This window comes from Phoxinus phoxinus, assembly GCF_949152265.1.
Source record: "Phoxinus phoxinus genome assembly, chromosome: 21".
NCBI lineage: Eukaryota > Metazoa > Chordata > Actinopteri > Cypriniformes > Leuciscidae > Phoxinus > Phoxinus phoxinus.
Genome location: NC_136896.1, coordinates 21,972,823 through 22,101,945, shown reverse-complemented (window position 1 = coordinate 22,101,945; position 129,123 = coordinate 21,972,823). Strand labels below are relative to the sequence as shown.

Below are 129,123 nucleotides of genomic sequence, written 5' to 3'. Positions count from 1 at the left end.
TCAATTCCCAATGGACAAAATCAAGTCCAATGCTATATCTTCTTTAATGTTTGAGAAGCTGTTTCACTCGTATACGTCATAAGGAATAAAAGACTACAGCAAATTCTGTTTCATGTCGACTTTAATTAAAGCTTTTACTCTATTCTATTCAACATCAATTTATGAATCCTGCTATATAATAACCTTAAATGACTGACATTTGTGGTAGACGGGTACATATACTTTTATTTTTAGGGTACCTTTAACAACTTTAACAACAATAACCCTTCTTCAGTCGCCACTAAAAAAAACTATATGGCCTATTACATTGCACAGATGAATGGAATGTCCATCCACCGATTTTCCAAACTGCCCTATGGGGATGCTGTCTATCCCAGAATCCCAGGCAGAATGCAGCTGAAACATCATGAATGGATTGCCAGTCTAACACACATAGGCCTACATTCACACTCTGGCAATGCTACCTCCTTTACCCCCATACATTTTGTGGGTCATGAGTCATGACATAGGTCCATGGTGCTGTAAACCTATTCTATATTGCTAGGATTTTCTTTATTATTATTAAGCCTTAAAACTTAATAATAAGTTAAATATAAACTGATTATTGGGCATCAGAGAATGTACATCGCAAAGATTCTAAACATGGTAGATTGGTCCCACATCCCCACTCAGTCATACAGTGAATGTAATTTCACCAAGTAGGCCTACATGTTCCTGGATCAACATCTTTGTTGATTCTGGAACAACATTCCAATCAACCAATCAGATTTAAGGGATAGGTTTATAGTTAATGTCAGGTGCTTCTACACCAGTCTTGTTCATCTATCATTTCCCTCTGATTTTAGTGATAAGATATGGGTAGAATTAGGTTTAGGTTTAGGGGTAGGGATAAGGTTAGGATTATGTTTTTTTCAGATAGGAATATTGTTCCAGGGTGAACAAAAGATGTCTTCTTGGCAAAATCAATGTGACCTCTGCAGTACATAAGGTGTCTTACACTAGGTGGTGCTATTATAATACTTGGTCCTGTCCAACCTCTTTAGCCAGGTTTTTGCCCATGGCTCTTTTTCTCTGAATCCTTGAGTCAGTCCTTGCAATGTATATATTTACTGCCATTTATCCATTTTGATTACCCAATTTATGAGATCCATTTCACCTTAATACATTTTTTTTTTTAAAGAGTTAAAATAAAAACTGACTTTTTTGTTATTAATTAATTCATCAGCAGCTGTCAGGTTACTTTCAGAGCTATGTGATCATTTTTATTTCAGTTTGTCAATTTACACTTAATTGAATTGATATTGTCACACGTGATATTAATAGATTTAGTGACATCAAATGAATGAGATGATGGTATCATATGAATGAGATGATGGTATCTCAGCAGACAGTGAGCATACCTCCGTTCTCCTTATACTGCCTGCGAATCACGGCAGCATTTTTCAGCCTTACACTAATTCCAGTCCTCATACACATGTGAACCAGCAAACCAAGATCTACAGGATTACTAGAAACTTCCAGGCAAGTGTGGTGGGGCAAGTTAGAGCTAAACTCTGCAGAACATTGGCCCCCAAGCAGCAAGATTGGACCCCCGCTATGGACTTTCACTTAAACAGTATAAGAATGATCCAAGAGGATTGTTCAATCAATAACAAATATGCTGAAATATCCACAAAATTAGCAACCACACTAAACCGCAGCATGTGGTCTATCCGTCATTCAGATCCATACGAACGTTGCCTTCTTTACTATAGTAACCGTAGGGTCCCAATGCATTTTCTTGCTTTCCTGATTTTAATTTCCCCACCAATGTCAAAATCAAGCCTATGCCCTTGTATCAAACTTTTAATGCACACTTCTGCCAAGCCCACACTGCAAGCTCCACAGCTTCTACAAGACTTCTACCTGACAGTCAAAGTGCTATTCCGTCACTAAAGTGTGGATATGGAGGAGGACCGCCAGGGTTTAGCATGCCATTTGGAACCGGCTCCATGTTTCATGTTTCATAGCCATGAGATGCCTCAGATTGTTCTGTGAAGGGTCATAGCACTTACATACTGTTGTCCTACTGCTAGTTTAATTGCTTCTATTGTTTCTCATTTGTAAGTCGCTTTGGATAAAAGCGTCTGCTAAATGAATAAATGTAAAATGTTGCTATGACTATATGACTGTCAATCATCACAATTTTGGCATTGATTCACACACAAAACTATAAAATTTAACAGATTTACTTTCACATTTAAAAGCAGTTGTCACTCCTAAAACTTTGCAGTGTACTAATTTATGTACGTAGAGTGTTGGTCCTCTTAAGGCCACACTGTAAACCCTAATTCTCAAAATAATGAATGACTAGACCCAGACAGCAAAATAGTGTCTGCCCAGATCCAGCCCACATCTGGACTGTGTGGTATCAAAAAAAGTATGAATTAGCTTACACAAATGTTTCAAGTTAAGAGCAGTTAAAATGTAGGAGTTCTGCTTGCTTAAACTTTGAATTAGCTACTCAAAACACATTTTTTGTTTGTTTTGCTTGTTCGGGTTCACAGTGGGCTGGAAAATCAACACTGCCCCGACAGATGTTGACCAACATGTACTATCACCAGATTACAGTGCACAACATCTCAGACATTCCATGAAGAGCTGACCAACAGCGACAGGTAACACACTGATCCGACAAAACCCGAAGAAGTGTCTGTTACGGTCTGTCTGTGCAGTGTGAATTGGCCTTTAAAAAGTGGTGCCGCTATAAGGGCTTGCAGGGTTTATCGCGCAGTCAGAAATTTGCATATCCCCAGCACAGCCCCCCTTAAGGTGTGATAATGGTTTTTCTGTTGTTGTTTTTTTAACTCTGTGTCACTCATTAAAAATAATAATAATAATGAAAAACCTTAACAATATTAGTTTAAAATGTGTATATTTTGAATGTGCCTATAAATAGGCCTACGTGTCTTGAGTCAGTTAGGCCTTTCAATTTCATTTCAACATTTTAGGTGTGAAACATTGCGTTACTCAGGATTAAAACAAAGTTTAAAAGACCTTAACCCAGGGTTAAAAGCAGTGTGAAAATCCCTTTGGAGTCTTTAATATGTCTTTGCTTTCTATGTTGTCCAAGCAACACGCTCTCGATGATCATAGCAAAGTGGGCGGGTGTATAGTTTTCCTGCGAGAACCCAATGACATTTAACTCAATATCTCTCAAGACAGACTATCCTCTGCCCCGCCCAGCATTAACAGCACTGGGGATTAACTGTAACCAATCCATCAATGTTACTTTACTCTTTCACACTTACAGTTCATTAACAGAATATATCTTATTCTTCATGTATTCCAGTATTTTTCACTTTTCACTTTCACTACAATCTACTTAGTTAAAAAAAGTTATGATATTATAGAAAGTATCAAACATTGTTATTCTAGGTTTGAGTATCTGAGATTATTCACAAACAGTATTTTGTCTTTTTTTTTTTTTAAACACACAAGCAACATTACACCCCAACTGTGTCATTTTAACTATTCTCAGTGGTGATTTTTATTACTTTCTCATTTCTCCCATTGTCATTTATCAAATGTCACATTGCAAAAAGGGTCCTAAAAATAGGCTTCATTCATAAAAAAAAAAAAAAATGTTTTCTATAATTTATTTTTACCTTATTTGTTTGATTTGGGGTTTAAGCATGACCTGGACATATTCTTGCACATAATTCAATTAATTCATAATATTGAGTAAGGACACCATGATCTTGTCTTGTTCCCTTTTCCTTGCCTTACAGTCACCTTCTACAACTTGACACAGACACATTTAGATCTGCTTAAGCTGGTGTTCCCTTTTTCTGCTGACCTAGAACAGCTGAGCTACACTGTCAGGACACAGAGCTATGCTATATCTCATATTTATCATGCTTAAGTCCTAACTCTTGTCAATTTACATTTTACATTTTGTAGACACCGTTGTGACTTGTATCTGGCATGTGCACAAGAGAATTATATAATTAGTGGTGTTATGAAGGCTGTGAATCAGGGAAACTCCAATAAAAATAAGAATAGTGGTAATAGTGATAGTAGCCATTTTGGGAACTGAATCCAGTGTCATTTGTCACTGAAAATGAAAGGTTAAGTTGAGTGCATTGCATTGTGGGACACTGTGTTCTGGATACATATTTTATATGATATACAGTGTATACTGCAAGTTGTAGAAATAGTAGTAGTCGAGTATTTTTCAAGCCAAAGTAGTTTCCCTTATTATGGATGATCCACACAATGATAAAACTGTGATTCTGTTTAATTATTACTATAAAGTTATAATAAAGTTATAATAAAGTTATAACGCCGACTTATACCTTCTGTAAATAGACGTATACCTCCTGTGCGAATAGACCAGCTGTATATATGTTCGTAAATATTCTGTCATTGCGTTTTTTCAAGTTTGGAGGCGCTTATAGAAGCATTCAGTTCCATTTTAGGTGGTGGGACAAGTCTATGGAAAACCTCATGTGTTCCCTTTCAGGCCATATTGGGATCGCGTCAGAGAGCCTCAATCATCTTCGAGTGTAAACAGAATGAGCCAATGCACATTGTCGTGCGAGATTTGCATCTCGCGCTTCACCCCACAGCGCGGGGTATAAATAGGAAGCGTATGCAAGCACCAGTTGTCTTTTTCTTCGGAGCCGAACAGTTCTACTGGATGTTTCTGAGTGTACAGAAAGAGTGTCGAGTTCTTCGGAAAGAAGCTTCTCCTCTGGTTTTGGTGTGACAGCGCATGCAGCGGTGGTTGCAAGCTCACAGCTCTGTTGTTATCTACTAATCGCTGTTTATTCAGCAAGAGTGAGTGCTCACTGTAGCAGGCTAAACCATCCCTTGCCAGTGTTGCCGCAGCAAATCCCCCTGTGTGCTTAAGCACCAAGAGAGCTAACGTCTTTTTCAAGATGTCACAACACCCGTGCATTTCTGGATGCGGTTGTTCCCAGGAGCCAGTTGACGGACACACTTACTGCATCATGTGTAAACCAGAAAAGGGCTACTTTGACGAATAGCCAGGGTGATCTGAGGATCACAGTGAGGGCTTCCCCGCCCGGTAACTAATCCCTGTGGGCCCCTTACTCCTCTCAAACTCTGCAAGCCATCGAGCTTCTGGTGGAGCGCGCTATCCCCTCCCATAAGTGGCCAGTCATTTCATTCGGGGTGTTCCAGCTGCTGACCAGATGTCTATCGCTGCATCGGAGGGTGAGCTACAGTCGTCTGGGGAATGGATGAAGACTCGGCTGTGTTGCCTCCTTCTTGGAGAGTGCCATTGTCAGAGCCTGACCCAGAATTGGCTGGCTTGAGTGGAACCCTTCACCGTGTCCCGAACCTTTAAGGCTGGATGACTGGTATCTCAGGGTGGGCCATGCTGGTCCTCAGCGCACCGCTCCAGTGCCTTTCTTCCCGGAGGTGCATGTTGAGGTAACCAGTTCGTGGACGCCACCTTTTTCTGCCAGGAACCGAGCTAGTACCTCATCCCCCCTCACTGCCCTTGACGGTGTAGCGGCCAAGGGCTACGTGGGTATTCCTCCGGTTTAGTGGTATGTCGCTATGCAACTGTGTTTGACAATCGCTACTTCCTGGAGTGGTAATCCGCGTCTCCCATCCAAGGCATGTAAGTTCTCATTTGTTTTCCTGTGGACAGGCTCTACGAGGCACCTCTATGCATTGAAATGGAACCTATTCATTGAGTGATGTTCTTCTCACTGGGAAGACACCCGAAGGTGTTCAATCAGTACCCTGCTTTCCTTCCTGCAAGATGGGTTGGAGCGAAGGCTGTCTCCCTCCACCCTCAAAGTGTATGTTGCCCGCGATTGCTGCACATCACAATGCAGTCGATGGTATGTCCCTGGGACAGCCTGATCTGATTGTCAGGTTCCTGATGGGTGTGAGGAGATTAAATCCGCCTCGCACCCCTTCTATACCCTCTTGGGACTCATCTCTGATGCTCACGGCACTGCAGAGACCACCCTTTGAGCCTTTGCAGTCAGCTTTAGAGTTAAAATCCTGTCGATGAAGACAGTACTCCTGACGGCATTGGCCTCCATCAAGAGGGTAGGGGACCAGCACGCATTTTCGGTCAACGAATCGTGCCTAGAATTCGGGCCAGCCAACTCTCGATTACGTGCCCAAGGTTTATACCACTCCCTTATTGGACCAGGTAGTGAACCTACAAGCGCTGCCCCTGGAGGAGGCAGACCCAGCCCTGGCTACAGAGGCCTGCAGAAGGGAAAGGCTGTCTCCAAGCAGAGGATGGCCCACTGAATGGTGGATGCCATCACCTTGGCGTATCAGACCCAAGGCGTGCCTTGCCCGCTTGGGTTGAGAGCTCACTCCACTAGGAGTTTGGCTGCTTCCTGGGCGCTGGCGCACAGTGCCTCGATAGATATATGTAGAACTGCGGGCTTGGCGACACCCAAAACGTGTGCTAGATTATATAGCCTTCGTGTAGAACCGGTATCCTCCCGTGTACTCGCCCCTAGTGACCAGTGAACCCTGTCGAGTTCCTTTGTCACTCCTATCGGCCTCAGACATGGCGGAGTGTCTGACGCCAGGCCTAGCATTCGTATACGTTGATGGAACTTGTGTTAGGCTGGGTCCATATGTTGTGATCCCCACGGTGATCCCATATGTGTATTCTTCCACGGCTTCCTACGGCGAGCCCGTGTCTTTCCCTTGGCAGAGTCCGCTCTGCAATCCCTGCCAGTTATTGTCTCCCCCCTGATATGGCCGGAGCCACCCCGGGGACATTCCATATGTGTAACCTCCACATGATACCCCCCTACGGGGAGGATGTGGCTTCCGCAGCTTAAAAACAAAGGGGGTGCTTCTCATTTCTTATTTCTGCATACTCATTTCCTTTACTTGCGTCTTAGCTCCACCCCCTTAGGATGCGAGGGAAGGATACACCTGTGTATCCTTGCTCATGACTCATCAGGAAACTTCCTCACTCCTTGTTCTTTGCCTCCTCACGGTGCAATTAGAGAATTGAGATGATGGGTTCAAGATGGCTGAGTTCAATCGATTTCCGGGTCACAGGCTGGAGCACAGAGGAGTGAGGAAACAAGGAAGCATCAATTTATGGAGAAGCACCCATAGAGCAAAGCACTTTCTAAGGATACACATCATGTCATAATTTCACCAATAGGGGAGGTTTCTACAACAGAAAATCCTTAGTAATGTTGTAACCGTATGATTGGGGAAATTGAAAGTTTGTATTGTTCTTTGTTGGACTTCATAACTTATCCTTAAATATGACTGAGCTGCATAAAAAGATATGGCCACCAGAAGCTAACAAGTGTATCTATTTTTTGTTTATCTACATAATTTCCTAATATTCTAATGATTATTCTAATGTTCTGAAAAAAAAATTTAACTCCTACTCAGAGCTTCACCAAACCTTTGCACAAAACTCTAGACCATGGTAACAAAAAATTTATAAAAAGAATTTTGATTAACTAAATTGTTTAACAGATACGATCAAAACCTTTTGGTCTCACCCATTATTACTAATATGCTTGTATCTTGTGTGCACAAAATCCTTTTTTCTAAAAAAAATGTGTACATATAGAGAAAGGACACTGTCACATGAGGTCTAGGAGAGCAAGCACTCAGATGCTGTTGTTGCAAAAGTCTTCTCTCTTGGCAAAAAATATCTTAAGTCAAGAAGTTCCAGATGCCAAAGATCAGACTTTATTGGTCCAGTCAACAAAGCCAAGATGCCAGCTGTACATCTAACCATCTCACTCGAAACTCTCATTCTTATTCAATTTCTTCCAACCTGTTTGATCAATGAACGTACATTTGGGTGCTTTCTGACATTTTTCTTTTATTAACCCTTAAATACATACCTTGGGTCTTTAGTGGCATGGGATGTCATTCACTACCCTACTCCTCATTATTTTTTTTTTTAAAGTTAGGTATCAATCTTCTTATCAATTCATCATAAACAATATAACAAGAAAAAATAATAAAATGATAAAAGAATGCCTATTTTCCCATTCATTTTCTGTAAAAATTGTACAGGGTCATTAACGACCCGAGGTGTGTAACAGTGTAAGTATATTTTTTCTGCACAACAATAACTGAATCTTTGATGACTGAATAAGTGCAATTCATTTTTATTCCACAATATGGCAATGTCTGATACTAAATTATGAAGTGCCGTTTCACTCATGGTTACTGCAGGCAGAAAACAAAACTAAAAAATAAATCATCAGCAAAACCTGAGATGGCTCAGCGATTTACTGCAGAGCAAGTACTGAAGGTAATCAAATATTAGTGTCACTGTCACTTGATGGTGGATCTGGTGAAGAAGCTGTCAGTGATCAAAATATTGATTTTGAAGAGGTTGAAAATGATAGTTTTGAGAATATGTTTGAGTATGAGTATCACGAATATGAGCCAGATGCTGAATGTAAAGGGAAAAGGAGCTCTAACTCGGACCAGTGATAATGGTATAAAACATCTGCTCAACCTAAACCCTTTCCAAGCTCCAAAAGGTAACAAAATATGTTTTATTTTATTCTTCTGCAATTGCTACTCTAATATCAGGAGAGTTTTATATTATCGCGAGGTAGAGACCCAAATATATCATAATGATTGGCGAAACATTCAAGCATTTAAGGGTTGAAGCCCATCCTCCTTCTGTCTGCAACAGCGTGACATGCTGCCAACTGGTCTATTAAAAATAACGAGAACATATTAAAAACCATGTATCAAGAGAGCATACACAACATGTAAATAAAAAAGAGCAGCTTATTATCATTGTACCACTTAGTGACTGGTGCAGGCTTGCCCACTGATTTCTTCATACCGCAGAGTTGCTGAAGTGAAACATGCAGTATCATAGAGACCTGAGGCCTAAGTGAAACCTAAAGTTTCCTGGTTTAATTTGTATACTGTACTGTAGTATACTGTAGTTCCCAGGATATTCTATAAACATATATTATATATCTAATAAAAATATATAATGCAGAGTTAAATGGTCGTTTATTTTGTCCCAAGACAAGGACTCAAACAGATGGCTGGGCAAACCGAAACCAGAAAAGACAAACAGGACAGAACATTCTTGACATTTGTGCACAGAAAGATTTAATAGAAGCAGAAATCAAGAGTCAACTATGGCAGACGGGTAAGTTAACTAAACAGATAATCAGGTCAACAAAGGTTTGTTGTTCAGATGCAATGGGGAACAGACAGAAGAGCACATAACACAACCAAACAAAAGCCATGTGCTCAAACTGAAAAAGTCAACAGACAGGGGACTAACAGAAGTAAGGAAGAATCTGAAAATGAAACCATGCACCCACAGCAGAGATGCACAACCTGCATGACTATGCAGCCGCAGTGTGTTAATCGTGTAATTTATACGCAAAAATTTGTTTTTACGTGCATAATGCGCATGGGTTGGTTAGAGTAGGTTTAGTAGTGGTGTGGGGTGCGTGTGTATTATACGTTTGGGTAGAATTAGTGGTGTGGAGTGCGTGTGTATTATATGCAATGAAGTGCGTATCAAATGCACGCGAAAACTGCGTATCATATGCACGTAAAAACAAATTTTCGCATATAAATTGCAGAAGAAACACACTGCGTGCTATAGAGACGCATTTACGTGACAACAGGCTGCTGACACCGGCAACAGAAAACGCACTCAGTTACTATCGTAACCTAGGTTCCCTGAGAGTAAGGGAACGAGTATTGCGTAGCTGTACGCAGTGGGGAAACTCCTTTCCTCGAGAAATACTGAAGCAAATTCTCCTGGCACCTTTGAGGAAACGAACAATAAGGTATTTTTCCCCCTGTGACTGGCCAGCCACAGGAGCATGGTAAGCCGCCATGGCTGCCACATACACTGGAAGGCGTGGAAGGGGAGCGACCCGCATCCAACAGCTCTTGCAGGAAGGAGAGTACCACTGGCACTTTGCATGACAGGGGTTCGAGGTCTCTGGCTGCACACCAGCCAGTGAATACTGACCACTTCAGAGCGTAGAGGCATCTGGTAGACGGTGCTCTAGCCTCCGTAATAGTATTCAAGACCTTTTCTGGGAGGTCCCAGGATACCCGTTAAGGGGCCACAAATGGAGGGCCCATAAGTCGGGGCGAGGGTGCCAGATCGTCCCGTTCGCCTGTGCGAGGAGGTCTTTCCTCATTGGCACTGGCCAGGGGGCAGTGTCCATCATCTGTGATAAACATGAGCAGCTCTCAGAGAGCGCAGGTTAGCATGCGACCATAGGAGGAGATTTCTGGCCATGACGTACAGGTTGCCTGATCTGAGGCCACCCTGTCAGTTTATGTAGGAAACCACTGACATGTTGTCCGAGCGGACTAAGACGTGGTGTCCCCTGAGGTCTGGCAGAAATGCATTCAGGGCCAACCAAACTGCTCTCATTTGACAAATTATTACTTTATGATTACATAATAAGTCACAAATGATTTGCTCATATCATCCGATCGTGGTTGTATCTCTCTATTAGTATTACTGGATCTAAGTGCTGCATTTGACACTATCGACCACAACATCTATTTATTTATTTCGAATTTATGCAAAAAGAACATCCGACAAGAAAATAAAATCAAGTACACAACTCAAATCAACTTAAACATAAAAAATAATAACAATTAACAATAGTTACAGCCAAATACTTTTTTTTAACCATTGTCAATGTCTATTGCATATTCGAAAAGGAGTGGGAAGAAGAAGAAAAACGAAGCCTTTTAAATAGACTCGAAAATTATGTTGGCATTAGTGGAATTGCACTAGCATGGTTTAAATCATACTTATCTGACCGTTATCAGTTTGTAGCAGTAAATGAAGAGATGTCTTATCGATCAAAAGTTCAGTATGGTGTACCACAAGGCTCAGTACTAGGACCATTGCTGTTCACTCTGTACATGCTACCCTTAGGAGATATCATTAGGAAGCATGGCATTAGTTTTCATTGTTATGCTGATGATACTCAGCTCTATATTTCTTCACGCCCTGATGAAACTTATCAATTCACAAAATTAACGGAATGCATAGCTGATATAAAAAACTGGATGACTAGCAATTTCCTACTACTTAATTCAGAAAAAAAACGAGATTCTAATTATTGGACAAAAAACTTCCTCACGTAATAACCTAGAATACTGTCTAACACTTGATTGGCCAGGACTCCCTGGAAGAAGAGATTTCTTTTAATCTCAATGGGACCTTCCTGGAAAAATAAAGGATAATAAATAATGGCTGCTCTGCCAAGTCCTCATCGTCGGTTAGGAACCTGGGTGTGCTCTTTGATACCAATCTTTCATTTGAAAGTCACGTGTCTAGTGTCTAGCTGCTTACTTACAAAGCACTAAATGGTTTAGCTCCCCAGTACTTGAACAAGCTCTTAACGCACTATAGTCTTTCACGTCTATTGCAATCTCAAAATTCCGGACAGTTGAAAATACCTAGAATATCAAAATCAACTGCTGGAAGTAGAACCTTTTCCTTTTAAGCACCAAAACTTAAGCTTACAGCACTCGGCGGATGGGCTCTACCGGCCGATGAACAGGTAAGCCTTGATGGCAGTCAGATGGAGAAAGGCATGGTTGCTCAATCGGGAGGGCTCTCGCAGCATCTGATGGAAGGAAAAAATCTGGAAACGGTACGTTATATGAAAGGTGAGATGCTTTGAAACACCTCCATGCTGTCACGTCCACCTCCAGACTTAGCAGCCAGATTTTCAGCCAGAATCTGTGCTTGGATGTTGTGAGCCACTGGGGGTGGCATTCGATGGGACAGGCAGCGGTGTTGCAGTGAAGGGTTTATATTGAGATTTATTGAGATTTGAGAAGGGTGTATATTGAGATTTAAACTGAAGAAGAGAGTTGGGAGGGAGAGGAGACGAGGCCGCGATTGTTTGCGGAGACAGTCTCACGTTTAAATTGGCCCCTGGGCCTTGAGGAGGAACATAAAGAGAGTTGCAAGAGAGAAAAGGGGAAGGGAAATTTTCTTTGTGAGCCAGTGTCGATAGCAGAGGCAACCATGCGCTAGCTTCTGCTGCTGGGACTGTAGGCTACGGGAAAGGGAAGGATTGGCTGCATGAGCTGGAGGTAGTAGGGAAAACTAAAGTTCAGGAGGCTAGGGGGAAGCCAGCGGGCATACGGGACTATTACTGAAGGAGCTGCGGTAACGGGCTGAGTGGAAAGGGAGGGAGAGTGAGGCTTTTTAGGCTTGCAGAAGCCCTGCCGCTACGGCCCGATACACGTAGAAGGGCTGGCCTTGTGCATGGGGAGGATGGTGATGTTGAGAGATGCAAGTTTGGGGCCTTGCGGGCTTTGCTCGCTCTCTTAGTTACTTTAAAAGCAGAGGTAGAAATAGGAGAGAGGATAATTGGTTTTAGGGAGACGTATCGGTTGTACAGCTGCGCTTTGTTTAACCTATGCAAGAACTGCACAATAATGTCTCAAGCCTATTACTGTCCATTTTCCAATGGGAGGTATTGTTACAGGGCCGAAAGATAGGAGGACGCTGGGGAGGAAGTTGAATGTCTTGTCGGTGTGGGCAAGGGTGAGGTTAGTCATCGCTGTGTGTGTGGTCGTTCAAACAGGCGGGCTCCCACCATCGAGGAAGGTGGACATTGCATTATGAGGTGCAACCCCGTGAAGAACCGTGTTATGGGGTTGAGCGGAGGAGGAAGGGGAGTGAGGTTTTTTCAGCGGATGAATTTTTACTGCAACACACAGGGGTGGTTCCTTAACGAATCTGCAGCTTTGAAGGAATTGCGACAGTCAATGAATCAATTACCTATTTGCAAGTACCGCCACTTGCTTCATTACTGAGTGAATGAATGGCTCGATGTTTCACTCATTAAGACAGTGACTTACTGCCACATACACCACTAAAACGAAGTTCAAAATACATGAGCTGGTTATGTGATATGTATAAATATGCTGTGTTGATATGTAAATGGGAAAAATGGGTATCCGAGCTTGCAATTATAACAAAACAGTGAGATGAAATGTGTTTGAAATTCTGAGATGACAGAATTTGAGTGATCTGTAATTTACAAATCATATAGTTAGCTAACAATGTATTAATTTAAAGCAGAAACCAATCAAAAGGGCCATATTATTCACTCTTTAAACTTTAGTTAGTCTGTAATGTTGCTATTTGAGCATAAACAAGACCTGCAAGGTTACAAAGCTCCTCAAACTTCACCTCCGAAGGGAGATATTATATATAACAGAATCCACTTTCCAAGAACTACAACGAACGACTCGTTTGGACTACAATGCATTTTTTCAGACAGTGTGAAGTCATAATGTTACTCATTTAAATAATCCCCACCCACGGTCTACACAAAATAAGGTGCTAGGCGTGGCTGAGCCAATCACATCACACGGGGCTAGCTAATCACAACACATTTCAGAAGGAGGGGCTTCATCGAAACAGTAACTAAATACGTGTTCAAGCCAGATCTGAATATATGTGAAAAAAGAATGTGTTTTTTGAACAATCACTCATAAAAGCATGTTCTAGTATACCGTCCCCAAAAACATAATCAAGACTTCCTAAAGGGATATAATAGGACTCATTTAAGCAAATTTAGTCATGTGCATTGGATCTGATATAACTGGAGTACAATGTTATGAGAAACATTATGTGAATGTTTGGCTAAAGAGATGTGTCTTTAATCTAGATTTAAACTGGGAGAGTGAGTCTGAGCCCTGAACATGATCAGAAAGTCTATTCCAGAGTTTAGGAGCCAAATGCAAAAACGCTGTCCCTCCTTTAGTGGACTTGGATATTCTAGGTTTAACCAAAAGTCCACCGTTTTGTGAACTTAAAAGAGTGCGATGGATTGTAGGATGACAGAAGATCAGTTAAATACACAGGAGCTAAACCATTTAGGGCCTTATAGGTCAGTAGCAATACTTTGTAATTGATACAGAACTTAAGAAGTAACCAGTGTAGAGATGATAAAATTGGTGTTATATGATCATATTTTTTTGACCTGGTAAGAACTCTAGCAGCTGCATTTTGGACTAATTTTAGCTTGTTTATTGAGGATGCAGGACAACCACCTAGTAATGCATAACAGTAATCTAGTCTAGAGGTCATGAATTCACTTTTCTACATCAGTAACAGATAGCATGTTCCGTAGCTTAGCAATGTTTCTGAGGTGGAAGGCGGCTGTTTTTGTAACATATGAAATATGATTTTCGAAAGACAAGTTGCAGGTATTTGACTGTAGAGGATGAAATAACAGCACATCCTTCTAAATGAAAATAAAATTTAAAACAGGGTAAGGTACCATGAAGCAGAGATCCGATACTTGCTGCACACAGACCCTGAACCAGTCTAACTGCCAGGCAGAAGCAACCAATAGGCAGGGAATCTCAGGGAGCAGACAGGAACCAACACACAAGACAAAACTCAAGACAACAAGAGAACAAAAACAAGCGAAATAAAAACTGGCAAAAACTAGGACACCAGAAAAACAATAACTAGAGCTATAGCAAAGGAAAAATAAAATGAATTATTATATAAATTAATAACTGGAACTAGTAAACAAAGAAATGAAACAAGACTGCAAACTTGAAGGAAAGCTAAAGAGAAGATAAGTTAACTAAAGCAAAAACCAGAGATGAACCAAAAATAAAGCTTGGGAGAGCTAGAGCAAAATAAAGACTAGGACTTGACTAAAAATCAGGAACAAAGAAAAGACAGAAAAAAAATTCTAAGAAAATCACCACAAACCTAGAACTGACAGAAACACGATTTGTAACACTGACTGACAAGCGTGCACACACAAAGAATGCCCATAACAAACCAGCAAAGACATGAGGGAAAGAGGCACAATATAAAGGGAACATCACTTGTGGATCAGGTGAAAACAATCAAGCAAACTAGGACTGGACAAGGACTAAACAAGGAGGTGTGGCAACGGGAAACAAGGAGGCGGAACAAGAAAAGCACATGGCAAACACAAGCAAAGACAAAGCCATGTGCTGACACACAACACAAACATAGAGACATGAAACAAATACAACACAGACAAGGCTGCCAGGGAAGAACCCTGACAATCAAGTTCATGAATTATCTAAACTCAAGAGCATTTGAGGTTTGAAATTTTAAAAAGTAATTTATCCTACAAGGAAGACCAGAATGTTCCGGGTACTTGGCCCATATTTACAAACTGACTGTTTTTGTTTCATTTTCATGAACTATATATTTGTTTTTATCAGTCACCTGTTTTCCTTTGTTCCAGTTTCCCGCTGCCTTCAGCACAGTTTTGTCTTCGCCACGACCATCCCTGTCCCTTTCCAAGTCTGTCCCTGCACCCAACCGTCCTCTCCTTTTTATTCCACCGGAGCCCGCCATTCCATCGACCCCCGCCTCCGCTAGCACCCCTCAGCCCTTCGGTTTATCCAGTAGTTCTGCCTTGCAACCTTTATCCACCTTGGGACTTCGAGTCACCAGCTCTGCCGTCGCATGGGCATTCCCTGGCTCCGCCTCATCCCTCCAAGCACTCAGCTCCACCTTGGACCATTGAGCAGTCTGCTCTGCCCTGGGTCCTCGGCTCCTCCCAGAACCATTGTACCTTTGGCTTCACCGGATTCCCTCGTCCCACCAGCTCCGCCTGGATCAGTCGTCACTACACCATCACCACAGACTTCCGGGCTGTCTGCTTTGCTCCAGCCCTCCAACCCTACGGCTCCGTTGGGCTCCCCTATCCCTCACGCTTCACCAGGGTACTCGCTCACACCTGCATTGCCTTGGTCCACTGGCCCCCAGGCTCAATCTAGGCCGCTCGTCGCCGGGACTCTGCCTCTGTCTCTGTGTCCCTCGATGTCTCCGGGTCTCTCGGTTCGTCAGACTTCGTCCAGAACTCACCATCTACCTGCATCATCCTCAGTCAGTCGGGCTCAAGTATCAACCTTGGCTCCTCCCTCCATCAGTTCCGCCGTGGGTCACCCTCAGTCCTGGATTCTACCACCGGCCACTCCTTCATGTGTGCTTCCACCGGCCATTCCTCCATGACGCTTCCACCTACTACACCCTTGTCCCTCTGTCTGACATCTCTGCCTGTTCCCAGGTCTTTTCCAGCTCCTCATCCATCTCCAAAGCCCCCTTCATCCCCCGCATTTGAACTGTTATGGCGTGAGGTCGTACCTTGCCGGATGGGGGCGTTATGTCACAAACTGCTTGTTTTTGTTTCATTTTCATGAACTTTCTATTTGTTTTTATCAGTCACCAGTTTTCCTTTGTTCCAGTTTCCCGCTCCTCAGTTGTAACTATGGTTTCTGAATAACGAGTCACCATCTGTTCATCATTTGAGTTCAATCACCCTGTAGAAGTTCCTCCTTTTCACTTAGATGTTGTCTGGTATTGTTTGTGTAGACTGTTACGTCGCATGCTTGCCTTTGGATTACCAGAGTTTGCTTAAAGAACTTTTGTTTATAGTAACCTGTTTGAACCTTTTTCTTCATCTGAAATGAAAGCTTTAGCGTAAGTTCTGCTGGGAAGACTCAATTGTTGCTTCACTTATTATCTTGTCATCTATCCAATCACGTTTTAATACTAGAAGTATAAAAGACCCGTACTTACACTTGTCTGAGTTTGCAGATGCTGACGCTTCACTCACCTCCATCCACCCCACCACCACCAAGATGATTCTTCCCTCCATCAACGAGATGGGTTCCTCCGTCCATCCTCCCTATCACCATAGGATTTCCCCTTCAACCTCCCCACCACCACCAGGATGGTCCCTTCCAATACCGCACTGGGGGTTGGCTGCGCCCCCGCCATCTTCAGGCGGGAAATGCTGAATCCGTACCCTCGGATTGCGAGTTACGGACAGGGCCTACGCCAAATAACTTATTGCATGTGGCTTGCTGGGCTGTTAATAAATGCATAATTATCGAGTATCTATTCTCCGAGTCTTTCTGGTAGAACTAACTGTGATAGAATACCAGACCACTCAATATGAGAAGAACTGCAATGAACATTGCTTCTATTAACCAAGGAGTGGCCATGGAAGAAGCCTAGCATCCAGAGAAACTGAAACCTTTGAAAGTAATTGGAGCCCAGTCTTTGAGCGAGCTTAAACAGCCTTGAAGAAAATTTTATTCAGCCCACCTGATTTGTTTTAGAAATAAATGGCAATCAACAAGGTCTAAGTGTTGTCAATTGCTGCCAATGGTTGAATTGATTGAATGTCCTGGTAAAACTAAATTCCATGCAGAATTTCTCCGTCAGTACCTTGTAGTCCTTTTCATGATATGTGTTTCAATCAGAAATTAACGAGGCGGGGGCATCACACCAAACAAATTCTTACCAAATTCTTACCAGGTCTGAAAACAATTCTGTAGAAGACACTGTGCTTACTAAATTATAGACCTTTGAGAACATTCAACCTCTATTTTTTTTTTTCTTCCTTTGAAAAACAAACAAACAAGGACTGTCCTTTTTATGTGTGTAAAATGAAGATCAGTCAACCATAATGCCATGACCAAGCCAATCTCGTGAGAAAAGGTGGTGATTTTATATGACTTTGTATGATGTAGTTCAAAAAGTAAGAATGAAGGTCCACCCCTAAACCTAATTGTCTGTGGGGTCTATGTGGGGTCAATGCAGATACAAAAATAGTTAACAATAGCCAAGAGAGTGATGGACACGACATACATATTATTAAGAGAGTGTGTTTAGTGTTTACTCATGAACACTTGGCTAAATACCTGTCGATGCACTACTTGATTTTAGTTTCGAATTGGATCTTAATACTGAGATAGATCTAAAAAGGATCATAGGAAATAATGGTGTTCTTCTTCATGCCAAACCAATGTGTGTTCATTGTGACACTCTCTTATTTAAGCTCCCCATGTAACCACACTCCTCTAATGCTTGTACCAAATTAACCCTCCAGCACTCCTCTAACTCCCCCCTTCTATCAGAGGCCATTTGGCCCATCACTCACTCTAACTCTCTCACCTTCTCCACTCTCCTTATTCCACTGACCATGCATGTTCCAAAAACAGATCAACTTTTCATTTCAGTGCTACCCCCTACAAATGCTATCCCATCATGCTCATTGCCCACCAAATAACCCCCCACATCTTCAAGTCTAATACGCCGAAGACGTTCAACCCCTAGTCTATAACTCAGTCCTGCAAAGCCATACGCAACTGACTGGAATTTTGGGGTGTGGCGATGGGCAACTTTGACCAATAGGGCAGCTGGCAGCAGTATAAAACAGTGCACATGTGTGAATTTAATCGCTCTTTCTGTCAGTCCATCACTCCTGTACGGAGGGGGTCCAAGTAACGGGGGGCATATTTTGTAGTACAGAGAGTAAGAAGAGCAATAAAGACTAAAAGGCACGGATAGACCTGTTTAACTCAGCTTTTGCTACTTGTAAAGATCCTTCACCCCTGACAGGATGGAGGACGCCTACGCCAAGTCCACGGCTGAATGTCTAGCCTACTTTTCGGTTAATGAGACCACCGGGCTTTCCCCTGATCAGTTCAAGAAGAACCTGGATAAGTTCGGCTACAATGGTGAGATTAATGAGATGTCTTGAAGATGCATTCAGGGTTTAATATACAGACAACCAAAAACTCTAAATGGTGAAAGCATTTGTTTTTTGGGAAGGCACACAGATAGACACATACAGTTAGTGCAAAAGAGCTTTTGGGTTACATTTTTAAATAGTGAAAACAAGAATAGTATATACAATTGCATAGACAATCTTGATAATGGATGGTTTAGTATATTCTGAAATGTTCAGACTGTCCAGTGCCATTTAAAGGAACACAAACAGGCTGTGGCACAGAAACTGAGAAGCTGGGATTGAAAATAGACTTTGGCAGAAGAGGAGAAGGGAAGAAAGACAGGTGATGGCACAACGGCCTTGCTTGGATATTTGAGAGGTCTTATTAGATTAGTATTTCAGGCAGTTGGGGGAAGGGAAGTTGGCCTGAGAGATCAGATATGTTACTGGCATTACAAAGTCATGATTTAAAAACATAACCACTTGTACAGAGAGGACCTAGCATACAAGCACTTTTTTAAATTTCAAATATAATGATTCTAAGTGTTGGAAAGCAGGTTTCACATTACTGTTCAGGGGGTCCATTTAGGCTGTTATTATAATTATTATTATTAATAGTATTATTATTAGTAGTAGTAGTAGTAGTAGTAGTAGTAGTGGTAGTAGTAAATAATACTATTATTGTTGATATTTGCATATAATTAAAACTTATCAATTTAAGCTTTAGTGGGGATTTATATGTTCATTATTTAAACATTTAAATATTTCTCATATGTGTATTAAAATATATTTAAATACACAAGCTGGGACTGAATGTCAATATTGCTTTCGAACTGCTCATATTGTAAAGTTGAAATATGTCCATTTCATGTCCAATAGCTGTTCCGGTGTGAACATACTAATACTTGTCAGTCGTCTGCAAAATGATTGAAATGCCTCAAGTTCCTTTTTTATAATGATTTTTATATGAAATCGATTAGAAATGGTTATGCCATAATAGCTCTTCTGGAATACAGTGAAAGATTGTCCAGAGTAAATGTTGTCTTGATGTCTGGTCAATTCTTTTTTTTTAATTCTTTCGTCTCTGTCTACTTTGTTTCTCAGAGCTGCCAGCTGAGGAGGGTATGTACAAACATATTGCAAATAAAGTAGCATATAAAGTTCATATTAACTTGTCATCAATAGAATCTCAAAATCTACTAAGTAATGGCTGAACTATATTTCTGTTCCTTTTAGGAAAATCTGTCTGGGAGTTGATCGTTGAGCAGTTTGAAGATCTGTTGGTCAGAATTTTGCTGCTTGCTGCCTGCATCTCTTTCGTAAGTTACTTAAAAGTGAATAATAAAAAATAAAAATAAAAACTGCAAATAAATCAGCAATATATATATATATATATATATATATATATAATAGTTATTTAAGTCGAGACCCAACAAATACATTTTATGAGTATGGTGTCATAGTGATGTACATACAAAACATATCAAACACTATGTTTCATGGGATTTAATCAGATCTGTCAGCATATAGATAGATACAGCATGACACACACTTTTAAACATACCCTTTCAATTTGAGTGGTGTGTCGTGTAAACAGCTGTTGTAACATATTGTAGGTTGCCTTACTGCACTTAATGCTGTAACATACACCACAGCCATTTATGGTGTTATGCAACAAGGTACACTTGGTAATTTGCCCATTTATTTAGCACAAAGGTTATTTGTAAAGGTCTACATAGTAGTGTGAACAGTAAAGCATCAGCCTTGAGATATGATAGCAGTATTACATGTTGCAATGTAGCATCAAATAGTTTCCTATAGAGTTGATTGATTAATTTATTGTGTCAGGAAGCCATACATGTGGTGTTATTTATCCCATAGTTTTCTAAGCAGGAAAGACTGGATGTTTGGAAGGTTCAGCGGTTATTAGGAGGTTAAAGGTGAACATGGGGGGTATTAATGTCCAACCCCCACCACACTGCGCCTCAACCAGCTGTTCGAATGTCCTTAGAAGGAAAATATTGAGGTGCTCAGAAGATGTGTGAGAGGGCAAAGGGGTTTATTTTAAGCAGGACTCAAGTTAAAGACAGAAACTCTATCCTTTGAAAAGGTCAGGAGAGATGCATGAGAGAAAGTAAAGTGAGAGGACATATAACTGCAGGCCTGTTGTGCAATAATATTGGGAAATAATGTTTTGATGGCTTTTAATGATAATGAATAATCATGCACAAGATGAGAATTTAAGCAACCTGACCAATTGCATCATGATGTACGAATAGTATTTCCCGTATTCATAAATAATATTTAGGATTAGCCTAGTAAGCCTCCAAGCCTTTCACTGGTCAATAAATCAAGAATTTATACAAAGGTGGGGCATTTATTTTTTATTTTCTCTGAAACCTTCATATTAATGGAGTAATTGCCTAGAAATTGTAGCCAACTACATTTTGACACCAGATTTTACTTCCCATAGAAAAACCTATTGAGTATGACATAATACTTTGAAAAACTATACATCAGTCAAGTGCATTCTAAAAATATTTTAATTAAAAGTTATTTCAATATATTCCATTGATGATATAAGAATCTTATTAGAGTTCCAACTATATAAAAACTATTTCATTTATATATCAGTTTATATATCATTTATATATATATATAATCATAATATCGGGATATTCAGTAAAGACCACCAATATGTACAGTCATAACATTATCTGCTGTAAAAGGTGGATATATAAACCCTAAATAGAAATCAAGAGCAATATGTATCTTGTGCTGGTCTCTAATATTTGTATTTGTGTATTTTTTTTAGGTACTGGCCTGGTTTGAGGAGGGTGAAGAGACTGTGACAGCCTTTGTTGAGCCTTTTGTCATTTTGCTTATTCTCATTGCCAATGCCATTGTCGGTGTGTGGCAGGTAATGCACCAACTGCACACAGTTACTTAATCACAGAAGCAGATATATGTAGATTATTGATTTCACAAAGTAAATGAAGTGAATGTATAACACATAGGCATCTGTATGCACACCAAGCAAATGTATTGTCTGTCATACAGGAGCGTAATGCTGAGAGTGCCATTGAGGCTCTGAAGGAGTATGAACCTGAGATCGGTAAGGTCTACCGCTCCGACAGAAAGAGCGTCCAGAGGATCAAGGCCAGAGAGATTGTCCCTGGTGACATTGTGGAGGTGTCTGGTAAGACTCCTTTATGTCGTTCAATCTTTAGTTTGGAAAATATACTGTGCACAGTTTGCATATTTTCTGAATGTATAGAATCACCTGATGACCCATTATGCAGTATCTGTATTGCACCTAAATTATCATTTTGAGTGTTGAGGTATATGCAGAAGTGATACAGTCAGGCAGAATAAAATTATGCTCAATCTTGGATATAAATTGTATTACCTGGTTTGCACACTGCAAACCCTGCAAGGCAAGTTTGATTAATAGAAGCAACAAGATGTGAAATATTATATGGCTACATAGTGTGTAGTAAAGAACTACTCACATTATTACATTTATAGTTTGAGGTACCATGTCTAGGTCATTATGATATAGTTCTCCACAAATCATGTGGCATTACTGCCACTGGCACAGAGCCTACATACACTATAATATTTGTGATCCATGGCTATATATTCAAATATATTTAGAAATCTCAAGTGTCCTGTAGGTCAGATATTTGGTTCAGGCTCTTTTTGTTGCAGCACTGGTCATGAATCACCACTATTTTCCATATTGAAAACTGTCTTTCCTCTTCCCTAGTTGGTGATAAAGTTCCTGCTGACATCAGGCTTACTTCTATCCGATCCACCACCCTTCGCGTTGACCAGTCCATCCTTACTGGTTAGTGCTTTTAACATTCTATACCTATGGATTTTGAAAATATACCTTAGCAGTCAGGGCCGGCTTGTGGGATCCTAGGTGTGATTGAGAAATTTAGCACACTGGTGTCAAAATTGTCAGAACTTTAAAACTTTATAACCAACATTACAAGTGGTTTCTTTTTAATGGAAAATGGTTTGTAAATCAACTGTACGAGTTGCTTTACGAGTTGCTTTTTTGTAAAGCAGCTACTGTAGAAACAGCTGTGCTGCTCTGCATCCCTCTGTTTTCCAGTGTATTGAGAACAAAAATGTTCTCACATAGTTGCATCGAGATCATTATATGTGAACCTTCTCTCAGGGCTCCCTCAACACAGCAGGGCAATTGGTGACCAAAACTCTGCTGTAACTCAAATATTCATCATAGGAAGATGATCCCCATGATTACGCAGCTTTTTTGGGATGAACTTTTGGGTAGTTGGTAATTTTGAGGTTAAATTGTATTGTATTTGTATGTAAATATGGTTATCTTTTTTCCACAGGTGAGTCTGTCAGTGTGATCAAGCACACCGATGTTGTCCCCGACCTTAGAGCCGTCAATCAGGACAAAAAGAACATGCTTTTCTCTGTGAGTTTTCATCGATACAATCCTCCAACTATACAGATTATTTGTCTACCTCTCCAATTAGCTACATTCCTCCATACACACAAGGTTCTTGAACAAAGTTCCTCTCAATAATAACCTTAACCCAACCTGGTGACAGTGATTTCGCCCAGTAGGGTGTGCTTTTGGAAGGTTAAGTAGATAAGAAATTTGTTCAAACCCCAACACACCAGTATAATCTCGATATAATAATAATAAAAAGAAAACAATTACCAAGAACAAAAAGTTGATTCAGGAAAAAATACTATTTGGGTAAATCATTAGTTTCCTCTCCCACCTTTAGGGCACAAACATTGCTGCTGGCAAGGCTATTGGAGTCGCTGTCGCTACTGGTGTAGCCACTGAGATTGGTAAAATCCGTGACCAGATGGCTGCCACAGAGCAGGAGAAGACCCCCCTGCAGCAGAAACTGGATGAGTTTGGTGAGCAGCTCTCTAAGGTTATCTCTCTGATCTGCGTTGCTGTCTGGATGATCAACATCGGTCACTTCAATGACCCCGTCCATGGTGGATCCTGGATCCGTGGTGCTGTCTACTACTTCAAGATCGCTGTTGCCCTGGCTGTGGCTGCAATCCCTGAGGGTGAGCATGATAACACTTGCAACACATATCTCAAATTTGATTTTTTCCCAAGGTTTATTATGTAATACCCACTATGCCCACACGTGGGCTAAAACCTTGTCCTTTAGTCTATACTGTACATGAAGCATAGTTACTATCTAAATATATCAAGAGTATCAATAATATTGACAGACATTAATTCATCCATAAACTCCTATCTTCTTGTCAGGTTTGCCTGCTGTCATCACTACCTGCCTGGCTCTTGGTACCAGACGTATGGCCAAGAAAAACGCCATTGTCCGTTCACTGCCCTCTGTGGAGACCCTGGGATGTACCTCTGTCATCTGCTCTGACAAGACTGGCACCCTGACCACCAATCAGATGTGTGTGACCAAAGTAGGTGTTGCATGTACACGCATCAACTAAGAAATAATGAAGCTATTGCTAATACTGATATACTGTAGTCTTAAAGGTGAACTGTGTGTAACTTTTCAAGTGTTGAAAAACTAACTCTTGTCACAATTTAAAGGTAGGGTAGGCACTTTCGGAGCGGCTAGCAATATCAAGCTAGCTTTGAAAGCATAAGGCCCCACCCTTCCTTCAGTACGCTACGCTGTTCAAAGCCACGCATTCTCTAAAACACATGAATGCAATACGCACACACAGCCGGAACAGAGTCTACAAAGTGTCATGAGAGACAGCATTAAACTACCTCACGTCTCAAAGCACATAACATTGCAATGATAATGAACATAAACAACTTAAAGAGCACTGACCTGTACCACCTGACTGCTGCAGATTCATTTCAGGATTGATAGTGTTGCCATTGAAACGTTGGCAACACTCGTGGCAACACTCGTTGTTTGGTAGAGCAGGACCTGATAAAGGTGGCTGCTGTTTGTTGGTGTTACTCTGTGGCATAAAACACGCTGATGATGTATGATGTCCGCACAACCAGGGTGCACAGCGATATGCAAATACATACGTTTACATGCAGGACATTGTATAGGACGGACATTTTATGGTCCTACGCCTTCCACAGAAGATATATATTTCTAGAAATATATTTAGACCATTTCACTTAATGATTGCTATCAGGATATGAAGAGACTTTCAACCAGCATAGCAAAAAAAATTGTTTCTGGAAAATATCGTCTACCCTGCCTTTAATGTGTCATTAGTAGGCTGACTTCCACAATTCACTTTCAAAACATAGCTAAGATAACATTTAAACGTTTAAGCAGTCTGATTTGCAAACCAAGTGTTAAGAGTTTTTGGAAGGTATTCCTATATTTTGAGCAATGGCAGCTTGAAAAAAAAAGTTGGTGTATTTGGAAACCTTTTTCTAAAGCACATTATTTTTGCATTTCTGTTGGGTTTTGCAATTGGTGCAGAAATTACACACTTCACCTTTCAACATAAAGTATAAGCCTTCACATGTACATTTATATTAATATGGACATATTATTACTTTCAGACTAAAATGAAATTGTTTATCATTACAGATGTTCATCATTGATAGAATTGAGGGTGATCACGTTGATCTTGACTGCTTTGATATCTCTGGCTCCAAGTATACACCCGAGGGTGAGGTGTAAGTACACATTTAAAAGCTTCCCCTAAAATACTCCTTTTTATTATCTGGCTATCAACAAGTTAAAGTCATAAATGTAATCTGAGTGGCATCTTTTCCTCAGCACAAAAGGGGGTGCTCGTGTTGACTGCAGTCAGATTGATGGTTTAGTTGAGTTGGCCACCATTTGTGCCCTGTGCAATGATTCCTCCCTTGACTACAATGAGGTGAGAGATACATACTCTTTTATACTTTATTCCTCCATTGTCTTATTTATTTTTGACCCAAAAAAAACCCTGTAATATTCCTTTGTGTTACAGTCCAAGAAGATCTTTGAGAAGGTCGGTGAGGCCACTGAAACTGCTTTGTGCTGCTTGGTTGAGAAGATGAATGTTTTCAAGTCCAGCGTCAACAACCTGTCCAAGATTGAGAGAGCAAATGCTTGTTGTAGTGTAAGTAGAGGTGTACCTTCCTAAAACATCAGTAATGTAGCTTGGAGCTGATTGTTATGGAACTCAAATCTATTTCCATTTTCATCTTGTGCAGATCATTAAGCAGCTAATGAAGAAGAACTTCACTCTGGAGTTCTCCCGTGACAGGAAATCTATGTCTGTGTACTGTACACCTTCCAAGGGTGATGCAGGCTGCAAAATGTTTGTGAAGGTATGCTATTTCACCATCATGTGTCTCACTCAAAAAATGTTCATGGTTTCTTGGAAGTTCCTTGCAAATACCATGGTATATGTTATGGTACAGTGGTGTATATAAATGAAAGTATCATGATATTGCTAATCAAGTACGTCACTGTACCACGGTACCATCACATATTTTTTTGTAAGGATTTTAAAAAGTAAATTGTCACAAAAATGGTATATATTGATGGTGATCTTCCCCTAATAATAGACACATCTTCTGAATCCTCTTTTTTAGGGTGCTCCAGAGGGTGTGATTGACAGGTGTGCCTATGTACGTGTTGGTGCTACTCGCGTACCCCTGACTGCAAGTGTAAAGGATAAGATCCTGTCTACCATCAAGGAGTGGGGTACTGGCCGTGACACTCTGCGTTGCCTGGCACTGGCCACCAGGGACACTCCCCTGAAAGTTGAGGAAATGGTCCTTGAGGATGCTACTAAATTTGTGGACTATGAGGTGAACATCAAAACTTTTTTTTTTTTTTTTTTGTTAATAATTGAACAGCATGTCATCTGAGTTTGTATTGTGGCTTTAAATATGGTCAGATACTTGATTGTGTCATTATATTATTAACATTTTAACAAAATCAAGCTTAAACAGAGATCAATTGGTTTCAATGAGGTTTTGCCTAACGTTTAAGAATCCAATGGAGTTACATAGTCACAACCTTGAATTGGTTAAATATTTGTAAAACTCATGAGATACAAATGGGGACCGACAGCACTGGTTTATGAAAAATTAGAATGGCGTTATGCTCCAGCTATGGTGGTCCAGCAAGAATGATGTATGAGGGTTAAATGAACAGGCTAAGCTACATAAAATCTTTGACTTTACAAATCTTTGACTTGCTACATCTTCTGTGTCTTGTTCAGACTGACTTGACCTTCGTTGGCTGTGTTGGTATGCTGGATCCCCCCCGTAAAGAGGTTTCTAGCTCCATTCTTCTGTGTAAGGCTGCTGGCATTCGTGTTATCATGATCACTGGTATGTTTTTTTATCCTTCCTCTCATCAGCCATCTCTTTCAATATTTCTGCAACACCTGACCTGTCCTCCAAATAACTAAACAATCTCATAAAAAAACGTTAACCCTCAGGTGACAACAAGGGCACCGCTGTGGCCATCTGCCGTCGTATTGGCATCTTTACCGAGGATGAGGATGTAACTGGCAAGGCTTACACTGGCCGTGAGTTTGATGACCTGCCCAGTTCTGAGCAAGGAGAGGCTGTCTGTAGGGCATGCTGCTTTGCCCGTGTTGAGCCCGCCCACAAGTCTAAGATTGTTGAGTTCCTGCAGAGCTATGACGAGATTACTGCTATGGTGAGACATACGTACACTTGCACTTTACAAGCCAACATCCATAACACTATATCACATGATACCTGCCTTTAAGATGATACAGTAATGTTGTTATCTTTGCTCTAGACTGGTGATGGTGTCAATGATGCCCCTGCCTTGAAGAAGGCAGAAATTGGCATTGCCATGGGCTCTGGCACTGCCGTTGCCAAGTCAGCCTCTGAGATGGTCCTCGCCGATGACAACTTCTCTTCTATTGTGGCAGCTGTTGAGGAAGGCAGAGCTATTTACAACAACATGAAGCAGTTCATCCGTTACTTGATTTCTTCCAATGTTGGAGAGGTCGTCTGGTAAGAATCCATGGCCTTTTTTTAAACCATGTCTAATGTTATCATGTATGCTAACACGCAGAGGTGGATTTGTGTACTTCACGATACTTGAGTATTATTTTGGGGAAAAGTTTCTCTGCACTTTTTACACCCCTTCTCACATGTGACACTCTTCTCATTTCTTTTAGTATTTTCCTGACTGCTGCTCTTGGTCTGCCTGAGGCTCTGATCCCAGTCCAACTGCTTTGGGTGAACTTGGTGACTGATGGTCTGCCCGCCACTGCCCTGGGCTTCAACCCCCCTGATCTTGAGATCATGGGCAAGCCTCCCCGCTCTCCCAAAGAGGCCCTGATCTCTGGCTGGCTGTTCTTCAGATACATGGCCATTGGTGGTTGGTATCCTTGTAATTTCTGTGGACTATCTACTATCTATATTTTCTGTGAGAGGTTTGGTGTTACTCTAATGACTTGACTGTCCTCAGGATATGTGGGTGCTGCCACTGTTGGTGCTGCCGCCCACTGGTTTCTGTATGATGATGAGGGTCCTCATATCACCTACTACCAGCTGGTGAGCAAAATCTCCATCATATAATTATTATTTTAATTTAACATGGAAAGAAAGCTTCTTTATCATTTCTGTTTATGTCTGCTAATTTCTCTTCCTGCTGTAGTCTCACTTCATGCAGTGCCACGAGGAGAATGAGGACTTTGTTGGCATTGAATGTGAGGTGTTTGAGGCTGCTGCACCCATGACCATGGCTCTGTCTGTCCTGGTCACAATTGAGATGCTCAACGCCCTCAACAGGTTACATCTTTACAACAGTTTTTGTCTAATGCAGTAGATTTTCAGTATTTAACTAAGTATATGCACAGTGTAATTACAATTTCCCTCTGCATCTTGAATTAATCTTTTCACAGAGCAAGCCGCAACGCATTATGGGATTTTATTTCTGTGGAAGATGCATGCATTTCTGTCAAAAATTGCCATCATTTCCTTACCCTTAAGTTGTTCCAAACCTGTATGAATTTCTTTCTTCTGTTGAACACAAAAAGAAGATATTTGTAAGAATATGAGTACCTAAACAGTTTCTGCTCCACATTAACTTCCATAGTACAGAAAAATATCTTCTTTTGTGTTCAGCAGAAGACACAAATTCATGCAGGTTAGGAGGAACTACTGGAGGGTGAGTAAATGATGACAGAATTTAACTATGACAGAAGTGAAGTTCTGAACCATCCCTTTATTGGAACCTAAGATGCATTACAATGCTGTCAGGTTTTGGAACAAAGCTAATGTTACCCTGACATTGATGTTGGTAATAAGTATTCCTCTCTGTGTTTCTGTGTCTTTCTCATTAGTTTGTCAGAGAATCAGTCCCTTCTGCGTATGCCCCCATGGAGTAATGGCTGGCTGATTTCTGCCATGACCCTCTCCATGTCCCTCCACTTCATGATCCTCTATGTGGACCCCATGCCTGTAAGTCTCTCACCTTTATTTCATCCTGTGCATTATAATTGACTATATCTCTACGCTGGCCACAACCTTCATTTTCCTATTACAGATGGTTTTCAAGTTGACTCATTTGAACGTGGAACAGTGGATGGTGGTTCTGAAGCTTTCTTTCCCTGTTATCCTTATTGATGAGCTGTTGAAGTTCTGCGCCCGTAACTACGTAGATGGTGAGTTCTCAAACAAATGTAAATATGCATGTGTTCACATAATTATAAAATAACATGCATTTAAGTAAACATATTTTAAATGTAAAATTACATTCACTCTCATACTCTATTCAAACTTACAATCTTATACTGTTTATTCTGACTTTTTTCTGAATGAAACTTAATATGATTTATTCCTTAATATGATTTACTCCTTAATATGATTTACTCCTTAAACTTAACTTTAATCAATTTTCCTTGTCTATTTATTATATTAATTGCACAATCTTTTTCTCTATACAACTTGGTTGCACTAAAAAGCTAGTTTTTGATCCCACACTCATAATTCTTCTATGCTTTATCTTATCTCTCAGACTCTTGATTTATTTCCCACTAACCATACTATTCATTTCTAGTCTAAACAGTCCCACCTCACAGTTTTCAAGTAACAGAAGCAAGGTATCCAATACCCCTCTCGTAGCTGTTGTGCTGTACCTGTCTTTATATATGTTTGCGTCTCTATACTTGTGCATGTTTAATGTGTGGGTTGGTGTTGCTTTGAGAGAATGCGGTTTTAAATTGGTCTGTAATTAATCATGCATGGAATCCTGTGAAATGTATGCTGAACTTTTAATTTGTCTTCCTCCGTGGGAAGGGTTTCATCTAGTCCACAGGTTGCACCAACCTGAGATTGCATTGTCAGCTCAATACAAAAACATCTGCATCTTAAAACTGATTTATTTCTACTAAGTGAGAAGTTATATTTGACATCAAATACACTATAAACTAACTTGCATAAAATATAAACTAACTACTAGTTACATGGCATGTTACACAGTGGGTGTGCATTTTGTCAACCCTAAAGATACCCCTAAAATCTGATTAACTGAGAGGAATGTTGTTCCAGGACCATTAAGGATGATCAAGGAATGTCCTATTTGGGTAAATCATGTTCTAAGAACATGTTTGCTTGCGTAAATCATGTTGAACTCAAATATATTATATTTGTAATATGCTTCAAGATATAGTGTTGTGAATTAACATTAGTTTATAGTACAATAATATGTATTGTAATGTAAGGGAATGTGGCTGTTGGGTCCAATAAAAAGGTAACGGTGATTTGTTTAAGATAAAAGTTATTTTTTTAAGCACGTGTTAAATTGTTTTTGGATGGTTTGCAATGTGAATATGAGGCTTTGTGATATTGCAATATATGTTGTAGTGATGTATGTATTTCGATACATATTGTCTTGTGAGTTAGTGAACGATACCCATAACAGAGGTTCGCAATGACATTTACTGCTGCTTGATATTTGCTCAGTATTGACCTTCTGTTTATTAAACTCCTCTTTTTGTGATTCTTAGGTAAACGTTTGATGTAAAGACAAAGATGTGGGAGTGAAAGTAACGGAAGATGAAGAATAGGAAGAGAATGAATGAGGAAAAATGGGAAAAGAGAGTATTTACATCTATTGAGACAGAAGCTGTCATGAGCCCATCCACAGAGTGGAGAGCATAAAATGATTGGAAAATATATATATAAAAAACAAAGAAAAAATAAACAATACTAAGTTTAGGAACAGAGATTAATATATAGGTCAGCCCTTCCAAATTAGTGTTTGAATGATGAATTGTTTTATTCTTAAAATGACTAATAAGTGTATTAAACATTTTTTGTTAAAATTGTATACCATTTTACAGCCTTTTATTTCGTATAATTCAATCTCTACATATACCTTCACATTTTGTTTTAATTCCATTCCTTTATTTACCTTCAAGAGGCATCTTCCCCAATAAAGTCATGAACGTGCCAATTATTTGTCAATTAATGATAATTATTTGATTGGATTCAAAAGGAATTTTCTTCAAAAGAAAGGGTTGTTGCAAAACAGTATAGCTTTTTCTCAGCTTTGACGAAACATATAAACATGGTGATACGAATTATGTGCATTGAAGACACAATGGATGCACACATCTACAAAAATTGGTGAAGCAAAGGTGTTGTGTTTAAAAAACAAATCCGGTCTTGAGGGGGACACATGGTTAAAAGTTGTTTGGCACTGCAAGGACAATCAATTGTCCAACCGTCTCCCTGTAGCACAGTCTTAGGTGTCTTACATTACAGACATTGCAGTTTATTGTAGGGATGCACCGATGTATTGGTCAAAACAATCGGTATCGTCTGATATTTTCATTATTGTTTAAAAACAGGCCGATATATCCTGTCAGTCAAAAGGGGCAGGAAAATATGTCAGACTGCAACACATACTGTGTGAGAAGAAAACGTCTAGTGTTACATTTAGGGACAGTTAATGCGACAATAACGTATTAAGTAACAAAAAAAACAGTGACATTAAAGCAAGCTCTATTTGACCCTATAAATCCCCGTAGTTTAAGCCAGGGTTGCCAGGTCCACAGGTGCTTAGAGGTAATGCCAACAAAACATTTCCTTGCAAATTTTGTGGGACCAAACATAAGTTCAGACAGTGCCCTGCCTTTGGTAAAATATATTCTAAGTGCAATAGCCCGAACCACTTTGCAAAAATGTGCTCTTCAAAAGACTGTAAGAGTGAAAATAAAGTAACATATTGAATGATTCATTTTACATGCAGATGGTTTCCGAAGAGTACAAATCAAGGATGATGCAAATTGGGTATCCAGTGAGAATTCAGTGAAGTCTTCCAAGTGGATTGTTCCTCTTGTGGCTAATGGGCCTTTTAAATTAAACACTGGTGCAAAAGTTAATTTAATTAACATCAGAGATGGGAAAGCATTGAAAGAAAGACCTCTAATCCAAAAACGTACAGTTCCCCTCAAAGCCAACCAATTGAAACCCAAGGAGTAGGCTATGTAGATTAAAAATACAAGTAAAAGGAAAGATGCAACATTTGATGTTTGTTGTAGTTCCCAATAGCCATGAATCTCTTCTAGGAGATAGAGCTTGTGAAGACCTTCAGTTGGTTAAAATAGTGTATCATGTCAACATGGAAAGTCTTGCAGACTGTCTGTGACAATATTACTGACATTGTGAAACAATTTCCAGAGGTTTTTGGAAGGTCAAGGCACATTGCCATTTACCTAAAAAATATATTTGAAAGATGATGCTACACCAGTCAAACATGCTCCTCAGCGGGTCCCTGCCCCTTTGCGAGACATTTTGAGGCAAGAATTGGATTGCATGACACAGTTAGGAGTCATAAAAACGCATTGTCAACAACCTACTGATTGGGTGAACTCCATAAACGGTATAATGGTGAATTAAAAGTGTGTTTAGACCCTTAAGACTGTAGCGACAATGACATCCGGCCAGCTGCTTGTCAAATTAGTGAATCGTGATTCTCCAAACACTTCATTCATTGTCTGAACAGACAAGAGATCTTTGTGGATCTCTAAAGAAACCAGCCCCCAAACTCCCATTCCAACACACACACACACACTTCAACACACGTAACATGACACCAACATTCCTCACACCAAGAAACCCACAAAGGAAAGGACTTCTACCATAAAGTCACTCTTAAATGTACTAAATATAGCCATTTGTGTGTTAAGATGTGTTTATAAACCATAGGAAAGCATATAAATGTCCCAGTGTAACATTAATCAAACTTTAAATGCCTATACTAATGCATAATAATGTAACTTTGTTTGCATATAATCTGAACATGATGTGTTTAGTATCATTTTGAATCTTGAGACCTAACGGAGTTGAATCTCGATAATAGACTGCAATGATATGATTATTACGATATGAATCCTTTTCAGTCGTAGAAACGACTAGTCCCAGAGCTCTGTCATAAATCTACACAGCCGGGGGTCTTCTGTCTCGACAAGACAAAGAAAGCTTCCCGCTCCCATATCACTGAAGGTGATTGGCTACTCGCGCCAAACGAAGGCGTGACCCATACAGTCTTTAAAAAGAGAGCCAAAGCTCCTCCTCTCTCTCTCTTGCTACGCCACTGCCTGCTCATCATGTAAAAGTCTACGATGAACTCCGTTGGAGTTCTGTTTTCTTTTACTTTCTTTATCTAAGTTCTTTTGTTTCATTTTCAAATTCTCCTTGCTTCGCCTTCACCTAAGAGTGAACGAATTTAGCGTGAATTATTCCTTCAGCAACTTCACTTTCAAGAAGCACGACACGAGAGCACGCGCCCTGCTCCGAGATCAAACGAGAACGAGCCCTGCTCGAGGAGTCACGAGAGAACGCGCCTCAGCACGAGAACGCGCGCTCCCCTACTCAGACTCACACACAAACAACTTTGCAAGTATTAACTCCCACGAGTTTTAATGTTTTAAGGTTTGTTTTAGTGTTGGCTCTCAAAGGTCTGTGATTTTTCTATGATCATTCGTGATCTCCTCTCTCTCTCTCTCTCTCTCTTTCTCTCCCCCTCTCGCACGACCAAAACCTCCGTAAAGCGCTCTTCGCATGCGAGGTGTGCGTTTCTGCTCTAAGTAGGCCCAGCCTAAATCAGAGCACTCTCTCTCTCCAACTCTCTCTCTCTCATCTGTTATCCGTTTTGTCTTGTTTGTTAACTGTAAGTAAATGTACATAGACATATAAACCGTGTATCTTGTGTAGTACTTATATTCTGTAGTTTTGCATTTATTAAAACAATATATTCAAGTCTGTTTCTGTGAAAATGCTTGTAAAAACGTGTCAATGAGATTTACGATCCAAGAGCTACCAGCGCTCATTATTTACTACATTGAGTAGTTTTAATTTTATAAACACAGGAAAATTAATGTTCACGGCCAGAAAGTTAATATTTCTTGGAGTTTGTAAGAAGGATAACTTTATTGAGAAATTGATAATTTAATCTGACGATCGTTCGCTGGGCGAACACCGATTTGATAATTACATTAATTTCCCTTAAGGATTATCTCATAATCGATCTGAAATAAGATTATTGATATATGAATGAGGAATTATAATTTGTTGTGATTGATTATTCATATATTCATATAATCCATTTTCACCTTCGATAATTTAATGTAACTGTAATATGCAATATATTAATCATATTCATGATTAGTTATTAAAATTCCCTATAGATCATTTGAGCTAATTCATACGGACCCAGAGTCCGAGGCATTTACCTTACAAGACCTTAATGATAATCAATAGAGAACACTACCAGATACACACCAGTGAAGAGGTGATAAGTTAAATGTCAGGTGCCAAGTTTTTTTTTAGTAAATTAGATGCAAATCAAGGGCTCTGGCAGATCCGACTGGATTCTGACAGTAGCAAATATTGTACATTGAATACTCTATATAAGTATCTTCTATATAATCAAGAATGGAAGAGGTTAAAGGAGATCCTTACCACTAAGCCTGTCCTTATGTATTTTTTTGATCACACATGGCCAACTAAGATCTCTACAGATGCCTCGCAGGATGGATTGGGGATTGTGCTTCTTCCGGCCATTTGGGATTTCCTGGAGACTTGTGGCCTCTGCTTCTCAATCTATGACAGAGACTGTAAAAACACTGCTCTCAAATAGAAAAAGAGACCTTGGGCCCTATTTTAACGCTCTGAAACGCAAGTGTCAAAGCGCAAAGCGCAAGTAACTTTGTGGGCGGATCCCGGCGCTGTTGCTATTTTCCCGGCGGGATAAATGACTCTTGCGCCCGACGCAAATCTAAAAGGGGTTGGTCTGAAGTAGCTTCATTATTCATAGGTGTGGTTTGGGCGTAACGTGAAATAAACCAATCAGAGCGTCCTCTCACATTCCTTTTAAGAGCAGGCGCGCTTGTTCCATAGCGGATCGCTATTATAAGGGCGGATTTGCCAGGCGCACGCCAGGAGCAGTTCACAGCCGAGGAGAGCGACGTTCTCGTCAGGGCCGTAAAACACAGAGAAGTGACATTGGGGATGATGGGAGAAACCCACCCAAATTAGCTTCAGTTAAACAGGCGTATAATTTGGGTAAATGTGTAGCCTAATCTAGATTTTTTTTTTAAATCTAGATAGATCTTTTTCACATCTTCACGGACACAACAATGATTTCCCTCGTGTGTTAATATTTTTCCTTGTAATAATGTATGATTTGCACAAATGAAAACTGATGCGTCTGTTTATATTAGAGAATCAAAGTGTATGCGCGTTAACACGCTACATTATGGCCAAGCACGCGCCCTTAAAATACCATATGACTAACGCGCAACGCGCCACTGTCTTTAGACTGTTTTTTTCCTGGTCAGTGGCGCAATTGCTTTCTAAAACTGGAAAATAGCACCACGGAAGTTTTGCGCCGGAACACGCCTTCTCTTTGCGCTGAACCGCCCCCGTGGCGCAAGTTCATTTCCTAATTTACCGACGTGTGTCTGTGGAGGGAAAAGTCTGCTGTGCGCGGGTGCAAAATAGGAATGATACATGCGTTGGTGTTCAAAGTCAATTGCGCTGGGTGCAAGATAGGGCCCCTTGTGTTTGGCTGTGAAAAATTCCATGGATATATTTATCGATTACCTACTTTTACAGTAGAGACGGATCATAAACCATTGATATCCATTATTCAAAATTACTTAAATGATATGTCAACTCGATTCAATGCATGATGATGAAATTACAAAGATATGACCTCAATCTAGTGTCTACACCTGGAAAGTATATCATGGCTGAAACATTCTGTTTTAGTTCCTGTGTCTTTAAAGTTGCAGTAAGCTATTTCTGAAAAGATTTCACGGTTCTGTGAGACCCAGACACAGAATGAGCTGATATTAGTTGATATTTACTAACAACAGAAGACGCAGCAGAAGATTGGTGAAGCGGTAACACAGTCCAGTGTCCAGCCGCAACATGGTAGCACGAATACTATTATTATTTTATTTATACTTGTATAAATGAATGACTCAGACATTTTCAAGTGAGCAATTTGTTACTGCATTTGGCCTATGTCCAATGACGTGTAGTTTAAATTTTGTCAACTATTTTTGTTAACTTAGTCATCTGTTACATATCCTTTATAGTTTTTATCATATTTAGTCAACACATCGTTTTCTTTTTTTTTTTTTGACAAGTTTTAGTTGTCTTGTATTTGTCCTTCAACTGTTTAATTTTCAAAAGACATTATTTAATCAGTTTGAGCTTTCCTGTCGTTTAAACAGTAGAACATGGCACTAGTAACGTCAATGTTGTTCAATTTCCAAGGAATGCATGAACTTATAAAACATATACTTTTGTTGCAATGTAAGTCTTTTTAGATAAAAGCATCTGACAAAAGCATAAACTTAAAACTAGGATGCGGAATTGAAATTGGTGAAATCAGCCACTAACAGATGCAACTTACCTGCTCTCATAGAGCTAGGTACCGCTCATGTGCTCTGCCGATCAGGTGGGAGTTGATGAATGCCAACCTAAATTGTTCAATGTGGAAATGATATCGTCACATTTCAAAAGTGAGTCTGCACTGGAGCAGGAAGCCATTGCACTTGGCTGGAGGATGCCTGGAGCATCTCAAAGTGGGATTCTGGAGTTCTGGGTAATGAAAGGTAGTGGATGGAGAGGAGGGTAAAGAAGGAGAAAAGGAAGAAGACAAGCTGCAGAGATCAGTAGTGACTTGTTAGAGTGACTCTGCAGGTATCTGAATGTTGAGCAGCAAGCTTGTTGCTGATGCAACAGCAACTAATCAGATGTGCTATCGATAACAATGTGACTGCTGACAAATGGACCTAGGACCTATCAGCCTGCGCCATCTACAGTTTCATGACAGAACTTTGTATTCACTTCAACTACATTTCTTAGATTTTTAGAAAAATGGCACATTTCCCCCAGCCAAATAGTTTACCAAACTTAAATGCATCAGTTTAATATTATTTAGAACAAACAAAGAGAACAAAGAGTCTGCCAAAAATATTTTCTCTCTATTATTCCGTTACGACATTTTCTATGGACGGTAGGATTTATAGTGGTTAGGGAATAGAATATAGTTTGTAGAGTATAAAAATTATGTCTATAGAAAGCATAGGCGCCGATTTATGTTTTCCTCCGTGGGTGCTCATGGGCGCACGCCCTTTAAAAAAAGTAGTCAAAAAATGTTTGAATTTCAGAACCTTTAGGAAATGGACAGCGGCCGACACGAACACACACACCTATTTACTTGATAATAAAGCCGTAAAGTAGGCTATCTTTCAACTCAGGACACCGCCACTTCTCACAAATACAGACAGGATTGAAGATGAAAAGTTTAACTGACACGTAACCGTGATCAGCTTCGTGGGAAATTAAGAATCAATGTCACACAAGTCCACGCAGTAAAAATAGTAGATTTGTTGACTCACCATTGCGGTAAATTCTTCAGGAGGAACGTGTCTCTGCGTACAACAGTGTGCTTGATGAAGTTATCAGCGATGATGTCCAGGTCCTGCTGTCGAGCCACTTCTTTGGGAGAGTTGTTGACCGTAGATACGTTTTCAGTTGGCGCATCCCACAAAATTACCTCTCTGAGCAGCAAGATGTTACAGGGACAGTCAGAGCCAGTTTCAAAAGCTTTGTGGCTTCTGGTAGTAACGTTCTCAAGTGCTCGCCTCGATCTCCTTTCATGAAGTCATATACATCTTGAAAAGTTGTAAGATGAACACCTTTCTGTTTTGCCAAGTCCAAACACATTTCTCTATGTAATGTCAGCCTGCTTCCCTCCATATCATCCCCATAGAACTGAATAATGTCTTTACAGTTGGCCTTCCCGGTTACAAAATCTTCAACATCTTGCATGTGTTTGAATACAGAAGGATTGAATCTGCAGTTCAGAGATGCTGATGCTGTATCCATGACCTCAAAATACTGCTGTCGGTACATTACCTCTGGTGTTTAAAAACTGTGTGCCGCACCTCCACTGTCCAATCGCCGGGGGATTCTTCTTAGTCTGGGCACATTTGGGCTATCCAAGTCAAGGACATGCGCTTCTGCTGTAGTATTTTTCCAAAATTCTTGGAATCCTTCACGAAGACACTTTATGTCTTCTCTCAGTGTATCAACTGCCTAGCTTTCTGTAGCTGCAGCTGGCTGTTTTGAAGTGCAACATTGACTGTTTCCATGCGAGAGAAGAATTTTAGCATGAGTTTCAAGGAGAAAAAGGTGCTAAATTTTAGCAGGTGCGTTAGGTGCTGTTTGCTTTCCCTCCTGCCTCTCCCCTTTCTTTTTCAGACAGGCCCTCCAGAAATTCCAGCAGCACTGTAGTTGGATGCAATGGATTGTAACAAGGCCGTTTTCAAGGTCCATCTGGTAGGGCACAGAGGTCTAAGAGATGAAGCGTTGTCGTCTTGAAACTCCTGGAACCAGGCCAGTCGCTTTGTTGAATTTCTGATGAGCGTGACCAGGTCACGTATATCTGTCAAAAAGTTGCGACATGCGGGAACGTTTTCGGAGACATCATGCACAACCAAATTCACAACATGTGCGGTGCAATGGATGTACTGTGCTCGAGGCTCCAGCACCTGCATGCGAGCCTGCAGACCTGCCGGACACATTTGATGCGCCGTCATAGCACTGTCCTCTGCATTTATTGACTGGCAGGGCGAATCTCATCAGAACGTCTTTTAAAAGCTGAAAAAGTGTGTCTGCTGTTGTTTTTGATGTCTCATAAAATCCTAAGAAACGTTCTTCTGGCTGAAGATTTTCAGTCACATAACGTAAGCAAACAGACACTTGTTCTTTGACCGTAATATCGGTTGTCTCATCCATAATTACAGAGAAAACCCCAGCAGACTGTACTTCTCCTGTTAGCTTTCTTAAGACATCGAGCCATCATTTCAATCATCTCGTTTAGGATGTCATGAGAGAGCCACTTGTTCTCCTGACGAGCCAGCGATGACTTTAACTCTGGGATATCTTTAGCATACACATATAGCATCTGCATAAAATTGGACTCTTGGTCAGTTTTTCCTCTAATGGCCACTCCCTGACAGGGAATAAATTGGAGAGTGGAAAGAATAGCCATCAAAGCGATTCTGGCATTAGCCATCTGCCTTTGTTTACCAGCAGAGAGCGAAGCAGCAACATTAACACCTGCATTAGTAGCTGGCATAATGCTAACGGCAGTGCGATGCAAATTGCCGTTTTCATGTGATCGAAATCGTTCGAGTGCTTTATCCCAGCTCGAAAAACCATCTTGAATGAAAGCTTTTAAAGATTCTTGGTCGTGGGTTGATGATGGAAGAGGGACTTTCATGTTTTTAGCTGTAGTGCAGATGTTACAAAACACTTTGTTTTTTTGTGGAGTCATAAGCTATCCAGGGGAATTTTCCTTTCCAACTAGCCTGGTATGTCCTTCCCTTATGTCGTTGTCCATCTTCACTGCAACTCCTAGCTTCACTGTAGCTCCTAGCTTCGTTGCTGCTCCTAGCCTCGCTGTAGCTCCTAGCTTCGCTGCTCATAGCTTCGTTGCTGCTCCTAGCCTCGTTGTAGCTCCTAGATTCGCTGCTCCTAGCTTCGTTGCTACTCCTAGCCTCGCTGTAGCTCCCGCTGCTCCTAGCTTAGTTGCTGCTCCTAGCTTCACTGTAGCTCCTAGCTTCGCTGCCCCTTGCTTCGCTGCCCCTAGCTTCGTTGCTGCTCCTAGCTGTAGCTCCTAGCTTCGCTACTGGTACTGCTAGCTTCACTGTAGCTCCAAGCTTCGCTGATTCTAGCTTCGCTGTTATGTGCTTCTGACAGGGCACCTGTGGTGGATGTCGATACACGCATAATTATTAGGTTTTGCTTTTTTAATAAGAAATCTGTCCATTTTAGTCTCACTCTGAATCTGATTACCGAAAGCACATACACTAAAAACTGTATAGTGGGGGGATGGAGCGCAGTCACTAAAGAATCCAAGAAACGCTGTGATTGGTGGATAGCAGTGGTTAAATTGGGCCGGGGCTCTCCGGGGCTCAGCCCCGGCACATAAGCCTGCAGTGGCGCAAAAAGTGGGTATGCGCTATGCGGTCAAAGCGATGTTAAAAAATATATATATATATATGTAGCTGCAGTTGTGCGTTTCTAAATCATTTCTGCATTTCCTCAATGTTAACATTTTAGAAGACTAACAGAGTAGGCATCCTCATAAGATTCCATCATAGAATTTTGACATAGAAGCGTCCCCTCTAATAATATCGCGAGCAGGCGCGGGCGCCGTGAGCGCTGAGCGAGAAGGTATAGGCTATAAGTGAGTTGTCATCGAAAAAGATGGATAAAGCAAAAAAGCTGTCGGGGGCTAAAATAGAAAAAGAAAGAGGGACAAAGAGATGGCATGTAAATTGATGCGACAGCAGCTAAATAAGTGGATGGTGAAAGGCAACGGGTAGGATTTAAAGTGTGACGTCCAGGCATATAGGCTAATGCCATCGGGACTACCTGGAGATTCCCGGTGGGTCGACATGCTTTTTGGGCTGATACATCTCATACTTTCTTCTTTCTTTTTTTCTTCTTCTTAACGGCCATAAAACTCGTACATCGGTGGCCCATTCGTTTTGTTTTGTTTTGCTTAATTGGCGGCGCTTAGTGCCGGTGTAATGCATTGGTCAAAAAAAGTCAGCGTAGTTTTTTTTCTGACACCGCATGAAACACATATAGATCAGCGGCCCATTGGTTATTTTCTTGATTGAGACTGGGCTGGCCCAATCACATCTTTAATGTGAAGTAGAAAAATGTGTAATCAAGTGATGACTGCTTAACAGTAATGTAAATGCTAATGTCCTAATACCTGTTGATACTACAACAATGCAAAGTATATGCTCTTAACCTTGCAGTTTTTCACACATCATGTAAGACTCAATTGCTCCATTTCTTTGCACAAAACTCTCCAGAAAGTGCCATTTAATGGTTTATTTAAAATAAAATAAAATACCGGGGGATACCCCATAGCATACCCCTGGATCCCCCTTGGGAGAGCACATAACATCAACTGCAATGTTTAATTTTAAATGAATGTAGCCTACTGGCAGTCTGGCACACATGGGTGCTCGGTATTTTCGGTGGGTGCCTCTGATGGAAAGTCCCCATAAAACATGGAAACCCAACGTGTGTGTGTGTGTGTGTGTGTGTGTGTGTGTGTGCGTGCGTGCGTTATTTATTTATTTATTTTAAATAGTGTAAATAAATACAAAACTATTTCAGTATACTTCACATTCATTGTAATTTGTTTTACTTATCATTTGTTCTTACAACATATATATCATATTACACCACATTTGGTATGACGACATTTCTACAGTGTATAATTGTTGCCTTCTGGAGGCTTGAGTGAGATATCCTCACTATCACGTGGTTTCTGGGAAGAGCAGCGTTTCTTTTGAAACGAATTAAACTGGCAGAAGGGAAATATGATGAGCTAAATCCCAAAGTGGGCGGGGTTTATGATGCTTTACTCAGTAAAGATGTCACAACACCTGCTCATGTTGTAGTAATATGCATTATTCCCTAAGTGATGTAGCCGCACATAGCAAAAGAATAAGAAGAAAACATTTTTTATTTATATTTATATATTGTGTATAATAAAAGACCGTTCCCACACGTTAACTATGGCTGTAAAAAAAAAAAAAAAATGTTAAGTCACGTGTTACTTAGGACTTTTCTAATCGTTGGTGAAGTCGGCCCAATCACAATGAGGACAGGGAATTTTTCTAATTATTTCACAGTAAATGTAAGCAATGTTTTTATATGATTACTTGGCCTTCGGCATACCGATACTTCACGAATAAATTGTTAATTCAAAAAGATTTCGGATTTTCCAACGAAACTCATGTAATAGGCTACTATTTGCCTGTATTTGACGAACAGTGTGATAATTCGACGCTGTGAGCCACTTAGCGCCCCCTACAAGAGTGACTCAAACAGCTCAGGACCCAGCTCAGGACGCTCCACTGTTTTGTTTCCAGGAATTTCTAGTGCACTGGGTTGGACAGGCAGACTGTGATCTCCAGAACTGCTGACAGTATACACGACCGAAACTAAAGGTAGGCTAAACGAAACTACAAACAAACTAATAATTTTCACAAAGTTTATACAAAAATGCCGTTTTGTCCGCGAACTTATTTATACAGGGAGCTATTATGCTATGCTATTGCTTTTGATGTGAGTTTAGAAGAAATTGTTGAAATTATAAAATACCTTGTTGTTGTATCTCTATTTATATTATTATTTGATTTTTATTTAAGCATATAATTCAATTATAAGTTTACAAAAAGTATTGTGAATGCGTCTTAATAGAGTCAAGGCATAATAATAGAAGTCATTTATTATTAATCATACCGCCGCTAACTTAACGTTACTGCTGCACTACCAAGGGAGGAAACCAAACAGCGATTTCTATCAAAGGACGAAGGTGATTGCCAAATTAAATTAATTTAAGAATTGTTTAGAGGCAAGGTAATGTAAGAATTGTTTAGAGTCAAAATAAGATGTATAACAACCTGTGGGTGATTATCATGCTTATTGTTTTAGTCAAGTGTGCTTAAGGAATCTCCATTGATCACTGTTGTGGACTAATAAGAACCCCAAAAAGCTCAAAGAACAAACTCAGAAACACATCTAAAACAGCATTATCTCATTTCAGTGGGCTCAAACCACATCCATTAATTCAGAAACTTTACTCACTTACATTCATTGTAGAGACAAAATGGTCACTCTGAGAAAAATAGCTGTGAACCTTAAAATAAGAGAAGTCTCTCTGCTCACTGCTGCACTGACAAAGACAAAGAGTTGTTATTAAGAACCTTAAACAGAGTAAAAAAGAGAGTCCTGACAGAAGCTCGGCCAGAGAAAAGAGGGTCAGATATGTTGCAGACTTTCATTTGGTAAGATACAAGGACAGTAACATCCGGATCAAAAGTGAAGATTGATCAGATCAGTTATGTTGGCTACTGTTGACTAGATGCTCAAAATGTCAAATATTAAAACTCTAACCCACCTTTGTATAGCTTAACCAGCAGTTTAATTAGTTTGACTGACCAATAAAAAAAATTAATCAAATGTATTATTATTATTATTATTATTATTATTAGCATTATTATATTCATCATTGTAAAGCATTTACATTAAAATACACATTTGGTGTTTATCATTTTAAAAAGTAATTGATTTTGTTTATGAAAACACTTGGCATGAGTGTTTAGATGAAAGATTAATCTTCAATTTAATACTAATTTTATTGGAAGACTATATAAAAAAATGTATATAAAAAAACATTTAGTTGGGCTAAATAGAATAACTTCTGCATACCTTATTGCATAGCTACCTTCCATGGTACCATGTCAAATAACATGGTGTTACCCACCTCTGAACTGTCAAATCTGTGAGATGTCTGACTTTCTTAAGACAAATCAGCATCTGTCAATCAATGTGGTTTTCAGATGGCATCTGGAAGGATTCGCTCCACGCGTCGTCTGCGCTCCTGGATAGTGGAACAGGTGCGTGTGTGTGTGTGTGTGTGGTATGTTGAGTGTGTGTGTGTGTGTGTGTGTGTGTGTGTTGAGTGTGTCAAAGGATCTGAGTTACTAAAATCTTTGATAGTTTAGTTTTTATTGTTTTTCATTGAATTAATGCTTTTTTTTTGTTACATCTTATGCTGTTAAATTAAAGTTTATTGTATTATTTTAGTGTCATCTGTGTTACCACGATGGTATTTTGTATCGGTGTGTATGACACATGCACCTTCTATTTAGTATTTATCTCAGATTGTGGAAAAGCTACATGTGATTTATACTAGCTGTCTCTTTACCACTTGTATTGTTACAGTAATATACTGGATGACAGTATATTATCAAGGTAAAAAAAATAAATATATTTGAGTAGTTTGGTAATAAATTAGTTATAAAGTATTTTAGTAATTTTAGTTAATGAAGTATTTTTTTAATAGTAAATTTAACTCCAATCTGTAAAATATAAAACATTGCTAGCTACCTATTTTTATGGCTTTTTGTATTTTATTTTTTTATGCGCAGCTGCCTAAAATTACCTAAGGGTCTCAGGTCAGAAATATTAATAATTATGATTAATAATAATAACTGTTTCTCTCTTGTGTGTGCTTTGGGATATAGGTGAACAGCGGGAAGTATCACGGCCTAGTGTGGGATAACACTGATAAAACCATGTTTCGTATCCCATGGAAACATGCAGGAAAACAAGATTTCCGAAGTGAGGAAGATGCAGCTATTTTCAAGGTGGGTGGGTGGGTGGGTGTCTGTCTGTCTGTCTGTCTGTCTGTCTGTCTGTCTGTCTGTCTGTCTGTCTGTCTGTCTGTCTGTCTGTCTGTCTGTCTGTCTGTCTGTCTGTCTGTCTCTCTCTGTCTCTCTCTGTCTCTCTCTCTCTCTCTCTCTCTCTCTCTCTCTCTCTCTCTCTCTCTCTCTCTCTCTCTCTCTCTCTCTCTCTCTCTCTCTCTCTCTCTCTCTCTCTCTCTCTCTCTCTCTCTCTCTCTCTCTCTCTCTCTCTCTCGGCTGGCTAAGCACTGGATCTTTTCACAGTTGATACCTTTTCTTCTGCTAGTATATCAAATTGTTTGTTTGTTTTCACCTCTCTGGAATTACATGTTGCTGATAATTAATTTGCACATTATTTTATTATAATTAATTTGAAAGATAGTTTGAGCAGTAATTCACTTATTAAAGAAATATTTTTTTTTATTAATTGAAGGCTTGGGCGGAGTTTAAAGGGAAGCTTATGGAGACTGGAAATGACCCTGCATCCTGGAAAACACGCCTTCGCTGTGCCCTCAACAAAAGTCCAGAGTTTAGTGAGGTCACTGAAAGATCACAGCTGGACATCTCAGAACCCTACAAAGTGTACCGCCTCGTACCACTAGAAGAACAAGGTAACAAATGGATGTGGAAACATTTTTTTGTAAAATAACAGGGTTGCCAACTCTCACGCATTTTACACCTTCAGTCTCTTTCTCTCATGCCATCCATATACATTTCAACACAAAATAATCCCTAAATTTGCAAAAATCCTTAGCATTTTCCCACCATAATGAGGCTTGATTGGTCTAAACCAGGGGTCACCAGTCTTGGTCCACTATCCAGCAGAGTTAAGCTCTAGTTAAGCTCTAGCTCTAGTCTTAATTAAACGCACCAGAACCAGCTTATCAAGGTCTTTAGGACCACTTGAAACTAGGACCACTCCTCGCTACGCTCACATACCCTGGTTGGAGCTAAACTCTGCAAGAAAGTGACCCATCAGGAGCAGGATTGGACACCACCCTGGTCTAACAGATGTTCGTGATTGGACTGGTCCAAGGGGCTGTTTACACGACACTGTTTTCAACTAGAAACGTTCATTCACACAACAACGGCGTTTCGAGTGCCTGAAAACGCAAACTTTTGAAAACAGGTTTCAAAGTGCGAATCCGCGAAAACTATAGGCCTATGCATTCTATCCTATACGCTATACGCAGTCTATCAGTCCATAGTGTTTCATTGCCATCTAATGGCCTGGCAGCAGAATACAGCGGATCTTATTCACAGCAGCGCCATCTTTGATTTTTAATGGGAATGAAAGCGAGGCTGTGAGGGACAGACATGCATCTCTTCATTGGCCTGTACTGTTATTTAATGTGTTTTTGGATTGTTCTGCTTATGAAACGCTGGAGAAATATCTTTCCATTTGTCTGAAAAGACATTTCAGTTGACAAAAAACTCCCGACAATATAAGCTGTGGAAAATTGTAAGTAATCTAGGAGCTTTATACGGAAAGTCTATCCCTCACAGCCTCACTTTCATACCTGTCATCATGAACAACATGTCCCATAACTAACACATTGTTGCATCCTACTACCCTCGAGTAAAAGGCCCTTTGTCTCAGTCATACATTAGTCACACATTACTTTTTGTCAAGTCACGTATACAAGGTCATACACATACATACACAGAAAGGGTTAATAGTTCTTTGTTCCAATCCTCGTCTATTTTACTACCTTAATCTAATTACTATGAGTATAAGAAAATGCACATATAGAACATATTAAATTCCTTCCACATTAATCTAAATAAAGACTTTGTTTGTGAACTCTATCGTCGTGCGTGCTGCAGACCACCCTTACCTATGTATGCATATGGTTATATTCAATCACTTTTTTTGCACTACTTGGTGATTACTTAATGATACTGCTATACTATACTACTTTATTTTGCATCCTGGTGGTTGGATGTTAACTGCATTTTCATTGGCTTTGTATTTGTACTTTGCTCAATGACAATAAACGGAAGTGAATTGAATCGAATGTTCTGTAAAAATACAAAAATCTCATTTTTTTATTGTTCGTTTAGTTTGTATATTTTTTGAGAAATTAATCTTTCTTAAACATCAAACATTGACTATAGAAAATGACATTTGAAGTTTTGCACATTCCTTCAACTTACATGAACAGCAAAAAGTCTACAATAACTCCAATGAGTATGTAAAGGAGTTACTTTTTGTAATGATTTACTTCATTTTCCTCTCATCATAGGAGGGGTGAAAGTAAAAAAAGAGAATGGACAGAAAGCAGTGAGAAGCATCAGGAGGAGACACAGCGAATCTGAGCATGATCAGGAGATCGAATGCAAAAAGATCAAAAAGGAGGTTGTTGTGCCCCAGCCCATCAACATGGTAAAAACATAACTAATCATTGAAGAGCTATGCTGTTCAAACTTGAATTAAGATGCTACTTGCAACATGCATGCTAAATAGAGAAAGCATGCCTTACTAAAGCAAAACAAACAGTAGAAAGACACATTTTACATTCCACTTAGCAGAGTATGAGTCTACAATGAACTATTTCCACTTCTGATCTTAACAGAGTGCACAGGAAAATGTCCCAGCAAGTGAGATCGGGATGCAGACAATCCTCTTAAAGTCTGACAGTAATTATCTGACTTTACTCGATAAATTTTACCTGAGTTTTAAACTTGGTTAATTTATGATTAATATTGATAATGCAAAGTGGATGACTGACTTATTGTTATTCAACACTTTCTTGAGGTGCTGAAGATATCCAGTTAAACTTTACAATCGAAACGGTGCCTTCGTCTGAAGAAAAGAGAGGTAACTAAATATACAATTTGATTCATTTATTGAGTAGAACCAATCTGATCTCACAATTGTTTCATGTTTAACCAAACTATTAGCAGAGGGTTTCTAAAAACACTTTTTGTCCTTTCAGTAATGGACACTTTCCACATAACCGTGCACTACGTTGGTCAGGAGGTTCTGCGGCGAGAAGTAAGGGGTAATGATGTTCGGATTGCTTACCTGCCTCCGTCACCTGTCCCTCCGTCTCAAAGCGGCCTTGGCTTCCATCGAATCCCTCTCCCAGAACCCCCATTAGACATGGTTGCAGACCCCAGCCTTGCCCTACGTTTGAACGATCTTAACAAATTACTGCCGTTCATGGAGCGGGGGGTAGTGCTGACCTTGACAGGAGGAGGCATCTATGCCAAGCGTTTCTGTCAGGGACGGGTGTTCTGGAGAGGACCGCACAACACCACCACAGGACCCTGTAAAATGGAGAGAGCAAGCGAGCTCACCCAGCTGTTCAGCATGGACACATTCAGACAGGGTAAGTGTTTCACAAGCAAATATGTTGCACTGGAAAACCCAGAATAAAACATTACTTGAGTAGTCAACTCAAATTTCTATGTTCCGGTAACACTTACAATAAGGTTAATTTGTTAACATTAGTTAACTACATAAGTTAAGTCAAGTCATCTTCATTTATATAGCGCTTTTAACAATGTAGATAGTTTCAAAGCAGCTTTACAGAGATACAAGAGTTAACATGAACTAATAATGAATGCACATATACAGCATTTATTAATCTTTGTTAATGTTAATTTCAACATTTACTAATACATTATACGTTAACATTAGTTAATGCACTGTGAACTAACATGAACTAACAATGAACAGCTGTATTTTTATTAACTAACGTTAACAAAGATGAACAAATACAGTAACAAATGGATTGCTCATGGTTAGTTCATGTTAGTTAATACATTAACTGATGTTAACTAATAAACCTTATTGTAAAGTGTTACCAAATAAGGTCATCAAATACAATAGATCTGGAACACACAAACACATATATTAATTATATTTTTAGTGTATAATAAGATATTCCTGTTGTCGCTGCCTAGCTTTGTAGTGGTAACAATCCATTTGAAGCTAATGAGGAAATTGCGTGGTTTTTAATTGCTCCCTTGTGTTCCAAACGGCTTCATTATGACACACAAGTGCCCTGCTCCCCCTAAAGTCCCGACTGGTTCTGCACTTCGGAGTGAGTAGGGCATAGGGATGCTCACTTCCGATTGGAATTTGCCCACAAACTGTGCAGAGTGGGGAGGTGTGAGGAATGGAATTGGGAAAAACTGCCATAGAAGAAGCTTTTAAAAGAACAGTATTCTTAGTGTTAAGAACATTTTACATTTAGTCATTTAGCAGACGCTTTTATCCAAAGTGACTTACAGCTGAGGACTAAAGCAAGCGAGTCATCGTGAAGAGGCAAAAACAACGCAAGTGCTCAAAATACAAAGTTCAGGCATTGCTCAGAGTAGCATAAGCCAGACAAGGGAGGATTAAAGCAAAAGGAACGTTTTTTTTTTTTTATGTTAAGTGCTCACGGAAGAGATTAGTTTTCAGTTGTCTTTTCAATGTTGTTAGGGATTCTGCATTCCGGATGAGGGTGGGGAGATCATTCCACCAGCATGGAACCGTGAATGAGAATGTTCTGGAGAGTGATTTTGTGGCTCTCTGTGATGGTACCACTAGCTGTCGCTCATTGATCGATCGTAGGCTTCTGGAAGGGATGTAGACTCGTAGGAGCAAGTGAAAGTAGTCTGTCATTTTAATAATTTCAAGAACCTTTATCCACTATAAAGAAGCTTTTGTCCAGAGGAAAGGTTTCGTGGATGTTAAAGGTTCTTCATGGAACCATAGATGCCAATAAAGAACCTTTATTTTAGGGCCAAAATATCAGCTGATATTTGGCTTTTTTTTTTTTTTTTTCGTTTTTCTGTTTGCTCCCATTCTGTCGCTATTAGTTTACTTTGCTTTAGCTTTGTTTTACAGTTTTGTCTAATAAATTAAATATAAATTATGTAAGTATAATGGCATTTGCTTTTCTATTATTTGTATGCTTTGTATACAAAATTTGCAGTCATCAGCTTGAGGTAGAGGGGGCAGAGGAAAGTACTGAATGTTTTGAAGAGTGTGTCTGAAGAGCTGTTGAGCTTGTTTTGGTAATATGGTGTGTTGGTATTGTGTGGATATTGGTAGAAAAAGTGGTGAATAGTGGTTGATACATACCAACGTCAGCAGAATCCTGATTTGTGCCATTACTGTGATAGAATATGACCCATCTCGTGGCACACGATTTTGGTCATAGTGCTCACCTTTCTGCTAGAAAGTAATTCATTAGAGAATTGAAGAGAAGAGAACGTAAAGTCACAAGACACATGCATAAGAAACAAACAATAAATGCAAGTTATGCAAATAAAATAGGCAGGCAAGCAGGTATAATAAACTGACTTTATTAAACCTAATGCATTACACTAAGCAATCAGGACTTTGAACTTTCCCTTCTGTAACAGCATTTCACCTGTTGGTCAGTGGTTCAACGGATCACAAAACTCACAGTTCGGATCATATATTACTGAGTCACGGATCAGATAATTTTTCGGATCAGCAAGAAAAAAAAACGACAGGGGGGTGTGGGGGTAACTTTGCTTTCCATTTATTACATAATGTTACGGATCCATGAGGGAGGACTCAAATTGCAGAAATTAGTGATCAGGGGTTTATTTAATAGACATCAGACAAGACGGGATATTGTGAGGGAGAGGAGGTGAACAGTCCAAACAGTAGGCATGGATGAGGCACAGAATGCCAGCAAGACACAGAATGCCAGCAAGAGACTGTCTTGCTGCTTGGCTGATGATAAGCGGCCAGGAAAGCTCAGCTTGGAGGACAAACTAGGGACGACAAAAGACACAGCAAGCACAGGACACGGCGAGACTAGACCAGATGAGGCTAAAGTAAGCTCTGACTAGTAGAAACTACAGTAGACTGTCAAACCAACAATGTAGCACACAAAGTTTATGGCACATAGAAAGTATATAACGAACTGGCAAAACATGAGGGCAAGAGAACATATATAGGGAGCTGAGAACATGAGGAACAGGAGACAACACTCGTGGTACAGGCAAACAAGGAGGCAGGAACAGAGGAGCACATGGCCAACACAAACAAAGACAAAGACAAAGAGCCATATGTTCAAGCACAACACAAACATAGAGACATGAAACAAAGACAACACAGACAAAAGTTGCCAGGGCAGAACCCTGACACATAAAGCACACTTTAAGTACTCCGATCCCACAGCAAAAAGTTCAAACGTTATTAAAGGCATGTGTGAACAGTGAGTAAAAATAAGAACTAATACACTAATTGCAAGCATAGATAAATACAAAATAACAAAGTTACAAATAAAGTAAGGTCTAACTGTAGTATTCATTTCAGGTACGTGATAATTGAATGTAAAATAACACTTGGGAATAACATGGGAATTCAACTTTGTTGTCTGAAAACCCAAGTTTGGGTGCATTAAGACCTAATGCACAGATCCAATATAAGGATACATATTCGTTTTCTTTCTCAACTGTTTACGTTCACTTAAGACATAACCGACTGTGTTTACGAGAATACTTGCAGAGATGTGTATTTTGACATTTTGTGTGTATGTGTTCATCCAAGTGCAAAGAGACACGAAAGAGCAATCAATTTTGAGTTTGCGCGCTATCTGAAACACGACTCGCTCTGTGTGCGAGCGCTTCGGTCTGTGTGTGCGTCTGTGCCTCTTTTAAATTCTCCTTTGCCTCGTCTAGCGCTGGAATGGTTTAAAATCTATTGAATGTGTAAACTGGCAAGACAAAACACATACAAATTCTAAAGTTTCACTTGGTGGTTAAACTTGCAATTAATCCGCGAATCACATGTGTGCCGAATCGTGGGGCCTGGTCCTTACGGATCACGGATCAACTGTCCATTTAACTCATAAAATCATCTGATTCTGGACTAAATTTTCTCATTGTCTTTCTATCACTCACAGCTCTGCGCATGTGCTTCGTTCCACGCCACTTTTAAGCCAAACGTCCGCAGACAACCATTATACTATACAAATACATGACAGTATTTGAAACTCCAAATGAAACAGTTACAGTTTTTCTCAGGTCGCTTTGGTGCATTTTTCACATCATCCCTAACATGTGCAAAATAATAAGTGCATTTCTCAGAACAATTTGTACGAACTGCAATATAGCCTACAATAGATATGTTTCTAAAGTTAGTCAGTCACTAAAAATCTTTAGTACATCTCTCAAAAGTAAATATTCATGCCAATGATCATGTCAGTGTCATCAGAATGATAAGTCATTGAGTCATTGTTCACAAACAAGGTCGTCAAAATGTTTAGGCATGTTGTCAATGTAACTGTATACTTTGACAGTATTACCTGATGTAAACTTGGCTACAGTTTGGATGACAGTTACTGTATTGAAAATGCACAAGGCTGCACTTCTATGGCATATCAATTTCAACAGTACTATTTACATATTACTGTATGTGGGTTATTGATTGAAAGAGACTGGACAGGATTTTGTTTTTCACAGCTCTCTATAAACAGACCCCTCTCATCATCAGGGATGACAGCCCTGTAGAGAGTCTCTAAAAAGTTGAGTAGATGCTAGGTGTTGTATGGCCCTATAAGGGGGATATGGGTTAGGACACCATGCTCTGAAATAGCAGCACACATGGTGATATTTCCTCCCCGTTGGCCTGGCAAATCCACAGTAGCTCTGTAACCGATGATATTCCGACCCCGCCTTCTGCATTTGCTCAGGTTGAAGCCAACCTCATCCACGTATACAAAGTTGTGAGAGGGTTCACTTGATTCCAACTCCATTATACGCTATATCCCAGAACACACAGTTTAATTTGTTTTGTGTAAATGTGTAAAACTATGCTTGAAAGTTTATGACAAATAGTTCCAACAATTTTGCATGTAATGGCTTATGCAAGGAACTAATGCCTAGATGTTTTGAGGGGTAAGACTATTCAACAGAGAACCATCTACTATATTTTGATCATCATGACATGAGCAATTGAAAATGTGGAAAAAAAGTGACACTTGTACATTATCAATTGCAATATGTACAAAAGCAATTGCAATTTGTTCAAAGGAATAAGAAATTGCTTTAATGATGTGCACAAGTGACTAGATGATTTGGAATTTGTACAAGTAGTATCAAGAATTGCACTTTTGATCTAAGAAATGCACCAAAGCGACTGAGAAAAACTGTAATATACAGTATTCACAACTAAATTTGTTGGTGTTTTCTTTTTCTATTGTGTTGTTTTCCACGTCTTGTTATTAGACTTGTGTGCTGTCTAGTTGTGTGTTTGAGTTTGTGTTCTTTTCTTGTTTAACTTGGGTTGTGTTTTCGGTTTAGAAAATGTAAGCTTTGCTCTTATGATTCCATGTCTTGGACTGTTCTTCCTCGAGACTCTTACACAGTTTAGAATCAGATCTTTAAACAAAAGGAAGTGGATGCAATATTTGAATGCTACCACATAGCATCCACAATCTACAGGCTCTGTTTTGCATTATTTTATAATTTTCCTGTTATCACTGTAAAGCTGCTTTGAAAAAATCTGCATTGTATAAACACAATATAAATAAAGGTGACTTGACTTCAGTGTACTACTACAGTAAAATGTGAATCTTAAGTAAAGTCTTATCTGTTTATTTTTAATAATTCAAACATTTAATTAATCTATTTGAATAAAGTGTGAACTCATGCAATGTTTACGCGTTAGGTCAGTAGGCGGAGAGTCGGCGGTCTTTAATGGCTGTTCAAATGCATTCAACCACATGAGTGTTTTATGAAAGCAATCCGGTCGAATGCTGTTCGACTACCTCTGGAAGTGGTCGAAAGTGGTCGACCAAAACGCATCTTGGAAACAGGGACTCTAACGTACAAATAAACCAAGAAAAACTTTCTTTAAAAAACGGGACGTATTTTTGTTAGCTGGATATAGCCTTTGCTGAGGATCTGTGCACGGATCTGGCTGACTCTGGGCTCTGGCTAGTAATAAACAGTAACTGAATTTAAATAATATAATAATATTTTGAGCTCTGTTATTAACCTTTAATATTATAGTAATGTGCAAGTAAGGGCTCCCTTATATACTTTATAGCATTAGCAGACATATTTTATTTATCCTTAAGAAACCTTGGTAACACTTTATAATAACTGCACGCTATTAATCATTAGTTAAGCATTAGTAAACAGTTCATTCGTCATTTATAAAGCATTAATAGACATTAATAAGCAGTTTATAAATACAGCTATTAATGCTTTATTCTTGATTAATTAGCATATCTATAATGTGTTTAATAATTGTATTTACTTTATTAACGATCAATTTATCATTTCTAAATGAAGTATAACATTATTTACAAACCAGTAATTTAGGAGTTGTCAGTGATTCATAAGATCACTTAAAAAGTGTAAGTAAATGTAGTAAATTCAGGTAGTTACAAAGCATTTACTAGTGGTCAGTTAACTATTTTTGTGAGCCCATCTAAAGTGAGGACTAGTTATGCCTTCTAAAGCATTTACAAATGACATTTAAAGGCTCATTTATCTTCTGAACAGAAAAAGGGAACAAACACAACACAGTGATACAGAACATAAAAAGGGGAACAAACACAACACAGTGATAGAACATAAAAACGGAAACAAACACAACACAGTGATACAGACCATATAAATATTTTCTTTAAATAAGTCTTTAAATCTCCTTTGTAAATGCTTTACAAGTGCTAGTCCTCAGTTTAGGGGAGCTCACAAAAATAGTTAACTAACCACTACTAAATGCTTTATAACTACCTGAATTAATTATGAATTACAGTATAAATAAATGTCAATAAAGCATTTATTAACACACTAAGTAACTATTACTATATTTCTGAATGCTAAGATGTATGAATTTATATAAGTTTATTAATCATTTACTTACACTTTCTAAGTGATCTTATGAATCACTGACAAATCATAAATAACTGGTTTGTAAATGATGCAATACTTCATTCAGAAATGATAAATTGATCTTTGATAAAGTATGAATATACAATTATTAAACACATTATAGATATGCTTTTAAATCAAGAACAAAGCATGTATAGCTGTATTTATAAACTGATTATTAAGGTCTATTAATGCTTTATAAATGATTAATTAACTGTTGACTAATGATTAATAGCGTGCAGTTATTATAAAGTGTTATCGAAACGTTTAATTATAAGTGAATTCATTTAAAGACAGAGACACAATTTGTTCATTAAACCACTGTTTAATACATTTTTTTTTTTAAAAGCAATTTTATGTTTAGTTTTCTCCCCCCTTCTGTACTGAATCCATACCGAACCGTGACTTCAAAACCGAGGTACGTACCATCAGTTTTGTGTACCGTTATACCCGGGTACACATGTTGTAATACAACAACTGTATTCCCAACGCCTCCATGTTGCTGTGGTTGTTTTTCGGTGTGTAGGCATACCAACGCAACAGCATTGCCATAGAAAACAATGCAAATATTTTGGAGAATGCAAGGGACACACAAATCAGACCTGAACAGTTGACAATACAGTGTGGACATTCAGTCATTTAGATCAGATTACAATTGGATGAAGAAATATTCGGATTTGGACTGGCAGTGTGAACTAAGTCCCCCAATGAGCAAGCCAGAGTCAATTGTGGCAAGGAATAAATAAATAAAAAGCTGGTTTTAGATACAGGATACAAAAACGATGGGTCAGTTCTCCTCCGACTATATAGTGTAAACATATTGTCAACATTAGCTAGCTATGTTTCTTTCCTCTTCTGATTCCCTGTATACAGTAATACCAAGTTTTGAAGATTTTCTTTCCTATTCTCAGAGTTGAATGCTTTTCGCAATGGAGGAAAAGAACCTCAAAGTGAGATCACGCTGTGTTTCGGAGAAGAACTGTATGATGGAGACAACATCTCTGATAAACACATCATCATTAAGGTAAAGACCTCGTGTGAAGGTATAATGTGTGTATATAGATCAGATGCATTTGTGCTGTAAGGGAATGCTTTAGCTGCTACCTGGAATACAAACTTTATTGAAAGGGTTAGTTCAGCAAAGTCATTTTTGAATAATCAAATCAAATGATAGTGTGAAGACACCATCTCATTCACCTTTGTGCAGTACAAAACAAGACTCAGATCTTGCATGTTAAGACCATTTGTGTTGCAGCATGTTTGAATGTTTTGAATTGGAAATAAACATGAAGGAGGTTTTTCGGAGATGTACAGCAAAAAAAAAAAAAGAGTCGTTGTTTTGGGTGCACTTTTCATTTTAATTTTTCTCTCTCCAGATCTCTCTCCCATGGGTTGAGTTGCAGATAGAAGAGGTCAAGACCCTAAGAGACCCTATTGCAATTCTCAAATGTTTGGCCAGCCAGTCTCCTACAGGGGAAGTGACTCTGAGCCTTTGTTGAAGTATCAGAGTAACAAACCTCTAAGATATCACTTGCAGCATTCTAAACATTAAGGATGAAAATGAAGAGGAAAATGGCTTGAGACAACTGGTAGAAACTCATTACTGTACATAGTTAGTGGAAACGCTGCAATTATTAGTTGCTTAAATATATAGCCAGATAGCAGGTAAATATTTATTAGTAATACAAAGACATGTCAATAGCCATGTCGGCCAAAAGCTGAATACCTTTGTCCAAAGCGGGCCAACTGGGGCTCGAGGAGTGGTCATGAACAAAGGCAGAGTTTACCAGTCATGCGACGGTCAACACTGCTGTTCATTTCCCATGTTGTCAGACTACTAGCTAACTTCAACATTTAAGACATTTTAAACACTTTTCAGCTCAAAACTCACTTTCAGACAAAAAGTGTGAGTGTTTGAAATAACTTCCGATAACGCTAATGTATTATTGAATTTGTCACTTTACATTAATCAATGGCAATAAATGTTGTTGTTGTCACTTGCCTTGTCCTCTCCTGTCTCAATCGTAAAGAGTGCTTCACTTTTCTTGGATTCCATCGACAAAAAAGTAAGTGTGAGGCTACTTGTTTTAGCTTATACCGCCTTTTAGTCATCAATTGCTGTACAAAAACAATTAAGCATGCCAGTATCAGGGGTGTTGTGCATCTGTTTTAGTGATCCAGTTAAGCACTGATGGTGCTGGAAACCTCTTCTACTTATTTTTCATCATCATCATCATCCCCAAAAAGTGTGTATTCTAGGCCATTGGTCTGATCTTTACCAAATTTCATAAACAGCAGCTTGGGAAAGTGATGGCAATTTGATTTATCAAACCATTGCAAAGATTTAAGCATACTTTAATATAATCTAAAACTTAGTCTGCTGTCGCACATTTTTCACGAATTGACCTCTCCTAACCACAATGTTTAAACTTCCACCAATAACTCAATAACACAAATGTGCATGATAGAATCCTTGCTTTAAGCAATAACAACTTATTTATATTTTCTTATTATATTTCTTTATATGTGTCTTTCAAAATGTAAAATGTACACTTGTCAAATCTTTACCAAACTTTGCCGACATCAGCTCTACACATTGCTGGCAAAAAGTTATCGAAATAATTTTGAGACATTTAATCGCTTAGTAGTAGATACTATCAGATATAAATTTTCAACTGACAGAGGCTTTAATACTAATGTCTGTTTTTTTATCAGTTTGAATAACAAATAAATGCACAGAACCAGTTAACTGACAATATAGTTTTATATAATTAGTTTAAAAAGAACTCAGAAACGCTTATAGATCATTAAATGTTAATTTAACTGTTATGTAGCCCAGTAATATTAAAAACCTATTAGTCCAGTTGCCTGACGTGATTAAATAAATTATAATAATATCTTCTAAATATAGTTTTAATCTTGTGTGATTTGATCATAAGAGTTTTGTCTGGCTGGTGATAAAGATACTTTAAAGTTTGTCATATTTTTTTAAATATTGCAAAGTGGCCAAAATTATTTTGGTTTTGTTTTCACATACGTTTTAATATTCATACATCTCATCTGTATAACGAGTGTATTGTAGGTCTGTTTTATTGATTGTTGTGCTTGACCCTCTCCCTCTTCCCACCCACACCTTTACTCATCCATTTAATCTTTACTTTGTATTGCTACTCAGCATGTGTGATTAGGCTTAACTTAACTCAACTTAATTTAACATTATAGTAACCCTAAATGTTGATTGGCTTAAACGTATTAAATTGAATAGTGCCAGTTGACTTTTATTGTGTGGACAAAAACACAGAGAAAATTCTCAAAATATTTGTTTATGTTCCAAAAATCATACAGGCAAACATTAGCAGTGCTGAAAAGAAAAGAAGGGAAGAGAACAGCGAATATAAGCTTCAGACACACCCAAAGATTCTCATATTTCAAATTTAAAAGGCACTCTCGCTGCTCTGAGCGCTTTGATTTGTTCTCAATTTGCTGCAAGGAATCACCTGCTCATCTAAAGAGACTTGATTAGTGCACATGCCATCAATCATTAATACAATCACCTTAATTTAGTGCCTGAATATATAGACTATTCTACATTTCAATTTTTTTTTCATCTGTTTTAGTCTGGATGTGTTAAAATTCTTATTAAATCTAAAAAAAACAGAGAATCCCATGTAATAAAAGAACCTGAAGAAGAACATGTTAGTTTTATTATAGAATTCTTTAATGTTTAGATCTTTAAATCAACAATTACCGGTAATAGCTTATTAAATGAATTAAATATGACATGTAGAATGATGAAAGTAAGTTAATATGCTGGTTGTATTCCATCCACCTCAATGTAAGTGTGTGTTTATTTTTAGGATCAAAGCACCAAATCATAATGAACAGAAGAAAATGATGTTTCAGCATATTTCATTTATATCATATAAAATATGATAAAATGAAGCATGATACACAGTCAAATAATATTAAAAACAGAATTTAAGTGAAAACACTGACGTGAGCTGATTTAGTCTGTATAGTTAAACATTTCCATTGGCTGGGGCGACCAGCTCCATGATCTTGGCATTGAGTTTCGGATTGGTCCAATCTTTTGTGATGTCATCCAAATGGCTGTCAAAATCCACCAATAGCTCCTGATCACCAGAGCTGAACAGCTGATTAACTACGGAACAGGTTTCTTCCCACTGCCGAAGCATTATTCTAAGGAAAACACAAGTCATTAAAAGCTGCACTACAACATTATCATCAAAAACAATGCAGCACATTCTTTGAGATTTTCTTACGTGTGTTTGTCTTTGAGTGCCCAGCGAGCGTCTTTGCGCTCATACATCACAATGGGAGGAACGCGGCAGCCTGGAAACATCTTTTCTCCATCAATCTGAGGCAAACATTTCTCCAATTAAAAAAGGACGTTTCCTAGTAACTTCCGTAACAAGGTGACATTTTCAATAAGTAAATTTCCCAAAAAGTTACCATAAGTAGCACGGCATTGTTACACTGCTCGAAGATCTTCTCTGCGATCTTCAATGCACAGGGTGTTGGGCTGGAAAAAGACAGTAGGAGAAAGTGAAATGCAGTGGAAAAATAAGGAACTCAAAAAATAAGAAAAGATGAAGGAGTACCTGCTGTCTGACACACAAGCGTTGGCCTGATAATATCCCACAATCCTTTGCTGTGTTTGTGCACACCAAACATCGACCTACAACAGGAAATATTTTCATGAATTCTAGATTTCTAGAGCAGCATATAAATGTCATTACATTTACATTAGAAAAACCCTTTATCCAAAGTAACTTACAAATGAGGAATAGAACAATGTCATGCTGCTAATATAGATCATTCAACATCATTCTTCAATTCTTTCAAACTGGGCAGCCACATTCGGTGGAAAAAAAATATTAGAAAACAATAAAACATTTAGATATTGGATATTTCAGAAGAACATGTAATCTACTTAAACATTGATTGAGATAATAAGCAAAAATCATCATTATACAGAAATGTTATATTAGGAATTGGCTGTTATCAACTAACCCTCCATTTTCAACTTGTGAAAATACTACATACATCAATAAAGGTTATTTACTGGTATTGATGGTTCCACGAAGAACCTTTAACATCTGTGGAGCCTTTTTTTTGTTTCTTTTCACACCAAGAATTTTTCTTTTCTTTTTTTTTTAAGAACTGTTGTGAAACGGAACAAAATGGTTCTTCTATGGCATCACTGCGCAAAAAACCCTTTTGGAACCTTTATTTTTGAGAGTGTAGTCATTGTTGTACAGTGTTCTTTTTTGTTTACTGTGAAAGAAAAGAGCAAGATTCAGATTCTATCATTTCTAGTAAACCTGTACACACACAAAAAAAAAAAAAATCTGTCCCAAATTTGTTGCTTCCAAAAAGTTTTAGTCTACTATTTTCTCTGCCCCGTTTACACCTGGCATTAAGATGCATTTTAATCGATTGGATCACAAGTAGATGAGGGAGACACATAACACCTGGTGTTTTAATCCGTGACTTGTCCACTTTCAACCACCACTTCTGTCCTGATTTCCTCAAGGGGAGGGTCTATGTGTGGGTAAATCTATGAGCTTTTTTTTTAGATCTTTCAACTAATGGACAAAATAAGCTTGCTCAATTTATATATGAACGTGACCTTTTACAAATGTGCAATTATCTTCAAAACTATTATTGATAGAGAGATGGGGTCCATTTGTATTATATACACACTTCGCTGTTGCGCAATACCACTGCATAAAAAGGCCAATGAAATCGATGTTGTTAGGCAAATTCCACCAATGGAAAAATTGCCGCTGGGAAGATTTTTTTTTTTTTACCCAATAAGAGGAAGGTTACCATGACGTATTCTAATCAGAGGACTCTGTAGCCTTCAACATGTGCAAACAAACAGCGTCGAGTGGAGATGAATGAGAGGGAGAGCGAACGGGAGCGGAGTATTACAAAGCGCACAGAGATCTATATAAGAGAGAGACAGAATAACTTAAATAGCATTATTATTGTATTGGTTTAGCACTTTTATGATGGCAAGCAGTAAAAGATTTACGACGGAACAAGCTCTGGAACAATTACTGGAAAGTAAATCTGCCAGGTTGTGAGTGTGTCTGTTCTTCAGAGCAAGCAGGTCTCATTTAGTTCGAAGCAGACCGCTTTTTCACGCCTGGGACTGTTTGTAAAAAAAAAGTTCCTTATTTCATTGTTCTTAACACATTTGATTGAACAATTACAAATGTCTGTCAAGCAAAGGGTTTGACCAATTTTTTTTGTTTTTCAAAAACTGTTCACTATTGTTGTTTGAGGTGTGATTTTCAGTTATAAATGACAAAAACCTAATTTTCGTTTTTGAAATTCTCTCGATTATTGTACATTTTTCACTCATACTTCCTTTATAAACACATTACATGCATGATTATATTAGCTTAGGGTCTTCTGAATCCATAGATACCAAACACATGGTGTTCCATCTCCATTACATATGGTTTATAAGCCCAAATGGAGAAAACGGACCAAAAAGGGCTTAGTCCCCAGAGGGTTAATTTCCAGAAACGCTGGCCACAGAAGGTCATTACAAAGTAGCAAAAAATAGTCGTAGCCAACAAAGCGGAGCTCTAGAGAGCAGGGGTCTCCAACACGTCGCTAACGAGCTGCCAGTGCCTCGTGGCCTGACTGGAGGGAGCTCGCCAAGGGGCCGTTCACATATCGCGTCTTTTGCGCGCTCAAGTTCGTTATTTCAAATGCAGGCGTGCGGCAAGCGCTCATTATAAAAGCGATGCGGCCATTTTTCTCAACTTCAGAATTCCGCAAAAGCTACTAAAACTTCTTTGTCGTTCTTTGTAATGCGCAGTGCATGGTTGCATAGCAACGACAGACGCCACGGGAAAATCTGACCAAATTTTACTATTAATAATAAAAGATAAGCTATGTGCATTGTAAATGTCAGTCGACAATCGGTGATCGGCCCTAAACATGCTGATCGGAGCATCTCTTACGTTATGGCCCCGTAGAAGCAGTTTTTGTAAAAATAGGCTAACGATTGCGTCATAACCACGCGACTCTGTCGCACAAGTCGAGAAATTACCGTATGGACAGGCAGAGAAGCTCGTATGCAATCAGGGGGACGTGGAGGCATAAAGTCAAGGGAGAAGCCCATAGAGAGTGATAAAGTTGCTCCTGCTGCTAGCTCATGGACAGCTAATGCTCACGCTCTCCGTCTCTGCGAGATTCGGAAGGAAATTATTCAGATTTCTCTCGGCACAGCTACTAGAAGACCTACAGCTGTCAGACAGGTTGCTCACGTCACATCTACGTCGGCAAGCTCAGTTTGAGCCTGCGCAGTTCGCCAGGCCATCAGGAATGAGTGCTTCTAATTGACTTCATTTTTCTCCATTGAAACCTATGGGGTCGCTGTGTCCAGTTTATATACTGTCTATGGTTACAGGTTGTATGTCAGGTATGACGGCGCACTGCAACACGCATCACCGCAGATGATCTATTCATCAAGCGTCAAGCCAACGTGCAAACTATCGCAAATCAAAGTGAAAGTAAGTCGCAGACGCTTTAACACACAATAATAATAATAATCTCATTAAAAGTAAATAAACGCAATTATCTTACCAGGGCTGCCGCTCTCTCGTATTGCAGTCTTTGATTTTGAAATGTTAGCTGATGACCAATAAAATGCAGCTCATATCGGTTGCTTTCGGTGACATTAAATCCATTAAATCTGCATATAGCGCGGGAATTGAAGATCGGATTTATATCCGTTTTGCAAAAAAGAAAGTGCAGAGTGCGAAAGCACCAAAGTGACTGAAGGATTACCGCAAAGCAGTATGTCTGGTCGTACGATGTGTATGACGTCATTGACATTTTAATAGACTTTTTAAAGCAAATAAGTGACTCTGAAAAAAAAAACGAACACCCAGCAATGTGTAATTTCTTTGCATATCCTTTCGAATACAACATTCAAATTACTAGACAAAAAATTATATCCTCCTGAGATAAGTGGATTTTGAGGGGAATAGCTCCATAGACCTCCATTCATTCTGCACTCGTCCTGTGAGCGCCCTCATATGGAACCAGAGTGGAACTGCAACCAGTTCAGAAGCCGGAAGTTTACTGAGAGTAGCAGTTCTCCCCTTATTAGACAGATCTCTGGGCGTAGTTACCTGTGTAAGAGCGAGCTGTGTGATTGGAGCCAAAGACAAGTGCGAGTGGAGCAGCGGCACACAGTCTGTGATACACACATCTCCCCCTGCTGGACTGGAGGACAACAGCAGGCCGTTCACACTGCAGCGTGGAAACTGACTGGCATGTAGGAACATTTTGGCATAAGCCAGACAGGACAACTCCACCTCCCCCATCTGAGAAAAACCAAAAGGGGAAAAAAGACAGATTGTATCACTGTTTTGGAAAGTATCTTATGCTCACCAAGGCTGCGTTTATTTTATCAAAAATACAGCAAAAACAATGATATTGTGAAATATTATTACATCTTAACCATTTTCTATTTTAATATATTTTAAAATGTATTCCTGTGATGCAAAGCTGAATTTCTAGCAGCCATTACTCCAGCGATGATGCAGGATCATTACGACTGACTGTGGCTGATTTATGATCCTTCATAACCATTCTAATATGCTTATTTGGTGTTCAATTATTATCAATTATTACTGGTGCTGTAATCAGTTATGACAGATCTTATAATTATATCAGTTCTTATTACTATCAATTAGGGCTGGGCGATAAAACGATAACGATAATTATCGCGATATAATTTTTCTCGATAAAACGATATCAAGAGTTCGATAAATGTTCGATAATGTTTTTGCGCCAAAAGCGGAACGAATCTCATTTGAACCGCGCGCGCCACACGGACCGTTTATCCACTCGGCTCAAAGTCCAAACGGCAGCGCAGCGCGAGTTCACTAGAGCAGACGCGTTTACTCTGATCGGTCTCGGACACGAGATCCAGAGAGAAGCGCTTGAATTCAGCGAGGAACACAAATGTCTCAGTGATTTAAACCAGTTTAAAGGCAGATGAAACAGCTCTAACAAACAGGAGAAACACTGTGCGCAACGATACAGTCAGAAGCTTTTCCGTCTACACATTCCCATCATTTACCACGGATTTAACGTTACTGTAACGTTAGCCTAGTAATATTAACTCCACCATGAAATGTGGGATATATATATATTGAATTGTATAATATTAGTAATGTAGACAATGAATTAAAGGACTAATGGAATATAATTACAGTTTTTAATAATGTATTTAGGCTACTGGTTTTCATAAATACCATAGAACCATAAAGTTACATTTTATCTGTGGTTATCATGATCTGAATGCATGATGCTGGATGACCAATGGTTAATTTTAATAAAACTAAAGAATATTACATTTTACCAAATAAAAATAATGTTGTTAATTTTTTTTAACAGATGTTACTGTTTTTGTTAATGAACAAATTGTATAAAGTAAATCTGCATCCTAACTCAAGCTAATACTACTGAAATAAAGATATTTATTTTGTTAAGGAAAAATGACAAATGTTTGAATGTTCTACCTCGGATTTGTGAATGTTCACCTGTTTGTCAAGTGTTTGTCATGATATGTTCTGACAATAAAGAGTAGTTTAAAAACACAACGCTCTGGTTTCTACAGCTTTCACTTAGGAGTAAAAATCTGTCTTTGAACTTGAAATAAATAAAGATTTGACATTTATCGATAATTATCGATATCGACTGATATAAAAAAAAATATCGTGATATTGTTTTTTGGCCATATCGCCCAGCCCTACTATCAATGTTTTTGCTGCTTAATATTTTTGTGGAACCCGTGATCTTTTCTTTTTATCTTAATTTTCAGGATGCTTTGATAAAGTTCAAAAGAACAGAATTTTTTATATAGAAATCTTTTGTAACATTAGTATAAATGTCACTTTTGATCAATTCAATGCATCCTTGATGAATAAAAGTGTTTTCTCTTTTTTTGGTACTGTATGTTGAGTTTTCACAAAAAAAATTATTGAGCACCAAAACAGCATAGAATGATTTCTGAAGGATCATGTGACTGACGACTGGAATAATAGCTGCCGAATATTCAGCTTTGGCCATCACAGGAATAAATTATTTTAAATAGTAACAATTTTTTACAACATTCCTGATTTACAGTATTTTTAATAAAATCAAATGCAAGCTTGGTGAGCATAAATAATAAGAAAAAAAATTTTTTTTTTTACATTTTAAAAATCTTAAATTACTCCAAACTTTTGACAGGTAGGCTAGTGTAGGCTGTGTTGGACATTACTCTGTTTTTTGTTTTTTTTGTTTTTTTGCCATTACATTCTTAGTAAATAATTTGCACTTCCCTTTGGTGAAACTGTTTTCTTTTAGATTAACCATCATAACTGAAAGAAATCTGAACAATTACAGAAAGACTTAAAGGGATAGTTCACTTTAAAATTAAAATTCTGTCATCATTTACTCACCCTCAAGTTGTTTCAAACCTGTATTAATTTATTTCTTCTGCTGAACACAAAGAAAGATAGTTTGAAGAATGTCAGTAACCAAACAGTAGTCTGTACCCATTGACTTCCATAGTAGGAAAAAAAAATACTATGGAAGTCAATGGGTACAGACTACTGTTTGGTTACTGACATTCTTCAAAATATTTGAGGGTGAGTAAATGATGACAGAATTTTAATTTTAAAGTGAACTATCCCTTTAAGGAGGAGGCCTTTTTGTGTGGTGGTGTTTGCTTGCATGTTCACCCTGTGTTATACGTTTATCTCTGTAAAGCAGCTTTGAAACAATCTACATTGTTAAAAGCGCTATATAAATGAAGATGACTGTGCTGCTGATGTGGGTTTTCTTCCGAGTGAATTCTTCCACAATTCAAAGACATGAAGGAAGGGTGCATTTGAGACAGCTAATTTGTTATGGGTATGAGTGCGAATGTGAATGTGAATGTGTGTAACGTTAATGTGTCTGTGTATGTCACCCTTTGTTAGGAAGATGGATTGAATAATTTGAAGTAACAGAAAACACACAAGGTTCAAGCAAATCACAACGAACTGCCAACTAAAAACACTCAAGGTAGGATTCTTTCTAGATTTTGACATTGCAAGCCTCACAATCTATGGCCAGCTAAGGAAGATTCATAATAATAATAATAATCCAATGTACATAATCAATCAATCGTTGATCACTGCGGCTTTATTCGTCATCTAAAATTCACAGAAGAATATAATTACCTTTGTGTTGTTTTCCTTTTGCAGTAGTAAATATGAAATGCCAATAGTTAAATCAAACTAATAAAAACATAAATATTTGACCGTTCACTTCTCGAAGCAACCGGACAGGAAGGATAACAGCAGCGTCCTTTCCTTCTTCGTGACGTCACTGTCATTATTTTGCACATGTCGCGCATTACTGCCGCCTGCAGGTCTCAATAGCAATAACTTGTTTTGGCGTCGACACTCATTTAGGATGTTGTTTTGTAGGCCTACATTTACACTACTTGTGTGCAGCCTGCGCTGTGTTTACAAAAGTAAGATCCAGAGCTTGTGAATGATACTGTTCAAGTTGTGATAGCAGACAACCTGGGGGCCCATAGCTGGCTTAGAGAGTTTTTCTGGTGAGTGTTAGGCTACTGCAGATTTTGCACTGGAAAGAGCTTGGATGTTCAATCAAACGAGGTTAGGTCAGGTGTGTTTCCACAAGTGGCACATGCTGTGTTATAAATATGGTAGGAGCACGCTTTTTTCTAGTTCCTGCTGAAATAGTTAGCCTATCATTATTCTGCTTCAAAATGCAGAAAAGCCCTACGTATTTGCTACTGTACCGTTTGTGAACTTTTTACACTTGGTGGTTTCTGTTTGTCTTTCAGCTGCAGCCTGGGACGTGTGTGAATGTGGGCTGAGCCCCGGTGTCCCTTCTTTAAATAGCTCTCTGTAGACTGAGATTCTCGCTTACGGCCATACCACCCTGAACACGCCCGATCTCGTCCGATCTCGGAAGCTAAGCAGGGTCGGGCCTGGTTAGTACTTGGATGGGAGACCGCCTGGGAATACCAGGTGCTGTAAGCTTTTGCTTTATCTTCACTAATACACTTCATGGCCTGCCTACCACAGTTGTTCCTTTATCCTTTTAAATTAAATTGCTTCATTTATGTCTCTTTAATTTTGCTTTCTCTCTGGTTTCTGTCTGCTTTCGTTGTGCAAGGGACAGCTCAGCCTCGTCATTATTTATTTCTCCTCCAGGGGGCGATCGACAGGCTTTTTTCTCTCAGTCTACAAGCAACACAGAACTCTGAGCGCTTGTTCTTTTGTAACCCGTTCTTTTCCTCAGCTTCAATTAGACCAGATGTTCCCAAACTTTTAATGTGGATTTTAGTGTTAAAAAATTACTCGCTAAGCATTTTTGTGTAAAGTTATCCAGTTTCACAACTTTAGTTGTATGAACAGTGGAAACTTAATGGCAACATTGATGCGCAGTTGGTGAGGGACATGCGTGATGCTGCGCTTTTTTGGAGACAGGTGCTAGAGCGCATTGTGCAATCCGGGAACACAGGAACATTTTGGGACAGCCAAATAGTGGGAATTTCCTTGCCATTATTGAGCTACTGGCAACCTATGACCCTGTGCTGCAAGAGCAGATCAAACGGCCCAAGGGGACAATTAGATACCTCAGTCCCTCAATCCAAAATAAGCTCATTTATATTTTGTCACAGCGTGTTCAGCAGGAGATTACGACTGAAATCAACCAGGCACCATTTTTTTTTTTATTATACCACACAAGTCCTGTCCAAGTGATACCAACTTGGTCAAATTTACAGATATGTCAGCATCACTATGATAGTGAGGAACACATTGGACATATCGTTATCAAAGTAGCTGAAGCTTTTCTCAGATTTCAGAAAACATCAGACACATCACCAAGTGAACTGGAAAACAAAATCCTTAACAGCATTAGGATAAATGGCCTTGATATTTCTAAATGTCGTGGGCAGGGATACGACGGAGTGGTCAATATAAGTGGCGTCAATGGCTGCGTTTACACTTGGCATTAACATGCGATCACCATGATCCGATCAAGCAGATCGGATCGTTAGGCAATCAGGACACCGTGCGTTTACATTTGTTAATAATAAGTAGCCTCTGTATCTGGATAACCGATCGGATTTCTGTTTCCTGCATAATATTTAAATTAGCACGACACCAATAAGAGTAAAGATTATACAAATTAAGCAATGTCCAAATTGCTCTCACTCACTCACTCACTTTACTTTGCTGTGCAATCTCCATCCTTAAATCAAATTATGTTTTTTGAATGAAGGAATATTTCCAGAGTTGATCATACAAAAATAACTGGGTTATAAAAAAAAAAAAAAAGTCACATCATCGATCATCAGGGTTTAAGGTTATATTAACAGAAATGGGAGATTAATAAACATGCTGAAACAATAAAAAAATTCAACATTGAAAAAATAACAAGTTTATTCCCATTATTCCTCTGGCAAAGCAGCGCACGCTCTTCATTAAGATCTCATGATCACAGCTGTGATTGTACAGGCGATCACCTCGTTCAGATAATGTTGCACAATTAAAATGAAAAATTACACACACAGTATCATGTAAGTCTGAATAAACAGTTTTAAATATTGACGTTTATTGTAAGGTTCAAATACATTAAATGTATTGTCTAAACTGCGTCTGGCCATTATTTTCTGACAGCCACGTGGGGAGACTGGGCGGGGATTTATATGACGTCCACCTGTGAATGCAGACATGATGGCTGGATTGCGTTTACATTACACTGAGATCCGATCACAATGCGTCCTCGACTACCTCCGAAACTAGACACGCTGATCGGATAACATTCCGATCAGAAGAGCGTTTACACTTGTCTTTTCAATGTGTATGTGGACAACATCTGGATACAGGTCGCATGTTAATGCCAAGTGTAAACGCAGCCTATGCGGGAGGACAGGCCAGGATCAGGGAAAAAGAGACACTTGCAACGTATGTACACTGTGCGGCACATAACCTGAACCTAGTGCTGAATGATGCAGTAATAAACATTCCAGAAGTGTCACAGTTCTATGACACCATCGAACATGTGTTTTTTGGCCACAGTATTAAAAGGTGGGCTATGCTCACTGGCAGCGACTCCACAGAGCGCTCACTCGGGTGTCACACTGAAGCCACTATGTCCTACCCGCTGGTCCTCTAAATATGAATCCATTGTTGCTATTCGGAAGAAGGGCGAGCGTGGTGAAGCAGCAGAAAAAAAAAATTCCCCTTCATTTTTCAAGTGATTCTGCAGACTAAAATTTTGGAAAGTGTGAATGCTGTATCTACAATGCTTCAAGCTACAAACGCTGACATGCAGAAGGCCGTGACATTGCTGGACAACACCATTTAGAGCTTGTCTCGGTATCGTGGTGCTTTTGAACAGGCAAAGATTAAGACACAGACGCTCACAGAAAAATGGGGATCTCAGACAACTATCGAAAATGTTAGAGTCAGAGGAATGAAATGTCATTATGACTAGTTGTGTGAAGAAGAGCGCCTGTCCAACTTGTTATTTCAGAGTCAACATTTTTAACTCTAATCAAATCAACCAGCTCTCTCAAAGATTCAACAGTATGCGAGCAACCTCTGACATGTTTGAGGCCCTATACCCCATGACTCTTCAGCTCGCAAGTGATGATGAGCTGTATGTCAAGGCAAAACATCTGTCTGACCACTACAACAGGGACATTTCCTGCACAACTACTGTCAATCAGGGCCTGTTTTAGAGCAAAGATTGCTCAGAAGTCCTCAATCTATCAACTTGCCAAGATGTTGATTGTGGACTCCATAACATCCACCTATGGTGAGGTGTGCACTGCTCTGCTATACGTGGAACCACTGTCCATGAATGAATGAGTGTGACTGTGCATACTGTAAACCCTGCTGGCTATTTGGAGACCACAGTTCACCACACTACAATAATGCATGGGTGAAGGGAATCAGAGATTGGGGCCATTTGTCTGAAAAAATTTTTTTTTAAATACATGAGTCCTCTCAGTTTCATGTTCAAGGCTGCATGAAAACACTTGGTGGTTTCAGTTTGTCTTTCAGCTCCAGCCTGGGACGTGTGTGAATGTGGGCTGATCCCCGGTGTCCCTTCTTTAAATAGCTCTCTGTAGACTGAGATTCTCGCTTACGGCCATACCACCCTGAACACGCCCGATCTCGTCCGATCTCGGAAGCTAAGCAGGGTCGGGCCTGGTTAGTACTTGGATGGGAGACCGCCTGGGAATACCAGGTGCTGTAAGCTTTTGCTTTATCTTCACTACACTTCATGGCCTGCCTACCACGGTTGTTCCTTTATCCTTTTAAATGCAATTGCTTCATTTATGTCTCTTTAATTTTGCTTTCTCTCTGGTTTCTGTCTACTTTGGTTGTGCAAGGGACAGCTCAGCCTCGTCATTATTTCTTTCTCCTCCAGGGGGTGATCGACAGGCTTTTTTCTCTCAGTCTACAAGCAACACAGAACTCTGAGCGCTTGTTCTTTTGTAACCCGCTCCTTTCCGCACCAGGGTGGCGGTGCCACCGGCTTGGGCCCACAATCGCTGCTTGCAGCTTTAATTATATATATAAAAACGCCACCCCGGTGCCTTTAGGGTTCCTGTGCACAACGGGCAATAACGTAACTCCGCTTTCACTGTCCAGAAGAAGTCTGCTTTAGAGCTTGCATCAGTGTGGGTTCTGCAAAAGTGCGCATCGAGGGCACATATCAACCACAAAGTATGCGTGAGCACCCTTCTGAAACCTAAAATGAAAAATTAGACACCCTACAGTCTCATGGACTTAACGGACACATGAAATCAGCAGCCATTATAAGTACACAAGACCAAAAATTAATATGAAGTGTGGTATATATATATATGACACAGAGAATTGTACTTGCCTGATCTGATTAGAACAGTGAAAAAATCAAATACAAAAAATGACTAGGGAATCACTAAAACTAGAGAATTGTTCAGATTTTATGATCCTCAAAATATTCCACAACAAATCCTTTATATTGATATTCAGAACAGAACAAGAATAAAATTATGCTGAACGAGTTTGGTGGTGATCGGATGTAGCACTGCGATTGTTTACAAGTGGCATGTTTCTGTATTCTGTCGGTGATGCAGAAAACCTCAATAAAGCCACTATTTGCCGCACAATAAGAAATGTAAGTCTGGCATTGAAATCTCTTGTGCACATATTTATCACCTTCCCTGGTCACAGAAGATTCATCCACATCAAGGAGGAGTTCTACAAGACTGCAGGTAACGCGAATAATAACAGATTACTACAAAATGTTACATTAGCACAGTCACAGTACGACACTCATTATTTTGTGTTACAGCTTTTCCTAATGTAATTGGTACAGTGGATTGCACACATATTCGTATCCAACGCCCCTCAGGGGCACATGAGGGAGATTATGTTAACAGGAAATCCTTCCACAGTGTCAATGTTCAGATAAGAATGAGTTATGGTTACTGTCAGCTACATAATTATTCTGTGCAATAAATTACCTTAATAGGCTATATCTTTTTACAGATGATCTGTGATGCTGACTGCCTTATCACAAATTTAGAGGCAAAGTGGCCTGGCTCAGTCCATGACTCCAGAATCTTTCGGGCCAGTAGAATTTACCAGAGACTCTCTCTAGGTAAGCCACCCCATTTTTTTAAGCACATTGAACATCAAGAGTACAGTACTTGTAAGAATTATGTTTTGTATTTGCAGGTGAGTTCTCTGGTGTGCTGCTGGGGGACAAAGGTTATGCCTGTGAGACATTTTTGATGACTCCCCTTACAGACCCCCAAACAACAGCACAGCAAGCTTACAACCATGCCCATGCCAAAACCAGGGCTCGAATTGAAATGACCTCTGGCCTCCTGAAATCACGATTTCAGTGCCTGCACCACCTGAGGGTCTCCCCAGACAGAGCATGTGACGTGACTGTTGCCTGCACAGTGCTGCAAAATATTGCCAGCCTAAAAAAAGAAAGGGCTCCCAGAATTGCTTTAAATGTTGATTGGGACAATGCTGCCATATTCCCAGATAACAGAAATGGTAGACTTGTTAGAGAACAATACATTGCAAATTATTTCAGTTAATTTAGTTTTGATTTAGCCCATCCCTTAATAAAGGATAATGTAGGCTATGTAACTTTTTCGTGTGTACATGCATTTTATTTGGCATCGGTAGCACACACTGTGGTTATCTTCCCAAATTCTAGTTCCACTTCAATGGATCAATAACTATAAAGTGTACTTGACATTAATAAAAAAAGTTACTAGACCACAATGGTTTTGGAATATTTTTATTTTATTATTTGGCTGTTTTCACTTGTCAGCTTGGAGCTTTGGAGAGAAAAAAAATATGATGATTAATAAATTGTGTTACAGTATGAACTGAAGTCACTTACTTCTCTTTCTAGTTTCTGGATTTCCAGTTCTAGTTTCCTCAGTGTCTTTCGTTTAATTTGCATCTCAAGGTCCATGTCCTGCAGCTTTCTTTTGTTCACATCAATCTTGACTTCTGTCAGCTCGATCTGTCTCTTAAGATGCATTGTGTAGAGATATCTGACAGTTTGTGAATTCTGTGAACACCTTTTAGTTAGCATAGCAGAATTTTTGCATGATGTAAATTTACTTTAGGCAATACTCACTATGTTACCAGGCTGCTTATCAGGCTGCCCAATGTCAGGATCCTGTAACAAATTATATTTTCTATTAGTACCACTTCCCTGACTTCTTATCCATTATGAACTTAAAGAAATGTGTCTATTTCCACAAAATTGACATGATACCTCGAGCCTTCTGGAGTCCAGCGACACGGTCTCATCATCGGCAGAAGTGCACTCCACTGCTGTAGATGTGCCTTCCCTCTGCCATATTCAATACTTGTATTGATATTTTTGACAGGACATGCAACGCCTATGATTTAATAAAGAGTACTCACCGGCGAATCATAGTCTGGTGGCTCCAAAAGTGTAAGGGTGTTACCAGCCACTGCAAGGTAAGGCAAAGTCACACAGTCCACATAACAAAATATATATGGATTTTAATACTTTCCATGTGCAGTAGTATGGCAATAATGTACTTTGTATGAAGAGGCCAGTATCCCTTGCTGGGCCAGAGTCAGTGGCTGTCCCTCCCTGGATCCCTTCAATCACTGGCTTCCCTTTATTTAAGTCCAGGGCCAGCTCCTCTGCTGTGGTGAAGTCTTGGGTTGGAGGGCCACCCCCCGTACCAGATATATGACTTTTTTTTTATTATTGCTAAAATCAGCACAGAAAATAAAATGTCAGCAAACATGTCACCTATGTTCTCCACAAACAAGTCACTTACCAGCCTGCAAAATATTCTTGTATTTAATCTTGACTTGCTGCCAAGTCCTTTTTTGGCCAGACATGTTTGTTCTTTAAAAGGAATAGATAGATACAAATGATAAAATAGATGAGATGGATAAAAATAGAGCACATTATCTGATTATAGATTACATCAAATCAATTAGAAACAAAACCTACATACAAATAGAGGAGTAAAAAGATTAAACAGATTATAGACATAAAATAAAATAAATAGATGCACATAGTGGGTAAGTGTTTGCAATTATTCTTCATGTTAAACGCATGTCCACTGGTCACATTTAAGGCAAAGTATACAATCATTTTTGAAAATGACAAGTAATTCCTTGAATTGTAATTATGAGGGTTTCAGTGTAGCACTAGTTATTTGGACTACTCACGCATTCAATCGGTCCGCTATTGTTTGCCAGGCATTCTCTCTTTGCTTTATTATAGCAGCTGTATTGCCTTATTTACATATTATATGTTTCACTTCTTCATACGTTTCCATAAGAAGCTGTTGCTCATTAGGCGAAAAGTATGCCGCACAGATTTTGTCCATTTTTGCATCTGTGATCGATTTCGTGATCTTTTTAAGAATGCCGTGAACGTACATTTATCCAAACTATATACACTTGGCTTGACATATCCGCGCGTTCTCATCCTGGCTCAGCAAACGTGCAACGGATTAAGCCAGGATGCACATTAAACTAGGTCAAGCCGCGACTGTTCTGTTATCCTGGCTTTCTTAATTCTACTTTTGTGCAATACCCCCCAGATCAGAATCGGTAGGCAGATAGCAAACTTGAAGCAGGCAGAGGTAACACAAAAAGAGGCAGTCCAATCGAAGGATAATCCAAGAGGCATAAACAGTATAAAGCTGGCAAGGGTCGTACACAAGATAAACATGACAAAGACAAGATAACGCTCGGTAGCACAGGTAGACTGGCAATACTTCGCAATGGCCTACTAGCCTGGCCATGCTTAAATGTCATACAAACAAGAAACAACCAGTGAAGCAGAGGGCGTGGGACACAGTCAGAACTCGGGAGAGGGCTCCCTCTGCTGGCGTGACCTTACAGCACCTATGGTGAGGTGTGCACTGCTCTGCTATACGTGGAACCACTGTCCATGAATGAATGAGTGTGACTGTGCATACTGTAAACCCTGCTGGCTATTTGGTGACCACAGTTCATCCCGCTACAATAATGCATGGTGAAGGGAATCAGAGATTGGGGCCATTTGTCTGAAAAAAACATTGTTAAATACATGAGTCCTCTCAGTTTCATGTTCAAGGCTGCATGAAAACACTTGGTGGTTCCTGTTTGTCTTTCAGCTGCAGCTGGGACATGTGTGTATGTGGGCTGATCCCCGGTGTAGATCTCTGTAGACTGAGATTCTCGCTTACGGCCATACCACCCTGAACACGTCCGATCTCGGAAGCTAAGCAGGGTCGGGCCTGGTTAGTACTTGGATGGGAGACCGCCTGGGAATACCAGGTGCTGTAAGCTTTTGCTTTATCTTCACTAATACACTTCATGGCCTGCCTACCACGGTTGTTCCTTTAACCTTTTAAATGCAATAGCTTAATTTATGTCTCTTTAATTTAGCTTTCTCTCTGGTTTCTGTCTGCTTTCGTTGTGCAAGGGACAGCTCAGCCTCGTCATTATTTCTTTCTCCTCCAGGGGGCGATCGACAGGCTGTTATCTCTCAGTCTACAAGCAACACAGAACTCTGAGCGCTTGTTCTTTTGTAACCCGTTCTTTTCCTCAGCTTCAATTAGACCAGATGTTCCCAAACTTTTAACGTGGATTTTAGTGTTAAACAATGACTCGCTAAGCATTTTTGTGTTAAGTTATCCAGTTTCCCAAGTTTAGTTGTATGAACAGTGGAAACTTAATGGCACCATTGATGCGCAGTTGGAGAGGAACAACGACGGAATGGGAATACGACGGAGTGACCAATATAAGTGGCGTCTATGCGGGAGGACAGGCCAGGATCAGGGAAAAAGAGACACTTGCAACGTATGTACACTGTGCGGCACATAACCTGAACCTAGTGCTGAATGATGCAGTAATAAACATTCCAGAAGTGTCACAGTTCTATGAAACCATCGAACATGTGTTTTTTGGCCACAGTATTAAAAGGTGGGCTATGCTCACTGGCAGCGACTCCACAGAGCGCTCACTTGGGTGTCACACTGAAGCCACTATGTCCTACCCGCTGGTCCTCTAAATATGAATCCACGGTTGCTATTCGGTACAGATATGTGGATGTAATGAAAGCACTGACAAAAGTATATCTGACGAGGGACGAGATGGATGAGCGTGGTGAAGCAGCAGGAATAAAGAAAAAAAAATAAGAAATTCCCTATCAATTTTCAAATGATTCTGCAGACTAAAATTTTGGAGAGTGTGAATCTACAATGCTTCAAGCTACAAACGCTGACATGCAGAAGGCCGTGACTTTACCTGGACAACACCATTTAGAGCTTGTCTCGGTATCGTGGTGCTTTTGACCAGGCAAAGATTAAGGCACAGACGCTCACAGAAAAATGGGGATCTCAGACAAATTTCGAAAATGTGAGAGTCAGAGGAATGATGTGTCATTATGACTAGTTATGTGAAGAAGAGTGCCTGTCCAACACAGAACGTTATTTCATTGAGTCAAAAATGTTAACGCTAATCTAAACACAATAATCAACCAGCTCTCTCAAAGATTCAACAGTATGCGAGCAACCTCTGACATGTTTGAGGCCCTACACCCCATGACTCTTCAGCTCGCAAGTGATGATGAGCTGTATGTCAAGGCAAAACATCTGTCTGACCACTACAACGGGGACATTTACGTTTTCCTGCACAACTACTGTCAATCAGGACCTGTTTTAGAGCAAAGATTGCTCAGCAGTCTTCAATCTATCAACTTGTCAAGATGTTGATTGTGGACTCCATAACATCCACCTGTGACGAAGCGGACGCTGAGGCAGACTCCATATGCAGATGTTTATTATAATCCACAGTGAACAGATCAGAATCGGTAGGCAGATAGCATAAACTTGAAGCAGGCAGAGGTAACACACAAAGAGGCAGTCCAATCCAAATAATAGAGCAAAAGGATAATCCAAGAGGCATAAACAGTATAAAGCTGGCAAGGGTCATTGTCAGGGACCAAGCAGTTAAGCTAGAGTCGCCGCAAGGGAAGTTCTAAAGTAAGGATTTTTATTTCCCAAAAATCATAATAACAAAAAAAAAAAAAAAGTTTTGGGCCCCCAAAAAAAAGGGTCAAATACACAGACAATAACTGAAGCTCTGAACATAAAAGACTCAAAACCAAAAATACAACTGACCTCCTACAAAAGAAACAACAAGGACTTATTGGCCGATCAGACCAATTTTGACCCACAGGGAAAGACTAACAACAAAACTACTACATAAACTACAAATAACAGCTAAATCTACCTAAAACTTATTCCAAAAGTAATGTACTTTTACTTAACTCAACAAAAGCACTTCGATACTTGAGTTTAGATTTATACCATATTAAGTAGTCAATCTCAACTAGTCAATCCCCCCCAGTGGGACACAGTCAGAACTCGGGAGAGGGCTCCCTCTGCTGGTGTGACCTTACAGCATCTATGGTGAGTTGTGCACTGCTCTGCTATACGTGGAACCACTGTCCATGAATGAATGGGTGTGACTGTGCATACTGTAAACCCTGCTGGCTATTTGGTGACCACAGTTCACCCTGCTACAATAATGCATGGGTGAAGGGAATCAGAGATTGGGGCCATTTGTCTGACTTTTTTTTTTTTTTAAATACATGAGTACAGTTTCCTGTTCAAGGCTGCATGAAAACACTTGGTGGTTCCTGTTTGTCTTTCAGCTGCAGCCTGGGACATGTTGTATGTGGGCTGAGCCCCGGTGTCCTTTCTTTAAATAGCTCTCTGTAGACTGAGATTCTCGCTTACGGCCATACCACCCTGAACACGCCCGATCTCGTCCGATCTCGGAAGCTAAGCAGGGTCGGGCCTGGTTAGTACTTGGATGGGAGACCGCCTGGGAATACCAGGTGCTGTAAGCTTTTGCTTTATCTTCACTAATACACTTCATGGCCTGCCTACCACGGTTGTTCCTTTATCCTTTTAAATGCAATTGCTTCATTTATGTCTCTTTAATTTAGCTTTCTCTCTGGTTTCTGTCTGCTTTCGTTGTGCAAGGGACAGCTCAGCCTCGTCATTATTTCTTTCTCCTCCAGGGGGCGATCGACAGGCTGTTATCTCTCAGTCTACAAGCAACTAGGGCTGGGCGATAAAACGATTTTATCGATTAACTCGAGTGTGTAGTGTACATCGATGTGTTTGAATGAAAATCGGTTTTCTCTATAATATCCGCCGACGCTCCCCTCTGGGCTTCCGTAGTTCCGAACGCGCTCAGCGCGTTTGCCATAGAGCTACACAAATGTGCCAACATGGCAAATGAACAAGACCGCGGCTGCACAAGCACACCCGCCAAAAACATTTACTAACTGAATCGCAGGGCTGCCAACTCTCACGCATTCACCGTGACTCCGTGAGACTCACGCAGTTGTCACTTTCCACTCGCTCTCACGCCTCACATCCTTTTTCTCACGCAGAGAAAATCGCGAAGCAAAGAGGACGGTGACACCGACAGAGAAGGTTTACGGTAACTGTTACTATTGATATAAAACAAATTCTCAGCTCTCAGATTCTGCCAATTTAATTACAAAATTCAAACAATAAACACCGTTTTGGTGCTTGTAAATGTGACGTGAAAGATCGCAGACAGATCTCAGTTCAAGCGGCACGTGAACCGGTCATCTGTTACTACTAACTTAGTTAATATAAATAAACACGAATGATCAATAGGCAATTTGAAAGATAGGCCTACAGTATGTAATGTAATAAAATCGATAGATCAAGTGTTTTTCAACCGCGGACAGAGGTCCATAAACAGCTGGAGAACAGTCGGGTAACGTTTACCTCAGGAAAGCCCTTAATGACCATAGCACGTTAGTTGGACTTAAACAATTGTCTGTAGAGAGGAGTATTTCGCTAAATATGATAAATATATAAAATTTTTATTATATTTTTACCTATGTCATTCAAATATTATAACGTTGTCATTGTAAAAAACGCATTAAAATAAAATTGAGATGTTATTTTAACCTTTAATAATAATACCAGCTGACGCTCTGTATACAGTAGGTGCCTTTTTTTTGGGAGAGAAAAATTAACACCACATTAACGTATCTACTGTTGGCCTACCTAATATTTATCCAAAGGAATCGATATTGAATCAAGATCAGAATCAAATCACAAGAATTGAAATTGTGACCAGTAATAAAAACAGTAGCATACAGTCAGTGTACCATGTAAACATTGTGTTGTCACTAAACTTAAAATTCTGTTTAGCCAACTGATGCAAGTTTTTTTTTTTTTTTTTTTTTTTTTTTTTTTTTTACATTTACACCCATTTTATGTTATGTTAGGTTATTATGTTACATTTTCACTGTTTACAAAGGCAGGGCCTCCCATCTTGGCTAGCTAAAACTTGTTTTAAACAATTTATTTGTCATCTGCAGATTGATTTTAAATAGGGGGGGGGAAAAATCGATTTAAATCGTAAATCGGATTTTTTATGAAAAAATCGGGGATTTTTTTTTAGGCCATATCGCCCAGCCCTACAAGCAACACAGAACTCTGAGCGCTTGTTCTTTTGTAACCCGTTCTTTTCCTCAGCTTCAATTAGACCAGATGTTCCCAAACTTTTAACGTGGATTTTAGTGTTAAACAATGACTCGCTAAGCATTTTTGTCTTAAGTTATCCAGTTTCCCAAGTTTAGTTGTGTGAACAGTGGAAACTTAATGGCACCATTGATGCGCAGTTGGAGAGGAACAACGACGGAATGGGAATACGACGGAGTGACCAATATAAGTGGCGTCTATGCGGGAGGACAGGCCAGGATCAGGGAAAAAGAGACACTTGCAACGTATGTACACTGTGCGGCACATAACCTGAACCTAGTGCTGAATGATGCAGTAATAAACATTCCAGAAGTGTCACAGTTCTATGACACCATCGAACATGTGTTTTTTGGCCACAGTTTTAAAAGGTGGGCTATGCTCACTGGCAGCGACTCCACAGAGCGCTCACTTGGGTGTCACACTGAAGCCACTATGTCCTACCCGCTGGTCCTCTAAATATGAATCCACGGTTGCTATTCGGTACAGATATGTGGATGTAATGAAAGCACTGACAAAAGTATATCTGACGAGGGACGAGATGGATGAGCGTGGTGAAGCAGCAGGAATAAAAAATAAAAAAAATAAGAAATTCCCTATCAATTTTCAAATGATTCTGCAGACTAAAATTTTGGAGAGTGTGAATCTACAATGCTTCAAGCTACAAACGCTGACATGCAGAAGGCCGTGACTTTACCTGGACAACACCATTTAGAGCTTGTCTCGGTATCGTGGTGCTTTTGACCAGGCAAAGATTAAGGCACAGACGCTCACAGAAAAATGGGGATCTCAGACAACTTTCGAAAATGTGAGAGTCAGAGGAATGATGTGTCATTATGACTAGTTATGTGAAGAAGAGTGCCTGTCCAACACAGAACGTTATTTCATTGAGTCAAAAATGTTAACGCTAATCTAAACACAATAATCAACCAGCTCTCTCAAAGATTCAACAGTATGCGAGCAACCTCTGACATGTTTGAGGCCCTACACCCCATGACTCTTCAGCTCGCAAGTGATGATGAGCTGTATGTCAAGGCAAAACATCTGTCTGACCACTACAACGGGGACATTTACGTTTTCCTGCACAACTACTGTCAATCAGGGCCTGTTTTAGAGCAAAGATTGCTCAGCAGTCTTCAATCTATCAACTTGTCAAGATGTTGATTGTGGACTCCATAACATCCACCTGTGACGAAGCGGACGCTGAGGCAGACTCCATATGCAGATGTTTATTATAATCCACAGTGAACAGATCAGAATCGGTAGGCAGATAGCATAAACTTGAAGCAGGCAGAGGTAACACACAAAGAGGCAGTCCAATCCAAATAATAGAGCAAAAGGATAATCCAAGAGGCATAAACAGTATAAAGCTGGCAAGGGTCGTACACAAGATAAACATGACAAAGACAAGATAACGCTTGGTAGCACAGGTAGACTGGCAATACTTTGCAATGGCCTACTAGCCTGGCCATGCTTAAATGTCATACAAACAAGAAACAACCAGTGAAGCAGAGGGCGTGGGACACAGTCAGAACTCGGGAGAGGGCTCCCTCTGCTGGCGTGACCTTACAGCACCTATGGTGAGGTGTGCACTGCTCTGCTATACGTGGAACCACTGTCCATGAATGAATGGGTGTGACTGTGCATACTGTAAACCCTATTGGCTATTTGGTGACCACAGTTCACCCTGCTACAATAATGCATGGGTGAAGGGAATCAGAGATTGGGGCCATTTGTCTGAATTTTTTTTTTTTTTTAAATACATGAGTACAGTTTCCTGTTCAAGGCTGCATGAAAACACTTGGTGGTTTCTGTTTGTCTTTCAGCTGCAGCCTGGGACGTGTGTGAATGCGGGCTAATCCCCGGTGTCCCTTCTTTAAATAGCTCTCTGTAGACTGAGATTCTCGCTTACGGCCATACCACCCTGAACACGCCCGATCTCGTCCGATCTCGGAAGCTAAGCAGGGTCGGGCCTGGTTAGTACTTGGATGGGAGACCGCCTGGGAATACCAGGTGCTGTAAGCTTTTGCTTTATCTTCACTAATACACTTCATGGCCTGCCTACCACGGTTGATCCTTTTATCCTTTTAAATTCAATTGCTTTATTTATTTGTCTTTAATTTAGCTTTCTCTCTGGTTTCTGTCTGCTTTCGTTGTGCAAGGGACAGCTCAGCCTCGTCATTATTTCTTTCTCCTCCAGGGGGCGATCGACAGGCTTTTATCTCTCAGTCTACAAGCAACACAGAACTCTGAGCGCTTGTTCTTTTGTAACCCGCTCCTTTCCTCAGCTTCAATTAGACCAGATGTTCCCAAACTTTTTTTGGCAGCCGAACGCTCAGATTTTAACTTAATGTTTCAATAGTTCCACACACATTCTCATGTTCATAGTTTTCTGACATTGGGAACGGTCAGAAGAGACATGTAAACAGATGACATATTGAATCTTTTATTTATTTTGGGTTTTCTTGTTTAATTTAATTTGGTTTTATTGTATTATATGGCTGCGAGCATAGGGCCTATTGATATTATTATTATAAAATAGTTTTAGCTCTAATTATAAAAATTAAGATATAAGTATGTTATATATTAGGTATAACTGTCCCATGAATTACTTTTTTTTTTTAAAGAGTATTTGATACGCCTAATTAATGGCAAAATAATTATTTGATTTTACAAGTTATTTTTTACAAGTTATATTTACAAGTTACGAGCACTATAACTCCATATTTGTCATGAGTTTGTTTTCTACTTTATGAATAAAATGGTGATGTATGGGTTCCTGAGCGAACAACTGGATGATTCTGGACAAACTTTAGTTTACGGGCATTTGCGTGACAGTGAGAAAATGGAAGTATCCTAAATGGGGCCAAACCTTATACTAGTAATCTCAGTTTCAAAGATAAATAAGCCACAGACATAAATAATGCAGTTGTTAACGTGGATTAGTGTTAAAAAATGACTCCCATTTTTGTGTAAAGTTGCAGTTTCACAATTTTTACTTGTATGAAAAGTGGAAACGTAATCGAACCCTTGATGCGCAGTTGGAGAGGGACATGCGTGATGCTGCGCTTTTTGGAGACAGGTGCTAGAGCGCATTGTGCGACCCAGTGATCCGGGGACACAGAAACATTTTGGGACAGCCAAACAGTGGAAATTTCCTTGCCATTATTGAGCTGCTGGCAACCTATGACCCTGTGCTGCAAGAGCAGATCAAACGGCCCAAGGGGACAATTAGATACCTCAGTCCCTCAATCCAAAATAAGCTCATTTATATTTTGTCACAGCGTGTTGAGCAGGAGATTACGACTGAAATCAACCACGCGCCATTTTTTTTCAATTACAAGCCCTGTCCACTCGATACCATTGGACATAGATATCGATATAAAAGTAGCTGAAGCTCTTCTCGGTTTTGGTGGTTCCTGTTTGTCTTTCAGCTGCAGCCTGGGACATGTGTGTATGTGGGCTGAGCCCCGGTGTCCTTTCTTTAAATAGCTCTCTGTAGACTGAGATTCTCGCTTACGGCCATACCACCCTGAACACGCCCGATCTCGTCCGATCTCGGAAGCTAAGCAGGGTCGGGCCTGGTTAGTACTTGGATGGGAGACCGCCTGGGAATACCAGGTGCTGTAAGCTTTTGCTTTATCTTCACTAATACACTTCATGGCCTGCCTACCACGGTTGTTCCTTTATCCTTTTAAATGCAATTGCTTCATTTATGTCTCTTTAATTTTGCTTTCTCTCTGGTTTCTGTCTGCTTTCGTTGTGCAAGGGACAGCTCAGCCTCGTCATTATTTCTTTCTCCTCCAGGGGGCGATCGACAGGCTGTTATCTCTCAGTCTACAAGCAACACAGAACTCTGAGCGCTTGTTCTTTTGTAACCCGTTCTTTTCCTCAGCTTCAATTAGACCAGATGTTCCCAAACTTTTAACGTGGATTTTAGTGTTAAACAATGACTTGCTAAGCATTTTTGTGTTAAGTTATCCAGTTTCCCAAGTTTAGTTGTATGAACAGTGGAAACTTAATGGCACCATTGATGCGCAGTTGGAGAGGAACAACGACGGAATGGGAATACGACGGAGTGACCAATATAAGTGGCGTCTATGCGGGAGGACAGGCCAGGATCAGGGAAAAAGAGACACTTGCAACGTATGTACACTGTGCGGCACATAACCTGAACCTAGTGCTGAATGATGCAGTAATAAACATTCCAGAAGTGTCACAGTTCTATGACACCATCGAAAATGTGTTTTTTGGCCACAGTATTAAAAGGTGGGCTATGCTCACTGGCAGCACAGAGCGCTCACTTGGGTGTCACACTGAAGCCACTATGTCCTACCCGCTGGTCCTCTAAATATGAATCCACGGTTGCTATTCGGTACAGATATGTGGATGTAATGAAAGCACTGACAAAAGTTTATCTGACGAGGGACGAGATGGATGAGCGTGGTGAAGCAGCAGGAATAAAGAAAAAAAAATAAGAAATTCCCTATCAATTTTCAAATGATTCTGCAGACTAAAATTTTGGAGAGTGTGAATCTACAATGCTTCAAGCTACAAACGCTGACATGCAGAAGGCCGTGACTTTACCTGGACAACACCATTTAGAGCTTGTCTCGGTATCGTGGTGCTTTTGACCAGGCAAAGATTAAGGCACAGACGCTCACAGAAAAATGGGGATCTCAGACAACTTTCGAAAATGTGAGAGTCAGAGGAATGATGTGTCATTATGACTAGTTATGTGAAGAAGAGTGCCTGTCCAACACAGAACGTTATTTCATTGAGTCAAAAATGTTAACGCTAATCTAAACACAATAATCAACCAGCTCTCTCAAAGATTCAACAGTATGCGAGCAACCTCTGACATGTTTGAGGCCCTACACCCCATGACTCTTCAGCTCGCAAGTGATGATGAGCTGTATGTCAAGGCAAAACATCTGTCTGACCACTACAACGGGGACATTTACGTTTTCCTGCACAACTACTGTCAATCAGGGCCTGTTTTAGAGCAAAGATTGCTCAGCAGTCTTCAATCTATCAACTTGTCAAGATGTTGATTGTGGACTCCATAACATCCACCTGTGACGAAGCGGACGCTGAGGCAGACTCCATATGCAGATGTTTATTATAATCCACAGTGAACAGATCAGAATCGGTAGGCAGATAGCATAAACTTGAAGCAGGCAGAGGTAACACACAAAGAGGCAGTCCAATCCAAATAATAGAGCAAAAGGATAATCCAAGAGGCATAAACAGTATAAAGCTGGCAAGGGTCGTACACAAGATAAACATGACAAAGACAAGATAACGCTTGGTAGCACAGGTAGACTGGCAATACTTTGCAATGGCCTACTAGCCTGGCCATGCTTAAATGTCATACAAACAAGAAACAACCAGTGAAGCAGAGGGCGTGGGACACAGTCAGAACTCGGGAGAGGGCTCCCTCTGCTGGCGTGACCTTACAGCACCTATGGTGAGGTGTGCACTGCTCTGCTATACGTGGAACCACTGTCCATGAATGAATGGGTGTGACTGTGCATACTGTAAACCCTATTGGCTATTTGGTGACCACAGTTCACCCTGCTACAATAATGCATGGGTGAAGGGAATCAGAGATTGGGGCCATTTGTCTGAATTTTTTTTTTTTTTTAAAGACATGAGTACAGTTTCCTGTTCAAGGCTGCATGAAAACACTTGGTGGTTTCTGTTTGTCTTTCAGCTGCAGCCTGGGACGTGTGTGAATGCGGGCTAATCCCCGGTGTCCCTTCTTTAAATAGCTCTCTGTAGACTGAGATTCTCGCTTACGGCCATACCACCCTGAACACGCCCGATCTCGTCCGATCTCGGAAGCTAAGCAGGGTCGGGCCTGGTTAGTACTTGGATGGGAGACCGCCTGGGAATACCAGGTGCTGTAAGCTTTTGCTTTATCTTCACTAATACACTTCATGGCCTGCCTACCACGGTTGATCCTTTTATCCTTTTAAATTCAATTGCTTTATTTATTTGTCTTTAATTTAGCTTTCTCTCTGGTTTCTGTCTGCTTTCGTTGTGCAAGGGACAGCTCAGCCTCGTCATTATTTCTTTCTCCTCCAGGGGGCGATCGACAGGCTTTTATCTCTCAGTCTACAAGCAACACAGAACTCTGAGCGCTTGTTCTTTTGTAACCCGCTCCTTTCCTCAGCTTCAATTAGACCAGATGTTCCCAAACTTTTTTTGGCAGCCGAACGCTCAGATTTTAACTTAATGTTTCAATAGTTCCACACACATTCTCATGTTCATAGTTTTCTGACATTGGGAACGGTCAGAAGAGACATGTAAACAGATGACATATTGAATCTTTTATTTATTTTGGGTTTTCTTGTTTAATTTAATTTGGTTTTATTGTATTATATGGCTGCGAGCATAGGGCCTATTGATATTATTATTATAAAATAGTTTTAGCTCTAATTATAAAAATTAAGATATAAGTATGTTATATATTAGGTATAACTGTCCCATGAATTACTTTTTTTTTTAAAGAGTATTTGATACGCCTAATTAATGGCAAAATAATTATTTGATTTTACAAGTTATTTTTTACAAGTTATATTTACAAGTTACGAGCACTATAACTCCATATTTGTCATGAGTTTGTTTTCTACTTTATGAATTAAATGGTGATGTATGGGTTCCTGAGCGAACAACTGGATGATTTTGGACAAACTTTAGTTTACGGGCATTTGCGTGACAGTGAGAAAATGGAAGTATCCTAAATGGGGCCAAACTTTATACTAGTAATCTCAGTTTCAAAGATAAATAAGCCACAGACATAAATAATGCAGTTGTTAACGTGGATTAGTGTTAAAAAATGACTCCCATTTTTTTGTAAAGTTATACAGTTTCACAATTTTTACTTGTATGAAAAGTGGAAACGTAATGGAACCCTTGATGTGCAGTTGGAGAGGGACATGCGTGATGCTGCACTTTTTGGAGACAGGTGCTAGAGCGCATTGTGCGACCCAGTGATCCGGGGACACAGAAACATTTTGGGACAGCCAAACAGTGGGAATTTCCTTGCCATTATTGAGCTGCTGGCAACCTTTGACCCTGTGCTGCAAGAGCAGATCAAACGGCCCAAGGGGACAATTAGATACCTCAGTCCCTCAATCCAAAATAAGCTCATTTATATTTTGTCACAGCGTGTTAAGCAGGAGATTACGACTGAAATCAACCACGCGCCATTTTTTTTTCAATTACAAGCCCTGTCCACTCGATACCATTGGACATAGATATTGATATAAAAGTAGCTGAAGCTCTTCTCGGTTTTGGTGGTTCCTGTTTGTCTTTCAGCTGCAGCCTGGGACATGTGTGTATGTGGGCTGAGCCCCGGTGTCCTTTCTTTAAATAGCTCTCTGTAGACTGAGATTCTCGCTTACGGCCATACCACCCTGAACACGCCCGATCTCGTCCGATCTCGGAAGCTAAGCAGGGTCGGGCCTGGTTAGTACTTGGATGGGAGACCGCCTGGGAATACCAGGTGCTGTAAGCTTTTGCTTTATCTTCACTAATACACTTCATGGCCTGCCTACCACGGTTGTTCCTTTATCCTTTTAAATGCAATTGCTTCATTTATGTCTCTTTAATTTTGCTTTCTCTCTGGTTTCTGTCTGCTTTCGTTGTGCAAGGGACAGCTCAGCCTCGTCATTATTTCTTTCTCCTCCAGGGGGCGATCGACAGGCTTTTATCTCTCAGTCTACAAGCAACACAGAACTCTGAGCGCTTGTTCTTTTGTAACCCGTTCTTTTCCTCAGCTTCAATTAGACCAGATGTTCCCAAACTTTTAACGTGGATTTTAGTGTTAAACAATGACTCGCTAAGCATTTTTGTGTTAAGTTATCCAGTTTCCCAAGTTTAGTTGTATGAACAGTGGAAACTTAATGGCACCATTGATGCGCAGTTGGAGAGGAACAACGACGGAATGGGAATACGACGGAGTGACCAATATAAGTGGCGTCTATGCGGGAGGACAGGCCAGGATCAGGGAAAAAGAGACACTTGCAACGTATGTACACTGTGCGGCACATAACCTGAACCTAGTGCTGAATGATGCAGTAATAAACATTCCAGAAGTGTCACAGTTCTATGACACCATCGAACATGTGTTTTTTGGCCACAGTATTAAAAGGTGGGCTATGCTCACTGGCAGCACAGAGCGCTCACTTGGGTGTCACACTGAAGCCACTATGTCCTACCCGCTGGTCCTCTAAATATGAATCCACGGTTGCTATTCGGTACAGATATGTGGATGTAATGAAAGCACTGACAAAAGTATATCTGACGAGGGACGAGATGGATGAGCGTGGTGAAGCAGCAGGAATAAAGAAAAAAAAATAAGAAATTCCCTATCAATTTTCAAATGATTCTGCAGACTAAAATTTTGGAGAGTGTGAATCTACAATGCTTCAAGCTACAAACGCTGACATGCAGAAGGCCGTGACTTTACCTGGACAACACCATTTAGAGCTTGTCTCGGTATCGTGGTGCTTTTGACCAGGCAAAGATTAAGGCACAGATGCTCACAGAAAAATGGGGATCTCAGACAACTTTCGAAAATGTGAGAGTCAGAGGAATGATGTGTCATTATGACTAGTTATGTGAAGAAGAGTGCCTGTCCAACACAGAACGTTATTTCATTGAGTCAAAAATGTTAACGCTAATCTAAACACAATAATCAACCAGCTCTCTCAAAGATTCAACAGTATGCGAGCAACCTCTGACATGTTTGAGGCCCTACACCCCATGACTCTTCAGCTCGCAAGTGATGATGAGCTGTATGTCAAGGCAAAACATCTGTCTGACCACTACAACGGGGACATTTACGTTTTCCTGCACAACTACTGTCAATCAGGACCTGTTTTAGAGCAAAGATTGCTCAGCAGTCTTCAATCTATCAACTTGTCAAGATGTTGATTGTGGACTCCATAACATCCACCTGTGACGAAGCGGACGCTGAGGCAGACTCCATATGCAGATGTTTATTATAATCCACAGTGAACAGATCAGAATCGGTAGGCAGATAGCATAAACTTGAAGCAGGCAGAGGTAACACACAAAGAGGCAGTCCAATCCAAATAATAGAGCAAAAGGATAATCCAAGAGGCATAAACAGTATAAAGCTGGCAAGGGTCGTACACAAGATAAACATGACAAAGACAAGATAACGCTTGGTAGCACAGGTAGACTGGCAATACTTTGCAATGGCCTACTAGCCTGGCCATGCTTAAATGTCATACAAACAAGAAACAACCAGTGAAGCAGAGGGCGTGGGACACAGTCAGAACTCGGGAGAGGGCTCCCTCTGCTGGCGTGACCTTACAGCACCTATGGTGAGGTGTGCACTGCTCTGCTATACGTGGAACCACTGTCCATGAATGAATGGGTGTGACTGTGCATACTGTAAACCCTATTGGCTATTTGGTGACCACAGTTCACCCTGCTACAATAATGCATGGGTGAAGGGAATCAGAGATTGGGGCCATTTGTCTGAATTTTTTTTTTTTTTTAAATACATGAGTACAGTTTCCTGTTCAAGGCTGCATGAAACCACTTGGTGGTTTCTGTTTGTCTTTCAGCTGCAGCCTGGGACGTGTGTGAATGCGGGCTAATCCCCGGTGTCCCTTCGTTAAATAGCTCTCTGTAGACTGAGATTCTCGCTTAAGGCCATACCACCCTGAACACGCCCGATCTCGTCCGATCTCGGAAGCTAAGCAGGGTCGGGCCTGGTTAGTACTTGGATGGGAGACCGCCTGGGAATACCAGGTGCTGTAAGCTTTTGCTTTATCTTCACTAATACACTTCATGGCCTGCCTACCACGGTTGTTCCTTTATCCTTTTAAATGCAATTGCTTCATTTATGTCTCTTTAATTTTGCTTTCTCTCTGGTTTCTGTCTGCTTTCGTTGTGCAAGGGACAGCTCAGCCTCGTCATTATTTCTTTCTCCTCCAGGGGGCGATCGACAGGCTTTTATCTCTCAGTCTACAAGCAACACAGAACTCTGAGCGCTTGTTCTTTTGTAACCCGTTCTTTTCCTCAGCTTCAATTAGACCAGATGTTCCCAAACTTTTAACGTGGATTTTAGTGTTAAACAATGACTCGCTAAGCATTTTTGTGTTAAGTTATCCAGTTTCCCAAGTTTAGTTGTATGAACAGTGGAAACTTAATGGCACCATTGATGCGCAGTTGGAGAGGAACAACGACGGAATGGGAATACGACGGAGTGACCAATATAAGTGGCGTCTATGCAGGAGGACAGGCCAGGATCAGGGAAAAAGAGACACTTGCAACGTATGTACACTGTGCGGCACATAACCTGAACCTAGTGCTGAATGATGCAGTAATAAACATTCCAGAAGTGTCACAGTTCTATGACACCATCGAACATGTGTTTTTTGGCCACAGTATTAAAAGGTGGGCTATGCTCACTGGCAGCACAGAGCGCTCACTTGGGTGTCACACTGAAGCCACTATGTCCTACCCGCTGGTCCTCTAAATATGAATCCACGGTTGCTATTCGGTACAGATATGTGGATGTAATGAAAGCACTGACAAAAGTATATCTGACGAGGGACGAGATGGATGAGCGTGGTGAAGCAGCAGGAATAAAGAAAAAAAAATAAGAAATTCCCTATCAATTTTCAAATGATTCTGTAGACTAAAATTTTGGAGAGTGTGAATCTACAATGCTTCAAGCTACAAACGCTGACATGCAGAAGGCCGTGACTTTACCTGGACAACACCATTTAGAGCTTGTCTCGGTATCGTGGTGCTTTTGACCAGGCAAAGATTAAGGCACAGACGCTCACAGAAAAATGGGGATCTCAGACAAATTTCGAAAATGTGAGAGTCAGAGGAATGATGTGTCATTATGACTAGTTATGTGAAGAAGAGTGCCTGTCCAACACAGAACGTTATTTCATTGAGTCAAAAATGTTAACGCTAATCTAAACACAATAATCAACCAGCTCTCTCAAAGATTCAACAGTATGCGAGCAACCTCTGACATGTTTGAGGCCCTACACCCCATGACTCTTCAGCTCGCAAGTGATGATGAGCTGTATGTCAAGGCAAAACATCTGTCTGACCACTACAACGGGGACATTTACGTTTTCCTGCACAACTACTGTCAATCAGGACCTGTTTTAGAGCAAAGATTGCTCAGCAGTCTTCAATCTATCAACTTGTCAAGATGTTGATTGTGGACTCCATAACATCCACCTGTGACGAAGCGGACGCTGAGGCAGACTCCATATGCAGATGTTTATTATAATCCACAGTGAACAGATCAGAATCGGTAGGCAGATAGCATAAACTTGAAGCAGGCAGAGGTAACACACAAAGAGGCAGTCCAATCCAAATAATAGAGCAAAAGGATAATCCAAGAGGCATAAACAGTATAAAGCTGGCAAGGGTCGTACACAAGATAAACATGACAAAGACAAGATAACGCTTGGTAGCACAGGTAGACTGGCAATACTTTGCAATGGCCTACTAGCCTGGCCATGCTTAAATGTCATACAAACAAGAAACAACCAGTGAAGCAGAGGGCGTGGGACACAGTCAGAACTCGGGAGAGGGCTCCCTCTGCTGGCGTGACCTTACAGCACCTATGGTGAGGTGTGCACTGCTCTGCTATACGTGGAACCACTGTCCATGAATGAATGGGTGTGACTGTGCATACTGTAAACCCTATTGGCTATTTGGTGACCACAGTTCACCCTGTTACAATAATGCATGGGTGAAGGGAATCAGAGATTGGGGCCATTTGTCTGAATTTTTTTTTTTTTTAAATACATGAGTACAGTTTCCTGTTCAAGGCTGCATGAAAACACTTGGTGGTTTCTGTTTGTCTTTCAGCTGCAGCCTGGGACGTGTGTGAATGCGGGCTAATCCCCGGTGTCCCTTCTTTAAATAGCTCTCTGTAGACTGAGATTCTCGCTTACGGCCATACCACCCTGAACACGCCCGATCTCGTCCGATCTCGGAAGCTAAGCAGGGTCGGGCCTGGTTAGTACTTGGATGGGAGACCGCCTGGGAATACCAGGTGCTGTAAGCTTTTGCTTTATCTTCACTAATACACTTCATGGCCTGCCTACCACGGTTGATCCTTTTATCCTTTTAAATTCAATTGCTTTATTTATTTGTCTTTAATTTAGCTTTCTCTCTGGTTTCTGTCTGCTTTCGTTGTGCAAGGGACAGCTCAGCCTCGTCATTATTTCTTTCTCCTCCAGGGGGCGATCGACAGGCTTTTATCTCTCAGTCTACAAGCAACACAGAACTCTGAGCGCTTGTTCTTTTGTAACCCGCTCCTTTCCTCAGCTTCAATTAGACCAGATGTTCCCAAACTTTTTTTGGCAGCCGAACGCTCAGATTTTAACTTAATGTTTCAATAGTTCCACACACATTCTCATGTTCATAGTTTTCTGACATTGGGAACGGTCAGAAGAGACATGTAAACAGATGACATATTGAATCTTTTATTTATTTTGGGTTTTCTTGTTTAATTTAATTTGGTTTTATTGTATTATATGGCTGCGAGCATAGGGCCTATTGATATTATTATTATAAAATAGTTTTAGCTCTAATTATAAAAATTAAGATATAAGTATGTTATATATTAGGTATAACTGTCCCATGAATTACTTTTTTTTTTTAAAGAGTATTTGATACGCCTAATTAATGGCAAAATAATTATTTGATTTTACAAGTTATTTTTTACAAGTTATATTTACAAGTTACGAGCACTATAACTCCATATTTGTCATGAGTTTGTTTTCTACTTTATGAATAAAATGGTGATGTATGGGTTCCTGAGCGAACAACTGGATGATTCTGGACAAACTTTAGTTTACGGGCATTTGCGTGACAGTGAGAAAATGGAAGTATCCTAAATGGGGCCAAACCTTATACTAGTAATCTCAGTTTCAAAGATAAATAAGCCACAGACATAAATAATGCAGTTGTTAACGTGGATTAGTGTTAAAAAATTACTCCCATTTTTTTGTAAAGTTATACAGTTTCACAATTTTTACTTGTATGAAAAGTGGAAACGTAATGGAACCCTTGATGTGCAGTTGGAGAGGGACATGCGTGATGCTGCGCTTTTTGGAGACAGGTGCTAGAGCGCATTGTGCGACCCAGTGATCCGGGGACACAGAAACATTTTGGGACAGCCAAACAGTGGGAATTTCCTTGCCATTATTGAGCTGCTGGCAACCTATGACCCTGTGCTGCAAGAGCAGATCAAACGGCCCAAGGGGACAATTAGATACCTCAGTCCCTCAATCCAAAATAAGCTCATTTATATTTTGTCACAGCGTGTTAAGCAGGAGATTACGACTGAAATCAACCACGCGCCATTTTTTTTCAATTACAAGCCCTGTCCACTCGATACCATTGGACATAGATATCGATATAAAAGTAGCTGAAGCTCTTCTCGGTTTTGGTGGTTCCTGTTTGTCTTTCAGCTGCAGCCTGGGACATGTGTGTATGTGGGCTGAGCCCCGGTGTCCTTTCTTTAAATAGCTCTCTGTAGACTGAGATTCTCGCTTACGGCCATACCACCCTGAACACGCCCGATCTCGTCCGATCTCGGAAGCTAAGCAGGGTCGGGCCTGGTTAGTACTTGGATGGGAGACCGCCTGGGAATACCAGGTGCTGTAAGCTTTTGCTTTATCTTCACTAATACACTTCATGGCCTGCCTACCACGGTTGTTCCTTTATCCTTTTAAATGCAATTGCTTCATTTATGTCTCTTTAATTTTGCTTTCTCTCTGGTTTCTGTCTGCTTTCGTTGTGCAAGGGACAGCTCAGCCTCGTCATTATTTCTTTCTCCTCCAGGGGGCGATCGACAGGCTTTTATCTCTCAGTCTACAAGCAACACAGAACTCTGAGCGCTTGTTCTTTTGTAACCCGTTCTTTTCCTCAGCTTCAATTAGACCAGATGTTCCCAAACTTTTAACGTGGATTTTAGTGTTAAACAATGACTCGCTAAGCATTTTTGTGTTAAGTTATCCAGTTTCCCAAGTTTAGTTGTATGAACAGTGGAAACTTAATGGCACCATTGATGCGCAGTTGGAGAGGAACAACGACGGAATGGGAATACGACGGAGTGACCAATATAAGTGGCGTCTATGCGGGAGGACAGGCCAGGATCAGGGAAAAAGAGACACTTGCAACGTATGTACACTGTGCGGCACATAACCTGAACCTAGTGCTGAATGATGCAGTAATAAACATTCCAGAAGTGTCACAGTTCTATGACACCATCGAACATGTGTTTTTTGGCCACAGTATTAAAAGGTGGGCTATGCTCACTGGCAGCACAGAGCGCTCACTTGGGTGTCACACTGAAGCCACTATGTCCTACCCGCTGGTCCTCTAAATATGAATCCACGGTTGCTATTCGGTACAGATATGTGGATGTAATGAAAGCACTGACAAAAGTATATCTGACGAGGGACGAGATGGATGAGCGTGGTGAAGCAGCAGGAATAAAGAAAAAAAAATAAGAAATTCCCTATCAATTTTCAAATGATTCTGCAGACTAAAATTTTGGAGAGTGTGAATCTACAATGCTTCAAGCTACAAACGCTGACATGCAGAAGGCCGTGACTTTACCTGGACAACACCATTTAGAGCTTGTCTCGGTATCGTGGTGCTTTTGACCAGGCAAAGATTAAGGCACAGACGCTCACAGAAAAATGGGGATCTCAGACAACTTTCGAAAATGTGAGAGTCAGAGGAATGATGTGTCATTATGACTAGTTATGTGAAGAAGAGTGCCTGTCCAACACAGAACGTTATTTCATTGAGTCAAAAATGTTAACGCTAATCTAAACACAATAATCAACCAGCTCTCTCAAAGATTCAACAGTATGCGAGCAACCTCTGACATGTTTGAGGCCCTACACCCCATGACTCTTCAGCTCGCAAGTGATGATGAGCTGTATGTCAAGGCAAAACATCTGTCTGACCACTACAACGGGGACATTTACGTTTTCCTGCACAACTACTGTCAATCAGGACCTGTTTTAGAGCAAAGATTGCTCAGCAGTCTTCAATCTATCAACTTGTCAAGATGTTGATTGTGGACTCCATAACATCCACCTGTGACGAAGCGGACGCTGAGGCAGACTCCATATGCAGATGTTTATTATAATCCACAGTGAACAGATCAGAATCGGTAGGCAGATAGCATAAACTTGAAGCAGGCAGAGGTAACACACAAAGAGGCAGTCCAATCCAAATAATAGAGCAAAAGGATAATCCAAGAGGCATAAACAGTATAAAGCTGGCAAGGGTCGTACACAAGATAAACATGACAAAGACAAGATAACGCTTGGTAGCACAGGTAGACTGGCAATACTTTGCAATGGCCTACTAGCCTGGCCATGCTTAAATGTCATACAAACAAGAAACAACCAGTGAAGCAGAGGGCGTGGGACACAGTCAGAACTCGGGAGAGGGCTCCCTCTGCTGGCGTGACCTTACAGCACCTATGGTGAGGTGTGCACTGCTCTGCTATACGTGGAACCACTGTCCATGAATGAATGGGTGTGACTGTGCATACTGTAAACCCTATTGGCTATTTGGTGACCACAGTTCACCCTGCTACAATAATGCATGGGTGAAGGGAATCAGAGATTGGGGCCATTTGTCTGAATTTTTTTTTTTTTTAAATACATGAGTACAGTTTCCTGTTCAAGGCTGCATGAAAACACTTGGTGGTTTCTGTTTGTCTTTCAGCTGCAGCCTGGGACGTGTGTGAATGCGGGCTAATCCCCGGTGTCCCTTCTTTAAATAGCTCTCTGTAGACTGAGATTCTCGCTTACGGCCATACCACCCTGAACACGCCCGATCTCGTCCGATCTCGGAAGCTAAGCAGGGTCGGGCCTGGTTAGTACTTGGATGGGAGACCGCCTGGGAATACCAGGTGCTGTAAGCTTTTGCTTTATCTTCACTAATACACTTCATGGCCTGCCTACCACGGTTGATCCTTTTATCCTTTTAAATTCAATTGCTTTATTTATTTGTCTTTAATTTAGCTTTCTCTCTGGTTTCTGTCTGCTTTCGTTGTGCAAGGGACAGCTCAGCCTCGTCATTATTTCTTTCTCCTCCAGGGGGCGATCGACAGGCTTTTATCTCTCAGTCTACAAGCAACACAGAACTCTGAGCGCTTGTTCTTTTGTAACCCGCTCCTTTCCTCAGCTTCAATTAGACCAGATGTTCCCAAACTTTTTTTGGCAGCCGAACGCTCAGATTTTAACTTAATGTTTCAATAGTTCCACACACATTCTCATGTTCATAGTTTTCTGACATTGGGAACGGTCAGAAGAGACATGTAAACAGATGACATATTGAATCTTTTATTTATTTTGGGTTTTCTTGTTTAATTTAATTTGGTTTTATTGTATTATATGGCTGCGAGCATAGGGCCTATTGATATTATTATTATAAAATAGTTTTAGCTCTAATTATAAAAATTAAGATATAAGTATGTTATATATTAGGTATAACTGTCCCATGAATTACTTTTTTTTTTTAAAGAGTATTTGATACGCCTAATTAATGGCAAAATAATTATTTGATTTTACAAGTTATTTTTTACAAGTTATATTTACAAGTTACGAGCACTATAACTCCATATTTGTCATGAGTTTGTTTTCTACTTTATGAATAAAATGGTGATGTATGGGTTCCTGAGCGAACAACTGGATGATTCTGGACAAACTTTAGTTTACGGGCATTTGCGTGACAGTGAGAAAATGGAAGTATCCTAAATGGGGCCAAACCTTATACTAGTAATCTCAGTTTCAAAGATAAATAAGCCACAGACATAAATAATGCAGTTGTTAACGTGGATTAGTGTTAAAAAATTACTCCCATTTTTTTGTAAAGTTATACAGTTTCACAATTTTTACTTGTATGAAAAGTGGAAACGTAATGGAACCCTTGATGTGCAGTTGGAGAGGGACATGCGTGATGCTGCGCTTTTTGGAGACAGGTGCTAGAGCGCATTGTGCGACCCAGTGATCCGGGGACACAGAAACATTTTGGGACAGCCAAACAGTGGGAATTTCCTTGCCATTATTGAGCTGCTGGCAACCTATGACCCTGTGCTGCAAGAGCAGATCAAACGGCCCAAGGGGACAATTAGATACCTCAGTCCCTCAATCCAAAATAAGCTCATTTATATTTTGTCACAGCGTGTTAAGCAGGAGATTACGACTGAAATCAACCACGCGCCATTTTTTTTCAATTACAAGCCCTGTCCACTCGATACCATTGGACATAGATATCGATATAAAAGTAGCTGAAGCTCTTCTCGGTTTTGGTGGTTCCTGTTTGTCTTTCAGCTGCAGCCTGGGACATGTGTGTATGTGGGCTGAGCCCCGGTGTCCCTTCTTTAAATAGCTCTCTGTAGACTGAGATTCTCGCTTACGGCCATACCACCCTGAACACGCCCGATCTCGTCCGATCTCGGAAGCTAAGCAGGGTCGGGCCTGGTTAGTACTTGGATGGGAGACCGCCTGGGAATACCAGGTGCTGTAAGCTTTTGCTTTATCTTCACTAATACACTTCATGGCCTGCCTACCACGGTTGATCCTTTTATCCTTTTAAATTCAATTGCTTTATTTATTTGTCTTTAATTTAGCTTTCTCTCTGGTTTCTGTCTGCTTTCGTTGTGCAAGGGACAGCTCAGCCTCGTCATTATTTCTTTCTCCTCCAGGGGGCGATCGACAGGCTTTTATCTCTCAGTCTACAAGCAATACAGAACTCTGAGCGCTTGTTCTTTTGTAACCCGTTCTTTTCCTCAGCTTCAATTAGACCAGATGTTCCCAAACTTTTAACGTGGATTTTAGTGTTAAACAATGACTCGCTAAGCATTTTTGTGTTAAGTTATCCAGTTTCCCAAGTTTAGTTGTATGAACAGTGGAAACTTAATGGCACCATTGATGCGCAGTTGGAGAGGAACAACGACGGAATGGGAATACGACGGATTGACCAATATAAGTGGCGTCTATGCGGGAGGACAGGCCAGGATCAGGGAAAAAGAGACACTTGCAACGTATGTACACTGTGCGGCACATAACCTGAACCTAGTGCTGAATGATGCAGTAATAAACATTCCAGAAGTGTCACAGTTCTATGACACCATCGAACATGTGTTTTTTGGCCACAGTATTAAAAGGTGGGCTATGCTCACTGGCAGCGACTCCACAGAGCGCTCACTTGGGTGTCACACTGAAGCCACTATGTCCTACCCGCTGGTCCTCTAAATATGAATCCACGGTTGCTATTCGGTACAGATATGTGGATGTAATGAAAGCACTGACAAAAGTATATCTGATGAGGGACGAGATGGATGAGCGTGGTGAAGCAGCAGGAATAAAGAAAAAAAAAATAAGAAATTCCCTATCAATTTTCAAATGATTCTGCAGACTAAAATTTTGGAGAGTGTGAATCTACAATGCTTCAAGCTACAAACGCTGACATGCAGAAGGCCGTGACTTTACCTGGACAACACCATTTAGAGCTTGTCTCGGTATCGTGGTGCTTTTGACCAGGCAAAGATTAAGGCACAGACGCTCACAGAAAAATGGGGATCTCAGACAACTTTCGAAAATGTGAGAGTCAGAGGAATGATGTGTCATTATGACTAGTTATGTGAAGAAGAGTGCCTGTCCAACACAGAACGTTATTTCATTGAGTCAAAAATGTTAACGCTAATCTAAACACAATAATCAACCAGCTCTCTCAAAGATTCAACAGTATGCGAGCAACCTCTGACATGTTTGAGGCCCTACACCCCATGACTCTTCAGCTCGCAAGTGATGATGAGCTGTATGTCAAGGCAAAACATCTGTCTGACCACTACAACGGGGACATTTACGTTTTCCTGCACAACTACTGTCAATCAGGGCCTGTTTTAGAGCAAAGATTGCTCAGCAGTCTTCAATCTATCAACTTGTCAAGATGTTGATTGTGGACTCCATAACATCCACCTGTGACGAAGCGGACGCTGAGGCAGACTCCATATGCAGATGTTTATTATAATCCACAGTGAACAGATCAGAATCGGTAGGCAGATAGCATAAACTTGAAGCAGGCAGAGGTAACACACAAAGAGGCAGTCCAATCCAAATAATAGAGCAAAAGGATAATCCAAGAGGCATAAACAGTATAAAGCTGGCAAGGGTCGTACACAAGATAAACATGACAAAGACAAGATAACGCTTGGTAGCACAGGTAGACTGGCAATACTTTGCAATGGCCTACTAGCCTGGCCATGCTTAAATGTCATACAAACAAGAAACAACCAGTGAAGCAGAGGGCGTGGGACACAGTCAGAACTCGGGAGAGGGCTCCCTCTGCTGGCGTGACCTTACAGCACCTATGGTGAGGTGTGCACTGCTCTGCTATACGTGGAACCACTGTCCATGAATGAATGGGTGTGACTGTGCATACTGTAAACCCTATTGGCTATTTGGTGACCACAGTTCACCCTGATACAATAATGCATGGGTGAAGGGAATCAGAGATTGGGGCCATTTGTCTGAATTTTTTTTTTTTTTAAATACATGAGTACAGTTTCCTGTTCAAGGCTGCATGAAAACACTTGGTGGTTTCTGTTTGTCTTTCAGCTGCAGCCTGGGACGTGTGTGAATGCGGGCTAATCCCCGGTGTCCCTTCTTTAAATAGCTCTCTGTAGACTGAGATTCTCGCTTACGGCCATACCACCCTGAACACGCCCGATCTCGTCCGATCTCGGAAGCTAAGCAGGGTCGGGCCTGGTTAGTACTTGGATGGGAGACCGCCTGGGAATACCAGGTGCTGTAAGCTTTTGCTTTATCTTCACTAATACACTTCATGGCCTGCCTACCACGGTTGATCCTTTTATCCTTTTCAATTCAATTGCTTTATTTATTTGTCTTTAATTTAGCTTTCTCTCTGGTTTCTGTCTGCTTTCGTTGTGCAAGGGACAGCTCAGCCTCGTCATTATTTCTTTCTCCTCCAGGGGGCGATCGACAGGCTTTTATCTCTCAGTCTACAAGCAACACAGAACTCTGAGCGCTTGTTCTTTTGTAACCCGCTCCTTTCCTCAGCTTCAATTAGACCAGATGTTCCCAAACTTTTTTTGGCAGCCGAACGCTCAGATTTTAACTTAATGTTTCAATAGTTCCACACACATTCTCATGTTCATAGTTTTCTGACATTGGGAACGGTCAGAAGAGACATGTAAACAGATGACATATTGAATCTTTTATTTATTTTGGGTTTTCTTGTTTAATTTAATTTGGTTTTATTGTATTATATGGCTGCGAGCATAGGGCCTATTGATATTATTATTATAAAATAGTTTTAGCTCTAATTATAAAAATTAAGATATAAGTATGTTATATATTAGGTATAACTGTCCCATGAATTACTTTTTTTTTTTAAAGAGTATTTGATACGCCTAATTAATGGCAAAATAATTATTTGATTTTACAAGTAATTTTTTACAAGTTATATTTACAAGTTACGAGCACTATAACTCCATATTTGTCATGAGTTTGTTTTCTACTTTATGAATAAAATGGTGATGTATGGGTTCCTGAGCGAACAACTGGATGATTCTGGACAAACTTTAGTTTACGGGCATTTGCGTGACAGTGAGAAAATGGAAGTATCCTAAATGGGGCCAAACCTTATACTAGTAATCTCAGTTTCAAAGATAAATAAGCCACAGACATAAATAATGCAGTTGTTAACGTGGATTAGTGTTAAAAAATTACTCCCATTTTTTTGTAAAGTTATACAGTTTCACAATTTTTACTTGTATGAAAAGTGGAAACGTAATGGAACCCTTGATGTGCAGTTGGAGAGGGACATGCGTGATGCTGCGCTTTTTGGAGACAGGTGCTAGAGCGCATTGTGCGACCCAGTGATCCGGGGACACAGAAACATTTTGGGACAGCCAAACAGTGGGAATTTCCTTGCCATTATTGAGCTGCTGGCAACCTATGACCCTGTGCTGCAAGAGCAGATCAAACGGCCCAAGGGGACAATTAGATACCTCAGTCCCTCAATCCAAAATAAGCTCATTTATATTTTGTCACAGCGTGTTGAGCAGGAGATTACGACTGAAATCAACCACGCGCCATTTTTTTTCAATTACAAGCCGTGTCCACTCGATACCATTGGACATAGATATCGATATAAAAGTAGCTGAAGCTCTTCTCGGTTTTGGTGGTTCCTGTTTGTCTTTCAGCTGCAGCCTGGGACATGTGTGTATGTGGGCTGAGCCCCGGTGTCCTTTCTTTAAATAGCTCTCTGTAGACTGAGATTCTCGCTTACGGCCATACCACCCTGAACACGCCCGATCTCGTCCGATCTCGGAAGCTAAGCAGGGTCGGGCCTGGTTAGTACTTGGATGGGAGACCGCCTGGGAATACCAGGTGCTGTAAGCTTTTGCTTTATCTTCACTAATACACTTCATGGCCTGCCTACCACGGTTGTTCCTTTATCCTTTTAAATGCAATTGCTTCATTTATGTCTCTTTAATTTTGCTTTCTCTCTGGTTTCTGTCTGCTTTCGTTGTGCAAGGGACAGCTCAGCCTCGTCATTATTTCTTTCTCCTCCAGGGGGCGATCGACAGGCTTTTATCTCTCAGTCTACAAGCAACACAGAACTCTGAGCGCTTGTTCTTTTGTAACCCGTTCTTTTCCTCAGCTTCAATTAGACCAGATGTTCCCAAACTTTTAACGTGGATTTTAGTGTTAAACAATGACTCGCTAAGCATTTTTGTGTTAAGTTATCCAGTTTCCCAAGTTTAGTTGTATGAACAGTGGAAACTTAATGGCACCATTGATGCGCAGTTGGAGAGGAACAACGACGGAATGGGAATACGACGGAGTGACCAATATAAGTGGCGTCTATGTGGGAGGACAGGCCAGGATCAGGGAAAAAGAGACACTTGCAACGTATGTACACTGTGCGGCACATAACCTGAACCTAGTGCTGAATGATGCAGTAATAAACATTCCAGAAGTGTCACAGTTCTATGACACCATCGAACATGTGTTTTTTGGCCACAGTATTAAAAGGTGGGCTATGCTCACTGGCAGCGACTCCACAGAGCGCTCACTTGGGTGTCACACTGAAGCCACTATGTCCTACCCGCTGGTCCTCTAAATATGAATCCACGGTTGCTATTCGGTACAGATATGTGGATGTAATGAAAGCACTGACAAAAGTATATCTGACGAGGGACGAGATGGATGAGCGTGGTGAAGCAGCAGGAATAAAGAAAAAAAAATAAGAAATTCCCTATCAATTTTCAAATGATTCTGCAGACTAAAATTTTGGAGAGTGTGAATCTACAATGCTTCAAGCTACAAACGCTGACATGCAGAAGGCCGTGACTTTACCTGGACAACACCATTTAGAGCTTGTCTCGGTATCGTGGTGCTTTTGACCAGGCAAAGATTAAGGCACAGACGCTCACAGAAAAATGGGGATCTCAGACAACTTTCGAAAATGTGAGAGTCAGAGGAATGATGTGTCATTATGACTAGTTATGTGAAGAAGAGTGCCTGTCCAACACAGAACGTTATTTCATTGAGTCAAAAATGTTAACGCTAATCTAAACACAATAATCAACCAGCTCTCTCAAAGATTCAACAGTATGCGAGCAACCTCTGACATGTTTGAGGCCCTACACCCCATGACTCTTCAGCTCGCAAGTGATGATGAGCTGTATGTCAAGGCAAAACATCTGTCTGACCACTACAACGGGGACATTTACGTTTTCCTGCACAACTACTGTCAATCAGGGCCTGTTTTAGAGCAAAGATTGCTCAGCAGTCTTCAATCTATCAACTTGTCAAGATGTTGATTGTGGACTCCATAACATCCACCTGTGACGAAGCGGACGCTGAGGCAGACTCCATATGCAGATGTTTATTATAATCCACAGTGAACAGATCAGAATCGGTAGGCAGATAGCATAAACTTGAAGCAGGCAGAGGTAACACACAAAGAGGCAGTCCAATCCAAATAATAGAGCAAAAGGATAATCCAAGAGGCATAAACAGTATAAAGCTGGCAAGGGTCGTACACAAGATAAACATGACAAAGACAAGATAACGCTTGGTAGCACAGGTAGACTGGCAATACTTTGCAATGGCCTACTAGCCTGGCCATGCTTAAATGTCATACAAACAAGAAACAACCAGTGAAGCAGAGGGCGTGGGACACAGTCAGAACTCGGGAGAGGGCTCCCTCTGCTGGCGTGACCTTACAGCACCTATGGTGAGGTGTGCACTGCTCTGCTATACGTGGAACCACTGTCCATGAATGAATGGGTGTGACTGTGCATACTGTAAACCCTATTGGCTATTTGGTGACCACAGTTCACCCTGCTACAATAATGCATGGGTGAAGGGAATCAGAGATTGGGGCCATTTGTCTGAATTTTTTTTTTTTTAAATACATGAGTACAGTTTCCTGTTCAAGGCTGCATGAAAACACTTGGTGGTTTCTGTTTGTCTTTCAGCTGCAGCCTGGGACGTGTGTGAATGCGGGCTAATCCCCGGTGTCCCTTCTTTAAATAGCTCTCTGTAGACTGAGATTCTCGCTTACGGCCATACCACCCTGAACACGCCCGATCTCGTCCGATCTCGGAAGCTAAGCAGGGTCGGGCCTGGTTAGTACTTGGATGGGAGACCGCCTGGGAATACCAGGTGCTGTAAGCTTTTGCTTTATCTTCACTAATACACTTCATGGCCTGCCTACCACGGTTGATCCTTTTATCCTTTTAAATTCAATTGCTTTATTTATTTGTCTTTAATTTAGCTTTCTCTCTGGTTTCTGTCTGCTTTCGTTGTGCAAGGGACAGCTCAGCCTCGTCATTATTTCTTTCTCCTCCAGGGGCGATCGACAGGCTTTTATCTCTCAGTCTACAAGCAACACAGAACTCTGAGCGCTTGTTCTTTTGTAACCCGCTCCTTTCCTCAGCTTCAATTAGACCAGATGTTCCCAAACTTTTTTTGGCAGCCGAACGCTCAGATTTTAACTTAATGTTTCAATAGTTCCACACACATTCTCATGTTCATAGTTTTCTGACATTGGGAACGGTCAGAAGAGACATGTAAACAGATGACATATTGAATCTTTTATTTATTTTGGGTTTTCTTGTTTAATTTAATTTGGTTTTATTGTATTATATGGCTGCGAGCATAGGGCCTATTGATATTATTATTATAAAATAGTTTTAGCTCTAATTATAAAAATTAAGATATAAGTATGTTATATATTAGGTATAACTGTCCCATGAATTACTTTTTTTTTTAAAGAGTATTTGATACGCCTAATTAATGGCAAAATAATTATTTGATTTTACAAGTTATTTTTTACAAGTTATATTTACAAGTTACGAGCACTATAACTCCATATTTGTCATGAGTTTGTTTTCTACTTTATGAATTAAATGGTGATGTATGGGTTCCTGAGCGAACAACTGGATGATTTTGGACAAACTTTAGTTTACGGGCATTTGCGTGACAGTGAGAAAATGGAAGTATCCTAAATGGGGCCAAACTTTATACTAGTAATCTCAGTTTCAAAGATAAATAAGCCACAGACATAAATAATGCAGTTGTTAACGTGGATTAGTGTTAAAAAATGACTCCCATTTTTTTGTAAAGTTATACAGTTTCACAATTTTTACTTGTATGAAAAGTGGAAACGTAATGGAACCCTTGATGTGCAGTTGGAGAGGGACATGCGTGATGCTGCACTTTTTGGAGACAGGTGCTAGAGCGCATTGTGCGACCCAGTGATCCGGGGACACAGAAACATTTTGGGACAGCCAAACAGTGGGAATTTCCTTGCCATTATTGAGCTGCTGGCAACCTTTGACCCTGTGCTGCAAGAGCAGATCAAACGGCCCAAGGGGACAATTAGATACCTCAGTCCCTCAATCCAAAATAAGCTCATTTATATTTTGTCACAGCGTGTTAAGCAGGAGATTACGACTGAAATCAACCACGCGCCATTTTTTTTTCAATTACAAGCCCTGTCCACTCGATACCATTGGACATAGATATTGATATAAAAGTAGCTGAAGCTCTTCTCGGTTTTGGTGGTTCCTGTTTGTCTTTCAGCTGCAGCCTGGGACATGTGTGTATGTGGGCTGAGCCCCGGTGTCCTTTCTTTAAATAGCTCTCTGTAGACTGAGATTCTCGCTTACGGCCATACCACCCTGAACACGCCCGATCTCGTCCGATCTCGGAAGCTAAGCAGGGTCGGGCCTGGTTAGTACTTGGATGGGAGACCGCCTGGGAATACCAGGTGCTGTAAGCTTTTGCTTTATCTTCACTAATACACTTCATGGCCTGCCTACCACGGTTGTTCCTTTATCCTTTTAAATGCAATTGCTTCATTTATGTCTCTTTAATTTTGCTTTCTCTCTGGTTTCTTTCTGCTTTCGTTGTGCAAGGGACAGCTCAGCCTCGTCATTATTTCTTTCTCCTCCAGGGGGCGATCGACAGGCTTTTATCTCTCAGTCTACAAGCAACACAGAACTCTGAGCGCTTGTTCTTTTGTAACCCGTTCTTTTCCTCAGCTTCAATTAGACCAGATGTTCCCAAACTTTTAACGTGGATTTTAGTGTTAAACAATGACTCGCTAAGCATTTTTGTGTTAAGTTATCCAGTTTCCCAAGTTTAGTTGTATGAACAGTGGAAACTTAATGGCACCATTGATGCGCAGTTGGAGAGGAACAACGACGGAATGGGAATACGACGGAGTGACCAATATAAGTGGCGTCTATGCGGGAGGACAGGCCAGGATCAGGGAAAAAGAGACACTTGCAACGTATGTACACTGTGCGGCACATAACCTGAACCTAGTGCTGAATGATGCAGTAATAAACATTCCAGAAGTGTCACAGTTCTATGACACCATCGAACATGTGTTTTTTGGCCACAGTATTAAAAGGTGGGCTATGCTCACTGGCAGCACAGAGCGCTCACTTGGGTGTCACACTGAAGCCACTATGTCCTACCCGCTGGTCCTCTAAATATGAATCCACGGTTGCTATTCGGTACAGATATGTGGATGTAATGAAAGCACTGACAAAAGTATATCTGACGAGGGACGAGATGGATGAGCGTGGTGAAGCAGCAGGAATAAAGAAAAAAAAATAAGAAATTCCCTATCAATTTTCAAATGATTCTGCAGACTAAAATTTTGGAGAGTGTGAATCTACAATGCTTCAAGCTACAAACGCTGACATGCAGAAGGCCGTGACTTTACCTGGACAACACCATTTAGAGCTTGTCTCGGTATCGTGGTGCTTTTGACCAGGCAAAGATTAAGGCACAGACGCTCACAGAAAAATGGGGATCTCAGACAACTTTCGAAAATGTGAGAGTCAGAGGAATGATGTGTCATTATGACTAGTTATGTGAAGAAGAGTGCCTGTCCAACACAGAACGTTATTTCATTGAGTCAAAAATGTTAACGCTAATCTAAACACAATAATCAACCAGCTCTCTCAAAGATTCAACAGTATGCGAGCAACCTCTGACATGTTTGAGGCCCTACACCCCATGACTCTTCAGCTCGCAAGTGATGATGAGCTGTATGTCAAGGCAAAACATCTGTCTGACCACTACAACGGGGACATTTACGTTTTCCTGCACAACTACTGTCAATCAGGACCTGTTTTAGAGCAAAGATTGCTCAGCAGTCTTCAATCTATCAACTTGTCAAGATGTTGATTGTGGACTCCATAACATCCACCTGTGACGAAGCGGACGCTGAGGCAGACTCCATATGCAGATGTTTATTATAATCCACAGTGAACAGATCAGAATCGGTAGGCAGATAGCATAAACTTGAAGCAGGCAGAGGTAACACACAAAGAGGCAGTCCAATCCAAATAATAGAGCAAAAGGATAATCCAAGAGGCATAAACAGTATAAAGCTGGCAAGGGTCGTACACAAGATAAACATGACAAAGACAAGATAACGCTTGGTAGCACAGGTAGACTGGCAATACTTTGCAATGGCCTACTAGCCTGGCCATGCTTAAATGTCATACAAACAAGAAACAACCAGTGAAGCAGAGGGCGTGGGACACAGTCAGAACTCGGGAGAGGGCTCCCTCTGCTGGCGTGACCTTACAGCACCTATGGTGAGGTGTGCACTGCTCTGCTATACGTGGAACCACTGTCCATGAATGAATGGGTGTGACTGTGCATACTGTAAACCCTATTGGCTATTTGGTGACCACAGTTCACCCTGCTACAATAATGCATGGGTGAAGGGAATCAGAGATTGGGGCCATTTGTCTGAATTTTTTTTTTTTTTTAAATACATGAGTACAGTTTCCTGTTCAAGGCTGCATGAAACCACTTGGTGGTTTCTGTTTGTCTTTCAGCTGCAGCCTGGGACGTGTGTGAATGCGGGCTAATCCCCGGTGTCCCTTCGTTAAATAGCTCTCTGTAGACTGAGATTCTCGCTTAAGGCCATACCACCCTGAACACGCCCGATCTCGTCCGATCTCGGAAGCTAAGCAGGGTCGGGCCTGGTTAGTACTTGGATGGGAGACCGCCTGGGAATACCAGGTGCTGTAAGCTTTTGCTTTATCTTCACTAATACACTTCATGGCCTGCCTACCACGGTTGTTCCTTTATCCTTTTAAATGCAATTGCTTCATTTATGTCTCTTTAATTTTGCTTTCTCTCTGGTTTCTGTCTGCTTTCGTTGTGCAAGGGACAGCTCAGCCTCGTCATTATTTCTTTCTCCTCCAGGGGGCGATCGACAGGCTTTTATCTCTCAGTCTACAAGCAACACAGAACTCTGAGCGCTTGTTCTTTTGTAACCCGTTCTTTTCCTCAGCTTCAATTAGACCAGATGTTCCCAAACTTTTAACGTGGATTTTAGTGTTAAACAATGACTCGCTAAGCATTTTTGTGTTAAGTTATCCAGTTTCCCAAGTTTAGTTGTATGAACAGTGGAAACTTAATGGCACCATTGATGCGCAGTTGGAGAGGAACAACGACGGAATGGGAATACGACGGAGTGACCAATATAAGTGGCGTCTATGCAGGAGGACAGGCCAGGATCAGGGAAAAAGAGACACTTGCAACGTATGTACACTATGCGGCACATAACCTGAACCTAGTGCTGAATGATGCAGTAATAAACATTCCAGAAGTGTCACAGTTCTATGACACCATCGAACATGTGTTTTTTGGCCACAGTATTAAAAGGTGGGCTATGCTCACTGGCAGCACAGAGCGCTCACTTGGGTGTCACACTGAAGCCACTATGTCCTACCCGCTGGTCCTCTAAATATGAATCCACGGTTGCTATTCGGTACAGATATGTGGATGTAATGAAAGCACTGACAAAAGTATATCTGACGAGGGACGAGATGGATGAGCGTGGTGAAGCAGCAGGAATAAAGAAAAAAAAATAAGAAATTCCCTATCAATTTTCAAATGATTCTGTAGACTAAAATTTTGGATAGTGTGAATCTACAATGCTTCAAGCTACAAACGCTGACATGCAGAAGGCCGTGACTTTACCTGGACAACACCATTTAGAGCTTGTCTCGGTATCGTGGTGCTTTTGACCAGGCAAAGATTAAGGCACAGACGCTCACAGAAAAATGGGGATCTCAGACAAATTTCGAAAATGTGAGAGTCAGAGGAATGATGTGTCATTATGACTAGTTATGTGAAGAAGAGTGCCTGTCCAACACAGAACGTTATTTCATTGAGTCAAAAATGTTAACGCTAATCTAAACACAATAATCAACCAGCTCTCTCAAAGATTCAACAGTATGCGAGCAACCTCTGACATGTTTGAGGCCCTACACCCCATGACTCTTCAGCTCGCAAGTGATGATGAGCTGTATGTCAAGGCAAAACATCTGTCTGACCACTACAACGGGGACATTTACGTTTTCCTGCACAACTACTGTCAATCAGGGCCTGTTTTAGAGCAAAGATTGCTCAGCAGTCTTCAATCTATCAACTTGTCAAGATGTTGATTGTGGACTCCATAACATCCACCTGTGACGAAGCGGACGCTGAGGCAGACTCCATATGCAGATGTTTATTATAATCCACAGTGAACAGATCAGAATCGGTAGGCAGATAGCATAAACTTGAAGCAGGCAGAGGTAACACACAAAGAGGCAGTCCAATCCAAATAATAGAGCAAAAGGATAATCCAAGAGGCATAAACAGTATAAAGCTGGCAAGGGTCGTACACAAGATAAACATGACAAAGACAAGATAACGCTTGGTAGCACAGGTAGACTGGCAATACTTTGCAATGGCCTACTAGCCTGGCCATGCTTAAATGTCATACAAACAAGAAACAACCAGTGAAGCAGAGGGCGTGGGACACAGTCAGAACTCGGGAGAGGGCTCCCTCTGCTGGCGTGACCTTACAGCACCTATGGTGAGGTGTGCACTGCTCTGCTATACGTGGAACCACTGTCCATGAATGAATGGGTGTGACTGTGCATACTGTAAACCCTATTGGCTATTTGGTGACCACAGTTCACCCTGCTACAATAATGCATGGGTGAAGGGAATCAGAGATTGGGGCCATTTGTCTGAATTTTTTTTTTTTTTAAATACATGAGTACAGTTTCCTGTTCAAGGCTGCATGAAAACACTTGGTGGTTTCTGTTTGTCTTTCAGCTGCAGCCTGGGACGTGTGTGAATGCGGGCTAATCCCCGGTGTCCCTTCTTTAAATAGCTCTCTGTAGACTGAGATTCTCGCTTACGGCCATACCACCCTGAACACGCCCGATCTCGTCCGATCTCGGAAGCTAAGCAGGGTCGGGCCTGGTTAGTACTTGGATGGGAGACCGCCTGGGAATACCAGGTGCTGTAAGCTTTTGCTTTATCTTCACTAATACACTTCATGGCCTGCCTACCACGGTTGATCCTTTTATCCTTTTAAATTCAATTGCTTTATTTATTTGTCTTTAATTTAGCTTTCTCTCTGGTTTCTGTCTGCTTTCGTTGTGCAAGGGACAGCTCAGCCTCGTCATTATTTCTTTCTCCTCCAGGGGGCGATCGACAGGCTTTTATCTCTCAGCCTACAAGCAACACAGAACTCTGAGCGCTTGTTCTTTTGTAACCCGCTCCTTTCCTCAGCTTCAATTAGACCAGATGTTCCCAAACTTTTTTTGGCAGCCGAACGCTCAGATTTTAACTTAATGTTTCAATAGTTCCACACACATTCTCATGTTCATAGTTTTCTGACATTGGGAACGGTCAGAAGAGACATGTAAACAGATGACATATTGAATCTTTTATTTATTTTGGGTTTTCTTGTTTAATTTAATTTGGTTTTATTGTATTATATGGCTGCGAGCATAGGGCCTATTGATATTATTATTATAAAATAGTTTTAGCTCTAATTATAAAAATTAAGATATAAGTATGTTATATATTAGGTATAACTGTCCCATGAATTACTTTACAAGTAATTTTTTACAAGTTATATTTACAAGTTACGAGCACTATAACTCCATATTTGTCATGAGTTTGTTTTCTACTTTATGAATAAAATGGTGATGTATGGGTTCCTGAGCGAACAACTGGATGATTCTGGACAAACTTTAGTTTACGGGCATTTGCGTGACAGTGAGAAAATGGAAGTATCCTAAATGGGGCCAAACCTTATACTAGTAATCTCAGTTTCAAAGATAAAATATATATATATATATATATATATATATATATATATATATAAATAAATATAGCTGCAAGCAGCGATTACGGGCCCAAGCCGGTGGCACCGCCACCCTGGTGCCTTTAGTTTCACTAAAGGCACCGAGGTGGCGGTGCCACCGGCTTGGGCCCTCCATCGCTGCTTGCAGCTATATTTATTTATATATATATATATATATATATATATATATATATATATATATATATATATATATATATAAAAAGCCGCCACCCCGTTGCCTTTCGGGTTCCTGTGCACGACGGGCAATAACGTAACCCCGCTTTGACTGTCGAGAAGAAGTCTGCTTTAGAGCTTGTATCAGTGAGAGTCTTTCTGCTTCCCTCCAAACACACACAGAAAAGGGGGGGGGGGGCTGTCTGTGTGTGTGCCCTCTCTCCCTCCCCTCCCCCCCACTCCACACACACACACACACACACACACACAGAGAGAATGGCAGGGGGAACTCTGTCAGAGAGAGACAAAACCACATTCAAACCAAAATATCTGACTTCCTGTTGGTCGGAGCTAATGACTGTAAATGAGAAAGTTGTCCGGATCGATAAGCACAATATACAGACCGAGTTTTGTGACTGTAGGTAAAAATAACCCACCCACTTTAGTCAAAAGTATCTTGAAAGTAACACACTTCCTGCTGCCAGTTGGTGGCGCTATAACTTTGACTCACAATAGTCACATCCATGTGATCGCCCTCTTACAACAAACACACTGCTGAAGTTTCATCCAGATCAATTAATGTATGAAGACGTTATAACACATTGTGTTTTTCTTTTCTCGCCATAACTTCATTTCCTCGCCACGGCCAAACCGTTCGAGATATCAAAAATCCGTCCGCAATTTAGCGTCCTCAATGTCTTGACTTCATGCTGACCGAGTTTGGTGGCGATAGGATCATTTTTCTTGGAGGAGTATATCAAATTCCAGGGGCATGCATTTTCATACAGCCCATAATAGCCGACTTCCTGTTGGACTGGTGTAAAACTTAGAGCACGAAAGTTGTTCGGCCCGATTAAATCTATATGTGTACCGAGTTTCATATTATTACATGCAAACGTGTTTGATATATGGACCAAGTTTTTCGGACCACGTTCAAGGGGGCGCTGTTGAGCTCCCCTGCCACGCCCGGGTACCAGCTTCAGCCCCGCCCTGATGGCCGCAGGTTCTGACCTGTGTGCAAAGTTTCAAGAGTTTTCGAGCACGTTAAGGGCCCCAAAAGTGCCCGAGAAGTCCCACACAGCAGAGAAAGGGTTAAAATAAAGCCCCCCTCCTCTCTCACACACACAGACACTGAGAGAGACTGGCAAAATTCCCATCAAATCACATTCAAACCAAAATATCTGACTTCCTGTTGGTCAGAGCTAATGACTGTAAATTAGAAAGTTGTCCGGCTCGGGGAGATAAATATAAATACCGATTTTTGTTACTGTAGGTAAAACTAATACCCCATTTTTGACTAAAGGTGGCGCTACTGAGCCCCTCCACCGCGCCCGTTTCTGAAACTTCACACATGCCTAGTACCTAATAAATCTGATATGCATGTTGAGTTTCATGCAATTTGAAGCATGTTAAGAGCCTCAAATGCACCCAAAAAGAATATAAAAGTTTAAAGTGTTGCCATGGCAACAGTATTTAAGATATCAATAATTCTTTCACAGGTCTACATCTGCCGTGTGTTTACATTATACACATAAAGTTTGAAGCAAATCGGGTAAAAATAAGAGGGTGAATTCAAAGCATTTTGAAAGTGACACACTTCCTGCTGCCAGTTGGTGGCGCTATAACTTTGACTCACAATAGTCACATCCATGTGATCGGCCTCTTACAGCGAACACACTGCTGAAGTTTCATCAAGATCAGTTAATGTATGAGGATGTTATAACACACTTCCTGTTTCCAATATTCGCCATAAATTCGTTTCCTCGCCACGGCCAAACCGTTCGAGATATCAAAAATCCCCTCGCAATTTATCATCCTCCATGTCTTGGCTTCATGCTGACCGAGTTTCGTGGTGATTGTTTGAATTCTCTAGGAGGAGTATTTTAAATTCCATTGCATGTGTTTTTTAAACTACGCCAAATAGCCGACTTCCTGTTGGGCTGGGGTAAAAAGTCAGAGCACGAAGGATATATGAACCGATGAGATCTATAAGTGTACCGAGTTTCATATTATTCCACGCAAGCGTGTTTGATTTATGGACCAAGTTTTCGGACCGCGTTCCAGGGGGCGCTGTCGAGCCCCCCTGCCACGCCCGGGTACCAGCTTCAGTCCGGCTCTAATGGCCGCGGGTTCTGACATTTGTGCAAAGTTTCAAGAGTTTTTGAGCACGTTAAGGCCCCCAAAAGTGCCCAAAAGGTAGTAATATAATAATAAATATAGCTGCAAGCAGCGATTACGGGCCCAAGCCGGTGGCACCGCCACCCTGGTGCCTTTAGTTACACTAAAGGCACCGGGCTGGCGCTGCCACCGGCTTGGGCCCTCCATCGCTGCTTGCAGCTATATTTATTTATATATATATATATACATATATATATATATATATATATATATATATATATATATATATATATATATATATATAAAGCCGCCACCCCGTTGCCTTTCGGGTTCCTGTGCACGACGGGCAATAACGTAACCCCGCTTTGACTGTCGAGAAGAAGTCTGCTTTAGAGCTTGTATCAGTGTGAGTCTTTCTGCTCCCCTCCAAACACACACAGAAAAGGGGGGGGGGGGCTGTCTGTGTCAAAATTCCAGGGGCATGCGTTTTCATACAACCCATAATAGCCGACTTCCTGTTGGACTGGCGTAAAACTTAGAGCACGAAAGTTGTTCGGCCCGATGATATCTAAATGTGTACCGAGTTTCATACTTATTCATGTAAGCGTGTTTGATATATGGACAAGTGTTCGAATCCCATTCCAGGGGGCGCTGTCGAGCCCCCATGCCACGCCCGGGTACCAGCTTCAGCCCGGCCCTGATGGCCGTGGGTTCTGACCTGTGTGCAATGTTTGAAGAGTTTTTGAGCACGTTAAGGCCCCCAAAAGTGCCCAAAAGGTAGTTACACTAAAGGCACCGGGGTGGCGGTGCCCCCGGCTTGGGCCCTCCATCGCTGCTTGCAGCTATATTTATTTATATATATATATATATATATATATATATATATATATATATATATATATATAAACCGCCACCCCGGTGCCTTTAGAGTTTCTGTGCACGACGGGCAATAACGTAACTCCGCTTTGACTGTCGAGAAGAAGTCTGCTTTAGAGCTTGCATCAGTGTGGGTTCTGCAAAAGTGCGCATCGAGGGCACATATCAACCACAAAGTATGAGTGAACACCCTTCTGAAACCTAAAATGAAAAATTAGACACCCTACAGTCTCATGGACTTAACGGACACATGAAATCAGCAGCCATTGTAAGTACACAACACCGAAAATTCCTATGAAGTGTGGTATATATATTCATTGAAATTACTGTACTTTAAAACACTTGTTTAAAAGAAAAAACACATGTATACATAGTATAAAACACTAGATGGCACAATATACCTATTTTTAATAGAGTCTTTCTGCCCCCCTCCCCACACACACAGACAGGGGGGGGCTGTCTGTGTGTGTGCCCTCCCTCCCCTCTCCACACAGACACACACACAGACACACACACACACACACACACACACACACACACACACACACACAGACACACACACACACACACACACACACACACTGGCAGGGGGAACTCTGTCAGAGAGAGGCAGAGAGAGACAAAACCACATTCAAACCAAAATATCTGACTTCCTGTTGGTCGGAGCTAATGACTGTAAATCAGAAAGTTGTCCGGCTCGATGTGCACAATATACATACCAAGTTTTGTGACTGTAGGTAAAACTAACCTTTTAGTTTACTAAAGTTTGTCAAAAGTAACACACTTCCTGCTGCCAGTTGGTGGCGCTATAACTTTGACTCACATTAGTTACATCCATGTGATCGCTCTCTTACAACAAACACGCTACTGAAGTTTCATCAAGATCAATTAATGTATGAAGACGTTATAACACATCGTGTTTCTCTTTTCTCGCCATAATTTCGTTTCCTCGCCACGGCCAAACTGTTCGAGATATCAAAAATCCGTCAGCAATTTAGTATCCTCAATGTCTTGACGTCATGCTGACCGAGTTTGGTTGCGATTGAATGAATTTTCTAGAAAGAGTGTTTCAAATGCCAGAACATGCGTTTTCATACCACCCACAATAGCCGACTTCCTGTTGGGCTGGCGTAAAACTTAGAGCACGAAAGTTGTTCGGCCCGATGAGATCTAAATGTGTACCGAGTTTCATATTATTACATGCAAGCGTGTTTGATATACGGACAAGTGTTTGAATCCCATTCCAGGGGGCGCTGTCGAGCCCCCCTGCCACGCCCGGGTACCAGCTTCAGCGGGTTCTGACCTGTGTGCAAAATTTCAAGAGTTTTCAAGCACGTTAAGGGCCCCAAAAGTGCCCGAGATTTTGCACACAGCAGAGAAAGGGTTAAACTAAACTACCGGTAGCCCCCCTCCTCACACACACACACACACACACACATACACAGATCCCCCCTCCCCTCCCCACCCAGTTTTCGAGCACGTTAAGGGCCCCAAAAGTGCCCGAGATTTTGCACACAGCAGAGAAAGGGTTAAACTAAACTAGCCCCCCTCCTCACACACACACACACACACACAGATCCCCCCTCCCCACCCCACACAGACAGACACACACACACAAACAGAATGGCAGAGAGACAGAGAGAGACACAATTCACATTCAAACCACAATATCTGACTTTCTGTTGGTCGGAGCTAATGACTGTAAATTAGAAAGTTGTTCGGCTTGATAAGATCAAAATACACGCTGAGTTTTGTAACTGTAGGTAAAACTATAACTAAGTTATAACACACTTTATGCATCCTTTTTTAATCATAAATTAGTTTCCTCGCCACGGCCAAACCGTTCGAGATATCAAAAATCCCCTCGCAATTTATCATCCTCCATGTCTTGGCTTCATGCACACCGAGTTTCGTGGTCATCCGATGAATTCTCTAGGACAAGTGTTTCAAATGCCAGAACATGCGTTTCCATACAGCCCATAATAACCGACTTCCTGTTGGACTGGCGTAAAACTTAGAGCACGAAAGTTGTTCGGCCCGATGAGATCTATACGTGTACCGAGTTTCATATTATTACATGCAAGCGTGTTTGAGATATGGACATGTTTTTGAATCCCATTCCAGGGGGCGCTGGCGAGCCCCCCTGCCACGCCCGGGTCCCAGCTTCAGTCGGGCCCTAATGGCCGCGGGTTCTGACATTTGTGCAAAGTTTCAAGAGTTTTTGAGCACGTTAAGGCCCTCAAAAGTGCCCAAAAGGTAGTAAAATAATAATAATAATAATAATAATAAATATAGCTGCAAGCAGCGATTACGGGCCCAAGCCGGTGGCACCGCCACCCTGGTGCCTTTAGTTACACTAAAGGCACCGGGCTGGCGCTGCCACCGGCTTGGGCCCTCCATCGCTGCTTGCAGCTATATTTATTTATATATATATATATATATATATATATATATATATATATATATATAAAAAGCCGCCACCCCGTTGCCTTTCGGGTTCCTGTGCACGACGGGCAATAACGTAACCCCGCTTTGACTGTCGAGAAGAAGTCTGCTTTAGAGCTTGCATCAGTGTGAGTCTTTCTGCTCCCCTCCAAACACACACAGAAAAGGGGGGGGGCTGTCTGTGTGTGTGCCCTCCCTCCCTCCCCACACACACACACACACACACACACACACACACAGAGAATGGCAGGGGGAACTCTGTCAGAGAGAGACAAAACCACATTCAAACCAAAATATCTGACTTCCTGTTGGTCGGAGCTAATGACTGTAAATGAGAAAGTTGTCCGGATCGATAAGCACAATTTACATACCGAGTTTTGTGACTGTAGGTAAAAATAACCCACCCACTTTAGTCAAAAGTATCTTGAAAGTAACACACTTCCTGCTGCCAGTTGGTGGCGCTATAACTTTGACTCACAATAGTCACATCCATGTGATTGCCCTCTTACAACAAACACACTGCTGAAGTTTCATCAAGATCAATAAATGTATGAAGACGTTATAACACATTGTGTTTTTCTTTTCTCGCCATAACTTCGTTTCCTCGCCACGGCCAAACCGTTCGAGATATCAAAAATCCGTCCGCAATTTACCGTCCTCAATGTCTTGACTTCATGCTGACCGAGTTTGGTGGCGATAGGATAATTTTTCTTGGACGAGTATATCAAATTCCAGGGGCATGCATTTTCATACAGCCCATAATAGCCGACTTCCTGTTGGACTGGCGTAAAACTTAGAGCACGAAAGTTGTTCGGCCCGATTAAATCTATATGTGTACCGAGTTTCATATTATTACATGCAAACGTGTTTGATATATGGACCAAGTTTTTCGGACCACGTTCAAGGGGGCGCTGTTGAGCTCCCCTGCCACGCCCGGGTACCAGCTTCAGCCCAGCCCTGATGGCCGCAGGTTCTGACCTGTGTGCAAAGTTTCAAGAGTTTTCGAGCACGTTAAGGGCCCCAAAAGTGCCCGAGAAGTCCCACACAGCAGAGAAAGGGTTAAAATAAAGCCCCCCTCCTCTCTCACACACACAGACACTGAGAGAGACTGGCAAAATTCCCATCAAATCACATTCAAACCAAAATATCTGACTTCCTGTTGGTCGGAGCTAATGACTGTAAATTAGAAAGTTGTCCGGCTCGGGGAGATAAATATAGATACCGATTTTTGTTACTGTAGGTAAAACTAATACCCCATTTTTGACTAAAGGTGGCGCTACTGAGCCCCTCCACCGCGCCCGTTTCTGAAACTTCACACATACCTAGTACCTAATAAATCTGATATGCATGTTGAGTTTCATGCAATTTGAAGCATGTTAAGAGCCTCAAATGCACCCAAAAAGAATATAACAGTTTAAAGCGTTGCCATGGCAACAGTATTTAAGATATCAATAATTCTTTCACAGGTCTACATCTGCCGTGTGTTTACATTATACACATAAAGTTTGAAGCAAATCGGGTAAAAATAAGAGGGTGAATTCAAAGCATTTTGAAAGTGACACACTTCCTGCTGCCAGTTGGTGGCGCTATAACTTTGACTCACAATAGTCACATCCATGTGATCGGCCTCTTACAACGAACACACTGCTGAAGTTTCATCAAGATCAATTAATGTATGAGAATGTTATAACACACTTCCTGTTTCCAATATTCGCCATAAATTCGTTTCCTCGCCACGGCCAAACCGTTCGAGATATCAAAAATCCCCTCGCAATTTTTCATCCTCCATGTCTTGACTTCATGCACACCGAGTTTCGTGGTGATTGGTTGAATCGTCTAGGAGGAGTATTTTAAATTCCATTGCATGTGTTTTTTAAACTACGCCAAATAGCCGACTTCCTGTTGGGCTGGGGTAAAAAGTCAGAGCACTAAGGATATATGAACCGATGAGATCTATAAGTGTACCGAGTTTCATATTATTACACGCAAGCGTGTTTGATTTATGGACCAAGTTTTCGGACCGCGTTCCAGGGGGCGCTGTCGAGCCCCCCTGCCACGCCCGGGTCCCAGCTTCAGTCCGGCTCTAATGGCCGCGGGTTCTGACATTTGTGCAAAGTTTCAAGAGTTTTTGAGCACGTTAAGGCCCCCAAAAGTGCCCAAAAGGTAGTAATATAATAATAATAATAAATAAATATAGCTGCAAGCAGCGATTACGGGCCCAAGCCGGTGGCACCGCCACCCTGGTGCCTTTAGTTACACTAAAGGCACCGGGCTGGCGCTGCCACCGGCTTGGGCCCTCCATCGCTGCTTGCAGCTATATTTATTTATATATATATATATATATATATATATATATATATAAAAAGCCGCCACCCCGTTGCCTTTCGGGTTCCTGTGCACGACGGGCAATAACGTAACCCCGCTTTGACTGTCGAGAAGAAGTCTGCTTTAGAGCTTGCATCAGTGTGAGTCTTTCTGCTCCCCTCCAAACACACACAGAAAAGGGGGGGTGTGTGTGTGTCTGTGTGTGTGCCCTCCCTCCCTCCCCACACACACACACACACACACACACACACAGAGAATGGCAGGGGGAACTCTGTCAGAGAGAGACAAAACCACATTCAAACCAAAATATCTGACTTCCTGTTGGTCGGAGCTAATGACTGTAAATGAGAAAGTTGTCCGGATCGATAAGCACAATTTACATACCGAGTTTTGTGACTGTAGGTAAAAATAACCCACCCACTTTAGTCAAAAGTATCTTGAAAGTAACACACTTCCTGCTGCCAGTTGGTGGCGCTATAACTTTGACTCACAATAGTCACATCCATGTGATCGCCCTCTTACAACAAACACACTGCTGAAGTTTCATCAAGATCAATAAATGTATGAAGACGTTATAACACATTGTGTTTTTCTTTTCTCGCCATAACTTCGTTTCCTCGCCACGGCCAAACCGTTCGAGATATCAAAAATCCGTCCGCAATTTACCGTCCTCAATGTCTTGACTTCATGCTGACCGAGTTTGGTGGCGATAGGATAATTTTTCTTGGACGAGTATATCAAATTCCAGGGGCATGCATTTTCATACAGCCCATAATAGCCGACTTCCTGTTGGACTGGCGTAAAACTTAGAGCACGAAAGTTGTTCGGCCCGATTAAATCTATATGTGTACCGAGTTTCATATTATTACATGCAAACGTGTTTGATATATGGACCAAGTTTTTCGGACCACGCTCAAGGGGGCGCTGTTGAGCTCCCCTGCCACGCCCGGGTACCAGCTTCAGCCCAGCCCTGATGGCCGCAGGTTCTGACCTGTGTGCAAAGTTTCAAGAGTTTTTGAGCACGTTAAGGGCCCCAAAAGTGCCCGAGAAGTCCCACACAGCAGAGAAAGGGTTAAAATAAAGCCCCCCTCCTCTCTCACACACACAGACACTGAGAGAGACTGGCAAAATTCCCATCAAATCACATTCAAACCAAAATATCTGACTTCCTGTTGGTCGGAGCTAATGACTGTAAATTAGAAAGTTGTCCGGCTCGGGGAGATAAATATAGATACCGATTTTTGTTACTGTAGGTAAAACTAATACCCCATTTTTGACTAAAGGTGGCGCTACTGAGCCCCTCCACCGCGCCCGTTTCTGAAACTTCACACATACCTAGTACCTAATAAATCTGATATGCATGTTGAGTTTCATGCAATTTGAAGCATGTTAAGAGCCTCAAATGCACCCAAAAAGAATATAACAGTTTAAAGCGTTGCCATGGCAACAGTATTTAAGATATCAATAATTCTTTCACAGGTCTACATCTGCCGTGTGTTTACATTATACACATAAAGTTTGAAGCAAATCGGGTAAAAATAAGAGGGTGAATTCAAAGCATTTTGAAAGTGACACACTTCCTGCTGCCAGTTGGTGGCGCTATAACTTTGACTCACAATAGTCACATCCATGTGATCGGCCTCTTACAACGAACACACTGCTGAAGTTTCATCAAGATCAATTAATGTATGAGGATGTTATAACACACTTCCTGTTTCCAATATTCGCCATAAATTCGTTTCCTCGCCACGGCCAAACCGTTCGAGATATCAAAAATCCCCTCGCAATTTTTCATCCTCCATGTCTTGACTTCATGCACACCGAGTTTCGTGGTGATTGGTTGAATCGTCTAGGAGGAGTATTTTAAATTCCATTGCATGTGTTTTTTAAACTACGCCAAATAGCCGACTTCCTGTTGGGCTGGGGTAAAAAGTCAGAGCACGAAGGATATATGAACCGATGAGATCTATAAGTGTACCGAGTTTCATATTATTACACGCAAGCGTGTTTGATTTATGGACCAAGTTTTCGGACCGCGTTCCAGGGGGCGCTGTCGAGCCCCCCTGCCACGCCCGGGTCCCAGCTTCAGTCCGGCTCTAATGGCCGCGGGTTCTGACATTTGTGCAAAGTTTCAAGAGTTTTTGAGCACGTTAAGGCCCCCAAAAGTGCCCAAAAGGTAGTAATATAATAATAAATATAGCTGCAAGCAGCGATTACGGGCCCAAGCCGGTGGCAGCGCCAGCCCGGTGCCTTTAGTGTAACTAAAGGCACCAGGGTGGCGGTGCCACCGGCTTGGGCCCTCCATCGCTGCTTGCAGCTATATTTATTTATATATATATATATATATATATATATATATATATATATATATATAAAAAGCCGCCACCCCGTTGCCTTTCGGGTTCCTGTTCACGACGGGCAATAACGTAACCCCGCTTTGACTGTCGAGAAGAAGTCTGCTTTAGAGCTTGTATCAGTGTGAGTCTTTCTGCTCCCCTCCAAACACACACAGAAAAGGGGAGGGGGGGCTGTCTGTGTGTGTGCCCTCTCTCCCTCCCCTCCCCCCCACTCCACACACACACACACACACAGAGAGAGAATGGCAGGGGGAACTCTGTCAGAGAGAGACAAAACCACATTCAAACCAAAATATCTGACTTCCTGTTGGTCGGAGCTAATGACTGTAAATGAGAAAGTTGTCCGGATCGATAAGCACAATATACAGACCGAGTTTTGTGACTGTAGGTAAAAATAACCCACCCACTTTAGTCAAAAGTATCTTGAAAGTAACACACTTCCTGCTGCCAGTTGGTGGCGCTATAACTTTGACTCACAATAGTCACATCCATGTGATCGCCCTCTTACAACAAACACACTGCTGAAGTTTCATCAAGATCAATTAATGTATGAAGACGTTATAACTAGGGGTGCACCGAAATTTCGGTCGCCGAAAATTTCGGCCGAAAATGGCATTATCGGTTTCGGGCCGAAATAAAAAAGCCAGCCGAAAATGTCAACCGAAAATGAATGTCAACCGCGCACCTACCATTCGCGCGCCAGCGCTTGGGTTTCACTCACGGTCGAGCTGTCACTCTTCAACCACCCCACCCCTCCCCTCCCCTCCCCTCCGTGCTCAAGCAGGTTTCACTCACGGTCGAGCTGTTTGCACGCGTCTGCAAAGATTAAGCATGTCAGCGGTATGGAAGTATTTTAAAGTTTCAGATGAGGACAACCAGCGCCGCCGCTCCCACCACGCGCATGAGCTGAGAGGGCACCAAAAAATAGCGTAATGAAAAATCAATAATTATAATGCCGATATTATTTCAGTATAGAAATACAGACATCCCAAGTCCGGGAGTCTCCCGCATATTGATAGCGGCTCACTGATGCCCGCGAATTAGTTAAAATCTCCGGAATCTAGAGCGAGCGCGCCCGCGAGACGGAGACTGTGCTACAAACCGTGTAGCGGGGAGAGGGAGAGAGAGCAAGAGACCGAGCGCGTGTGCCTCATGAAGCACATGCAATATAAAATATATATAATATATAAAATATTTTAGGTTTTGTTATGTAACTGTTAGTGGTAATAAAAGTTTGATTATTCTATTGGTTTGTGATTTTTCATTTCAGATCCATTAAAAAATTAAGCAATATAAATAAATATATATTAAAGTTTTTAAAAGAAGCCATTTTCGGTATCGGTTTTCGGCCAAGTGCATCCTAAATTTTCGGTATCGGTTTCGGCCCAGAATTTTCATTTCGGTGCATCACTAGTTATAACACATTGTGTTTTTCTTTTCTCGCCATAACTTCGTTTCCTCGCCACGGCTAAACCGTTCGAGATATCAAAAATCCGTCCGCAATTTAGCGTCCTCAATGTCTTGACTTCATGCTGACCGAGTTTGGTGGCGATAGGATAATTTTTCTTGGAGGAGTATATCAAATTCCAGGGGCATGCATTTTCATACAGCCCATAATAGCCGACTTCCTGTTGGACTGGCGTAAAACTTAGAGCACGAAAGTTGTTCGGCCCGATTAAATCTATATGTGTACCGAGTTTCATATTATTACATGCAAACGTGTTTGATATATGGACCAAGTTTTTCGGACCACGTTCAAGGGGGCGCTGTTGAGCTCCCCTGCCACGCCCGGGTACCAGCTTCAGCCCAGCCCTGATGGCCGCAGGTTCTGACCTGTGTGCAAAGTTTCAAGAGTTTTCGAGCACGTTAAGGGCCCCAAAAGTGCCCGAGAAGTCCCACACAGCAGAGAAAGGGTTAAAATAAAGCCCCCCTCCTCTCTCACACACACAGACACTGAGAGAGACTGGCAAAATTCCCATCAAATCACATTCAAACCAAAATATCTGACTTCCTGTTGGTCGGAGCTAATGACTGTAAATTAGAAAGTTGTCCGGCTCGGGGAGATAAATATAAATACCGATTTTTGTTACTGTAGGTAAAACTAATACCCCATTTTTGACTAAAGGTGGCGCTACTGAGCCCCTCCACCGCGCCCGTTTCTGAAACTTCACACATGCCTAGTACTTAATAAATCTGATATGCATGTTGAGTTTCATGCAATTTGAAGCATGTTAAGAGCCTCAAATGCACCCAAAAAGAATATAAAAGTTTAAAGCGTTGCCATGGCAACAGTATTTAAGATATCAATAATTCTTTCACAGGTCTACATCTGCCGTGTGTTTACATTATACACATAAAGTTTGAAGCAAATCGGGTAAAAATAAGAGGGTGAATTCAAAGCATTTTGAAAGTGACACACTTCCTGCTGCCAGTTGGTGGCGCTATAACTTTGACTCACAATAGTCACATCCATGTGATCGGCCTCTTACAGCGAACACACTGCTGAAGTTTCATCAAGATCAGTTAATGTATGAGGATGTTATAACACACTTCCTGTTTCCAATATTCGCCATAAATTCGTTTCCTCGCCACGGCCAAACCGTTCGAGATATCAAAAATCCCCTGGCAAGTTTTCATCCTCAATGTCTTGACTTCATGCACACCGAGTTTCGTGGTCATCCGATGAATTCTCTAGGACAAGTGTTTCAAATGCCAGAACATGCGTTTCCATACAGCCCATAATAACCGACTTCCTGTTGGACTGGCGTAAAACTTAGAGCACGAAAGTTGTTCGGCCCGATGAGATCTATACGTGTACAGAGTTTCATATTATTACATGCAAGCGTGTTTGAGATATGGACATGTTTTTGAATCCCATTCCAGGGGGCGCTGCCGAGCCCCCCTGCCACGCCCGGGTCCCAGCTTCAGTCGGGCCCTGATGGGTTCTGACCTGTGTGCAAAGTTTCAAGAGTTTTTGAGCACGTTAAGGCCCCCAAAAGTGCCCAAAAGGTAGTAATATAATAATATATATATATATATATATATATATATATATATATATATATATAAACCGCCACCCCGGTGCCTTTAGGGTTCTTGTGCACAACGGGCAATAACGTATCTCCGCTTTAGAGCTTGCATCAGTGTGGGTTCTGCAAAAGTGCGCATCGAGGGCGTGAGCACCCTTCTGAAACCTAAAATGAAAAATTAGACACCCTACAGTTTCATGGACTTAACGGACACATGAAATCAGCAGCCATTGTAAGTACACAACACCGAAAATTCATATGAAGTGTGGTATATATATATAATAATTTTTTTAAGGGACAAGACAGATCATTTGACTTGCCTGGCCTGATTAGAACAGTGAAAAAATAAAAATAAAAAATGGGTTGTGCAAAAAGGCGCATTTTTTGCTAGATTTTTTTTAAAAGTTTAAATATATCAAAACAGAAAGATTTTTTTACATTTAAAAGCGTGCAATGAAAAACACGAATAGGGGAGGGGAATGACCGACAGAGAGAGACAGAGAACTTTTGAAACTAAAAAAATAACATCCTAACTTTGACAGAAAGTAATCTTTGATAATGTTTAAATATACATAAAAATGCAGCATTGAATTAATTGAAATTAGTGTACTTTAAAACACTTGTTTAAAAGAAAAAAACACATTTATACATAGTATAAAACACTAGATGGCACAATATACCTATTTTTAATAGTCTTTCTGCCCCCCTCCCCACACAGACAAACACAGGAAGGGACTGTCTGTGTGTGTGGCTGCGATGTCAAGATTGCAGTGTGTGTGTGTGTGTGTGTGTGTGTGTGTGTGTGTGTGTGTGTGTGTGTGTGTGTGTGTGTGTGTGTGTGTGTGTGTGTGTGTGTGTGTACGAGGATCGATCGAAAAATGGAGACATAAAAACATACTCCGTCATTTTGTTCATACAGGACATCATTCAAACTGCTAAGTGTTTCCTTATATTTGTGTACACTCGCAATAAAACACAACATTGTGATTTTGTTAAACTATAAACTCTTGTCAAACTGTAACATTCAAATGTCACCCAACCAAAATCACACACACACACACACACACACACACACACACACACACACACACACACACACACACACACACACACACACACACACACAACAATGTTGACTGTTTTTGTTCTGTTTCAGCAGCGAAAATAGTTAAACAAAGATCACAGCAGAACCATCGCGCATCTCAATGTTTTTTCATTAGTGAATGATTCCGCATTTTGAAAGAATCGCTTGACTCAAAGATTCAATGATCAATCCATAAAGATCTGTGTCATTCATGAATGATTCAGTCGTTCGAACGACTCGTTTGAACGAATGAATCAATGACTCGCTCATTAAGACGGTCGTGTTTTTTCATTAGTGAATGATACCGCATTTTGAAAGAATCGCTTGACTCAAAGATTCAATGATCAATCCATAAAGATCTGTGTCATTCATGAATGACTCAGTCGTTCGAACGACTCGTTTGAACGAATGAATCAATGACTCGCTCATTAAGACGGTCGCCTGGCGACACCTATAGGAGGTTTAGTGTTATGTTTAAAAGTAGCCTTTCATTCTTTGCAACGATCGTTAATTAACTTATATTTAAAACAATCTTATAACATTATTTAATGCATTGTTATTTTTAAGTGTAAAATATTTAATTTGATCAGCCACAGGGTAGGCTAACAGTCCTATAGTGTCTTATTATTCTAAATAATTTAATTTAGTGATCAAATTTAGAAATTAAAAATGAACTATGAAGCATACATTTAATAAGAGTAGGGTGTGACTAGGTATAGATATTACAATATACAGATATTCAAATATAGTGGGCACTAGCCTATTAAAACCTGAACGTGTCCGCTTAATAAATCGTGAGCTGAATGAGTCGCAGCAAACATCAGCACAAGGAGTCCAATTTCATTAATCATGGGTGAAAAGCTGACTGAAAAGATTAAGAATAATAGGCTATTGAACACGCAATTCAAGCAATCCCACCCCCGAAATGGCGCTATGTTTAAAATGAAACTAAATGCTCACGGCTGCACGGGCAATAACGCGTTCACGGCGAGGAACGAGCAGAACAGAGTGAATGTGTTTTAGTTCATTCATACTGGACGTCCAGTACTTACTTTGGCTTTTAAGTTAGCGATTTAAAAGCCCCCGCTTTAATTGCACATCGATTAACCGGTAGGAAAATAGTCTAACAGTCACTATTTATATAGATACAATATACAATGGGCCTACCCGATTTTGACCACAAGAGGGCAGTATTGCCCTATGTATGACTTATTTTTTGACTAAAAAGTGCATTCTGGCTGTTTTTTAACTTATACATAATTCTTAAATTGAAATAAAAGAACAAAATGGGTTTAGTTCTGATATTTGTATACTTTTATATAGAAATAAATGGTGTATAATAAATTTTTTAGAAGATATGAGGCTTTTAGTGTTTCCTTTTTTGGACATTACTTTAATCCCTCGCCATAGCAAAACCGTTTGAGATATTTAATATCCGTTCACAATTTAGCATCTTTAATGTATTTTCATCATGTTGAAAAAGTTTGGTGTGAATAAAATAAACCACCGCTAAAAACTTGGAGTCTAAAATATACCAAAACTCACATTCAAACCAAAATATCTGACTTCTTGTTGGTCGGAGCTAATGACTGTAAATTAGAAAGTTGTCCGGATCGAAGAGAAGAATATACGTACCGAGTTTGGTTACTGTAGGTAAAACTAATACCCCATTTTTTACTAAAGGTGGCGCTACTGAGCCCCTCCACCACGCCCGTTTCTGAAACTTCGCACATGTCTATTACACAATAAATGTCAAATGCATGTTGAGTTTCATGCAATTTGAAGCATGTTAAGAGCCTCAAATGCATCCAAAAAGAATATAAAAGTTTAAAGCGTTGCCATGGCGACAGTATTAAAGATATCAATAATCCTTTCACAGGTCTACATCTGTCGTGTGTTTACATTACACAGATGAAGTTTGAAGCAAATCGGGTAAAAATAAGAGGGTGAATTCAAAGCATTTTGAAAGTGACACACTTCCTGCTGCCAGTTGGTGGCGCTATAACTTTGACTCACAATAGTCACATCCATGTGATCGGCCTCTTACAGCGAACACACTGCTGAAGTTTCATCAAGATCAGTTAATGTATGAGGATGTTATAACACACTTCCTGTTTCCAATATTCGCCATAAATTTGTTTCCTCGCCACGGCCAAACCGTTCGAGATATCAAAAATCCCCTCGCAAGTTTTCATCCTCAATGTCTTGACTTCATGCACACCGAGTTTCGTGGCAATTGGTTGAATCGTCTAAGAGGAGTATTTTAAATTCCATTGAATGCGTTTTTCTAACTACGCCAAATAGCCGACTTCCTGTTGGGCTGGGGTAAAAAGTCAGAGCACGAAGGATATATGAACCGGTGAGATCTATAAGTGTACCGAGTTTCATATTATTACACGCAAGCGTGTTTGATTTATGGACCAAGTTTTCGGACCGCGTTCCAGGGGGCGCTGTCGAGCCCTCCTGCCACGCCCGGGTACCAGCTTCAGTCCGGCTCTAATGGCCGCGGGTTCTGACCAGTGTGCAAAGTTTCAAGAGTTTTTGAGTATGTTAAGGGCCCCAAAAGCCCCCAAACCCTTGAAGAACAATAATAATAAAATATAAATAAATATAGCTGCAAGCAGCGATTACGGGCCCAAGCCGGTGGCACCGCCACCCTGGTGCCTTTAGTTACACTAAAGGCACCGGGCTGGCGCTGCCACCGGCTTGGGCCCTCCATCGCTGCTTGCAGCTATATTTATTTATATATATATATATATATATATATATATATATATATATATATATATATATATATAAAAAGCCGCCACCCCGTTGCCTTTCGGGTTCCTGTGCACGACGGGCAATAACGTAACCCTGCTTTGACTGTCGAGAAGAAGTCTGCTTTAGAGCTTGCATCAGTGTGAGTCTTTCTGCTCCCCTCCAAACACACACAGAAAATGGGGGGGGCTGTCTGTGTGTGTGCCCTCCCTCCCTCCCTCCCTCCCCACACACACACACACACACACACACACAGAGAATGGCAGGGGGAACTCTGTCAGAGAGAGACAAAACCACATTCAAACCAAAATATCTGACTTCCTGTTGGTCGGAGCTAATGACTGTAAATGAGAAAGTTGTCCGGATCGATAAGCACAATATACAGACCGAGTTTTGTGACTGTAGGTAAAAATAACCCACCCACTTTAGTCAAAAGTATCTTGAAAGTAACACACTTCCTGCTGCCAGTTGGTGGCGCTATAACTTTGACTCACAATAGTCACATCCATGTGATCGCCCTCTTACAACAAACACACTGCTGAAGTTTCATCAAGATCAATAAATGTATGAAGACGTTATAACACATTGTGTTTTTCTTTTCTCGCCATAACTTCGTTTCCTCGCCACGGCCAAACCGTTCGAGATATCAAAAATCCGTCCGCAATTTACCGTCCTCAATGTCTTGACTTCATGCTGACCGAGTTTGGTGGCGATAGGATAATTTTTCTTGGACGAGTATATCAAATTCCAGGGGCATGCATTTTCATACAGCCCATAATAGCCGACTTCCTGTTGGACTGGCGTAAAACTTAGAGCACGAAAGTTGTTCGGCCCGATTAAATCTATATGTGTACCGAGTTTCATATTATTACATGCAAACGTGTTTGATATATGGACCAAGTTTTTCGGACCACGTTCAAGGGGGCGCTGTTGAGCTCCCCTGCCACGCCCGGGTACCAGCTTCAGCCCAGCCCTGATGGCCGCAGGTTCTGACCTGTGTGCAAAGTTTCAAGAGTTTTTGAGCACGTTAAGGGCCCCAAAAGTGCCCGAGAAGTCCCACACAGCAGAGAAAGGGTTAAAATAAAGCCCCCCTCCTCTCTCACACACACAGACACTGAGAGAGACTGGCAAAATTCCCATCAAATCACATTCAAACCAAAATATCTGACTTCCTGTTGGTCGGAGCTAATGACTGTAAATTAGAAAGTTGTCCGGCTCGGGGAGATAAATATAGATACCGATTTTTGTTACTGTAGGTAAAACTAATACCCCATTTTTGACTAAAGGTGGCGCTACTGAGCCCCTCCACCGCGCCCGTTTCTGAAACTTCACACATACCTAGTACCTAATAAATCTGATATGCATGTTGAGTTTCATGCAATTTGAAGCATGTTAAGAGCCTCAAATGCACCCAAAAAGAATATAACAGTTTAAAGCGTTGCCATGGCAACAGTATTTAAGATATCAATAATTCTTTCACAGGTCTACATCTGCCGTGTGTTTACATTATACACATAAAGTTTGAAGCAAATCGGGTAAAAATAAGAGGGTGAATTCAAAGCATTTTGAAAGTGACACACTTCCTGCTGCCAGTTGGTGGCGCTATAACTTTGACTCACAATAGTCACATCCATGTGATCGGCCTCTTACAACGAACACACTGCTGAAGTTTCATCAAGATCAATTAATGTATGAGGATGTTATAACACACTTCCTGTTTCCAATATTCGCCATAAATTCGTTTCCTCGCCACGGCCAAACCGTTCGAGATATCAAAAATCCCCTCGCAATTTTTCATCCTCCATGTCTTGACTTCATGCACACCGAGTTTTGTGGTGATTGGTTGAATCGTCTAGGAGGAGTATTTTAAATTCCATTGCATGTGTTTTTTAAACTACGCCAAATAGCCGACTTCCTGTTGGGCTGGGGTAAAAAGTCAGAGCACGAAGGATATATGAACCGATGAGATCTATAAGTGTACCGAGTTTCATATTATTACACGCAAGCGTGTTTGATTTATGGACCAAGTTTTCGGACCGCGTTCCAGGGGGCGCTGTCGAGCCCCCCTGCCACGCCCGGGTCCCAGCTTCAGTCCAGCTCTAATGGCCGCGGGTTCTGACATTTGTGCAAAGTTTCAAGAGTTTTTGCGCACGTTAAGGCCCCCAAAAGTGCCCAAAAGGTAGTAATATAATAATAATAAATAATAATAATAATAAATAATAAAGAAGAATAATCCGAAGGAAAACAATAGGGCCTTCGCCTTTTCAAGGCTTGGGCCCTAATAATAAATAATAGTTAAGAAGAATAATCCGGAGGAAAACAATAGGGCCTTCGCCTTTTCAAGGCTTGGGCCCTAATAATAAAGGCACCAGGGTGGCGGTGCCACCGGCTTGGGCCCTCCATCGCTGCTTGCAGCTATATTTATTTATATATATATATATATATATATATATATATATATATATATAAACCGCCACCCCGGTGCCTTTATGGTTCCTGTGCACAACGGGCAATAACGTAACTCCGCTTTGACTGTCCAGAAGAAGTCTGCTTTAGAGCTTGCATCAGTGTGGGTTCTGCAAAAGTGCGCATCGAGGGCACATATCAACCACAAAGTATGCGTGAGCACCCTTCTGAAACCTAAAATGAAAAATTAGACACCCTACAGTCTCATGGACTTAACGGACACATGAAATCAGCAGCCATTGTAAGTACACAACACCAAAAATTCATATGAAGTGTGGTATATATATATATATATATATATTACCTTTTTTAAGGGACAAGACAAAGAATTTGACTTGCATGACCTGATTAGAAC

General features: G+C 40.8%; 3 protein-coding genes and 2 long non-coding RNA genes across 7 annotated transcripts; 3 read left to right on the top strand and 2 right to left on the bottom strand.

Annotated features, from left to right (window-relative positions):
- The first annotated feature begins 18,101 nt into the window (after positions 1 to 18,101).
- On the top strand, positions 18,102 to 30,826 carry atp2a1l (ATPase sarcoplasmic/endoplasmic reticulum Ca2+ transporting 1, like). 2 transcript variants are annotated; one of them, XM_079594550.1, is made up of 24 exons: positions 18,102 to 18,546; positions 19,644 to 19,661; positions 19,776 to 19,858; positions 21,355 to 21,459; positions 21,600 to 21,738; positions 22,309 to 22,389; positions 22,910 to 22,995; positions 23,315 to 23,612; positions 23,821 to 23,987; positions 25,097 to 25,185; positions 25,289 to 25,391; positions 25,485 to 25,616; positions 25,711 to 25,827; positions 26,095 to 26,313; positions 26,730 to 26,841; positions 26,952 to 27,175; positions 27,281 to 27,501; positions 27,669 to 27,871; positions 27,962 to 28,047; positions 28,151 to 28,284; positions 28,839 to 28,956; positions 29,042 to 29,159; positions 29,555 to 29,597; positions 30,504 to 30,826. In XM_079594550.1, the coding sequence occupies exons 1-23, from the start codon at positions 18,429 to 18,431 to the stop codon at positions 29,557 to 29,559; spliced, it is 2,976 nt and encodes a 991-aa protein (XP_079450676.1). In that variant the 5' UTR covers positions 18,102 to 18,428; the 3' UTR covers positions 29,560 to 29,597; positions 30,504 to 30,826. The 2 variants fall into 2 exon arrangements, with proteins under 2 accessions (XP_079450676.1, XP_079450675.1); XM_079594549.1 differs by lacking the exon at positions 29,555 to 29,597.
- A 2,249-nt stretch (positions 30,827 to 33,075) lies between these two features.
- irf9 (interferon regulatory factor 9) lies at positions 33,076 to 56,169 on the top strand. Of its 2 annotated transcripts, XM_079594552.1 has the most exons (11): positions 33,076 to 33,403; positions 41,988 to 42,065; positions 43,461 to 43,517; positions 44,148 to 44,270; positions 44,740 to 44,917; positions 46,553 to 46,692; positions 46,883 to 46,946; positions 47,065 to 47,127; positions 47,246 to 47,641; positions 55,079 to 55,191; positions 55,544 to 56,169. In XM_079594552.1, exons 3-11 carry the CDS (start codon positions 43,461 to 43,463, stop codon positions 55,664 to 55,666), a joined length of 1,257 nt encoding a protein of 418 aa, XP_079450678.1. In that variant the 5' UTR covers positions 33,076 to 33,403; positions 41,988 to 42,065; the 3' UTR covers positions 55,667 to 56,169. The 2 variants fall into 2 exon arrangements, with proteins under 2 accessions (XP_079450678.1, XP_079450677.1); XM_079594551.1 differs by lacking the exon at positions 33,076 to 33,403 and having other exon boundaries at positions 41,963 to 42,065.
- A 1,694-nt stretch (positions 56,170 to 57,863) lies between these two features.
- Positions 57,864 to 65,617, bottom strand: emc9 (ER membrane protein complex subunit 9). The gene is made up of 6 exons (XM_079595435.1): positions 65,435 to 65,617; positions 62,348 to 62,542; positions 58,790 to 58,866; positions 58,641 to 58,710; positions 58,451 to 58,545; positions 57,864 to 58,367 (listed from the first exon to the last, which is right to left on the bottom strand). Exons 2-6 carry the CDS (start codon positions 62,540 to 62,542, stop codon positions 58,187 to 58,189), a joined length of 618 nt encoding a protein of 205 aa, XP_079451561.1. The 5' UTR covers positions 65,435 to 65,617; the 3' UTR covers positions 57,864 to 58,186.
- A 4,353-nt stretch (positions 65,618 to 69,970) lies between these two features.
- On the top strand, positions 69,971 to 71,537 carry LOC306989585. Its single transcript, XR_013795668.1, has 3 exons — positions 69,971 to 70,509; positions 70,787 to 70,898; positions 70,976 to 71,537. It is a non-coding gene; the product is annotated as an uncharacterized lncRNA (long non-coding RNA).
- A 32-nt stretch (positions 71,538 to 71,569) lies between these two features.
- On the bottom strand, positions 71,570 to 73,592 carry LOC306989586. Its single transcript, XR_013795669.1, has 5 exons — positions 72,986 to 73,592; positions 72,338 to 72,515; positions 72,197 to 72,246; positions 72,045 to 72,122; positions 71,570 to 71,945 (listed from the first exon to the last, which is right to left on the bottom strand). It is a non-coding gene; the product is annotated as an uncharacterized lncRNA (long non-coding RNA).
- Between the last annotated feature and the right edge of the window lie 55,531 nt (positions 73,593 to 129,123).

What these genes read in the sequence shown, in the direction of transcription:
- atp2a1l (XM_079594549.1), top strand. Translation starts at nt 18,429, where the DNA reads ATGGAGGACGCCTACGCCAAGTCCACGGCTGAATGTCTAGCCTACTTT. An exon ending in ATCAGATGTGTGTGACCAAA is followed by an intron (nt 23,988 to 25,096) that starts GTAGGTGTTGCA and finishes TTATCATTACAG; the next exon opens with ATGTTCATCATTGATAGAAT. An exon ending in TCTATGTGGACCCCATGCCT is followed by an intron (nt 28,957 to 29,041) that starts GTAAGTCTCTCA and finishes TTCCTATTACAG; the next exon opens with ATGGTTTTCAAGTTGACTCA.
- irf9 (XM_079594552.1), top strand. Translation starts at nt 43,461, where the DNA reads ATGGCATCTGGAAGGATTCGCTCCACGCGTCGTCTGCGCTCCTGGATA. An exon ending in GCTCCTGGATAGTGGAACAG is followed by an intron (nt 43,518 to 44,147) that starts GTGCGTGTGTGT and finishes TTTGGGATATAG; the next exon opens with GTGAACAGCGGGAAGTATCA. An exon ending in CGTACCACTAGAAGAACAAG is followed by an intron (nt 44,918 to 46,552) that starts GTAACAAATGGA and finishes CTCTCATCATAG; the next exon opens with GAGGGGTGAAAGTAAAAAAA.
- emc9 (XM_079595435.1), bottom strand. Translation starts at nt 62,542, where the DNA reads ATGGGGGAGGTGGAGTTGTCCTGTCTGGCTTATGCCAAAATGTTCCTA. An exon ending in CACAGCTCGCTCTTACACAG is followed by an intron (nt 58,867 to 62,347) that starts GTAACTACGCCC and finishes TTCCTGTTGTAG; the next exon opens with GTCGATGTTTGGTGTGCACA. An exon ending in GCACTCAAAGACAAACACAC is followed by an intron (nt 58,368 to 58,450) that starts GTAAGAAAATCT and finishes TGTTTTCCTTAG; the next exon opens with AATAATGCTTCGGCAGTGGG.